General features: G+C 39.0%; 1 protein-coding gene across 3 annotated transcripts; it reads right to left on the reverse strand.

Moving 5' to 3' along the window:
• Positions 1–55,986: 55,986 nt before the first annotated feature.
• Positions 55,987–107,862, reverse strand: TTC8 (tetratricopeptide repeat domain 8). Of its 3 annotated transcripts, XR_009531838.1 has the most exons (15): positions 107,665–107,862; positions 91,525–91,645; positions 90,339–90,402; positions 90,065–90,224; positions 89,760–89,849; positions 87,352–87,396; positions 82,561–82,646; positions 74,496–74,583; positions 72,045–72,155; positions 63,580–63,719; positions 62,058–62,232; positions 61,623–61,745; positions 59,839–59,861; positions 58,525–58,608; positions 56,477–56,565 (listed from the first exon to the last, which is right to left on the reverse strand). XR_009531838.1 is itself a non-coding variant. In XM_060097953.1 (14 exons), the coding sequence occupies exons 1-14, from the start codon at positions 107,776–107,778 to the stop codon at positions 56,449–56,451; spliced, it is 1,518 nt and encodes a 505-aa protein (XP_059953936.1). In that variant the 5' UTR covers positions 107,779–107,862; the 3' UTR covers positions 55,987–56,448. The 3 variants fall into 3 exon arrangements, 2 of the variants coding, with proteins under 2 accessions (XP_059953936.1, XP_059953937.1); XM_060097953.1 differs by lacking the exon at positions 59,839–59,861 and having other exon boundaries at positions 55,987–56,565; XM_060097954.1 differs by lacking the exons at positions 59,839–59,861; positions 107,665–107,862 and adding an exon at positions 105,387–105,424 and having other exon boundaries at positions 55,987–56,565.
• Between the last annotated feature and the right edge of the window lie 14,034 nt (positions 107,863–121,896).

The raw sequence follows: 121,896 nt of genomic DNA on the forward strand, positions 1-121,896 counted from the left end.
AATGTACAGCATTATGAGTATAGTTAACAATACTGTATTGTATATTTGAAAGTTGTTAAGAGAGTAGATCTGAAGTTCCCATCGCAAGGAAAAAAATTGTAACTATGCGTGGGATGGCTATTAACTAAACTTATTGTGGTAATCATTTTGCAGTATATACATATATCAAATCATTATGTTATACGCCTTAAACTATTACCATGCTGTATGTCAATTACCTCTCGATAAAACTGATGGGGCAGGGGAAAAACAAATTGAGGTATGACTTAGCAAAGAACAAGGAAAATAAAAAGAACTAATACAGATGTAACTGGTTAAATTCTTTCTATTTTATGTCCTTAGGAATATTCTGGTTTAAACATCTGACTTTTTGTTTCTTTACCCTTAAATGCTGGCTTATACCAGGTACTGGACATTGAATACTGATTTTTCAAGAAGTGAAACTCTCAGAACTGATTGCTTCTAATTCACTGAAAGAAAGAAATTTAACCTTTTTTTTTTTTTAGCCATTCAAAACTTCTCAACTTCATTTCTTCAACAAACATTTACTGATCATCTATTTTAGGCACAGTGTTAAGCACAGTCTACGAAGATTAACATGGCCCAGACCCTGCCCTCAATATGCTCTCAGCCTTATGGAGGCAAACACACCAGCAGGTGCTGTCATTAGCAGTACTGCCACGATACAGTAGTCAAGGACACTAAAGACTGTGTGGGAAGCAGGATAGGCGCTAAGGACAGGAAAGGCTTCACAGGCAAGATGTTATTGGAGGAGTCTTGAAAGCTGAGAAAGACTTAAATAATAGAGAAAGACAAGGAAGGCCTATCAGGCAGATGGAAGAGCATTTAGCAAAGGCACAGAGGTGTGACATGTATGGACACCTGCTTTACAACAACAGCCCTATGGAAATTCAGTAGAGAACTGATGGTCTTTTTGATCATTGATGCTGAGTCATGGGATATTCATATGGGAAAAAAAGAACTTCAATCTCTACCTCCCACTGTACACAAAAATTAATTTATGATCGATCATAAAACTAAATGGGAAAGTTAAAACAATAAAGTATGTAGGAAAATATCTTCATGACCTTGGGATAAGCAAAGATTCCTTAAACAAAACACAAAAAACCCCACTAACTTTTAAAAATTTGATAAATTGAATTCAATTAAAATGTAACACTTTGGGGCTTCCCTGGTGGCGCAGTGGTTGAGAGTTCACCTGCCGATGCAGGGGACACGGGTCCGTGCCCCGGTCCGGGAGGATCCCACATGCCGCGGAGCTGCTAGGCCCGTGAGCCATGGCCACTGAACCTGCGCATCCGGAGCAACGGGAGAGGCCACAATGGTGAGAGGCCCGCGTACAGCCAAAAAAAAAAAAAGTAACACTTTGGCAAAAACAAAACTTTGAAAGAGTGAAAAGGCAAGCCACATGCTGGAAGATACATACTGTATCCCGCAAAGAGCTTGCATCCAGACTGTAGTATGAACTCCTAAAAAATCAATAAGAAATAGACATAATGGGCCAAAGAACTGAACAGGCACTTTACAAAGAAGAATATAAAAATGGCCAATAAAATGTGAAAAGGTGTTTAACATCATTACTCATCATAGAGGTACAAGTTAAAATCACAGAGAGACACCACTACCACAAGGAGATACCATTATACTTTTAAGTGGTTAACATTTAAGATTAGTAACATCAAATGTGGGCTGCAAAGTCGAATAACTGGAACTTTCTTTTGTTCTTGGTGGGAGTGTAAATTGGAGCACCAGTTTGAAAAAGTTTGGACAGTAACTACTATACCTAAACATACGTACATTCTGTGACCCAGCAGTTCCACTCCTAGATCCATACCCAACAGAAACCAGTGCTCATGTCCACCAAAAGATTTGTACAATAACGTTCATAGCAGCATTGTTCATGGTAACCAACAACTGGAAACAACCCAAATGTCAATCAACAGAAGAACAAATAAATAAATTGTGGTGCAGTCATATAACGGAATACTACTCAGCAATGAAAAATAATAAACTACTGACACCAGCATACCATATTGAAAGAAAGAATTAAGACACAAAACAACACATGTTGTATGGTTGTATTTATATCAAGGTCTAAAACAAGCAAAACCAATCTATGGTGATAGAGGTCAGAATAGCAGTTATCTTTAAGGGGTACTAACTGCCAAGGGACTAAAGGGAGCCTTCAGAAATGATAGAACAGGCTTATATCTCAATCTGGATGGATACGCATGTATGCATATATGTTTGTTAACATGTATCAAGCTGTACAATTAATATCTGTGCACTTCACTTGAAGGGACGCCTCAATTTTAAAAGCATTTTTTAAGTCCAGAGGTGTGAAACCACCTGACAAGTTTGGGGATTATAAGTGCTCTGGACTTATTAGAATGTGTGGTGCTGAGGACAGTATGGGAGGAGATTCATTCATTTAACGAGTGCCAGGTGTGGTGCCTGCTATGGGGCACTAACAGTCTGGACTCAAGGGCTACTGCTCTCATGGACCCTGCATTTTCGTGCAGGAGACAGCAATAAGAAAAATAACCAACAAATATGGGATTTCAGGTGTAATGAAAAAAAAAAAACACGAAATCAAGGTAAAAAGATAAGCGTGACAAGAGTTGCTATTTTCATGAAGAGAGGTCCAGGAAGTTCTCTCTGACATTTGGCCCATAACCTGCAGGAGCTGAAGGAGGGAGCCATGTGGATATCCGGGGAAGAGTACTCCAGGTCAAGGGAATAAGAAGTGCAAAGGCCCTGAGGTGGGCTATGGAACAGTGCAGAAGCCAGAATGGCTGGTAGAATGAGAGAGAGAGAAACGGTAAGGGATGACATTAGAGAAACATCAAGGGGCTAATCACAAAGACTCTCCAGGACCAACCAAGGTAAGGGCCTGGGATTTCAGCCTGCATACACTGGGACTCCGTGGGGGGACAAGGAGGTGCAGAGTCTGAACAGGGAGGTGACATGACCCAATTTAGGCTCTCTGAAGCACGTGGAAGCAGGAAGACATGTTGGTACATGACGGGAAAAGTCAGCAGGGGTATGGTCATTAAAGACCTTATAGCCAGGACGTGACTCGCTCAGATTCATATTTTAGAAAGATCCCTCTGGTGGCCGTGGAGAATGACCCTGAAGTGGAGAGTGGGTAGGGAGGAGACTGTTGGCAAGGAACCAGGTGAGTGGCCATTAGAAGACCCAAATCTTCCCCAGGATCAACATTCTAAGCATCTATAAACAGCTTGTTCTAGACAGATGGGAGTGCCGACGAGTTGGGAGTTCTGGTTAACAGGATGCCCGATGCCAGAGAGTTTTCTCGACAGAATCCGCACAGCAAAATGACAGCATGCTTCTCAGCCCTTCCTCACAGTGTTTTACACGGAGGCAAAATGAACAGCTGCCCGCGACATGGACTTTTTTTCCCCCTTTTCTTCAAACAAAATAGCAACCGGAGCAAAGCACAGCAGAACCGGGAGGGTTTGGCTGCTCTTTTGGGTTTAGCCCAGTTTCCTAGCTCCTAGTCACTCCCATGTGCCCATGAGGAGGTAGTTTCTGGCACATGAATGAAGACCAGCTGTGAGCGAGGCAAGCGAAAGAAGGGTCATTATCATAACATCTCATCTGAATTTCATTCGAGCGTGTCCAAACAACAGAGGAAAATTGAGAGATTAAATTCACTGAGAGTCAAATGCAGCTTTCTTAGTTTCAAAGCGATGTTGCAACTCATCGCTGAAAAAATCACAGAGGCCTGGGGGCAAACAGCCATTTGCAAATACCACCGTGTCAGAGAAGACCTCTTTTCGGGTTCAAGCTCAGGAATTTAGTGTAACATTCAAAGGAGTGTAGTACAAATTCTTTTTTGTGCTTTCTGAGGGGGGCTGGGGAATAGGTTTTAAACATTGAACAAGTATAAGCAAACCAGAATATTGCTTATTACACTCAAATGCTGTAGAAATAATACGAAAGGCACTCCCTTTCATCTGAAAAGCAGGGAGCAGTGGGGTGGTTATAAGAAAACAACAGGGAATTCGGAGTTGGGCAGATCTGGGTTCACACCCCAGCTCCACCATTTATCAGCTGAACAATCTTTGGAAATTTATTAAACCTCTCTGAGCCAAGTTTCTTTCTGTAAACTGCTTATCTTTCAGGGTTGTTGAGAATACTAAACTAAAAAGTGCCCATAAAGCATTGGACACATAGTAGGTACTCAATAAAACAAGATATTTAAACAACACTTTACCATCTACATAATGCTTTCATATGTGTAATTGTATACACTCGATAATAACAAAACATATTGGAAACATCAAGTAAAACGGTCATTTTGAATATTCCTCCACCAGGCCTCCTACATGATGCTCCAAGGGCCCAGTGTCACAGGATCTTCTTCCATGTGAGACCTCATGCCAGCCCAGGAGGCATTCGCAGGAGTCTCCAGGTCCCCAAAGGCCTTCAAAGGAAATAATGAGGTCTCAGGAGCTATCGTTGGTATTTCAAGAAAAGGCCAACAAAGGCTTTGCCTTGTATAAATCTGCACAGACTATCTAAAAGGTCAAGTGTTATTGCTGTTGTCTGGAATTAAGACAGTCCAGGTGTTAACTCATGCTGAGCAGGACCTCAGATTCTTTGCCAGACACGTTCGTGTCTTTGATGATTAAAGATAGGCAAAGTGAATTATACATTTTTTTCTCAGATTGTCTTAGTACATTCAGGTGACATAACAAAATACCATAGACTGGGTGGCTTATAAATAACAGACATGTATTTCTCACAGTTCTGGAGGCTGGGAAGTCCAAGATCATGGTGCTGGCAGATCTCTGAGGCTGGTGAGAGCCCACTCCCTAGGCAGCTATCTTTTTTCTGTAATCTCACATGAGAAGGGACAAGCAATCTCTCTGGGGCTCTTTTATTTTTTTTAGTTTGTAATTTTTTTTTTATTTTTTGCTTTATAACAAATTTAATCAGTTATACATATACATATGTTCCCATATCCCCTCCCTTTTGCGTCTCCCTCCCACCCTCCCTATCCCACCCCTCCAGGCGGTCACAAAGCACCGAGCTGATCTCCCTGTGCTATGCGGCTGCTTCCCACTAGCTATCTACCTTACGTTTGGTAGTGTATATATGTCCATGCCGCTCTTTCACTTTGTCACAGCTTACCCTTCCCCCTCCCCATATCCTCAAGTCCATTCTCTAGTAGGTCTGTGTCTTTATTCCTGTCTTACCCCTATGTTCTTCATGACATTTTTTTTCTTAAATTCCATATATATGTGTCAGCATACAGTATTTGTCTTTCTCTTTCTGACTTACTTCACTCTGTATGACAGACTCTAGGTCCATCCACCTCATTACAAATAGCTCAATTTCATTTCTTTTTATGGCTGAGTAATATTCCATTGTATATATGTGCCACATCTTCTTTACCCATTCATCTGATGATGGACACTTACGTTGTTTCCATCTCCGGGCTATTGTAAATAGGGCTGCTATGAACATTTTGGTACATGTCTGTTTTTGAATTATGGTTTTCTCAGGGTATATGCCCAGTAGTGGGATTGCTGGGTCATATGGTAGTTCTATTTGTAGTTTTTTAAGGAACCTCCATACCGTTCTCCATAGTGGCTGTACCAATTCACATTCCCACCAGCAGTGCAAGAGTGTTCCTTTTTTTCCATAAGGGCATTAATTCCATTCATGAAGGCAGAACCTTCATGACCTCATCACCTCCCAAAGGCCCCACCTTCTCATACCATCACCTTAGGGGATAGGATTTCATCATATGAATTTTGGGGGATATAAACATTCTGGCCACAGCACAGATTAAATTTTTCTTATGGAAGCCGGAGGTCAGCTGGGGCCTCCCTGCTCCTCTGAGATCTGGGGAAAACTGGCTCAAGTCTCTCAGTTCCATAGTGTGAGAAAGTCCAAGGCCATTGCTGAGGTGTCTGCAGATCTCTGGGGCTTTGGTTCCCATGATGACCTCACTCTCTGTCTCCCATGCTGCTTCCTCTTTCACTCCATTTCAATCTGGGACTAAATCGCCATTTATACACCCATACACTGTCCACTCACAACATGCGTGGATTACGTGAGTTTAGTTGACCTCACTAAGATTTGGGGGTCACAATGATGGGGGTCATGGGCAAGGACCCCTCCTCCTGCTGACTTCACACTAAAACCCCCATTCTTTTCTGTCTCCCTCTTGCCTCCATTCCTTTCTCATTTCTCAGCTAGTCTCAGCCAAGAAGTCTAGCCACATCCTTTGTAGCTAGAGCATAGCTTCTTTCTCCCTCCAAATATGGCTCTCTTCCTCCAATGAATGGCAAGAAATAAAAAGTTTTCCCACTTAATTAAGCTTAATATAAATTTCTTTGAGGAAAATTATCAAGAAAAGGGGTCTTTGCAATCAAAAAATAGGCAGAAGTCCTAAATAGACATTTCTCCAAAGAAGACAAACAGATGGCCAAGAAGCACATGAAAAGCTGCTCGACATCACTAATTATTAGAAAATCAAAACTACAGTGAGAAATCACTGCACACCAGTCAGAATTGCCATTATCAAAAATCTACAAATGATAAATGCTGAAGAGGGTGTGGAGAAAAGGGAACCCTCCTACACTGTTGGTGGGAATGTAAATTGGTGCAGCCACTATGGAGTTTCCTTAAAAAACTAAAAATAGAGTTACCATATGATCCAGCAATCCCACTACTGGGCATATACCCAGAGAAAATCATAATTCAAAAAGAGTCATGTACCAAAATGTTCATAAAAGCACTATTCACAATAGCCAAGACATGGAAGCAACCTAAATGTCCACCAACAGATGAATGGATAAAGAAGATGTGATACCTATATACAATGGAATATTACTCAGCCATAAAAAAAGAATGAAATAATGCCATTTGCAGCAACATGAATGGACCTAGAGATTATCATACTAAGTGAAGTAAGTCAGACAAAGACAAATATCATATGATATCACTTATTTGTGGAATCTAAAAAAATGACACAAATGAACTTATTTACCAAACAGAAATAGGCTCACAGACATAGAAAACAATCTTATGATTACCAAAGGGGAATGGGGGGGAAGGATAAATTAGGGGTTCAGGATTAAGAGATTCACACTACTATATGTAAAATAAATAACTAACAAGGACCTACCGTATAGCACAGGGAACTATATTCAATATCATGTAATAACCTAAATGGAAAAGAATCTGAAAAAGAATATATTTTATATATATAACTGAACCACTTTGCTAAACACCTGAAACTAACACAACATTGTAAATCGATTATACTTCAAAAAAGAAAAAAGAAAGAAAAGAAAAGGGGTCTTTGCAAACAGAAATATAGGAATTGTTAATCTAGGGCAGTGGTTCTCAAAGTGTGGTCCCTAGACTAGGAGCAAGGGCATCACCTGGGAACTTGTTAGAAATGCAAATTCTTGGCCCCGCCCCAAATCCTTGGAAGCAGAAACTCTGGGGATAAGATCCGGCACTTTTCATTTTAACAAGGCCTCCAGGTAATTCTGATGTGTACTAAAATTTGAGAAGCATTCATCTAGAAGGAGGACTTTGGGTGTAACAAAGTGGGGATTCCAAACCCAATGCCCATAGAGGCGGTAATAGAAAGGGTAGTAGGCAGAAGGGAATGTGGTGGAGTTGGGAGTGAACTGTGGCTGATTTTTACCACGTGAAAAGGGAGATCCGGGATGGTCAGTTTTTCTAAATTTGTAAGAGAAGACAGAAATCTGAATTTTTATGTGCAATCTCCAGATGTTTAAATGTTAGCAACAAATTCATTTTGTCCTTCAAGTTTGATTCAAAGGCTTGCAGGTGTTGCCAACATCATCTCCCTGTTTGAATTAAGAATCACATGGGCTTCCCTGGTGGCGCAGTGGTTGAGAATCTGCCTGCTAATGCAGGGGACACAGGTTCGAGCTCTGGTCTGGGAGGATCCCACATGCCGCGGAGCAACTACGCCCGTGAGCCACAGCTACTGAGCCTGCGCGTCTGGAGCCTGTGCTCCGCAGCAAGAGAGGCCGCGATAGTGAGAGGCCCACGCACAGTGATGAAGAGTGGCCCCCGCTTGCCACAACTAGAGAAAGCCCTCGCACAGAAACGAAGACCCAATACAGCAAAAATAAATAAATTAATTAATAAACTCCTACCTCCAACATCTTTAAAAAAATCTCAGGTTTCCAAGCCATGCTCCTGGGTCTGCTACTTTCAGTTCAATTTCTAAAGCACAATTAGAAATGGAAAAGTAAAAAGAAACAGAGACTCTCATTTAACATGGATTTTGTGCCAAACATTAAACATGGGTTTTTACATTAATACAGGGCTGTGGAGTAAAGAGCATATGAAATGGCAGTGAAATGGCAGTTGAACTAATGTAACATAGGGTTTCTGGGCAGCCTTTTTATTTCTGTCCTTATTTTCTCAGAAAGTCACCAGGGAATCCGTTTGTTCCCCATATCATGTTTAAAGCCAGGCTTATAGAATATATGGAGTGCTCAGCCATTGCCATGGCAACCTATCTTCTCCTAATTCCTTTTCTTTTCTAAAAATAAAGTGCCCTTTCTCAAAGTATCTATTACCAATTTTTATTTAAATTTCACTTTTTGCAGAGGTTCTGTCTCCCTTTGACCTGAAAGCTATTTTTGTTTTGCTCAAGAAGAGATGGTGATAACACACATTCTGGACATGACTATCAGCTATCTCCAAGTATTACATTAGAAGACTAATGAGATCTACAGACACTGGCTGGATTGGAGGGTGGTTTTAAAACAACCCCACTGATTTCATAGAGGGGGTCATGGTCGCATTCTTATAGTGCAGATACCACTTGGAACAGTGTTTCTCCAGTCCGTTATTATGTCTGCTGCTTCCAAAGAACAGTATTTCTACTACATAAAAGAATATTCAGACAAAGAGATGGGCTGAGGACCCAAAGCCCAAACATCTGATGAGGGATGGACCCTTGGACACTCACTCCTTTGATCCATAACCAGAGAGTTCTCTCTCCTTGGTTCCTTGTCCTCGTTGCAGGCTTTCCTTTGCCTGCAGAGGGGTCTTGAGGGTCCACTTCTGAGCTATTAGAAGAGCTGCAGGGGAAGGAAATGTTGAACATCAGCCTAAATTCTGCAGCATTTGTACATCAAAGACCAGGCCTTGATCAAAACGCCCATGAAAAGTGATTGCTTGGAACTTCTGCACCGAAAGGGAAACACTCTCTAGACTGTCCTTTTTGGGGCCATTTGCCATGCTGAGATGCTACAGAGATGCTACAAAGTTTGGGTATTGTCATGAGATAAGATGAAAAAATCTGCCCAAGACAAAAAGACAAATGGCTGGGATTCCTGCCTTCTATGAGTCCACACCCAAACAAGACCACATTCATGTGTCCAAGCAAATGAGCGGAAGATTTCATAAAGTCACGGAGGCATCCGTGGCTCTCGGGAGGATGTGTGCTCGGAGTTTTCTCCACAGTTGGCGAGCCATCCACACTCCTCCCTCTGCATCTGTACCATGGCCAGCCTGCTCCTTGACTCCAAGCCTCTCTGTCAAGTCTGTGATGGTGAAAAAGGTGTGTTTCACCCTGCCAAGCTAAGTAGCCAAGGCAGAAATCGGAAGTGTGACTCTGGCTCATTTACACCATAAACAGTTTGTGTTTGGGACACAATGGGTCTTATGAGAGTCTGAAAGCTTGCACATTACAGGTAATGCAGGGTTAGGTGAAAACATTACTTTCTTTCTCTTCCTCTTGCAATTTCAAGGGCTAGTCCTGTCCAACATTCTGTCCTACTGTAATGTTTTTCACTTGGTTGATGGTCCTTTGGCACAGCTAATCTGGGGCCTGAGCTCTGTGGTGTCTTTGCTGAGAGAATGTCACCTCAGTAAATGTCACACCCGACTGTGTACCATGGCTTGGGGCCAGGCTGGACATGATGGGTCAGCCACTTGGGACTCAAAACAGATGACTGAGGATTGCTTCTCTGGACTAGACAGCAGCCAAGAAGTCCAGGGCAGCAACTGGGGTCCTGACCATATCTTCAGATGGACAAGTTGCTCACCGCAGAGGGCACTGAACTGTGGTAGAGGCACTGGGCAATCCAACCATGAGGAGGAGAAAGTCCAGGGCTGGGACCTTGCACTGTGGGAGGGTGGGGTCACCAGCACAGAAAGGAGGAATGCACCGCGCTCTGACCACTTCCCCCTGCATCTCATAGCCTGATCCCTCAAGGTGCCATCACACACTCATCAGCCGCAGCTTGGCTTTCACAACACTTTCTCTAAGGTCTCATCATAGGCTTAATAATCTTCATGTTAATACTTGATCTTAAAAACACTTGTTGACCCAAAAGAATGCAAAGCGGGGCCCAGATATTTGTACACCTGTGTTCATAGCACCCTTATTCAAAATTGTCAACAGGTAAAGCAACCCAAGTATTCACCAACAGATGAAAGGAGAAACAAAATGGGATACATACATACAGCAGGAGATCATTCAGCCTTAAGAAGGAAGGAAATCCTGTCACATGCTACAAAATGGATGAGCCTTAAGGACATTGTGCTAAGTGAAATGAGCCAGTCATGAAAAGACAAACACAGTATGATTCCACTTATATGAAGTACTATGGTAGTCAAATTCACAGAGACAGAAAACACAATGGGCTTTCCAGGCGCTGGGGGAGGAAGAGAATGGGGAGCTATTGTTTAATGGGTACAGAGTTTCCATTTTTCAAGATAAAAGGAGTTCCGGAGATTGGTTACACAACAGTGTCAATATACCTAACACTGCTGAACTGGACACTTAAAAACGATTAAGATGGTAAATTTTATGTTATATTTATTTTACCACAATAAAAACAAACAAAAAGGAAAAAAGCACTTGTTGAGTAATTCCCCTTTTTTTCCTCAGCTCCTCCACTGAGATGCACTGAAGCTCTGGTCCTGATCCTAGAACTGCTATTCATAAACCCAAAGACATTGTGAAGCTTACAAAAACTTCCTGAGCCTTTCTTCATGGGTACTTGGGAATAATAATAGTGACCCTGGAGGATCATGTGAGAAGAGTTCTGTGAAATAAAGCATGAATAGCACTTAAGGGATAATGAGGATTATGAAACCATTATACCCCACACACCACATCTATTAAGGATCAAAGGTAGGGAATGAACACATGGATGAAGAGTTGTGCCCTGGACAGCCATTGACCCACTGTGTTGAGACGGAACAGTGAGGTTAGTGACATTGGTCTTCAGGTTCCACCTGGGTACCCGGTTTGGGTATCTTCCTACCCCCCTAGACCCTCAGTGCTCTCATTCACCCCTTCCCAGAAACTTAGGTAACGTTTTACACTCAGATCTCAGTTCACAGATATCTTGCACGGGTATCTGCAGTTTCATAAGGAGCACTGGGGAAAACAGAGCGCTTACCCAAAAGAATAAATGCCGATGATGGAAGTTCAGGCACTGATGATAGTATATAATGTGGAAGACGTGCTGGGGTAGGGGGCAGAAGAAAGGATTGTGACTTCTCAGCAATCTCTGAATCGCAGCACACAGGCAGATGCTAGGTCCACCACCATTCTGCCAATGGGGAAGTCAGCAAGGAAAAACAAGGTCCTTGTCCTTAAGTCGTGCCACCATTCTGGTGATAAGCATCATAGCTTAGGGTTAAGAGCAAGGACACGGGAACCCAACTAACTGGATTTGGATTCTGGCTCTGCCACTTAGCAGCTGTGTGGTCTTCCACTTATCGTTTAACCTCTCTGTGCTTCGGCTTCCTCAACTTTAAAATGAAGCAGCCGCATGGTACAGGGAGATCAGCTCGGTGCTTTGTGACCGCCTGGAGGGGTGGGATGGGGAGGGTGGGAGGGAGGGAGAAGCAGGAGGGAGGAGATGTGGGAACATAGGTATATGTATGACTGATTCACTTTGTTATAAAGCAGAAACTAACACACCATTGTAAAGCAATTATACTCCAATAAAGATGTAAAAAAAAATTGAGGTAGAGTTGATTTACAATATTGTGTTAGTTTCAGGAGCAAAAAGTTTTCATTTTTGCTTAGGAAATTTTCAACTGGGTTTCCTGTCACTTATAATAAGAACAACATGAATAAAATCCTAACTGAAGCAGAAGAAAAAAATGAGGTTGATGAAAACAGCACCCACCTCATAGGTCTGTCGTAAGGATTAAACGAGTCTTTACTCATAGAGTGAGTACTTAGAGAGCTCTTGGCACATAGAAAGTGCTCTATAAATATGTTAAATGAAGCCCAGAAAAAATGTGTAACCCCCAGATCTATTCCCTGGCTTCTCCATTTGCTCTCCCTCCCCATTCCTCCTATCATCCGGATTCCCTGAGTAGAAAATGTACTCCCCACTCAGGCCCTGACCACAAACAGATAAATCTTTCAGACTAGATTCCTGGCTGCTAATAAAGCTGGCTTTCAGACTTCATTTTCTAGTTAGTTGCCTAATTTAGAGACCTTGTCAATTTGCATTACATAGAAATAATGCAATAGGACTTCAAAGCTAGTTGGAACCTTGCCCTGAAGCCCATAGCTGTGAATCTTCCAAAGTGGATTGGAATAATCGTAAATTATCTGAGAGCATGAAACTTCTCCTTTGCCGATTCTCTTATGACCACCGGGCTAGGACACTTTTGGGGGTAACTGTATAGAAATAAATGCCAAAAGTGTGCTATTTTCTAACTACAGATGGACGGTGAGTTGAAATTAAATGTTTTCATCATAATGATTTGGGTTATCCTGTTGTCATCGCTGCTCTGGTTCATTTTTTTCTCCTACTTCTTTTCTTATTTTTTTAATCTAATAAACCTGTTTGAGTTTTAGATAAAACAGTGAGGATGCACAAGTGCAACCTGCACCCAAATTTAAAAATATATATATTACAAGCCCCTTGAAGCCTCATCATGACCCCTTCTAGTCGCTACTCCCCCACTTTATTTCTAAGGGCACAGAAGAGTTTGGACTGTTTTGATACTTTACATGATTGGTATCTTACAGAATGTATGGTCCTGTGTCTTTTTTCACTCCACATTGGGTTTGCAACATTCGGCCACTTGATTGTTATGTGTAGTTGTGGTTTGTTCACTCGCACTGCTGCATAGTGTTCCGCAGCGTGATTATACCACCATTTATTCATGCATCCTAGTGCATGGACATCTGTGGGGTTTCCAGTTTGGGGCTGTTTTGAATAGGGCTGCTAGGAACCTTCTGATACATGTCTTTTGGTGAATGTGTATAATCTATCTTGTGGGTACGGTTGTTTTAGCTCCCCCTTTTTCTAACAAGCCTCCCTCCCTTTGTCACAGTGAGGCAGGGTAGCCCAGAGCAGGTGGAGGGTAGGAGGAAGAAGGAAAGGGGGACCCTGACTGCCTGACTTCTAGCCTCCACCTCCCCTCTTCCCCACCCCATCCCTCATACTTGGGGTTCTGTCCTACCCCAGCCGGTGGCTGCCTTCCTGCTGACGTGCGTTCCTGCAGCTCCTCCCTGGAGCTCCAGCTCCTGTGCAGAGGTGCTGCCACAACCTCTTTCACTCCCCTGAAGGTCAGAGTTCCTGGGACCTCAGGTGAGCCCTCTGAGGGCAGACTCCCAGCCCCGACCGACACTCTGGCCTGTCCCTGTCTTCACTGGATGCCATGATTCTCCTGCTCTGCCAGACTTCCTTCCACCCCTCATAGCTGTGGCTCCCGGGCTTTCATCACCCCAGCAAACTTGTCTTAACCACTTTTAGTAGTTATGAGTGTAGGATTTGGGGGCAGGATATCTAGATTGGAACTTTGGTTCAAGGTTCTAGTTGTGTGATCCTTGCAAGTGATTTCATCTCTCTGCATCGCAATTTTCTCATCTGTGTTAACAGTAATGATATACACTGAGCTCATAATATGACTGTTGAGTTAAATAAGATAATACCTTTATTATTCTGGTAGTCGCTATTACCTATGCTCTGTATTATGTATGCTGCTTTTTTGCCTTCTAAAGAGGAATCGTTTTAATTCTTCAAAGTCAGCCAGTTCTTATCATAAAAATTACTTTGAGAATGCTATTGAGAAATAATCACAATCAGTCTGATTCTTTTGCCCTTTTTTGAATACAATGTAAAGGTGGAGGGGTTGGGAAGTATTCACGATATACTGTTACATTTTTTGAAAGAGGCAGGATAATAATTTATATAGACATACACGTAGTTTTCATTTTAGAAAAATCAAAGAAATATATAGAGAAAGACACTGAAAAGAAAGATATAAAAAGATAGCAATATTTCTCTCTGGATGGTGGTATTCTGGGTGATTTTTATGGTATCCCTTATATTTTTCTATAGACACTGATATATATAGTTACACATATACATGTAAACACATACACTTTTATACACATACACACATAAAATAAGCCTAGTTTGACCAATGGAAAGGAAATCAAATTAATGGGCTGGTTATCTGAGGGTGGAGTCAGGAAATGGTTTAGTATTAGCGTCCTGGGTTTCACTTGCTTTTTCTGTGCAGAACCAAGTTGGGTTGCTGCCATGCAACGGGGGTGAGGAGGAAAGGTTTGGCACCCAGGTGACTCACTGGAACACCTCTTGGTACCTGCACCATTTTGACAGTAAGTATATGAGTGTAGCAAGCCCAACCTGAGAAGGGCAACAGGGGCACAGATCCCTCAGGTATGCAACTCTGAGTCAGACCACCAGGCAAGCCATCCAAGAAGCAGAGGTGCTGGCTGAGGGTGAGAGGAAGCTGGAATGGATGGTAGAGAGACGATGATGAATAGCAGTCATGATTCTAAGACGAGATGCAACAGCAGGGACTCTAGCTTGTCTTCCTAACCTTCCTCTTCTAAGCTTCCCCCTGGAAAGAGGCCCCCTGAGCTGTGGAAGGAGCTGCTTCCAGAAAGTACATGAAGCGTGGATCTCACTACACAGGGTAGTTGCTGTGATGCATCACCTATGTCCCCTTTCGGGAACGGCTTGTGGTCCATCTTCTGGGAGTGCTATTGGTGACTGCCTTTAGCTGTCAGCCCTTCAGGACAAAGAAGTGACAGCACCAAATCTGTGATTTAGAAACATTTCTCTGACAGCTGTTAAAAAGAATAATCTAGGGCCTCCCTGGTGGCGCAGTGGTTGGGAGTCCGCCTGCCGATGCAGGGGACGCGGGTTCGTGCCCCGATCCCGGAGGATCCCACGTGCCGCGGAGCGGCTGGGCCCGCGAGCCATGGCCGCGGGGCCTGTGTGTCCGGAGCCTGTGCTCTGCAACGGGAGAGGCCACAGCAGTGAGAGGCCCGCGTACAGCAAAAAAAAAAAAAAAAAAAAAAAAAAAAAAAGAATAATCTAGATCTGTACACATCCACACAGAGAACTATCCAAAACAAATCAGGATGTAGAAAAATATATCTAGAATGTAACCATTTGTGTAAACCTTGGAACACATACCAAACAGAGCCATATATTGCTTGGATATCCACATAGGTGGATATATATGTATGTGTGTGTGTATGTGTGTGTGTGTATCAAGATATACAAAATGAACACAATAGATACATTTGTGTTCATCTTGTAAATTTTCACATGCATAAATATTTTGAATTAGGGTTTTTTTGTTTGTTTTGTTTTTTGTTTTTCTGCTGTATAACAAAAAACCCCAGTATCTTAGGGGCTTACAATAACAAATGTTTATTTTTACTCACATTACTCGGAGGCTGCCGGTCGGCCATGGCTCTGCTCAACTCTGCCAGGCTCTGTTGTACTGTGATGAGCTATGTCCTGCCTCTAGGAAGAACAAGAGAATGAGGAGGTAACAAATTACTGTGGGAAAATAACACGGACTACTATACACATCAAACTTCCGAGGGCAATTGCCCCTGAAAGAGTAGGAAGAAGAACAAAAAAAGGAGTTCGTGAATAGAGGGGTTGTTATCTAGAACTGTGGCATAATTTTAGAAAAGGCTGGATGCAAATAAGACAGTTCTGGATGATGGAAATAGGGATGACTGTTTAATTATCCTTGGGACTTCGCTCTCTACTTTTGCAGAAATGATAGATTGATCTGGGAAGGAAGACATTAAAGATGGAGTAGGGAGGGGGCGATTAGTAGGTAGAATTCCAGGTAAAATGATAAAGACCTGAACCATGACTAAGCATAGAAATGATATCATGGGGACTTCCCTGATGGTGCAGTGGTTAAGAATCTGCCTGCCAATGCTGGGAACACGGGTTCAAGCCCTGGTCCGGGAAGATCCCACATGCCGCGGAGCAACTAAGCTCGTGTGCCACAACTCCTAAGCCTGTGCTCTAGAGCCCACGAGCCACAACTACTGAGACCACATGCCGCAACTACTGAAGCCCGTGCACCTAGAGCCCGTGCTCTGCAACAAAAGACGCCACCACAATGAGAAGACCGCGCACCGCAACGAAGAGTAGCCCCCGCTCGCCACAACTATAGAAAGCCCGTGCGCAGCAAGGAAGACCCAATGCAGCCCAAAATTAATTAATTAATTAATTAATTATTTTTAAAAAAGAAATGATATCATGGAGTTACTTAAAAGCTAGAGTTCACGAGACTTGATGATCAATTACATGTGAAGAGTGAGAGAGAGGTGAGTCAAGAATGCCTCCAGAGATGAATCCATGGTGATGGCAGGGCTCCCGGTTCAGGTGTCTGGGTGAAGGAGTAACCATTCTCCACCCCAAGAAACAGAGGAGAATCAGGTCATTGGGTGGGTGGGCCAGAAGGAGGTGATGTCTGTCATCTTAAGGCTTGGTTGATAACTCTGAATCATTATGATTTTACTTTATTCCCTGTTCATTTGTTTACCTATTTGCTCCTTTACTTATTCTTTCCTATTACTGGTTTACAAACCAGGGGTACATACATCTAACTTTAACTGTTATTCTTTTATGTTTTTGTTTGTTTGTTTGTTTGTTTTGTGGTACGCGGGCCTCTCACTGAACTGTTATTTTTTATAAAAAGGCCCTTCACTTGAGGCTGTGAGTTCTGCAAAGATAAGGCCAATGAAATAGTGTAGGCTGGTCAGGAGTAAGTTGCTCTGAAGAAGAAAATGACCACAGTGACAATTCAATGACTGACCAGCACATACATACTGCAGACTTCTTAGCTTTGCTTAGGACGTTCTTTTGCCATAACTAAATACATGTATTTGTTTATTTGATATGAACCTGGAGCTTCTTACAGAGAGATGCTTCCATGAGAGCCTGCTAGACAGCAAAACAAGTCTTATAATTTAGAGTCTCAGTCCTTGTGACCTTCTTTTGATTTGGGTTTCATATTTGAAACCACTGTTCATCTCTCTCTGTCGTTTTATTTCACCTTCAGCCAGTCTTGAGGGAGTCCCTCTGCCCTTACTCCTAGGACTTCCCAAAGGAAATTTTTAAACAAGGCAATCAATATTTAATCTCCAAATTGTTAAAAAAAATCTCTCCAACCTTTTCGCATGATGAAATAACAAACAAAAGAAAAATAAATAGCTGCATTTGACATTATGTATAGAAAGAAATCCTAAACAACAAAAGGACTACTTTTTCTGATTAAAAGCCAACCTGACATTGCATCTGGCCATGACTTAGTTCTTCCTCAATCAGCTGTGCTTAAGGAAGAGACTAGAAGCTAATAGCTAATTCTCTACCCACCCCTACGTTTCCATCTTACTCCATAGCCCTTCTCCACGATCGTCTGCATCTCTAGCTCATCATTTGCAGAAATGATAGATTTCCGCAGTGAAGTGCTACAATCTTACTCCACTTAAAAATGGTACTGGAAGAAACAATGGTCCTAAAACTGCCTGGAACTCATCTGCTGCTTCCATCCCAACAGTACAGAGAACATAATAGAAGAAATGCCGGGCTTGGAGACCCAGTCTCTCCTTTCCATTTTGTGGTTTTGAGCAAATCACATAACCTTTCAGAGGCTTGATTACCTCATCTGTAAAATAGGGAGAGTGATATCCACAATGCAGATTTTTTTATGAGGATCGAGTGAAATAAAGTATGTGAAAGTGCTCATGTTTGTTAGAGCAGAGCTTCTCAGACATGGATTTGTGTACCAATACATGGGAATGGAAAACAGACTCATTCTCTAGGTCAGGGTTGGAGCCTGAAGTTCTGAATGTCTCACAATCTCTCCAGTCACACCAAAGCTGCTGGTCCATAGACCATAACTTGAGTCATAGGCTGTTTTCTGTGCTGCCTATTATGGTAGCCACTGGCCAGCTGTGGCCACTTAGACATAAATTAATTTAAATTTAAATTCATTTAAAATCCAGTTTGTTAATTGCAGTAGCGACATTTCAAATGTTCAATAACCGTCAGTGGCTAGTGGCTCCAATATAGAACAGCACAGATCTAGAACATTTCCATCATTACAGGAAGTCCTACTGACTTTTACTGTGTTAGAGCATCACAGAGATGTTAGACAGCCATTCGACAACACTCAGACTGTATGTACTGAGCACGTTCCATGAGCCAGAAAATTTTCTAGGCCCCTGTGATACAGCAATGAGCAAAATAGATAAAATTCTTGCTCTCGTGGAGCTTACCTTTTAGTGATTATTGATTTGAAAATATAAGAGATCATGGTTAGCTGGACATAGACATGGCTGTTGTCCCATAAATAGACTCTAACTTTATTTTATGACAGACTCACAGTGGAACTCAACATTCCATTATATCTCCCCAGAGCACAGCCACTCAGATAACCATACGTGAAGAATTAACCTGAAGATTTTACTGAAGATTTCTTAAAAGATGGTAAGGGAAAGTTTACATTACATAACAAAGGGCACTTTTACTATTAATTTTCTTTTTCAATTACACAGGTAGTAAATGGCAAATAGGATTTTACCTGCTTCCCACTCCTAAACCCCCCAAAATATCCCATATATTTCTTCCTAAGTCTTTCTCTTCCTGGCCACCCACTACAGAGATCTCCCCCAATAGTTCTCTTTTTTTATGATCTCTGCCCACCTCCTCAAGGTGTGCATCCCTATATCTCTTACTTCTCTGGGTCCCACCACGGCTTTAATTAGAGCAAGAGCCGAAGTCCGCCTGCCCTCACATTGTTGACAATAGAACACTGATGGTGTGCTTGGGCCAGCTCAGAACAGCTCACAGGAGCCAGTAGTGAATATCTCTTCCCAACTCTGCATTCAGTGACCTCACATTGGCAAGCTTGCAATTGGCCATGGTGGAGGTATTTACACCACAGCAATTGGCACATGCAATAAATCAGGGCTCCCTGATTTCCCCCACTCCCAGAGAGGCAGTTGTTAAACATTTACTAGCACACCACTGGGTGCAGAAATTGTGGGGAGATGACATGGTACCCAATGTAATTTAGAATTACTTGGAGGACTCTTATTTTGCTGTCTCAGATGCTTCTTTCTCTTTGTTTTCTGCTATGGGGTCTGATCTGGGAAACCTGCCTCACTTCTCTGAGGGGGACCCTTCCTGACAAGATACAGGAGAAGCAGCCAAATATTGCTTGATTCAAATGGCACCAAATGGTTCAAAGTCACCATTCCATGGCTTAAGACAGTGTGATCTCCAGTTCCAGAAAAGGTACCAGGGAGATAATGAGACATGAACCAACACCCCACAGACACCCCATTCCTGATAGGCTGCACCTCTTGCCTGTCTGCAGGTGTGCTTCCTTGGGTTTGGTGGTCAAGCCAGTTGAACTCATTTCTCCTGTGACTATTAAACTGAAAACCAAAAATGTGCAGAGGTGATAAGGGAAAACTGGGCTTACTTTTCATATCTCACAACTGTCCTCAGCGGGCCATAACCATCATAAGAACACGCTGGAATTAGGGAACACCAAGAACTAGGTGATAGTCACCTCTGCTCAGAACTGGGGTTGGGGGTGAGGAATTGAACACAATGATGTGAAAGTCATTTGGGAGACTGACAGAAGCTCTGGGTGTGGCAGCCCCTGGGCAGCTTCTCTTCAGCTCTGTTTTCTTTCCTTTAGAGAAGATACGCCAGGGACTGAGGCTAGAGCCAGCTCTACAGGATTGCAGTGGAAAGTGCCTCATGAGAGATTTCTACGTTGATGCCTGTTCTTCTTCACTTCCCTGTTCAGTTTCTTCTGAAGGCTGACTTTGACGTTCAGTGAAGCCTCTTTTGCTTTGGTTCAAAGTCCTGGAAGTGGAGAGGGAGAGAGTAGGGAGGTTTCCACTATGATTTACCCTATAGTTTCAGCAGGGCCCCAGGTTCACCGCCTCACAACAGCACTGGATGTTAGGTTCTTCCCTAACCCCTTGCACCCTGAGGCTTCAGTGGAGGGGCCACAAGGATGGTGGCAGCTCCTGAGGAGCAGGGTCTGCCTCTGGCTGAGATGACAGGGAGAGAAGGAAAAGAAGCACCTCTGAGAAGGGTAGGATCCATGGATGACACTTCCCTGTCGCCTTGGCCCTCAATTCACTCTCCTGCTCCTTTATTCCATTTGGATCAATTGTGGGCTCTTTCTCTCCTGATTACAGTCTATAAATGCCAAGTTTTCAATGAGTTGGCACCTAAATTGAGGCTGCACTTTTTCACAGTGTAGTTTGGTTTTTAATAGCCTAATTGACAGACAACTCAGGTGAATCAGCATGCTCGTAAGAATGTATTAGTGCTACGGGGGGCGGGGAATGTCTTTATAAGGTGGCCCTCTTAAAGGTAGATCCAGACATAGCATGTCAACAAGGAACTCCATCTCTCTATGTCTCCATTTTCCTATCATGAAATAGAAATAACAGTACTTTCCACATAGAACTAAGATAAGGATGAAATGAGATCACATATGCAGGGCACTGAGAACAGTGTCTGGCACATAGGAGATGCTCAAAATATGGTAACTGTTGGAGCTGTGATTGTGGGTTTTGTGCTTGTCTAATATTCTATTTGACCAGTAGGGTATGGTGCCAGCAGCATCCCTGAGGACTGGCTGCTGGAAGGTCGCTGAGATGATTGGATGTGGACAGAAACAGCATCGATGGCTACAGTCAGTAGATAGATAGCTATCTTAGGCAGCTCAGGAGGCTATGATAAAACTACCATTGACTGGGTGGCTTAAACGACAAACATCTGTTTCTCACAGTTCCAGAGGCTGGGAAGTCCAAGATCAAGATGCAGATTCAGTGTCTGCTGTAATCTCTTCCTGGTTTGCAGACAGCTGCCTTTTTTGCTGTGTCCTCATATGGCTGACAGAGAGAGAGATTATCTCTCTGGTATCTCTTTTACAAGGGCACTAATCCCACTCGTGAGGGCCCCATGTTCATGACCTAATCACTTCCCAAGGATCCCACCTCCAAATACCATCACATTGGAGATTAGGGCTTCAACATATGAACTGGGTGGGGGCCTGGGGCACAGATATTCAGTCCATAGCAAAGACAGAGCTCAGAAGTCACCTTATCGTGGAGGCCTTCCCTAACCACTGCTAAAATGTCACACACACACACACAAACACATATCACTGTCTTCCCTATTCTGCTATGATATTCATCACCTCCTGATACATTATAAAGTTGTTTGTTTGGGGTCTTCCTTTATTGTCAACCTCCAACCTGACTATGAGCTCCACAAGGGCCAAACTTTTGCTTGTTTGCTGCTTTATCTCCAGAGCCTCTAAATGGGGCTGGCAATACCAGGTCTCAATAAATAGTTGTTGCCCAAAGGAATGAGTGAACGAATGGGCACAGGGTTCTGTGCCATGGTCCAGTCCTCAGGGAAAGATGAGTAGTGAACTTAAAAGAAACAAAGAATGCTAAAAGGGGCACGTTTTTCAATCAAAAATTCTGTGTCATAGGGGAGCAGGGTCATATGTGGCAATAAGTTTGGGGCAACGAACACAGCCATCTCCAGAATAAAGTAGTGGAGTGTGGTATGGGTACAAGGCTGCTTTTGTGACATCCTCAGAGCCTGGGATGGAAGCAACAGCAGCAGCAGGGCTGGGTGGTGACCTAGCACCAGAAGAGCATTCCGACTCATTAGATGGCAGTGGCAGGCCTTTATGCAAGGGCAGAGCCGGGGCTCAGACAGCTTTAACAGCTAAGGCCGTCGCCTTCAGCTGGCACATCATGGTGGAGCCAATAGCTCCTGTGGATGATGACTGCAGCACCCTGGATAGCAGGTGCAACCATGCACGGCAGCACCTGAGCTTTAGTGGGTGCCAGACTCTTTAGTGGCAGAGCCAATGGGAAAGCCACAGGAGCACCAGCCTCAAAAGTCCCCAGGGCAGATACCACCAAACAGAGCCCCAAAGAAGATCCCATCAGCTGACAAATGATACCCAAGAGTAGTGCCTTTATGGATAGCAGCACTCGGAAATACTCCAGAAGGCCCACAGGAATATCAGGAGGGTATCTTAGAGAGAGCTGAAGACCCTGTAACTGTGCAGGGGGCAAGACCCAGAGGAACGCTGGTTTTGTTAATAGAGCCCTGGTACAGAGGAGAATACTGGGATTAAACATTGTGCTTGGATGAAACATTGTCCGTGGTCCATAACCACCTTCGTATGCTCTCAGCAAAGCAGAAAAATTCCATTAGGTTCTGCTGACAAGAAGCACTCACCAAGGCTAGGAGCGGGGAGGAGAGTGGATGCCATTTCTTTGCTGGTCCTGTTAGTGGTTAACCAGTGTGAAGGCAAGGACCACGGGCCCCTTCTGGGGCAGCAGTAGATTTCTGCACTGTCTGGACTCTAGGGAACATCATCCCTCGCTGCTTTCTGCTCCTACAGCCCTCCCAAGCATTTTGTGACCTAATTCCTATGTTAAATTTCTCTCCCCCTAAAGACCTAGAGGGGTTTCTGTCTTCTGACTGATAACCCTGACTGATAAAAATATATATCATCCATTTGTTTAATGGTTTATGGTTTTTAAAATCTTTTAATTATCTTATTTAAATTCTATAACAATTCTGTAAGGTTGCAAGGACAGAGATCATAGTGACCTTTTTTTTTTTTTTTTTTTTTTTGCGGTACACGGGCCTCTCACTGTTGTGGCCTCTCCGGTTGTGGAGCACAGGCTCCGGACGTGCAGGCTCAGCGGCCATGGCTCACGGGCCCAGCCGCTCCGCGGCATGTGGGATCTTCCCGGACTGGGGCACGAACCCGTGTCCCCTGCATCGGTAGTCGGACTCAACCACTGCGCCACCAGGGAAGCCCCATAGTGACCATTTTTATGTGGTGGATAGAAAAACAGAGAGACTAGCGGGAACCTCATTGCAGGTCCTGTCTTTTCTTCTGAACAGCTGAGTGATTGTGGCCCACTTACTTAATCTTTCTATGCCTCAGTTTCCTTTCCACATGATGCAATTGGGTTAAAATCATTAGCTTTCAAACAATTTTTATTGCAACTCACAAAAAGAAAAATATTTTATATCACTACCCAATACTTACATCTGCATGTATATAAAAAACTAAAATTATAGTTTCATGAAATAAGACACTTAAGAATCACAATGTACTCTGATTTTTTTCTATTTATTTTTAAAATGCTCCTGGTAATTATTATGTACTGAACATGTGTGTTCCTCTCCAAATTCATATGTTGAAATCTTAACCCCCAATGTGATGGTATTTGGAGGTGGGACCTTTGGAGGTAACTAGGTCATGTAGATGGAGCCCTCATGAATGGGATTAGTGCCCTTATAAAAGAGATCCCAGAGAGCTCTCTCACTCACTGTCTCTCTACCATATGAGGACACAGAGAGAAGTCGGTGATCTGCAACCCCAAAGAAGGTTCTCACCAGAATCCAAACATGCTGGCACCCTGAGCTCGGATTCCCAGCCTCCAGAACTGTGAGAAATAAATTTCTGTTGTTTAAGCCACCCAGTCTATCTTAATTTGTTTTAGCAGCCTGAACGGACTAAGACAGCAATCTACTACATAGATTTCAAAACCCAAGTACTTGGGAAAAGTAACATCCATTTCCTGAGTCTCAGTTTCATCATCTGTAAAATGGGAGAAATAATACCTCCTTTATAGTGTTATTGATAGAATTAAGTAACGACTAATTCTGGCTCAGGGTTTAGCCCAGGGTTGATGCTAGATTTATAATTTAGGATTAGATCATACCTAGTAGTATGATTACATTAAAATGAAGAAGAGGGTATGAAAACAGTCCAGGGGGAAAAAAAGAAACCTGAATTGTTTATAATATAAGAACACCAGCTCTGCCAAGTAGTTCAAAACTTCCCCTTCAGTTGCCAGGAATTCAATGTAGAAACACTCCCGAGGCATTATACATGCTTGGGGGTGTGAAGTTGAAAGGAAAACAGCTCATATTGGGAATGGATATCATACCATCAAGCAGTGTGCCAGTATACGTGTAAGTGAGAAGTAGCCTTATTTGACATGCTTATGCAGCCTCCCACTGGGGTATTTTACAGTCCAAATGTCTTTACAGGTTTCCAGTTGCCAAATACCTGCTTTCTGCTTAATGGTAATGTTATTTCAATAGTTTTGCTCTCCAAGAGGTTGTGAGAAAATTGGATTTTTATAAATCAGCTATCATCCCCCCAACTGGCTTAAATTATAACTTGCAGAGGTTTTGTTTCTAATTCCTCATTCGTTTTCAACCCTAACACTTCACTGAAAGTGTCTCTGCCTCCTCTAACCTACCTGCATCAGTCAGAGTTCTCAGCTGAGAAAAATAGAAGACATTCTAGCAGTTTACACAGAGAAAGGAATGTATTAAATGATACAAGGTCACTTAAGGAAATTCCTGGAGGGCTAGCCTCACACCTTGTTTTATTTCTTTAAGGGTACATACTGTTATAGGCAGTTACTTCATTTATTTGCTTCCAATTAATTGTTGGTCTTCTCTTTTTGGAACATAAGAGCCATGAGCAGGAATCTTGTCTGACCAGCTCCCTGCACCCAGGACAATTGATGGCATACGTTAGGTGCTTAATAAGTATGGACTGAATGAATGATTTAAACCTTAAAGGATAAGTAAAAGTTTGTAAAGAAGGAAAATAGGGACAGGCATTCTAATCTGAGAGAACAGAAGAGTGTATGTAATTAGCACTAATGAATAAAACAGCTTGACACTTCGAGGAAGAGGCCAAATGTAGGCAGGCAGAGGTCAGGAGAGTCCTGTGTGCTGTGCTGAAGAGTGGGAACTCATTCCTGCGGGGAGTGAGGAGCGATTGGTAGGTTCTAACCAGAGGTGAAAGGAAATACACTGAAATGGGACCAAGCTGCAGAGATAAAGACAATGGAAGGAGAAGGTACTTAACATGAGGCTGAAGACCTTGGATTGGATCTGTTACAGGCACTCTTAAAAAGCCAGGTCATTATATGGGTTTGGCAAACACTGTGTAAGATACATTGGGGTAGAGAGAAGCTAGAATCAAGGAGACTAATTAGGAGTTGTACATATTCCCAAAAAACATGTCACTAGGGTCTAAACAAAGATGGTGTAATTTACAATGAGAAATAAGGAGCCATGAGACACTTTAAAGAACCAAGAGGATCTGGTAACAGATTGGCTATTGGAGTCAAAGAAAATGACTGGGTTCTGGTGAGACCCCTTTTCCAGACTGCAGACTGCTGACTTCTGTTTGTAACATTCCCTGGCGGAAAGGGGGCTGGAGAGCTCTCTGGGGTCTCTTTTACAAGGGAGCTCATCCAATTCATGAGGGCTCCATCCTCATGAACTAATTACACCCCAAAGACCCCACCTCCAAATACCATCACATTGGGATTAGGGTTTCAAAATATGAATTTGGGGGGACACAAAATTTCAGTCCATGGCATTGGCCCTGACCCTCCCTTTTCTCCTCTGGCTCCTGCCTGTCCTTGGAGCCTGGCTCTCCAGCCATCTCTCCATTTCTGTGGTCTATCTCACATCCTTCAGATACATTTACTTTCCACTCAAGTTAACCAGACTTATTTCTATTATTTGCGCCCAGGAACCCTGACTATCCCAGCACCTAATAAAGAGACTTATAAAATAAGACAAAAAACAAAAACAAACAAAACCCAAGATATTTGATTGTTACCTGAAGAACTTGAAGTTGTGAAAATAAAGAGAGAAACTTTCTTCCAAGCATATAGTAGTTGCACCTATACTTTAAAAGTCTCCCTAGCAGAAATCCCTGTATTCAGAAGGAATGTTCACGAAAAGCAGCAGCTGGAATAATAGTAAGATGCCAGCCCATCCTGCTCTAATACTCCTTATATTCCTGTGGTTTAAACCAGAGCAATAATATCCAAGTCATTTTATGGAATGGATACTGATACATGCCTAGGAAATAGCTGAGTTGTAATTCAAAAGTAATAGAAGGCCCCCGGAGATAAAAGCTGGGCTGTTATATAGCAGCCAGGAGAGATAAATTGCTACAGAACATAGAAGTTAAATTCTTAAAAAAAAAAAAAAAAGGTGGGGGAGGGAAGGAACTTAATTGGTGCAGTATATGATGGGACATGTCTTCCAGGATTTAATAAAGTTTAGATTATGTGAATCAAATTGTTAGGCCATTTGCAACATCAAGTTACTAGACAGCGTTTTTCAAAATGACTCATGTTACCAGGATGGGCTGTAGCACAAATGATTCCCTGTATTATCCCTGAAGGGGGTTCTGCTGGTCAGGAAGCAAAGCTCCTGGAAAACCTATCACATGTTATATATAAAATATGGGTTTGACGGTCCCCTCTAGCAGTGGGGAAAAGAAGAAACTTAGTGAATATAACAAAAAAGCAGGTGAGGGCCTCCCTGGTGGCGCAAGTGGTTGAGAGTCCGCCTGCCGATGCAGGGGATACGGGTTCGTGCCCCGGTCTGGGAGGATCCCATATGCCGCGGAGCGGCTGGGCCCGTGAGCCATGGCCGCTGAGCCTGCGCGTCCGGAGCCTGCGCGTCCGGAGCCTGTGCTCCGCAACGGGGGAGGCCACGGCAGTGAGAGGCCCGCATACCGCAAAAAAAAAAAAAAAAAAAAAAAAAAGCAGGTGAAGGTGGCCACTTATCATCTCCTGGTCCATCTCACACCTGGGTTTCTGCAATGGTTTTCTAATGTCTCCTTGTTTGGGCTCTTATCCTTTATGTCTATTCCCATCACCGCAGCCAGAGTGATCCTTTTAAAACCTTTATGATTCTAATCAAACTCTCCAATGATTTCCCACCTCACTCAGAAAAAAAGCAAAGTCCTTACAATGGCTTACAAGACCCTAATGATCTGTCAATATCTCCCTACACATACACACACACACATACACACACACACACACACACACACCCCTCTGACCTCACCTTGTGCTGCTCCCCCCCTTACTCACCTCCAGCTATACTGATCTGCTTATTGCTTCTTGAATAACACCAAGCTTGAGCTGTTCCCTCTGTCTGGAATCCTCTTCCCCAAGATACCCACCTAACTTCTTCCGTCAACCTTCCTTAAGTTTGTGCTCAAATGTTATTTTCCTCACCAGCCCTACCCCATCCTCTCTAATTAAAATGGCAACTTGTGGACTTCCCTCGTGGTTCAGTGGTTAGGACTCTACGCTTCCAATACAGGGGGCATAGGTTCGATCCCTGGCTGGGGAACTAAGATCCCACATGCTGCGTGGCATGGCCAAAAAATAAAAATAAGTAAAATCGCAACTTTCTGCTCCCCTGCACACTCCTGACCTCTTTCTCATGTTCTATTTTTCCCTCATATGTGTCCTCTCCTAATACACTATATACTTTACTTATTGTTACATTGATTTATTATTGTCTGTCTTCTCTTCTTGAACCCAATAAGTGCCACGTTCACAAGGATTTTGTGTATTTTTTCCTCTACTATATCCCCATAGCTTAGAACAGCATTTAGCATTTAGAGGATGTTCAAAAAATGAATGAATGTCTCAGGAGAGATATACAACCAGTCAGAGAATAGAGAAAGTCTTCCTCAGTTTTTAAAACTCTAAGCCACTGAGCAATAGGAAGGGTAGGGTGTAGACAAAACGTTTGGAAGAAACTTGAAAGGGAGAAGGATTCCTCCCTGCCCACGTATTAGAAAACTATTTGAGGGGATTGAAAAAGAGTGATGAAAGCAGAGAGTTTGGTGGGTTCTGGAGAGTGAAATCTATGCCTTGCCTTATGGACTCAGGCCTCAAGACCCCCGAGGGGGATGCCTGGGTGCTGCATCCCTGTAGAAAGGACCAAAACAGTGTCTCAGAGAAGCGCACACCCACGAGCGAGCAGAGCAGCAGAGAGAGGTAAGGACCAAAGATTGCCACGTGGACAGAAAGGAGGGAGGTCTCAGTGACAACCTGTGTCCCCAGATGTCCCCTCCCCAAACCTGACAGTATGTAACCAATCCCTCTGCAAAGCCTTCATATAACCCTAAGAAAGTGAAGCGGTCCCAAAAGACATTAAATTTTCCCACCATCCCATTGGGATAAAAATAGAAACCGTAACTAAGTTGAGTTGTGTAAAAATAAAACTCTATTTCTGCATGCCAAATCTCTAACCTGCCTCATTTTATTTTATGTCAAAACAAGCACTAATATTTTAAGGCATGGAATGAATTTTAAAGACATTTTGATCATGTGCCAGGCAGAGACCAATTTTGTCCCCAGGAGTCTGGGACAGGCACTCGGCTTCATCCTCTGCTGACCTTGTGTGCACTTCTGTTGGGAAATCAGAGAAGCATTAAACACTGCACACAGCTGAGTAATTGCCATGGCAACCAGAGGCCCGTCACCTGAGCTTTATTCCAAACTGCTTTATCAGGAATGAACTGCAGACAATCTCAGAAAATGAAAGATGGATATTCATATTCTCACTCTCTCTTTGTTTCCTCCTTTCTTGTGTTTTGATACTGGAGTTCTAAAAGTGGCCCATCCCTTCTCCTCCTAAATTATTCTCAGTGCCTTTTATTTCTGTCTTTGATGTGCCGTCTGATTCATGAATACTTGTGCTTGATGAGGTGAGGGATTGGGATAGAATTAGCACACAGCAGTTCCTTGGGTGTGACCCCCCCCGTGTCACATGTTGGCAAGGCTGGCAGAATGACGGTGTGTCTCTGAAGAGGCCACACTGGGGCGAGCACATCTCGGTCTGTTGAAGGGGATCCATGACCCTGTCACTCTGTTGTCTGGAGGGGACCACAACCAAGATAGAAAAGTTGTCATGTCAGGCAGTTTCTGGACTTGGAGTGGTGTTAACGAATAAATGATGACTTGTCGACCAGATCTTTGTGGGGTTTTTTTCTCTCTGATCTATCATTTAAAGTAGAAGGCAGTAAACATGAAATCATGTGAAATATGGTTCAGGTGATGGGTTCTTTCGTTGTTATGGTGATAACTCAGCTATGAGTCAATGTCCCTTCTAAAAACAGTTCTACCACCTTCATAAGCCTAAGAATCGACTACAGAGCATGTCTAAAATGTTTATTCCTAGGACCCTTTATTCCCCAGGATCTGATTCAGAAGAGATGGATATAGGGCCCAGGAATTTGTGTTTTTAAAAAACACCTTCTCCCCAAGTGGATTTTCTTTCGTATGGTCTTCAGAACACACTATGAGAAACAATACTTCCAAAAACTGCCCCTGTGAGTAAGGTTAGGCTCCACCAGTACAGGTGTGGTGACATGCCAGCGGGTACCAGCTGATTTGGAGGCAGAAAAGCATGGCTGCAGTAGGGTCTGCTATTCAGGCTAGTAGATTCTTTTTTTTCTTGTATGTGCCCTTGAGCTAGTTATGACCTCAGTTTTCTCATCTATATTTCCTTTATGCAGGGATACTTGGACTACTTATGAATGAATAGCTAATACAAAATCACTAACCCCTGAATATCAAATGTGTGCATGGGCAGGCAAAAAAAAGTTAATTCTAGTCTGATTTGTATGAAAATAGACATTATTTTTTCAGAAACGTTGCAATAATGATTTTTCTCATGTGAAAGGAAAGTTCAGTCTCCTAACTTGATGCTGAGGTTGCGTAAGAAATGTGTTTTTATATCTCTGAGTCTCCAGGGCAGGTGTAATAAGAAGTAATATAGATTTTATGAAAACTTTTATTACTTTGCCTTAAGGGGATATACATATACATTTTGGTGTGGAAGATGTAAAATCATTACATATATGGTTATATTGGGCTGCAGAGAAATGGATGGAATTGAATTAATTGTCGGAACTGAGCTAAATCTGTCACTAATTATCCCTTGAAAAAGAACAACCTTATAGGTCAGTTATAACTTATAGACAAAATTATGGGTTTCAAACAGAAAAAAAAAAGAATCATGGAATTTGAGGTTGAAAAAGACCTAAGAGATCCTCTATTCCATTATTTACATTCACGGATACTCAGAACTACCCAAATTATATTGTACTAGAGTTTTATCTTTCTGATTATAATGAAATAGGTTTCCCTAGTATTCAAATATCTTTGCCATTCAGGTTTTATTTATTTGTTTGTAAGTTCTTTGCTTTTTAGTATTTGGATTTGACTTCTATTTTCCAAACTCCATTTTGGGTTTTATGTTTTGTTTTGCTTTAGAGAATGGAGTCAGATGAAGAAAGTTGTTTGAAATAATAGAAAAAGAAGCTGATACCAGGACTTTGGAGAAAAGAAAGAAAAACATTTTTTAAGGGATAATAAGGCTGTCTCAGTCACCTTGGGCTGCTATAATAAAACACCATAGACTGGGTGGCTTAAAGAACAGACATTTATTTCTCATAGTGCTTGAGGTTGAGAAGACCGAGATCAATGTGCCAGAAGATTCCATTACTGGTGAGGGCTGTCTTCATGGCTTGCATAGGCTGCCTTCTCCCTGTGTCCTCACATGGCAGAGAGAGAGAGACCTCTGGTCTCTCTTTCTCTTCTTACCAGTCCCATAATGGGGGCTCCATCCTCATGATCTCATCTAAATTTAATTACCTCCCAAAGGCCCTATGTATAAATACCATCATATTGGAAGTTAGGGCATCAATGTATGAATTTAGGGGGAGCATAAACATTCCGTCCATAACAATGGCCTTGCAGAAAGAGCATTTGATGTGGCTCAGAAGACCTGAGCTTACTGTTTCTTTTCTCTTGACCTTCCCACAACATCTAATGTGACCTGGCTTAGGAATCATCTTCAGCTGGCAGATCTGGGTATCATCTTCCCAGGCCATTGATGATCTCAAGCCAGGCTTTTCAACATTCTGGACAATTACCTTATCTGAGACATAAAAGGGAAGGATTGAATACTCTGTGTAAGTTCTCTGGCTTCCAAATGCTATGACTCCATGATCAGCTAGTGTCTAGCTCCTAGTAAGCCCTCCAAAATGTGACCAAATGAATGAATATATGGATTGGGTGCCTATGGAGAAAAAGAAATCCTCTGGCCTCTAGGAGCTTCCCGGATCCTTTATCAAAAGTCACAATTTTGAGATAAAAGAAATCATCCAGTTGAGAAGCACACTGTTGAGGTAGATGTACAAAATTGTTTTAGTGGAAGAAGTTTCCACTTCTTTCCTTTTAGCAATTGCTTTTTTACATAAATCCAAAAAGCAACACATTTTCCTGAATATTTGATAAAGCTTACTGTTTCTTTTCTCTTGACCTTCCCACACATCTAATGTGACATCATTTAGGAATCATCTTCGGCTGGCAGATCTGAGCATCATCTTCCCTGTATTTCATGTTGGTCTTGTCTGAATCTCTGAGCCTCTTACAAACCCTGACATTTGCCTAGATATTTACCATCAACACTCCATGCTTTAGTTAACTCAGTTCTTGAAACAACACTATATCATCTTCAGATGAGCTTTCCCACATTTTTTGGGTAAATAACTGTAAGAAAATATGCCTATAATTGGTATATGAGTTATGCTGAAGAAGAGATACACAGTATAATACAGTGCCTGGCATAGAGTGAGCCTTCAAGAAAGGTTTGTTGAACGAATAAGTAACTGGCATCTAAATATTCTTACCAATATACCTCCTTCCCCACTGCCTGCAAACATCCCTTCACTTGCTGGCCATTCCTGTCCCAGGACTTTGAGCCCATGTGTTCACCACAGACAAAGATGTGGACCCTAATTTTACACTGATTCTGCCATACCTCTAATAGCCCTTATTCCTCCCAGCAGGCTTGTATTTCTCCCATGTGGACTTGACCATGAACATGGCCCTTGGCTGGCAGTGTATTCTTCCTTTCAGTCAGAGCTTTTCATCAAGAATATAAAAAAGAGAGTAAGGAAGAGGTTCATTTTCCCAGACCCTGTAGGGTGTACAGCCAGTGCTTTTCCAATTTGCAGAAGGGAACATCAATCTCTCTTTTATTAGAATACCTTTCCTGTCATGGCACAATGTGCCCGAAGCACCATTCTGTCCTATACAATCTACCAAGACTTTTGCTCTTAAAAGTACCTTAAAATTCTCTTTCAGAGAGGACTGGCCCCAGTAAGGTGATGGGAAGTAACAGACTTCATTCAGAGACTTAGACCCTTCATTATACCCGTACACATCATCCCCTATGGTGGGTTAAATGGTGTCCTCCAAAAATTCATGTCTACCTGGAAACCTCAGAAATTTGGAAATAGGGTCTTTGCAGAGGTAATTAGTTAAAATGAGGTCATACGGTAGTAGAGTGCCCCCTCAATCCAATAATTGGTGTCCTTATAAGAAGAGGAGAGGACACATACAGACACATAGGGAAGGAGGCCATGTGACAATAAAGTCAGTGACTAGAATGATGCAGGTACAAGCCAAGGAATGCTGAGGATTGATGGCCACCTAGGAAGAGGCCTTCAGAGGGAGCATAGCCCTGCTGAGAACTCGATTTTGGACTTCTAGCTTCCAGCACTGTAGGATTCCCCAAATAAAATTATATTAAGGTAAGACAGTATTGTTCTGCATTTTGTACCATGACATCACTGGCCATAAAAAGCTGGGACCATTGTGAAAGGAGGAGAAAGAGAAGGAAGGAGATGGAGCACACACTGGCTCAATAGAAAAGCACTGAGCTAGATATTTAGGACGTAAACATACACAATCTTATTTACTACCCGAATCCAAACCCTGTGAGACAGTTTATCAATTACTATGCTTTCAAGAATCAGACAAATTTAATAGATAAAAAAGGCAGTAAGGACATATGTATATTGAATAATAAAATAAATTAAATAGAAAAAATTATTTGTACATTAGAGAAAGAGAAAAAATCTGATATCTCTTATGTAGAGAATAGACATTTTTATGTCCATGAACACATATCAAATGTAAGTTAAGTCTCCCTGAGAAGTTATAACCAGATTCCACAAGTCACAAGAAGAACTGTGAACAAAGAAACTGGTCATCACATAGGTATATCTAAGCAAGCATTAGCAACAGTAGTAACAAATGACTTTTTTGAGAGATATAGACACTAGGTGAGATTAAAGTACTCTTAACATGTTACCACGTAAAACTGGAGGATTTTGAAGTATGCAGGGAAAGGGTGGAAATATTAAATTTAAAGTAGGCTTAAATTGAGTATGGCTCTTAATATTAAGAATAACTGCTAAAGACACAGAAAGTGATTCTGAAACTTCCAGGTCAGTAGAGAGAAGTTAAATGGAATATTCTCTGACTCTTCTTAAGGGCAACTTTAACTCATCTCTGCCTTTCAGTTCACACCACAGTGAGAATGAGCCAGCCAATGGATTTGCTACTCCCTGTCCCTGCCGCTGAGGCAGGAGAGGTGGGGGTAGTGTCATGCCCTTTAAACAGTGTCTGTGGTTATGGAGCGGATTCCTCCCAGAGAGATCATGGACCTTAACAATATGCCTATTCCATGTGGTTGAGTGATGCTGCTAATGTGAGCCCCATGACTATAAAGATTGTCTCTGTATTAAAAGCAAATAGAAGGTTTTGATTTCCCAAGAGGCACCTACACCACAACTCTCAGGATGAGATTAACTTGCAATAATAATAAAAAAAAAGAATATGATGTCCTCCACTATACATACACCTACACACACACACACACATACGAATGCACAAAGAAACCACCCCACAGAACCCCGAAGGTGTAATCTGTGTGGCACCACGTGGGCAGAAATGGATGTGTGAGCGAAGCCAGCACAGAAAGTGTCTCCAAACACTTATTCATCCTCCCACTGCCTTCCAAAAACATTGTGTTGCATTTACAGCTTTGAAACTGTAATTAACACTTTTACTCATGGGAGAGTAGGTCCTGAGAATTTTAACAGGACATACTAGAAACAGATTCAAATCTCAATGAGCAATGGTTTACCAGAAGGATAAACCAAGTGCAGCCACCATTTCCTGGTCTCCTGGGAATCTGGAGACCAGCATGGGCGTGGGCCAACCGTTCTTTAAATCCCGCTGTCATTGTTATCATATCCCTCCATCAGATTGGAAAATTAAACCCCGCTGAGTACAGCTCTAAGCAATACCATGGTGAAAGCCCCAAAAGTCTATTTAAATGACTAGGACCTAAAGGCTTCAGGCTTTCTGCTCTAACGTCACCAGGCACTCTCATGGCTTTGGGATTTGCAAGAGCGGTGTCTCTCCCGAGATGGTCGGGCTTGGTTGTCCAGGCTCGTGCTGCTCACCGCATGACAGGCCAATAAGCAGTCAAGTTGCTGGGACAGGGAATAGCGAGCAGACACAGGAGATGGTAGATGAGTGTCCCAAAGAACCGTCTTGCCCAGATTTGGATGCTGGTTTCTTTTTAGGGCAAAGGGGGAAGTAAGGCTGTAAAGTGAAAAGGCAATAAGCTGTGCAAATATTTCCTCGTTCCGGCCAGAGTCCAGAGGGGATGTGTTCATTTCTTCTTTCCTGCAGCCATTCACAGCCATTCAAACACCCTAGTCGGGAGGTTTTCTGTGAGCTAAACAAAGGTATTTTAGCTTAAGGCTCAGGCATGGGCGGCAGAGTTCCCAGAGTTGGGCCATTATGTGTACTTTAAGCTATAGGCAACGTTCCTTTAGTGATAACTTGTAACAAAAGCAACAGAATACAAAGGTAAAAGTAAAAGAAACAGATCCATTATGGAGTCAGGTTTGTTCTTTAACTGTTACAGCAGCTTTCAGGGTGTGAGCTCAGGGATGCCGTGGAGCAGGGGTCCCCAAACCCCCAACTTTGCTTTGCACAGCAAGGAAAGCTTTATCTACCGCTCCCCATCGCTTGCATCACCTGAACCATCCCGCCCCGCCGCCCCCGTCCGTGGAAAAATTGTCTTCCATGAAACCGGTCCCTGATACCAAAAGTGTTGGGGACCACTGCTGTGGAGCTCTCCTGGGCCCCAAGTAAGTCTCATGTAAGTCTGCCATGATGTCTGAAATCCCACGTGAAACGACAGGTATTTTACTTAGGAGGGAGAAACACACGAAGTTGTACACATTTGACAGCATATGGCATAGTCTTGGAAGAAGATGCAGAACTGGCAGATCTGGGTAAAAGGACATAAAGGTCCAGAACAGAAGACGCTGCCGAACAGGACAGGATAGAATCCTGAGCCCTGAGCATGGGGGAAAGGAGGCTGTGTGAGCCAGAGGGGGAGGTGGGGACAGGAAGGTGCTAAAAAAGGCAAACCTCACCCACTTAATTCTTCTACATAGAACTAGAAATAGAAGGAGAGAGTGTGGGTACTGCTGGGGAAACCACGGGCTAAATTATAGACCTTTGCCCTGGAACAGCTGCTTTATGTGAAGATTTGAGAAATATATTACTTTGTATTAAAACAAATATAGATTTGCTTTGGGGATAATTGCAAAATCCAGGTGACTTTTTTTATTGAAGTATAGTTGATTTACAATGTTTCAGGTATACAGCAAAGTGATTCAGTTATCTATCTATCTATCTATGTACACAAGTGTGTGTGTGTGTGTGTGTGTGTGTATGTTTTTTTTCAGGTTCTTTTCCATTATAGGTTATGATAAGATATTGAATATTTTTCCCTGTGCTATACAGGAGGTCCCTGTTGTTTATTTATCTTACAGCAATTTGAGAGAAAGGTAGTACAGAGATTTCCCATATCCCTCCTGCCCCCAGATGTACACAGCCTCCCTCATTTTCAGCATCTTTTTCCTTTTATATATAGCACAACAATCCAAACTATTACCCAAAGGTGGAAAGATTTGAGGACGTGACGCTCTTTGATGGTAGGTTGGGGAACGTCTTTCAACGCATATCATTCAAACTCCAGTCCCCACACTTGAAAACTGGTTCCTATTGCACAGACTTGCTAATTTGCACTATGTAATACATGCTGAGCCACGTTCCTTGGAATCCCCTTCTGAATTTCACAGACAACCTTGCTGCTGGCCACTCAGCCTGTTTATCTGTTTTGTATGTGGTAGTGTGTATTTGTTAATCCCAAACTCCTAATTTATCCCTTCCCCTCTGCTTTCCCTTTTGGTAACCATGAGTTTGTTTTCTATGTCTGTGAGTCTATTTCTGTAAATAAGTTCATTTGCATCTTTTTTTAGATTCCACATGTATGTAATATCATATGATATTTCTCTTTCTCTGTCTGATTTACTCCACTTAGTATGATAATCTCTATGTCCACTATTTTAGAGAGAAAAACCCAGAAGGCTCCAACTTCAAATGTCCTGCTTATGGTGGACCTCTTGGGTGGTGACCTGGACTCAGATTTTCTCAGCTCAGTCACCTCCCTCCTCTTGCTACTGAGTGTCACTGTAACACCTGGAAAAGCTACTTGCTGATGAGCTTCATGAATGTGAAACTAAGAAGCCTTGTGCTGGGAAGCCATATCAGAGCATAGCTCAGTACTAAGAACACAGGTTCTTTTCAATCAAAGTTCTTGAGACATTTTTTTCTAACTGAAATCCTATCAGGGACTATAAAACCAAAGTAAGCCCGCTGTAAGCTTGCACAGGTCAGAATGCAGGATTTGAAACACAGCTCGTTTCTATCAGAGCCATTTGGGGTCTTCTGTTTCTTCCTTTGGAATCAATGAACAACCTCCATGCTTACTCAGTGTGATGTATCTAAAGATGTACTCAGACCCATTTGAGGTAACCGTGTTTCTAAACACAGGTCTCCTTTGCCTGGAAAGTTTAATGCGTGCAGCTTTGCCTTTCAGTTCATCTCTGTGTTATTAACAGTCTGCGTGGGAAAGTGGAAATGAATGGTGTAGAAGGGAATAGAAGACCTGTTGTTAAGTCCCTAATCTGTCTCTTACCAGCTATGTGACTTTAGGTGGATCATTGTATCTCTCTGAATTTTGTTTTCCCATCTGGAGGATGGGGATATGAATTGCTGGGCTGCTAGCCCCACAGGGTTGCTGAGAGGATCAGAGAAGATCATGAAAGCACTTTGTGACCCGTAGAATTTTTGGAACCCATTCTGATGGGAGACATCTCATTGTGGACCATCTGTTCCCTGTCACACCTCATTTCTCAAATTTGTGGGGAGCTACCAATTCGTCTTCTACTTTTGCTAGTTTATCTGTTCTTAACTGGTTGAAAGAAGATAGCATGCCAGGATGCTGAGATTTCCAGCTATGCCTTTTACTATCTAGGTATCCTTGGGCAAGTTATGTAACTTTTCTGAGGTTTTCACCAGGAAAATGGGAATCATAATAGTTAATGTGTAGAACTGTAAAGATTACAAGCAGCAGACACTTGATACATAATAATTACTTATTATTTTGATGTCCTTTCTCCCCACCTCTGTTCAAAAATATTTCATGAGGGTCTCAAAAGATGGCCTAGATCCTTCAGTTTAAAACCCTCTCTCAAGGAGTCTGGGACACCTCTCATTGACACTGTACTGGATATCTCTCATTTGAGTTGTATTAATAGGTAGACTCTTTAATAGATATAGGGCTATTTAGATTATCTATTTCATCTTGAGGGATCTTCTGTAGTTTGTGTCTTTTGAGGAATTTAGAGGTGAAAGTGCTCTTAGAAACCATGTAGCAAAGTGGTTCTCAAAATTTAGGGTAAATCAGAATCCCCACAGTCTACCCCCAGACACTAATTGTAACAAATATTATAATGGAGAAAACTGTAGTAAGTATTAATGTTTTTCTTTCCCCCAAATTCCTGTTTCATGAAATGTTAAAATATCACATAACTCATAGACTCACTTTTGTGAAAAGACAGAAATCTTAAGAAAACTATTTGTTGCAAACCGTAATTAATGAAGCACCATCTGTGATATTCAGTGTTCTTTGCATGAGCTGTGACTAGGCTATTTTTTATGCTTTTTAGCCCTCATGGGAAAGAGAGAAGGGTGTACCCAAGCAGAAGTGTGGCATGAATTATCTGATTGGCTGCATATGCAATGCAGCTGAGAGATTTTTGTCTATTATCTAGTGTAAATATATTCATTTTTACACTCTTCCAAGAAAACTTGATTTAAAATCTATTTCCACTCTATATTCTCCAACTAATCCTAAACATTGTCCCTATAGTCCTAAACACAATCCTAATCATTGTCCCCAGGTCAATTCTTACAAAATACCTGCTTCCTTTTCAACCCTCAGGTAAAAACTCCTTAACTTGGGATTCAAACCCTTCTATGTGCCAGTCCTTCCTGAGCCTCCAAATCGAGCTCTCCTGACCAGCCTACTCCTGCTGCTACTGCCCAGCTCCCATCCAGCCAAATTCATGTTCTAATGGCCCCCAAAGCCCTGCCTGGAATGCCTCTCTAAAGTCTATCTCTGCTCTCTGGTTGTCAAAATCCTACTGATCCTTCATCCAGTGATTTCTCCCATATGCTCTCAATCCTTGTTATTTAAAAAACATTTATAGAGCTCCTAAACTTTTATAGCCTTAAAGTATTTGGGGAAAAAAAAGTATGGCATTTCAGTTAACTGTGATATATTTATTTTTTAAATCAGGTCTATTAAACTATAATCTATATATGGTAAAATTGATTTTTTGTAACTGTAGAATTCTATGAGGTTTTTTGTTGTTTTTTAAAAAAATTTTTTTATTGAGGTATAACTGACATACAACAAACTGTAAATGTTGAAAGTGTAAAATGTGATAAGGCTGACATACATATACATTGATGAAACTCTTACTACAATTAAGATAATGAGGGACTTCCCTGATGGCACAGGGAAGAGTTAAGACTCTGCACTCCCAATGCAGGGGCCTGGGTTCGATCCCCAGTCAGGGAACTAGATCCCACACACATGCCACAACTAAGAGTCCGCATGCCACAAGTAAGGAGTCGGTAAGCTGCAACTAAGGAGCCCGCCGGCCGCAACTAAGGAGCACATGTGCCGCAACTAAGGAGTCCATGAGCCGTAACTAAGAGCTGGTGCAACCGAATAAATAAATTAAATATTTTTTTAAAAAAACACATCATTAAAAAAAAGATAATGAACATATCTATCACCCCCCAATTTCCTCATGCTCCTTCATAATCCTCATAATCCCTCCTACTCCTCCCTGTATCACCCCACTCTTATCCCCAGGCAACCACTGATCTGCTTTCTGTCAATATAGATTAGTTTGCATTTTCTACAGTTTTATATAAATGGAATGATCTAGCATGTGCTTCTTTTTGTTTGGCTCTTTTACTCAGCATAGTTATTTTGATATTCATCCATGTTGCACATATATCAATAGTTCATTCCTTTTCGTTGCTATATAGTATTCCATGTGTGGATATGCCACAGTTTATCCATTCATCAGCTGTTGATGGACATTTGGATTGTTTCCAGTTTGGGACTATTACAAATAAAGTTGTTATAAACAGTCATGTCCAACTCTTTTTTTGAATGTATGCTTTCATTTCTCTTTGGTAAATACCAAGGAATAGGGATGCCTAGATCATATGGGAGGTGTAAGTTTAACTTTGTAAGAAACTGCCAAACTGCTTTCCAATGTGGCTGTACCAATTTACACTCCCACTGCCAGAATATGATAGTTCCAGTTGCTCTACATGCTAACCAACACTTGGTATGGTCTCCCTTTTTAATTTTAGCCATTCTAATTTAATTTTAATTTGCATTTCTTTAATGAATAAACATATTGAACATCTTTTCATGTGCTTATTTGCCATCCATATAGCTTCTTTGGTGAAATGTCCATTCAAATTATTTGCCCATTTTTAAATTGTGTTGTTTTTTTATTGTTGAGTTTTGAGAGCTCTTTTTCTGGGTGCAAATTCTTTATCAGATATAAGGTTTGCCAATATTTTCTTCTAGCCTGTGGCTTGTCTTTCCATTCTCTTAACAATGTCTTTCAAAACACAAAAGTTTATAATTTTCATGATGTCCAATTTATCAATTTTTCCTTTTTTGGAGTGTGCTTTTGGTGCTATAGCTAAGAAACCTTTGTGTAACCCATACTCACAAAAATTTTCTCTTATGTTTTCTTCTAAAAATTTTATACTTATAGGTTATGCATTTAGGTCTATCATCCATTTTAAGTTAAATTTTGTATACAGTGCAAGGTATGAATCAAAGTTGGGTTTTTTCTGTTGTTTTATTTTGTTTTGTTGCATTTGATATTTAAGTGTTTCAGCATGCTGAAAAGATTATCCTTTCTTCATGGAATTGCCTTTGCACCTTTGTTGAAGATCATTTTCCATATACCTGTGGTTCTATTTCTAACTTGCTTTTCTGTTCCATTGATCTATTTGTCTGTAATGATACTAATACCACCTTGTACCAATTATGGTAGCTTTAAAGTAAGCCTTGAAATCAGGTATGTTAGTCTCAAATTTGTTCTTTGTCAACATGTTTTGACTATTCTTAGTTCTTTGCATTTCTATATTAATATTAGAACCAGCCTGTCAATTCCCACCCAAAAAAGCTGAGATTTGGCCTGGGATTGTATTGAATCTATAGATGAATTGGGAAGGAAATAACATATTAAGAATATTGAGTCTTCCAACTAATGAACATAGTATATCTCTCCATTTATTTGGGTCTTCTTTAATTTCTCTTGGTGATATTTTTAGAAGTCTTGTATATATTTTGTTAAATTTATCCCTAAACATATATTTTTGATGCTGTTATAAATGGTATTGACTTGTAATTTCAATTTCCAACTGTTAATTGCAAAGATATGGAAATACAAATGATTTCTGTGTATTGAGATTCTACCCTGCAAACTTGCTAAATTCACTTTTAAGTCCTGGTAGCTTTTTGTAGATTCTATAGAGTTTTCAACATAGACAATTATGTCATCTGTAACTAAACATTGTTTTATTTCTTTTTCTTGCCTTAGTGCACTAGTTAGAACATCTAATACAATGTGACTAGAGGTAGTGAGAGCCAGCAACCTTGCCTTATTCATGATCATAGGGGAAAGCACAACTGTATCAGTTTCTCACCATTGACTATATTAGCTACAGGCTTTTTGTAAGTGTTTTTATCAAATTGAGGAAGTTCCTTTCTATTTGTAATTTGATGAGTGTTTTTTTAAATAAAAAATGGATGTCAAATGCTTTTTCTCAGTTTATTAAGATGATTTTTTCTTTTTGTTTGTTTGTTAATATGGTGACTTATATTGATTGACTTTTGAATATTTTAACAACCTTGCATTCCTGATACAGGAGCTTAATGCTATAAATTTTCTTCCAAGTACTACTTTAACAGATTACCACAATTATTTTTATGCTTTGTTTTCATTTTCATGCAGTGCAAAATAATTTCTAATTTCCATTTCAATTTCTTCTTTGACCCTATATTGTTTAAAAGTGTGTTATTTAGTTTCCAAATATTTAAGGGGAGGGGTGTTGAGATATCTTCCTGTTATTGATTTCTAATTTAATTCTATTATAGTCATAGAGCATACTTTGTGTGACTTAAGTCTTTCTAAATTTGTTGAGATTGACTTGATGACCCAGAATACGGTCTACTTGGCCTTTCAAATTCTTGATGCTGTTATACTGGTATTGATTTATAATTTCAATAGAAATATGTTTAATATGCATTTGAAAATTTTTGTTGGGTGGAGTGTTCTATAAATGTCAGGTTGATACTTGTTGTTCAAGCTTGCTATACTCTTACTGATATTCTGTCTTCTTGATGTACAAATTACTGAGAGAGGTCTATTCAAATTTCCAATTATATTTGTGGATTTGTCTATTTCTCCTTGCATTTATTTTTGTTTATGTCCTTTTGATGAACTGACCCCCTTATCATTATCAAACAGCTTTTCTTATCCCTGGTAATATTCTTGGCTCTAAAATCTACTTTATCTGATATTAATGCAGAATTTCAGCTTTCCTTTCATTTGCATTAGCATGATATATCTTTTCGTGTACTTTTACTTTTAACCTATTTATATTTTTATATTTAATGTGTGTTTTTTGTAGGTAGTATGAATCTGGGTCTTTTTTATCCAGTATTAAAATCTCTGCCTTGTATTGGGGATAGTTACATTTAATTTAGACCATGCTATGGACTGAATTGTGTGCCCCCAACCCCCAACCCCCACCAAATTTATATGTGAAACCCTAACTCCCAATGTGGCTATCTTTGAAGACAGACCTATACGGAAGTGATTATGGTTAAATGAGTTCATAACAGTGGGGCCTTAATTCAATACAGCTTGTGTCCTTAGATGAGGAAGACAGGCCAGAACTTTCAGCCATGTAAGGACATGACAAGAAGGCAGCCACCTACAAGCCAGGAAGAGAGATCTCATTAGGAACCTTGATCTTGGTCTTTCCAGGCTCCAGAACTGTGAGAAAATAAAATTCTGTTGTTTAAGTCCATATAATACAATTATTGATGTGGCTAGGTTTAAATGTACTGTACTGCTTTTTTTCAACTTGTGCCATCTCTTCTTTGTCTACTTTTCCCTATTTTCTGCCTTCCTTTTCTTATTTTGATTTTTTGTTTGTCGTTGGTTTTCATTTTGAGGATACAGGGAGGTGCAGATACATTGTTGTGGGACTTCAGAGATAGGTGACACCTAATTAGGAAGCACTTCCTGAGGGAGTCGGATCCGGAGGGATCCTAAGCTTTGGACATACAGAGGTTGAGGTTAGAAGCATCCAAGCCTGACAGAAAATCACACTCCAAACCTCAAAGGTGCACTGAATATTCTGAGAACTAACACTTATGTTTGGCTGGCACAAAGGTGACATAAAGGAAATAAGCGTAAAGGGTGGAACTAAAAGTAGGTTTGAACCGAATGCTGGCAGGATGAAAATACCTGAGACATCAGTTCAATTTATAACAAACTCCATTTGCTTTAAGTACTATATATGTCTTCTGAAATTTTCCAAAATTAATAACTTGCCTAGAGTCTCCTCAGCCAACACATAATTTTGAAAGTCTTTTCATGGGAAGAAAATGCACTTCTCTAACTTTTCCTTTGTTTACTTTGCCACTATCACCCTAAATTATTACTTGCAGCTGAGTTTTACCTACATATGTTTTCCCCAAGATAAGAAAAAAAAATAATGTCAGTCAAAATATAATATAGTAGGTAGCTCTGAAATATAAAATTAGTGAGAATAACCAAGCAATTTCTACAAGAAAAGTAGGAGTCTGCAAGTCTCTGACCTGGTAGGATAGCCTTTTAGAAAGCAAAAAATCTTCATTGCATAAAATCTTCATTACATAATATGAAACACTAAAACATCCGTTAAATTTTTAAAAAATTTTTAAATTGAGATATAACTGACATAAAACATTCTGTTAGTTTTAGGTGTACAATGTAACAATTCAATATATGTATATATTTCAAAATAAGCAACATAATAAAGCTAGTTAACATCCATCATCACACATAGTTATATTTTTTCTTGTGTTGAGAACATTTAAGATCTATTCTCTTAGCAACTTTCAAATATACAATATAGTATTATTAACGATAGTCACCATGCTGTACATTATATTCCGATGATTTATTTATTTTATAACTGGCAGTTTGTGCCTTTTGACACCCTCCACTTATTTCACCCCACCCCTCACCTTCCTTTGGTAACCATAAATCTGTTCTCTGTATCTCTCTATCTATTGTTGTTTGTTTGTTTTTAAGATTCTACACATAAATGGAATAATATGTTATTTGTCTTTCCCTGTCTCCTTACTTCACTTAGCATAATGCCCTCAAGGTCCATCCATGTTGTTGCAAATGGTGGGATTTCCTTCTTTATGGCTGACTAATCTCTATATCTGTATATATCACATTTTCTTTATCCATTTATTCATTGATGGACACTTAATGTTTCTAATTCTTGGATATTGTGCATAATGCTTTGGTGAACATGGTGGTGCAGGTATATTTTTGAGTTAATGTTTTCATTCCCTTTGGATAAATATTCAGAGGTGGAATTACTGGATGTATCATAGTTCTATATTTAAGTTTTGAGGAACCTCCATACTATTTTCCATAGGGGATGCCTCAGTTAGCATTCCCACCAATAGTGCACAAGGGTTTGCTTTTCTCCATAACCTCACCGACACTTGTTATTTCCTGTTTTTTTGATAATAGCCATTATAACAGGTGTTAGGTGATAGATCATTGTGGTTTTTGGTTTGCATTTCCCTGATGACTAGTGATGTTGAGCACCTTTTCATGTACCATTGGCTATCTGTATGTCTTTTTAAGAAAAATGTCTGTTCAGATCCTCTGCTCATTTTTTAATCAGATTGTTGTTGTTTGGTTGGGGTTTTTTATATGAATTTTTTTTTGGATATATGGTTTGCAATTACTTTTTCTCATTCAGTCAGTTGTCTTTTCATTTTATCAATGGTTTCCTTTGCTGAGCAGAAGTGTTTTAGTTTGATGTGGTCCCACTTGTTTATTTTTACTTTTATTGCTTTTGCTTTTGGTGTCAGATTCAAAAAATCGTTGCCAAGACCTATGTGAAGGAGCTTACCGCCTGTTTTCTTCCAGGTGTTTTATGGTTTTCAGGTCTTATATTAAAATCTTTCACCCGTTTTGAGTTAATTTTTGTGTATGGTTTAAGATAGTCGTCCAGGTTCATTCTTTTGCACGTGGCTGTTCAGTTTGCCCAGCACTATTTATTGAAGAAACTGTCCATTCCCACTGTATACACTTGCCTCCTTTGTCATAAATTAATTGACCATCTTTGTGTGGGCTTATTTCTGGGCTCTCTATTCTGCTTCATTGATCTGCGTGTCTGTTTTTATGCCAATACAATTTGACCACTATAACTTTGTAATATAGTTTGAAATCAGGAAGTGCGATGCCTGCAGCTTTGTTCTTCTTCCTCAAGATTGCTTTGGCTTTTCAGGGTCTTTTGCAGTTCCACACAAATTTTAGGATTGTCCTATTTCTGTGAAAAATGTCATTCGAATTTTGATAGGAATTGCATTGACTCTGTAGACTGCTTTAGATAGTATGGACATTTTAACAATATTAATTCTTCCAATCCATGAGTGTGGAATATCTTTCCATTTATTTGTGTCTTCAATTTCTTATATCAATGTCTTATAGTTTTCAGTACACAGGTCTTCCACTTCCTTGGTTAAATTTATTCCTAGGTATTTTATTCTTTTTATGAAATTGTCAATGGGATTGTTTTCTTAATTTTTCTGACAGCTTCTTGTTAGTGTATAGAAACAAAACTGGTTTTTATATATTGACTTTGTATCTTGTAACTTTACTGAATTCACTTTTTAGTTCAAACAGTTTTTTTGGTGGAGTCTTTAGGGTTTTCTTTATATAATATTATGTTATCTGCAAATAGAAACAATTTTATTTGTTCCTTTCTGATTTGGATGCCTTTTATTACTTTTTCATACCTAACTGCTCTGGCTAGGACTTCCAATACTATATAGAATAAAAGTGGCAAGAGTGGGCATCTTTGTCTTGTTCATCATCTTAGAGTATAGTTTTTCAGCTTTTCACTGTTGAGTATGATGTGAACTGTGAGCTTGTCATATATGCTCTTCATTATTTTGCAGTACATTCCCTCTATACTTATTTTGTTGAGAGGTTTTTTTTTATCACGAACGGATGTTGAATTTTGCCAAATGCTTTTTCTGCATCTATTGAGATGATCATATGATTTTTATTCTTCATTTTGTTAATGTCGTGTATCACGTTGATTCATTTGCTGATGTTAAACCATTCTTGCCTCCTTGGAATAAGTCCACTTGATCATGGTGTATTATCCTTTTAAAATACTGTTGACTTTGTTTTGCTAATATTTTGTTGAGGATTTTTGCATCAGGGTGATGGTGGCTTAATATTGTTAAGATGGCAATAATAGTCCCCAAGTCAATCTACAAGCTCAACAAATTCTGCTGAGGGAGGAGCTTCAACATATTGGAAGAGTAAGATATGGAGATCACCTCCCTCCCCACAAATACGTCAGAAATACATCTACATGTGGAACAACTTCTACAGAACACCTGCTGAACACTGGCAGAAGACCTCAGACCTCCCAAAAGGCAAGAAACTCCCCATGTACCTGGCTGTGTGGATGACTGGCTCATGGTGCTCCAGCCAGGAGTCAGGGCTGTGCCACTGAGGTGGGAGAGCCAAGTTCAGGACATTGGTCCACAAGAGAACTCCCAGCTCCACGTAATAACAAACAGTGAAAATCTCCCAGAGATCTCCATCTCAAAGCCAAGACTCAGCTCCACTCAACGACCAGCAAGCTCCAGTGCTGGACACCCTATGCCAAAAACTGGCAAGACAGGAACACAATCCCACCCATTAGCAGAGAGGCTGCCTAAAATCATAATAAGGCCACAGACAACCCAAAACACACCACCAGATGTGGACCTTCCCACCAGAAAGACAAGATCCAGCCTCATCCACCAGAACACAGGCACTAGTCCCCTCCACCAGGAAGCCTACACAACCCACTGAACCAACTTTAGCCACTGGGTACAGACACCAAAAACATGGGAAATATGAACCTGCACCCTGTGAAAAGAAGACCCCAAACACAGTAAGTTAAGCAAAATGAGAAGACAGAGAAACACAGCAGATGAAGGAGCAAGGTAAAAACCCACCAGACCTAACAAATGAAGAGGAAATAGTCAGTCTACCTGAAAAAGTATTCAGAATAATGATAGTAAAGATGACCCAAAATCTTAGAAATAGAATGGAGAAAATATAAGAAATGTGTAGCAAGGACCTAGAAGAACTAAAGAGCAAACAAACAGTGATGAAAAACACAATAAATGAAACTAAAAATTCTCTAGAAGGGATCAATACCAGAATAACTGAGGCAGAAGAACAGATAAGTGACCTGGAAGATAAAATAGTGGAAACAACTACTGCAGAGCAGAATAAAGAAACAAGAATGAAAAGAAATGAGGACAGTCCCAGAGACCTCTGGGACAACATTAAACACAACAAGATTCAAATTATAGGGGTCCCAGAAGAAGAAGAGAAAAAGAAAGGGACTGAGAAAATATTTGTAGATATTATAGTCGAAAACTTCCCTAATATGGGAAAGGAAATAGTTAATCAAGTCCAGGAAGCACAGAGAGTCCCATACAGGATAAATCCAAGGAGAAACACGCCAAGACACATATTAATCAAACTATCAAAAATTAAATACAAAGAAAAAATACTAAAAACAGCAAGGGAAATACAACAAATAACACACAAGGGAATCCCCATAAGGTTAACAGCAGATCTTTCAGAAGAAACTCTGCAAACCAGAAAGGAGTGGCAGGACATATTTAAAGTGATGAAGGGGAAAAACCCACAACCAAGATTACTCTACCCAGCACGGATCTCATTCAGATTTGATGGAGAAATTAAAAACTTTACATACAAGCAAAAGCTAAGAAACTCAGCACCACCAAACCAGCTTTACAACAAATGCTAAAGGAACTTCTCTAGGCAGGAAACACAAGAGAAGGAAAAGACCTACAATAACAAACCCAAAACAGGTAAGAAAATGGTAATAGGAACATACATATCGATAATTACCTTAAATGTAAATGGATTAAATGCTCCCACCAAAAGACATAGACTGGCTGAATGGATACAAAAACAAGACCCGTATAGATGCTGTCTGCATAGACCCACTTCAGACCTAGGGACACATACAGACTGAAAATGAGGGGATGGAAAAACATATTCCATGCAAATGGAAATCAAAAGAAAGCTGAAGGGCTTCCCTGGTGGCACAGTGGTTGGGGGTCCGCCTGCTGATGCAGGGGGCACGGGTTCGTGCCCCGGTCTGGGAGGATCCCGCATGCTGTGGAGTAGCTGGGCCCGTGAGCCTTGGCTGCTGAGCTTGCGCCTCTGGAGCGGGTGCTCCGCGATGGGAGAGGCCACAGCAGTGAGAGGCCCGCGTACCGCAAAAAAAAAAGAAAGCTGGAGTAGCAATTCTCATATCAGACAAAATAGATTTTAAAACAAAGACTATTACAAGAGACAAAGAAGGACAGTACATAATGATCAAGGGATCAATCCAAGAAGAAGATATAACAATTGTAAATATTTATGCACCCAACATAGGATCACCTCAATACATAAGACAAATACTAACAACCATAAAAGGGGAGACTGACAGTACCAGAATCACAGTAGGGGACTTTAACACCCCACTTCACCAATGGACAGATCATCCAAAATGAAAATAAATAAGGAAGCACAAGCTTTAAATGATACATTAAACAAGATGGACTTAATTTATATTTATAGGACATTCCACCCCAAAACAAGAGAATACACCTTCTTCTCCAGTACTCATGGAACATTCTCCAGGATAGATCATATCTTGAGTCACAAATCAAGCCCTGGTAAATTTAAGAAAATTGAAATCGTATCAAGTATCTTTTCCGACCACAACGTTATGAGACTAGTTATCAATTAAAGGAAAAATCTGTAAAAAATACAAACACATGGAGGCTCAACAATACACTACTTAATAACCAAGAGATCATTGAAGAAATCAAAGAGAAAATCAAAAAATACCTAGAAACAAATGACAATGAAAACACAACAACCCAAAACCTATGGGATGCAGCAAAAGCAGTTCTGAGAGGGAAGTTTATGCCAATACAATCCTACCTTAACAAACAAGAAACAGGGCTTCCCTGGGGGTGCAGTGGTTGAGAGTCCACCTGCCGATGCAGGGGACATGTGCCCCAGTCCGGAAGATCCCACATGCCGCGGAGCAGCTGGGCCCATGATCCATGGCCACTGAGCCTGCGCATCTGGAGCCTGTGCTCCACAACGGGAGAGGCCACAACAGTGAGAGGCCCGCGTACTGCAAAAAAAAAAAAAAAAAAAAAAAGAAACAAGAAACATCTCAAATAAACAACCTAACCTTACACCTAAAGCAATTAGAGAAAGAAGAACAAAAAAAACCCCAAAGTTAGCAGAAGGAAATAAATCATAAAGATCAGATCAGAAATAAATGAAAAAGAAATGAAGGAAACGATAGCAAAGATCAATAAAACTAAAAGCTGGTTCTTTGAGAAGATAAACAAAATTGATAAACCATTAGCCAGACCCATCAAGAAAAAAAGGGAGGGCTTTCCTGGTGGCGCAGTGGTTGAGAATCTGCCTGCCAATGCAGGGGCACGGGTTCGAGCCCTGGTCTGGGAAGATTCCACATGCCATGGAGCAACTGGGCCAGTGAGCCACAACTACTGAGCCAGCACATCTGGAGACTGTACTCCACAGCAGGAGAGGCCGCGATAGTGAGAGGCCTGCACACCACGATGAAGAGTGGCCCCCGCTCGCCGCAACTAGAGAAAGCCCTCAACACAGAAACGAAGACCCAATACAGCCAAAAATAAATAAATAAATTTATTTTTAAAAAAAGAAAAAAAAGGGAGAAGACTCAAATCAATAGAATTAGAAATGAAAAAAGAGAAGTAACAACCAACACTGCAGAAATACAAAGGATCATGAGAGATTACTACAAGCAACTTTATGCCAATAAAATGGACAACCTGGAAGAAATGGACAAATTCTTAGAAATGCACAACCTTCTGAGACTCAACCAGGAAGAAATAGAAAATATGCACAGACCAATCACAAGCACTGAAATTGAAACTGTGATTAAAAATCTTCCAACAAACAAAAGCCCAGGACCAGATGGCTTCACAGGTGAATTCTATCAAATATTTAGAGAAGAGGTAACACCTATACTCCTCAACTCTTCCAAAATATAGCAGAGGGAGGAACACTCCCAAACTCATTCTACGAGGCCACCATCACCCTGATATCAAAACCGGACAAAGATGTCACAAAGAAAGAAAACTACAGGCCAATATCACTGATGAACATAGATGCAAAACTCTTCAACAAAATACTAGCAAACAGAATCCAACAGCACATTAAAAGGATCATACACCATGATCAAGTGGGGTTTATTCCAGGAATGCAAGGATTCTTCAATATATGCAAATCAATCAATGTGATACACCATATTAACAAATTGAAGGAGAAAAACCATATGATCATCTCAATAGATGCAGAGAAAGCTATCAACAAAATTCAACACCAATTTATGATAGAAACCCTCCAGAAGGTAGGCATAGAGGGAACTTACCTCAACATAATAAAGGCCATATATGACAAACCCACAGCCAACATCGTCCTCAATGGTGAAATACTGAAACCTTTTCCACTAAGATCAGGAACAAGACAAGGGTGCCCACTCTCACCACTATTATTGAACATAGTTTTGGAAGTTTTAGCCACAGCAATCAGAGAAGAAAAAGAAATAAAAGGAATCCAAATCAGAAAAGAAGAAGTAAAGCTGTCACTGTTTGCAGATGACATGATACTATACATAGAGAATCCTAAATATGCTACCAGAAAAATATTAGAACTAATCAATGAATTTGGTAAAGTAGCAGGATACCAAATTAATGCACAGAAATCTCTTGCATTCCTGTACACTAATGATGAAAAATCTGAAAGTGAAATTAAGAAAACACTCCCATTTATCATTGCAACAAAAAGAATAAAATATCTAGGAATAAACCTACCTAAGGAGACAGAAGACCTGTATGCAGAAAATTATAAGACACTGTTGAAAGAAATTAAAGATGATACAAATAGATGGAGAGATATACCATGTTCTTTGATTGGAAGAATCAACATTGTGAAAATGACTCTACTACCCAAAGCAATCTACAGATTCAATACAATCCCTATCAAACTACCACTGGCAATTTTTACAGAACTAGAACAAAAAATTTCACAATTTGTATGAAAACACAAAAGACCCCGAATAGCCAAAGCAATCTTGAGAATGAAAAATGGAGCTGGAGGAATCAGGCTCCTTGACTTCAGACTATACTACAAAGCGACAGTAATCAAGACAGTATGGTACTGGCACAAAAACAGAAAGACAGATCAATGGAACAGGATAGAACGCTCAGAGATAAACCCATGCACATATGGTCACCTTATCTTTGATAAAGGAGGCATGAATATACAGTGGAGAGAAGATAGCCTCTTCAATAAGTGGTGCTGGGAGAACTGGACAGCTACATGTAAAAGAATGAAATTAGAACACTCCCTAACACCATACACAAAAATAAACTCAAAATGGATTAAAGCCCTAAATGTGAAGCCAGACACTATCAAACTCTTAGAGGAAAACATAGGCAGAACACTCTATGACATAAATCACAGCATGATCCTTTTTGACCCACCTCCTAGAGAAATGGAAATAAAAACAATAATAAACAAATGGGACCTAATGAAACTTCACAGCTTTTTCACAGCAAAGGAAACCATAAACAAGACGAAAAGACAACCCTCAGAATGGGAGAAAATATTTGCAAATGAAGAAATTGACAAAGGATTAATCTCCAAAATTTACAAGCAGCTCATGCAGCTCAATATCAAAAAATCAAAGAACCCAATCCAAAAATGGGCAGAAGACCGAAATAGACATTTCTCCAAAGAAGATATACAGATTGCCAACAAACACATGAAAGAATGCTCAACATCATTAATCATTAGAGAAATGCAAATCAAAACTACAATGAGATAACATCTCACACCGGTCAGAATGCTTATCATCAACAAATGTACAAACAATAAATGCTGGAGAGGGTGTGTAGAAAACAGAACCCTTTTGCACTGTTTGTGGGAATGTAAATTGATACAGCCACTATAGAGAACAGTATGCAGGTTCCTTAAAAAGCTAAAAGTAGAACTACCATACGACCCAGCAATCCCACTACTGGGCATATACCCTGAGAAAGCCATAATTCAAAAAGAGACATGTACCAAAATGTTCATTGCAGCTCTATTTACAATAGCCAGGACATGGAAGCAAACTAAGTGTTCCTCAACAGATGAATGGATAAAGAGGATGTGGCACATATATACAATGGAATATTACTCAGCCATAAAAAGAAACAAAATTTAGTTATTTGTAGTGAGGTGGATGGACGTAGAGTCTGTCATACAGAGTGAAGTAAGTCAGAAAGAGAAAAACAAATACCATAGGCTAACACATATATATGGAATCTAAAAAACAAACCAAAAAAATGGTCATGAAGAACCTAGGGGCAAGACGGGAATAAAGACGCAGACCTACTAGAGAATGGACTTGAGGATACGGGGAGGGGGAAGGGTAAGCTGGGACAAAGTGAGAGAGTGGCATGGACATATATACACTACCAAATGTAAAATAGATAGCTAGTGGGAAGGAGCCGCATAGCATAGGGAGATCAGCTGGGTGCTTTGTGACTACCTAGAGGGGTGGGATAGGGAGGGTTGGAGGGAGGGAGATGCAAGAGGGAGGAGATATGGGGACGTATGTATATGTATAACTGATTCACTTTGTTATAAAGCAGAAACTAACACACCATTGTAAAGCAATTATACTCCAATAAAGATGTTAAAAAATAATAATAATGAACAAATTCTGCTAATGGGTATGAAGTTTCTATCGGGCATAGCAAAAGTGTTTTTAAATTAATTATAGTGATGGTTGCCTAAATGTGCATATGTTAAAAGCCATAAACGGTACACTTTAAAAGCAAGAATTGTGTAGTACATGAATATTATCTTTAAAAAGCTGTTACGTTAAAAAACTACAACAACCACCACTCTGGATTTGCTAATGACAGTCATTAATGACCTCAGCGAGAGCAGCTGAGTAGTGGTCGGAGTTGAAGCCAGACTGAAGAGGGTCAAGAAACAATTGGAAGATGAGGAAGTAGGCAACAAACATCACCTGCCCTTTCAAGATGTCCTGACAAAGGAGATAATGGAGTTCTAGAAAGGGGAAGGTTTACAGGGACTGTGATTTTTTAAAAAAGAGAAAGAGAGAAAATCCAGTAGAGAGAAAATGTTGGAGCCCATAGAAACTTGAGTTTCAAACACTGGAAGAAGATCTATCTTCTCTGATTTAAAACAGGAAAAATATTTCTTCCTAATATCTGTCTAAATATGACCTTTTCTTCCCTAAGATAACGTAGTTGCTTTCTCCAAGAGTTCCCATCATTCACATTTTACCAATTACTCCTTATTAGTCAGGATTCAGGAAAGGGAAAGTATCACATTGCAAGAAATATAGCCTCCAAGGATTATAATTTAATCTTTATGTAATCCTTATTCTTTTATCTCCAGAATTGGGCTTTAATACTGAGGATGTAAAATGACAGCTTCTCTCAAAAATGTTAAATTTTTAGTCAGCCAAAAATAGGACTAAAGCCATCAGTATGGAAGGATGTAAAACTGTGGTTATTTTCAAATTGATAGATAAACTTTTCCCCCTAATATCTGAGCCTAGATAACCATTTTAGAACTCTGGAACATATCCATGGATCATTCCAATTTACCTATTCCCTAGAATTTGAAACTATCCAGTAATGGCCTTTTACCAAAACTTAATTTCTGGGTTCATTATTTTCCAAGGCTGAGTTCTCCTGTGGTAGTTCTAAAATCTTTGTTGTTTTTCTGAATGCTTAAATTCAATTCCAGCTGAAAGCTCTTGATAAAAATCCCTTATATTGGTCTTCCCTGGTGGTGCAGTGGTTAAGAATCTGCCTGCCAATGCAGGAGACACGGGTTTGAGCCCCGGTCCGGGAAGATCCCACATGCTGCGGAGCAACTAAGCCCATGCGCCACAACTACTGAAGCCCGCACACCTAGAGCCCGTGCTCCACAACAAGAGAAGCCACCACAATGAGAAGCCTGCACACCGTAATGAAGAGTAGCCCCCACTTGGCGCAATAAGAGAAAGCCTGCACGCAGCAATGAAGACCCAATGCAGCCAAAAATAAATAAATAAAAGTTTTTAAAAAATCCCTCATATTAATAAAGAGTTGGTGGTGGAAACTATAGTAATGTGTTATCTTTATTAATTTTCCTATTTCTAGTCCATAAATTATATCCTGATGGGTGCTCTGATGCAGGGAAATACCATTCAGAAATGTAAGAGAACAGTAGTACCATAGGGAACTGGTTCAGATGTGACCCTTTTGAAAAGGAAGAACTTCTAACCTCAGCAATTATTCATCGTAGGCAGCCTTCTTGCCATATCTTGTTTTCATCAGCTGGAAGCTCAATAATGTTAGTTTCGGCTGAACAATTTATATATGGATAGAACAGTTTTTTAATCATGGCAGAAGACAATTGTTAACCTTCCTGATATAGAAATGTTGGCACAGAAGCCAGAAGTTATGCGGTCCAGAAATAATTTTGCTGCAAAATATATGTAGCTTCTGATGCAGTGTTATGTCATCATTCTGCCCTTAGCCATCCTGACTCATTCTTTGCATTGGTGTTCACGCTGAATTAACATAAATTCAAGATAAAAATCTCTCCATATCACCTTAGGAATGCTGGTCATTAATTTTTTTGCTGTTGCTAATAGTCCCTTATTATTCAACTTTACTAATCCATGTAACATTCATTTTAAACAATAGTAGCTTTATTTACAGGAGAAACACTAAGAGGAGATTTGACATAGTAGTTAAGAACACATACTCCAGGGCCACACAGAAATCTGCTGTTACCCTTATACCCATTCCTTTATAAATAATGTGCATTTAGCTCCCGAGTATGTGCTCTTAACCACTATATTAAATGTGCACTTGAATCCCAGCTCTGCCATTTAATAGCTTTAGAATTGGGGCACGTAATTTGACTGCTCTGTGCCTCATTTTTTTCATGAGTAACATGGGAGTAACAGCATTTCATAGGACTGCAATGGGAATTAAATGAATTACTCCATATCAAGTGCTCCAGAACAGTGCTGGGTACATACAACATCCTCAGTAAATGCTAGCCACTGTTATTAGTTATTTTAAATTAACTAAGAAAAAAATTCACAATATAAAATTTGAACCTAAATATTGCATACAGTGTTAGGAAATCTGATAGTGCTTGAGGAAATTCTCGCAAGCTGAACAAGCACTGGCGTATCATGGAGAACCAGGGGAGGTTCAAGCCTGAAGTGCAGGAGTAGGTCTTGTTTCCAGCCTTACCAACCAGCAGTGTGACCCTGGGCCTGGCCTCCTCCTGTCCCATGGAGAGATTCATCTACATAGTCTCTGAAATTACTTCCAGCCTCAAACAATCTATTCCTTGAATTCACATTTTTTTGTGTTCTGTCAGCTAAGTAGTACTATTTGTATAATCTGAACAGAAACAAATAAATACCTGTGAAATAGTTTTCATAAAGTTAAAAAATGTAAAGTAACATAGATGGAGCCCAAAGCCCAAAATATGAATGTGAGTGGCCTTGGCCCTTTAACACATTTACTTGTATGAACACTTCAATGAGAATTCCACTAAATACTGGAGAGGAGAGCCTGTCTAGGATTTTACAATGCACAGTATTGGGTCCAGCCAAACCTTCTCAGGGCTGACCACAGTGGGACTTCTGGCCTATGACTCCATTTCTAATCCTGATATTCTTATATTGACAACATGATAGCCCATAAATAGCTTCTCAGGAAAAAGCAAAATTGATCGTACATCATTTCAAATAAAATTAGAATAACGACTTGATTTCTAAGACTCCTGGACTTCTGGAAAACTTTTTTTAACTGAGATGACTGAAATAAAAACTCCTGAAAAATAACAGAATGATGGTGTTTTATACACATTTATTTGAAAGCATAATATATAAGAAAAAGTAGAGTGTCTCACAAAGCATTTGATAAAAAATAGCTTTAAGTACAATTTTTAATCTCTAAAGTCTCTACCAAGGATAAGTATATACACTTTTAGTCATACAAGTGCAATTTTAAAGGCAGCTTTCAGACCTTTTAAGCTACATGATAGCTAATGGCCAGGACATTAAAAATGTGCATTTATAAAAATTTGAGGAAATTCATGAAAATGTTTTGTAAACATTATAAACAAACATCTACCATATAATGTGGGAGGTTTCACAATCTGCTTACAAAATCCTGTCTTTTATAACATTATCTTATAAAGTTATTATTATAAAGTTTTAAACATTCTGGTTTAAATTTCCTTGTCACCTTCACTAATATCAAGCACAGTTTGTACTACACATATATATACACACTACTTTTTCCCTTGCATAATGTTCCTCCCTAAGAATATCTTTAGTCTGAGGAAAAATCAGAGCATAGCAAAATGCTGCTTTAACTGCTTAATTAAATGTTGCGTGTCCACGTGATCTGGAAATGCTACTTCAGACTTTTGAGCAGCAATGTAGCTCCTCTGTAGATCACCCATCTGTAAGAAAGACCAAACCAGAATAAGACCACAGAATGAGAACCAGAAAAAAAAAAAAAAAAAGACATAGTATCTGCACAATGTAGAAACCCAAGGTGAATTGCTTGATCGTGCTACTTTGATTTAAAATTTTTTTCACCTAGATTACAATTCAATCTTGAAAAAATGTGAGAAAAGTAAAATAACCAATTACATAAATAATTTCTGCTCTATTACAGTTGTCCAGTTATGAATTCATAAACCTGTGTTTTCTTTTCCTGTCACTGATAGTTATCATAAAAATAAATTGGTATCTGCATGCTAAAACAGCCAGCTCTGTAAGAAAACTATTTGTAATGTACCACAGACAATGACATATTTTGATTAGGGTATTATCTTTTAGACAGAAAATTCAAGTAAAAACTATTGTATTTAAGATACAATAACATGCTCTAGGAGCTTTTAAATGGTTGCTAACACAGTAATGTTGGGCAGATAACCTGGTTTTAAAAGTTTATAAAGGACATATCTTATTTTCAATAAACTTTGTGTTAAAGTCCAGTCCCCAAGGAAAACACACACAGTAACCAAATCCATCTGAATGTATCTTGATTCATGTATACATTTCTAAAAAGAGAAAGCTTTTTAGTGTGTACACACCAAAAAAATCAAAAAAAATCTAGATCATTCACTTCTGGTAGTTTTTTGGTAACATGCATATGAATTAAAAATGTAAGTTTCCTTTTTTAAATCATAGCATTTCTTTTCAACATGCAATTTTCTCTTGTGGAAATGTAGCCTTTGGCTTAACGAAATATTTCACTTGCATTATATATTATTACAATGTAACAATAGTCCTGAAAGAATGTAATCAAGGCTTCTTTGTGGTTTAACTAAGTGGCAGCACAGTGCAGTGGAAAATCTGTGGGAATCCTTGGGAGCTGGGCATGAATTCTGCCATGGGACTCCAGGGAAGTCTTTTAAGTTCCAGAAGCCCTGGGTTCCGTTAGAATATAAGCTGCATGAGGTAGAGGTTTCTGTCTTACTCATTGCTAACATCCTCTGTGCCGACAACAGTGCCTGGTACGTAGCAGAGGCTCAACAAATGAAACATCAGTTGTATGAAAAAATGAGTAGGGGAGGTAAGTGTTACCTACATCGCAGGGTTGTTGAGAGAATTAGCAGTTCAGAGAGCACCTGGAACAGTGGCCAACACTTAACAAGAACTCAAAAATGACAACTTATGAATAACAGCTTATTTTATTTTCAAAACAGAAATGAAAGTGCAAATGACTTCACATTCATGCCATGAAAAATGATTTTTATAATGTCTTTTGGTCTATAAAGAAAGAGTCTTTACATCAGCAAACAGTTTTAGCCATTTCCTTATCCTCAAAACTCACCTTCCATGTTAAAGCAAGGTTTCTAAGTAAAAGTTATTAGATGACTTTTGTTTGTTTCCTCTTATTGTTAAAATGGCACATGATTCCTTTTAGCTCTTGGATGTTAACTGACTTGTAACACAGTATCAACGGTTGCATTTTTCCCATATTGTTCATAGCTAAAACAGCTTTCACTAACATCCCTAAGTTTACAGCATCATGCCAGACTTGATGGCAGTATGACCTACAAATAATATACAGGATTTCCTTGCTGCAAACGCTAATTACTAAATCCTTCCCATCCAGGAGTTAATGAATAGTTTTTCAATGATTAAATGTCATATTTGAAAACATAAAATAATTCTTCTGCCATCTATAATGGTGTTAAGTTAAGCTAATATTCAGTGATAAATATACTTAAAATGTATTAAACTGTCCCTGAAGTGAAGACATATGTGTACATAATAATTAGGTGTTGAAAAAAATAATTCCTCTCAGGAAGTTATGGGTAGAATGTCCTTATTTAACTGTACATTTTTTAAAAGCAAGAAAGAAAAACAAACAGGTCAGATGATAAATTGACAAAGAAAGAGAATACCTTATCAGAAACTGTTGCAAAATTAAAATGCGGCTCATACATGTGGGGTGCTAAAGATGAAGCAGTTTGTAACAGTGCTCTTGCCTGTGTTAAAAAAAAAAAAGAGAAAGAATGAAAGAAAAGAGAAACCAAAGCTATATGAGCATATATTAGCACTGTATTTGTGATTTTTTTTTTTTTTTGGTAAAAGAATACTTTACCCAGGATAGGACTTTAATAAACATAACCCTGTAATAAATAAGATGAATTCCTCACGAAATACAACTTACTGATAACCAGGAACTACCTATATCTTGCCAAAATTATATTAATAATAAAATGCTTCAAAATATGGAGAAAATGATGGAATCCAAAAGTTATGTGAGAAACACTGATCTTAAAAAGTTTATATTTCAGTATGATGTACAACTGAAAAATAATGCTCTCAATGCTAAAAAGTCTTATTAATCTGGTTTTTGTTGATGTTGATTGATTTAGTAGGCTTCTAATTACCTGTTCTCTAATGCAACAACAAAAACCACCAAAAAACCATTGTAAATTCAAATCCCCAATTTCTGTGCTGGATGACACTGAGCAAGCATTTATTATACTGCTGACCTGAAAATGACAACTGAAGGCAACTGAAAATGACAAGGTTTCTGTTCTCTAAAGTACTCAAAAGACAAAATTCACATCATTTTTTTGTCCCCTCTAGACTCAAAGGATCACACATTGCAGAGACCACTGAGAGACATGAGATGCCCGTACACTCATTGTTAAGATCACAAACTCAGCATTCCAAACTGCCAAAGAGCCTTTCAACTTGTAGCCAAACTTCTATGTATGACCCTGAGGACAAATTCTTTTATCTTTTTTTAATGGAAAATAAATAATAGTTTAAATAGGATGGTGGATATTAATTTTTTTGTTTTATGATTTGCTATTTTTTTTAAATTGAGCTATAATTTTTAATAATAATTAAGCCTTTCACCAAAACATTTCAAATCAATTGTATGCTGGAGAAACTACAGTAAGTAGGAGGGAAAGAAAATCACCAACATGGAAACAGAGAAAATCATAAAGAACACTTGCTTCACATGGACACAGGCAAAGTTCTATAACAGAACAAGTTCCCATTTTAGAGTAGTTAGTTTTTGTTTAAAAAATACAAATCCATCTTATTTACTTCGGGAAAATTTTGTGAAACAAAGGCAGCATCCAGTGACGTTTCTTTGCTTGTTTTATTAAGTTTTTCAATGTGCTTAGGAGACCAGGCTGGAGGTTAACATCCTGGCGTGCTGCTCACTGCGTCTGTGACCTTGGGTAGTTACTTACCCTCCTCTAGTCTGTTTCTTCATCTGTAAAACAGAGAATGTAATATCTATCGATGTTGATTGCCATTAATATTGTGAGTGTATTCAGCATTTTAAACTTCTTGTTATGTAAATAATAACAGTAATAATAATACAATTTATTAAGCATCTATCATGTACTTTTACTATGCCAAGGGCTTTGCATGCACAATCTGCTCATCTTCACAAGGACACCTTAGGGTCAGTACTGTTATTACTCTATTTTATTTATCATCCACTCATTCCGCCAATACTAAGCACCTACCAAGTGTCAGGCAATGTTTTCGATACTGAAAATATAGCAGTTAGAAGACAGTGAAGGTCCCTGCTTTCATGCAGCTAGCATTCTACATTCTACACATAAAGATGAAAATATCTGATAAAATGATAAGTATTGTGAAGAAAAAAATAGTAGGAGATGTGATAGCACCTGAGGGCTCCTTTAGACTGATGTTCAAGCAGGTCTTTTAAGCTAAGACCTGAATGATAAAAAGAAAAGAGTCATTTCAGGATCTGAAAGTATTTTCCAAAGGCACTACAGTAAGAACAGGCACCGCCCAGCAGCAAGCAGCTAATGTTTCTGGAAGTCAGTAGTAAAGGAGTAGTGGCAAAAGATACAGTCTGGCTGGACCCAGAGGCTAGATTCGGTGGGGCCCCGTAGGCTAAAGTTTGAAGTTCAAATTTTATTCCAAGTGCAAGGAGAAGCCTTTGGAGGATGCTAAGCAGCGTAGTAATAAAATAATCTTGTTTTTAAAAAATATCCTCTAGGCCAGCGGTCCCCAACCTTTTTGGCACCAGGGACCGGTTTTGTGGAAGACAGGTTTTCCACGGGCGGGAGTGAGGGAGCGGGGGACGGTTCAGACGGCGATGCGAGCGGTGGGGAGCAACGCGGAGCGGCAGATGAAGCTTCGCTCGCTCGCCCGCCGCTCGCCTCCTGCTGTGCCGCCGGGGTCCTAACAGGCTTTAGCCCAGGGACTGGGGGCCCCTGCTCTGGGCTGCTCTGAGGGAGATGTATTATAGGGTGCGCCTACTTGCTGATGGAAGTGGAAACAAAAGCAATAGCTAGGAGACCCTTGTAGTCACCCAGGCAGGAGGTGAGAGAGCAGCTTGGAGAAGGGGGCCGGGAGGGGAGGACTGAAGAGGTGGGGATAGAACTGGCAGGGCTCACTGGACAGCACGGAGGCAAAGGGTGGCAGGGAAGGCACTCAGAAAAGACAGGTTTCGAGGGTGGGTCCTAGGGTTTTGGCTTGAGCAGCTGGATGGCGGATGGGGGGGCGGTGTGAGTGGTGGAAGAGTTCACAAAGATAGGGAAGCCTGGGGAGGTGCAGATTTGTCCTAATAAAATCAAGTGTTCTATTTTGGATACTGAAAGGTTAAGTAACTTGTCCAAGGTCACACTGCTAATACGTGACAGAGCTGGGATCAAAGCCAGGCCAGTCAGACCCCAGAGCTCATTTTAAAATTATAATGTAGGGCCTCCCTGGTGGCGCAGTGGTTAAGAGTCCGCCTGCCGATGCAGGGGATACGGGTTCGTGCCCCGGTCTGGGAGGATCCCATATGCCGCGGAGCGGCTGGGCCCGTGAGCCATGGCCGCTGGGCCTGCGCATCCGGAGCCTGTGCTCCGCAACGGGAGAGGCCACAACAGTGAGAGGCCCGCATACCGCAAAAAGAAAAAAAAAAAAAAAATTATAATGTAAAGAGAGCTGCACGTGACAGCTTTTCTTTGAAGAAAGAAGACTGTCCACAGTAACCCAGTAGTTCACTGACCTGTTCGACGTGGCCCTTCCGCATCTCCAGCACGGCCAGGTTGTTGTAGGCCTCTGCGTGGTTATTGTTGTTGACCAGAGCCAGCCTGAAGCACTGATGGGCCAGATTTGTATCTCCTATCCCCTGCAAAAGAAAAGCACAAACTCGTACACACAAATCCATTCACTTCCTCCTGCCACCTCCGCCCCCCTTTCCTCATACAAATCTTTCGGCCACCACAGAATAAACAACAAGTACCAACACAGGAGTCAAGTGTGAATTGTACATAAAAGGATTTAACCTAAGAAGATAAAATGAGCTGCAGTGACCCCTAGCAATCTCCAAATTGCCACAAAGACTGTCACCAAACCTGGATTTCCAATATCTGAAAACTTCTTCAAACTAACATGCAGCTACCTTCTCTATTACAGAAATTATATTACAGAAACAACATACCACGGCTACATGTCCCAAGTTGTACCAGACGTCAGCTACCTCTTCTTCATTTTCAGCCAGAGAAAGGGCACGTTCAAATGAGGTCAGAGTCATATCATACTGTTGGGCATAGAAGCAACAGAGCCCCAGGTTGTTAAAAAGCTGGCAGTTATAGACACCCATCTGCAGGAGTCGCCTTTTGGAAAAAGAGCACACATATTTTGGTGTCAGACCAACTTTATAAATATGAAGACATATTGTTTGCAAAGTTAGAAATGAATTCACTTTATAATTTTTACTACCCTCCAAAGAACATAAAGTATTATAGTAAATGAAAAATATTTTAGAGCAAATACAAAAGCATGTCTTTTGTAATGGTACTAGTCATAGGAAGTGCATCCAGAGGCAAGGTCAGAATAACTTACATAACTTTTTTTTTCCCCAAAAGCTTTGTTAGAGAATCAAAATAATCAATAAATAGTCACATAAAGTAAAACCCACACATTTTTGCCTCATACAGCTTTGGTGCTTGTAGGTAAATTTCTAAGAGCTTCTAGTCAAATTTGAGGCCTGTGTTTAGCATTTACCGCCAAGTTTTCAGCTGAGTTGGATGCTGTTTTTGGTTATTTGTATTGTGTGGTTTAGCTGCATCTAATGACCTCCGATTAGCTTCTACTCAGGAAGACAAGATTGTCAGAGGATCCCCACGTTATCCACTTAGCTTTCACACTGCAGCTCAAGAACCTCATTTTGCTTCTATGTGTCATTAATCCCAAAGGATGAGAGTTCAAATAAGCATATGAAAATCACCCCAGCTGCCCCAAGGAACCCATGAGCCACTGTGGGGGTAGGCGAGTGGAGTCAGCTGTATGTGCACAGGCTACATTCATATTATTGTTTTATGCTTCAACATATATTTGGAAAAAACTCTTGTCAGCTGCCAGTTATCTCCTTGTATACTACCCAGGGGCTAAAGAGGAAATCATAATTTAAAAATTAATTTCAGGAACCATCTATAGGATAAAATAAGTACGTGTTCAAAGAACCAGTGAGAATAATTTGTTTAGATTTTGAAAAAATATTTGGACAAGAGTTGACAATACTTCACAAAACCGGAATCCTGTTTAAGGTCCTCATCAGGATTAGGGCCTGGGGCCCACTGCTCTTTGCAAATCACATTACTATTTTACCTTCAGGGTCTTGATATTATGTACAGTGGTATTAATGAGGCAGTGATGTGGAAGTGCTTCTAGGAACTGTTAACCTATTATTGGTGGATAACAGAACGGCCAATTTATACAATGACAAGGTGTTAAAAACTCAGGCAATTATCCAGGTGTGTTTCTGCAAGATGCCAAATACTTGTGCATTTCCAAATTATTAGATATAGCTTTAATATTCATAAAACATCTGGGTGCTTGAATTTTTCGTCTCAGATAGACGTGGCCTAAACATTATTTCTCTACATTTTCATACCATCTTTATTACTGTTGCATCACTATTTCAGAGGAAAGCAGTTCTACAAATTGAATGTAAAGTGCACCTGTAAAACCGGAGAGCTACTTCTGGTTGATCAGAGTAAAAATGGTTGCTTCCAATGCATGCAATGGCTTCCACATGAGTATTGTCCTGTATCAAAACCTCTTTGTAGTATTCAGTGGCTGATGAAATATTGTTCATTTCCTATTCTCCATCAAGACAGAAGGGCAATACTGTATTAATATTGGACAAGAAATTATTTTTATTCTGACTGGTTTACATTATTTTATTCAATTAAATATTTATTAAGAGCCTACCATATGCCAGACTCTGTTCTAGGCCCTGGGGACACAATGTGAACAATAAGATAAAATTACAGTCAGCCCTCTGTATCTGCAGGTTCCATAACCACGATTTCAACATGCCACAGATCAAAAATATTCAGAAAAAAATTCCAGAAAGTTCCAAAAAGCAAAACTTGAATTTGCTGCACTAGCAAGTATTTATATAGCATTTACATTGTATTTATAGCTATTTATATAGCATTTACATTGTATTAGGTATTATAAGCAATCTAGAGATGATTTAAAGTATACAGACGGATGTGGGTAGGTTATATGCAAATACTACGCCATTTTATATAAGGGCCTTGAGCGTCCATGGATTTTGGCAACCAAGGGGTGCTGGAACCAATCCCCCCTGGATACAGAAAGATGGCTGTACTGTCCTCAAGGAGGTTACATCTGGTAGGAAGACAAACAAATGAACAACTACCTAAGAGGAAGTTCTTTCAGTTTTTCACCACTGAGTATGATGTTAGCTGTGGGTCTGTCATATATGGACTTTATTATGTTGAGGTATATTCCTCTATGCCCATTTTCTTGAGAGTTTTTATCATAAATCGATGCTGAATTTTCTCAAAAGTTTTTTCTGCATCTATTGAGATGATCATATGGTTTTTAGTATTCAATCTGTTAATGTGGTTTATCACATTGATTGATTTGCGAATACTGAAAAATCCTTGCATCCCTGGGATAAATCCCACTTGATGACGGTGTGATCCTTTTAATGTATTGCTGGATTTGGTTTGTTAATATTTTGTTGAAGATTTCTGCATTTCCTCTAAGATCAGGAACAAGACAAGGATGCCCACTCTCACCACTTTTATTCAACATAGAGTTGGAAGTCCTAGCCACAGCAACCAGACAAGAAAAAGAAATAAAAGGAATCCATGTTGGAAAGGAAGAAGTAAAACTGTCACTGTTTGCAGATGACATGAGACTATACATAGAAATTCCTAAAGACACCACCAGAAAACTACTAGAGCTCATCAATGAATTCAGTAACATTACAGAATACAAAATTAATACATAGAAATCTGTTGTATTTTGATACACTAACAACAAACTATCAGAAAGAGAAATTAAAGAAACATCCCATTTACCATTGCAACAAAAAGAATAAAATACTAGGAATAAACCTACTAAAGGAGGTAAAAGATCTATACTTGGAAAACTATAAGACACTAATGAAAGAAATTGAAGACGACACAAACAGATGGAAAGATATACTATGCTCTTGGATTGGAAAAATCAATACTGTTAAAATGACTATACTACCAAGGCAATCTACAGGTTTGATGCAATCCCTATCAAAATAGCAATGGCATTTTTCACAGAACTAGAAAAAATAATTTTAAAATTTGTATGGAGACACAGAAGACCCTGAATAGACAAAACAATCTTAAGAAAGAAGAACAGAGCTGGAGGAATCATACTTCAGACTATACTACAAAGCTACAGTAATCAAAACAGTATGGTGGACTTCCCTGGTGGCCTAGTGATTGGGATTCTGGGCTTTCACTGTGGTGGCCCGGGTTCAATCCCTGGATCCCTGGTCAGGGAAATCCTGCAAGCTGCACGGTGCAGCCAAAAACAACAACAACAAAAACAAAACCAGTATGGTGCTGGCACAAAACCAGACAGACATATAGATCAATGGAACAGAATAGAGAGCCCAGAAATAAAACCAGGTACTTATGGTCAATTAATCTACCACAAAGGAGGCAAGAATATACAATGAAGAAAAGACAGTCTCTTCAATAAGTGGTGCTGAGAAAACTGGACAGTTACATGTAAAAGAATGAAATTAGAACATTTTCTCACACCATATTCAAAAATAAACTCAAAATGGATTAAAGACCTAAATGTAACACCAGAAACCATGAAACTCCTAGAAGAAAACATAGGCAGAACACTTTTTCATATATGTCGTAGCAATATTTTTTTGGATCTGTCTCCTAAAGCAGGGGTCCCAAATCCTCAGGCTATGGACCAGTATCAGTCCGTGGCCTGTTAGGAACCGGTCCACATAGTAGGACGTGAGCAGTGAGTGAGCGAGCAAAGCTTCATCTGCAGCTCCCCATTGCTCCCCATCACTCGCATTACCACCTGAACCACTCCCCCTCCCCCATCTGTGGAAAAATTATCTTCCATGAAACTGGTCCCTGATGCCAAAAAGGTTGGGGGCCGCTGTCCTAAAGCAAAGGAAATAAAAGGAAAAATAAGCAAATGGGACCTAAATAGACTTAAAAGCTTTTGCACAACAAAGGAAACCACTGACAGAATGAAAAGACAACCTAATGAATGGGAGGAAATATATGCAACTCATATGACTGATAAGTGGTTAGTATCCAAAATATATAAACAGCTCATACAATTTAACATCAAAAAATAAACAACCCAATTAAAAAATGGGCAGAAGACCTGAATTGATATTTTTCCAAAGAGGACATTCAGCTGGCCAACAGACACATGAAAAGATGCTCAATATCATTAATCATCAAAGAAATGCAAATTAAAGCCACAATCAGATATCACCTTACACCTGTCAGAATGGCTGTCATCAAAAAGACCATAACTAACAAATGCTGGCAAGGAGGTGGAGAAAAGGGAACCCTCATACACTGTTGGTCAGAATGCAAATTGGTGCAGCCACAGTGGAAGACAGTATGGTGGTTTCTCAAAAAACTAAAAATACAACTACCATATGACCCAGCAATTCCACTCCTGAGTATATATCTGAAAAAACAAAAACACTAATTCGAAAAGATTCATGCACCCCAAAGTTCATACAATTGCTAAAATATGGAAATAACCTAAATGTCCATCAACAGATGCATGGATAAAGAAGATGTGATTATATATATATATATATATATATATACACACACACGCACACACATAATAGAATACTACTCAGCTATAAAAGAGTGACAGTTTGCCATTTGCAACAACATGAATGGACTTGGAGTGTATTATGCATAATGAAATAAGTCAGAGAAAGACAAATACTATATCATGTCACTTATATATGTAATCTAAAAAATACAATAAACTAGTGAATATAACAAAAAAGAAACAGACACAGATATAGATAACAAACTCGTGGTTACCAGTGGGGAGAGGAAAGGAAGGATGGGCAAGACAGGAACAGGGGATTAAGAGACACAAATTATTATGTATAAAATAAGCTACAAGAATATATTGTACAACACAGGAAATATAGCCAATATTTTATAACCATAAATGGAGTATAACATTTAAAAATTGTGAATCATTATGTTGTACACCTGTAACTTATACAGTATTGTATATCAACTATATCTCAATTAAAAATTACATCTATTAAATTTATCACCAATTTCATCAATACTGTTAGTATTATGAAAATGGTTTTGACCCTATAGACTCTTAGAAAGGACTTCTCCAGGAAACTCTGAACCACACTTTGAGAAATGTTGATAATTAGAATGATTTGGGGGCCTTTCTTCCCACTCCTATTCCCTCATTCCCATGAGGCAAATGAGTATGGCTGTCTCAGCCCCTTCTGGGTCTCTTTAGAAGTCAAATTTCCTATAAGATGCCCACATTCTCTGCCCTGCTGTGTGGAGCAGGCTCTCCTGGGTAGGGTACACTCATGTCTGTGACAGGATGGATTAGTCTGTGTAACTCAGAGGTAGAACAATATTAAGTCCTTTTGGTGATAATCTAGAGCCACATGCTCCAATTCTGCTTTTATCAATAATAAAATTAATGGTTTATCCTCCATTTGTGTGAATCTTGTATCTATTTTTCAGTTGGTTCTCAAATTGGAGAAACAGGAGTGTTATTTATTAGTCCCATAAAACCCTGATATAACATCCACAGATTGATCCAAACTCATGTTTTATATATATTTTTTCACATGCTTTATATTTGAAATTCTTATTCAAAGGGCTTCCAGGATTTGGTTCCTAAAGAGAAGAGGCTTTTTCATTCATTGCTTATAGCTGAAAAATAACTAAACTTTTTTCAAAAAACAGGGATGTTGATACATTTGTTAGTTAACTCTGAGTTAATTTTCTCCTGAATTCTACACTGCTTTTATATGTAACTATTCCACATTCTTAATATTTTAAGAACATAAGAACCCATTAAAAAGTATAAAAAATAATTTCAATAGAAGTATATTTTCTATTTTTTGGTAAAACAAAAGCCTCGTAAAACTAAAAGGAAACAACAAATGAGCATCTTAACTCACCACTCTGTAATCCCCACCCCTATACGTACAATAAGTCCTTCCCTGACATGGGCTGTTTGTGTCCTCCCAAAATTCATATTGAAGCCCTAATCCCCAATGTGATAGTATTTAGAGGTGGAACCTTTGGGAAGTAATTAAGACATGAGTGTGGAGCCCTCATAATTGGGATTAGTGCCCTTAAAGTAGAGACACCTGAGAGATGATCTCTCTCTCCAACATGTAAGGATAGAGCAAGAAGGTATCCAGACCAGGAGGATCCCTCACTAGGAACTGAAATGGCCAGCACCTTGATCTTGGACTTCCTAGCCTCCAGAGCTGTGAGAAATAAATTTCTGTTGTTTAAGTTGCCCAGGTTATGGTATTTTGTTATAGTAGCCTGAGCAGACTAAGACTTTTTCCTTCCAAAGAATAATCTTCACACTCAGGATGTGACTGACCAGTGAGCCTTAATGGCCCCATGAACCATGGGGCCCCCTGAATATGACTTATCTGGTTTCCAGGGCAATAGCACCCCACAGTACAAGGCTTCATTCAGTGTTACAGCTGCCAAACTTGGTGTATTAGTCTGCTCGGGCTGCCATAACAAAATACCATAGACTGAGCGGCTTAAACAATAGAAGTTTATTTTCTCACAGTTTTAGAGGCTAGAAGTCCAAGATCATGGCGTCAGCATGGTCGAGTCTAGTGAGGACTCTCTTCCTGGCTTGCACCTTCTCACAGTGTCCTCGCATGAGAGGGAGAGAAACAGAGACAGAGAGAGGGCTCAAGTGCTTTCTGGTGTCTCATCTTATAAGGGCACTAATCCCATCACAAGGGCCCTATCCTCGTGAGCTCATCCAATCCTAATTATCTCCCAAAGGCCCTATCTCTAAATACCCTCACATTGGGGGTTAGGGCTTCAACATATGAATTGGGAGGTGGGGGGAGGGGACACAACTCTGTCTGCAACAGGTAGTAATGTCCAATACAAAGAAGACTCCAGCCTCAATGGTCAATTGTTTCAAGGCTTTCAGTTGAATAAAATTACTTTAGTAGCCTGTATCTGTTAATCCCATACTCCTAATTTGTCCCTCCCCCACTCCCTCTCCCCTTTGGTAACCCTAAGTCTGTCTTCTGTGTCTGTGAGTCTGCTTCTGTTTTGTACACCTGAAGTTAAGACAATATTGTAAATCAACTATACTTCAATAAAAAAGAAAAAAAGAACATCTTAGAATGTTTGTATACTTGATTGATGGGTATGGACTTAATTTATGTAATCTCTAGGAATTTTAGACTGAAACTAACATGTTTTTGACAACCTTACACACAGTTTTTCAAACTTGTTATTATAAAATACATGCTGGGGGCTTCCCTGGTGGCGCAGTGGTTGAGAGTCCGCCTGCCGATGCAGGGGACGCGGGTTCGTGCCCCGGTCCCGGAGGATCCCGCATGCCGCGGAGCGGCTGGGCCCGCGAGCCATGGCCGCGGAGCCTGTGTGTCCGGAGCCTGTGCTCCGCAACGGGAGAGGCCGCAGCGGTGAGAGGCCCGCGTACAGCAAAAAAAAAAAACAAAAAAAAACAAAAAATAAAAACATGCTGATGTTAAATAAATATAAATGCATGTTTAAAAATCTCATAAGTAATTACAAATAGCCTCCAAATGGCTTGTACCAATGTACACTCCCAGCAACAATGTTCATACGTGACCTCTGTTCCTCCACACCCTTGACAACCTTAAATGTCACAGAACTTATTCATCTTTGTTAACCTGATTAAGTAAAAAATGACATTATTGTTTGAATTTTTATTTGTTAATCATTACTGAGGTTAGACATTCAACACACCAGGTATTTACATTTCTTTTTCTGTGAATTGTGGATTCGTGTCTTTTGCCAGTTTTCTTATCCTGTCTCTTGTCCTTTTATTATTGGCTTATGTGTATGAGGGGCTTGGGTGGGAAACCACCCTCCTGGGCTCAGGAGAGCTGGAGACACAGCTGTGGCTCGGGGATCCCTGGACACCGACTGTTTTCTCCTTCCGGATGCAATGAGCCTCTGCTGATGCTGAATTCAGTTCAAAACCCAGTGAGGGCCTGTGTTTATAAACATTCCCTTCAGAGGAGAAGCACAGATGGTTTGGTTGAGTTCTTCCAGATGTGTGTTAACTGGCGCTGGTATGAAAGGGCAGCGGGGTAGCTGAAATGCAGCTGGGGTTTGGCTGTTGTCTCGTCTCTGGGGGGACTTTACTGGCGTGGAGACGGTCAGCAGCCACTGTGTGGGCTGGAAGGACAACAACGGTCACACTGTGATCTCACCTCTCCACAACTGCTCTGAGGAAATACCGAGTTTCCGTGTTTACATGCTTGACCAAAATGAGAATTTATAAGTGTGTGTATGCACAGGTATGTGTCTATGTGTAATTCTCCATCAATTGGAAACCACCTGAAACCCAGCAATTGTTAAGCAATGTATAAACTGAGGAAATGAAAAGTAGCCCTTTTTTCTGTCCCAGGTATGGCAAATATGTGCCCTGTTTGATATTTTTACCTTTTTTTGTTTGGGTTTGCTTTTATTGGTATTTTTGTTTTTACAATACAGAAAAATTAACTTCTACGTTCTCAAATTTATCAATTTTTTTCTGTTATGGCCTTCTGACTTAGTATCATGCTCAGGAGGGTCTTCCCCATTCCAAGTTTATACAGATAATTCATCTGTATTTTCTTCTGGAACATTCATGGTTTTAAATCTTTGAGGCACCTGGTAGCAATGGGTTCTTTTAGTATAAGAAATCATTACTCATCCAGCTCTGTTTCTAAACTATTAAATAATCCAATAATCCAATTGGTTTAATAGACAATCTTTAGCACATAAATTTTCATATGTATGAATAAACACAGATTCTATTTTTGTCCTTTAAATAATATCTTCAAGCATATAAATGTCACTTCAAGTGTATAAACAACCGTGGTATCATTTAAGTTATTTTATAGTAGCTATTAGTGGTTATTTTTGAACCAGTTCACAGAATATTAACTCTAATTAGATTTTTAGTTGTTTAAAACAAAACTGCAAATAAGGAAGTGAATTTTGCAATGATTCTCAAACTCTGTTATACTTCAGAATCACCTAGTGAGCTTGCTAAGCAGACAAAAACCTACATCCCACCTTCCAGGACATCTGATTCAGAAGGCAGAAAATGGGCCTCACTCTCAAAACACTCCCAAAGTCACTTCTATTCACAGTAAAGTTCAAGGACCACAAGAATAATATTTCCTAGGGTAATGTTTCTCATTCCAAATACCTTTTAACATAGAACAATTCAAATAAAGTTTACCATACGAAGATTTCCAGTGTATTCCTTTTCTCCTTATGTGACAGTGGATTGAGGGTTAATTACTAAAGTCTGTTCCTTAGCGTTGCAGCCTACACAACATATGCCTTAAGGGATTTCTGCATGTCTATCATACTTTTCTCTGGAGGGATTCTTTTCCTTTATGTTCTTTTTTTTTATTTATCACTTTCATTTTGGTCTTGTTTCTTCTAAATGAACGTGTTGTGCTGCCTATTGTTCATTACTTGTTCTGTACAGAAACTTGTTTAAAATGATTTATCCTTGCTAATTTTATTTGGTTGTGGTTTTAATTTTTCTTGGGGCCTTTTGTTTACTCATTTGAAAGGCAGGCCTTTATTTGAACTGTTCTATGTTAAAAGGTATTTGAAATTAGAAACATTTAGATCCCTATCTCATACCGTTCTCTATACTCTTCTATAATGTTTGAAATACTTCATAATGAAAACTTAGTTTGACTAATGCATACACTAAAATCTCTTATTCTGTTGGTAAATCACAGGCCAACAATCATAATTTTATAAACTGTTATCCTTTATAAGACCCCCAAGGGACTATGACCTTACTTAAGTAGCATATAACCTCAATTTTACATCAACTTTTTGAATGATATGAACCTTACCTCATAGATCCTGGCAATTCCACAAAGTAGGGCTACGTCTCCTGGAAACTTATCTAAGCCTTGTTTGAAAAGATTTAAAGCAGTCACAGGTTGATCCAATGAGATGTAAACCTAAAACCAAGATACATTTCGATAAAAGTACTGGTTCTTAAAATAATAGCATTTGTTATGACAAGTTTATAATTATTGCTTAGTAATAAATTATCTCCTAGATATTACAGTAAAAAAATTTCAGAAATCTGTTGGATTAATTTCCAATAATGATACTATACTTTTATCTCCACATGTTGTATATGAAGCATTCATTCACTTATTCATTCAGCAAACACTTACTGTGGACTTACCATTGTCACAGAGACTGGCCAGGACTAGAAAAGAAAGGATCAAGGGAAAATCTTTCTAGGATGGAACAGACATAAGTATATCTATAGGCTGGCACTAAAGACCAATTATGAGGCTGATTTTGAAGATGCTGGAGAAAGAGGGGATGACCCATGGAAGAAGGTCTGAGAAGGAGCAGCCGGGGAGAGCCTCTGGAGATGGTGGTTTGGGAGAAGGACCCTCGGAAATAGAGGAGAAACAGATTTGTAGGGTACAGAGTCAGGGAGTTGAGAGGGTTGGTACTTGATAGTTTCTGCTTAATTAGCAACTGGAACATTAGAATGGATAAACCATATACTTATTAGGAATTTCTAAAATAAGAGAATTATAGTTTTATGTATAGAAACATAAGATTATGACATTTTTTTCATGATCTTGGATCCTCTGTTTCTTCCTAAACATTCAGACTGTGCTTTGAAGAGGCCCAAATGGATACACAGAAAACTGCTTGCAGTGTTTACTGCTAAAGTATGAGATTAGAGGGAAGGGTATGGATGAAAACTTTTCAATTATTACCTTACATGCTTCTGAACTGCTTTTTAAAATACAGTAAGTATATAATTCCATATACTAAGTAATATAAAATAGTTAATAATTTTTAAATTAATAATCTAAAATTTTAAGAAATAATGTGGTTCCTAAAATCTGCTTGGTCTCTATTACTGAGAAATAATTCTTTCACATATTAAAGAAAATATGTAAATTGTACCTCTATATAGTCATGTAGGCAACAATGGATTTAAACAAATCAATTTATGAAAAAATAGTCAAATTAGAACTATTAAATATGACTCTAGTTGTATTTAACAATAGTTAAAAAGTACATTTTTTTAACCACGTGGCAAGTGATTATCAATTAAGATGACAGTCAAATACTGTGACCTGAGTTATAATTTCAAGTTGTCAGAAAAGTTTACTGTGATGTTTAGAAAACTCTTTAAGAATTTTAACATATAATGTATAGAAGATACTTAGAACCAGATAGTTTCAAATATTTCTGAAAAACCACTATAAACATACTAAGATTATCACAGTAAGTTTATATGGCAGAACTTCCATTTTGTTTTTTTAGTATGGAAACGTTAATACCATATATTTTTTTGAATTTTATTTTATTTATTTTTTTATACAGCAGGTTCTTATTAGTTATCCATTTTATACATATTAGTGCAATACCATATTTAGAAAGTAGTAGCACTTCCTTTTATATCTCATCTTCTTTTCAACCTCCTTTATCACACTTTTTTTTTTTACCACACTTCTTAAATTTAAAAAATTCTTAAAGATATAGCAAGATGATATCCTAACCACCACTTCAACAAATGTTTCTTTAAAGTAGCCTTGGTGAGGGTAAAGAAGTAACTTTATTCCAATACTGAAAATTCTAGGTGGCCCTTCACTTCTGTTGTGGTTTGTGGATGGCACTACAGGGCAGTGAGTCAGCTCTGGAATCAGAAATTCCTGAGTTTGAATGCTGGCAAATAGCCAAGTGAGCTTGACAGTCTGAGTTACCCTCTTTAAGTCTCCCTTTCCTTAAGAGCACAAAGGAAATGTTAAAATCTGCCTTGTGGTGTTGCTATGAGGGTTAAATTGCATATGGAACAGACCCAATAGAATACCTTACCACTGAGTAGGTGCTCAGCAAATGGGAAATATTGTTTTTGTAATGATGGCAGAGCCAAAAAGTGAAGGACCTACATAAAAACAATCCCTGCTCTCTGTAGTCTGCTTAGGTGGGAGACAAGTGTGCTGCAGAAAAGTGCCTCTCTGGGGCTTGTTCCCCATGGGGGTAGTAAGCCTGTGGCATTTTCTTCTGTTCTAATGGGCAATATTTCAAAGGTGTTGTCTTATTTTTCACAGCAATCAATTTTTCCTGAAATGGGTATTCTCCGTATGTTCTCACCTCTTCCCTTATTATTAAAAAAGAAAAAAACAAACAAACAAACTTAAGTCTGAACACACTAACTTGTCAAATATTCCTAAAGAAACTGGTAACTCTCCCCATGCACTTGTCAGAATTTAAACATTTACCCTGAGAAGACAAATTCCACTCAAATTAAGAATACTTACTTTTGCCAAGTAGAGAAACGTATCTACCATTTCCTGCTGCTTCAGGGCTGATTTAAATTGTTTTTCTGCTTCACGATACATTCCTAACCTAAGAACAGCCATTTAAAAAATTAGACATTCAATTTAAAATAAATACTACAGCATTTATTCATACCTTGAGGATATGAATTAGAGACAAATTACATCTGTAAGAGTAAGCATGTAGCAAAGAAGGTGATGTTATACACACATACATATTAACATGTATGTTTATATAGTTTAGGAAAAAGATTCCTGTTTTCCCATATTCACTGCCTAATGCTTAAATGGTATGTAAAGAGTCTGTCTGAAGCCTAGTCACAGCAGGACTAATAGCTGCCAGGGAGCAAGGTCACACCAGTTCACCACCCAAAGAGCTTATGATCAGCTGACATATGTCACATGACCTCAATAAATGCTTAGAGCCTCCATCTTATTGGAAGAACTGAAGATGACATTTCTTTGAAAACATCTGCTTTGAGATAAAAGCCCATTTTTTTAAAGTGAGGTATAACTGACATACATTATATTAATTTCAGGTGTACAACATAATAATTTGATATTTGCATATATTGCAAAATGATCATCACAGTAAGTCTAATTAACATCAGTCACCATACATAGTTACAGAATTTTTTCTGGTGATGGGAACTTTTAAGGTTTACTTTCTTAGCAACTTTCAAACATGCAATACAGGATTAACTATTGCTGCAATGCTGTATGTGACATTCCCATGACTTATTTTACAACTGGATGTTTGTACCTTTTGACTCCCTACACCCACTTGCCCACCCCCTACCCTCCAGCTCTGTCAACCACCAATCTGTTCTCTGTATCTATGAGCTTTGTTCTTTATTTTATTTTTTTAGATTCCTCACATAAGTGAGATCATACAGTATTTGTCTTTCTCTATGAGACTTATTTCACTTAGCATAATGCCCTCAAGGTCCATCCATACCATCGCAAATGGCAAGATTTCATTCTTTTTCATGGCTGAGTAATATTCCATTGCATATATACATAAACACACACACACACATATATATATATATATATATAATATAGATATTTCTTTATCCATTCATCTGTTGATGGGCACTTAGATGGTTTCCATATCTTGGTTATTGTAAATAATGCTGCAATGAACATGGTGATGTAGACATCTTTTCTTTGAGTCAGTGTTTTCACTTTCTTCAGATAAAATACCCAGAACTAGAATTGCTGAAGCATATGGTAGTTCCATTTTTAACTTTTTGAGGAAGCTCCATACTGTTTCCCATATGGCTGCACCAACTTACATTCCCACCAACAGTGCATGAGGGTTCCCTTTTCTTCACATACTACCAACACTTGCTATTCCTCATCTTTTCAATAATAGCCATTCTAACAAATGTAAGGTGATATCTCATTGCAGTTTTGGTTTGAGTTTCCCTGATGATTAGTGATGTTGAGCACCCTTTCGTGTACCTGTTAGCCATCTGTAATGTCTTCTTCAGAAAAATATCTATTCAGAGCCTCTGCCCATTTTTTAATCGGATTTTTTTTTTTTTACTATTGACTTTCATGAGTTTTTTTATATATGTTAGATGTTAACCCTTTTGGGATATATGATTTGCAAATATTTTTTCCCATTTGGTAGGTTGCCTTTTCATTTTGTTCATGGTTTCCTTTGCTGTGCAGTAGCTTTTTAGTTCGAAAAAGTCTCACTTGTTTATTTTTGTTTTGTTGCCTTTGCTTTTGGTGTCAAATCCAAAAACTCATCACCAAGACCACTGTTAAGGAGCTTACTGCATATGTTTTCTTCTAGGAGTTTTATGATTTCAGGTCTTATATTCAATCTTTAATCCATTTTGAGTTAGTTTTGTATATGGTGTAAGATGGTGGTCCATCATTCTTTTGCATGTGGCTGTCCTATTTCCCAACACAATTTATTGAAGAGACTGTCCTTTCCCCATTGTACATTCTTGACTTTTTATAAATTTTTAATTAATTAATTAATTAATTAATTTGTTTTTGGCTGCATTGGGTCTTCGTTGCTGTGTGAGGGCTTTCTCTAGTTGCAGTGAGGGGGGCTACTCTTCGTTGCAGTGCCTGGGCTTCTTGTTGCAGTGGCTTCTCTTGTTGCAGAGCACAGGCTCTAGGCACGCGGACTTCAGTAGTTGTGGCATTCAGGCTCAGTAGTTGCGGCTCATGGGCTCTAGAGCGCAGTCTCAGTAGTCGTGGTGCAAGGGCTGTTGCTCCTCGGCATGTGGGATCTTCCCAGACCAGGGCTCGAATCCGTGTCCCCTGCATTGGCAGGCGGATTCTTAACCACTGCGCAACCAGGGAAGTCTCTCTTTTGTAAATTAATTGACCACATGTGCATGGGTTTGTTTCTGGGCTCTGTATTCTGTTCCATTGATCTATGTGTCTGTTGTTTTTTTTTTTTTTTCTTGCCGTACGCGGGCCTCTCACTGCTGTGGCCTCTCCCATTGCAGAGCATAGGCTCCGGACGTGCAGGCTCAGCGGCCACGGCTCACGGGCTCAGCCACTCCGCGGCATGTGGGATCCTCCCAGACCGGGGCACGAACCCATGTCCCCTGCATTGGCAGGCAGACTCTCAACCACTGCGCCACCAGGGAAGCCCTATGTGTCTGTTTTTATGCCAACAGCATACTGTTTTGATCCCTATAGCTTTTTTTTTTTTTATGCAGCAGGTTCTTATTAGTTATCTACTTTATACAATCCCTATAGCTTTGTAATTTGGTTTGAAGTCAGGGAATGTGATGCCTCCAGCTTTGTTTTTCTTAAGGATGTTTTAGTTCTTCAGGGTCTGTTGTGGTTCCATACAAATTTTAGGATTGTTTGTTCTATTTCTTTGAAAAATGCCATTGTAATTTTGATAGGGATTGCACTGAATCTGTAGATTGCTTCAGGTAGTATGGACATTTCAATAATAATTCTTCTAATCCATGAATGTGAAATATCTTTCAATTTACTTATGGCTTCATCAATTTTTTTCATCAGTACCTTATAGTTTTTGGTGGAGAGGTGTTTCAACTCCTTGGTTAAATTTATTCCAAGTTATTTTATTTTTGATGCTATTGTAATTGGGATTGCTTTCTTAATTTCTCTGATAGTTTGCTATTAGTGTACAGAAAGCAACAAATTTCTGTATATTCATTTTGTATCCTACAAATTTACTGAATTCACTTATTAGCTCCAATAGTTTTTTGGTGGAGTCTGTATGATATTCTATATATAGTATCATGTCATCTGTAAAAGACAGTTTTACTTCTTCCTTTCTGATTTGGATGGCATTTATTTCTTTTTCTTGCCTAAAATTCTCTGGATAGGACTTCTAATACTATGTTGAATAAAAATGGTGAGAGTGGGCATCCTTATCTTATTCCTCATCTTAGAGCAAAATCTTTCAGATTTCCACCAATGAGTATGACTTTAGCTGCAGGCTTGTCATGTACGGCCTTTACTATATTGAGGTACATTCGCTCTACACCCGCTTTGTTAGGAGTTTTTATCATAAATGGATGTTGAATTTTGTCAAATGCTTTTTCTGCATCTACTGAGATGATCATGTGATCTTTATCCTTCATTTTGTTAATGTGGTGTATCACATTGGTTGATTTGCATATATTGAACCATCCCTGCATCCCTGGAATAAATCTCACTTAATCATGGTTATGATCCTTTTAGTGTAATGTTGAATTTGATGTGCTAATATTTTGTTGAGGATTTTTGCATCTATGTTCATCAGTGATATTGGCCTGTAATTTTCTTTTCTTGTGGTATCCTTGTTTGGTTTAGGTATCAGGGTAATGCTGGCCCCATAAAATAAGTTCAAAAGTGTTCCCTCCTCTTCTATTTTGTGAAACAGCTTGAGAAAGATTGGTATTAATTCTTCTTGAATGGCAGAATTTACCTGTGAAGCTCTCTTGTCCTGAACTTTTGTTTGTAGGGAGTTTTTAAATTACTGATTCAATCTCCTTACTAGTACTTGGTCTGTTCAGATTTTCTATTTCTATGACTCAGTCCTGGAAGATTTTATGTTTCTAGTAATGCATCCATTTCTTCTAGGCTGTCCACTTTGGTGGCCTATAATTGTTCATAGTAGTCTCTTATGATCCTCTGTATTTCTGTGGTATCAGTTGTAACATCTCCTCTTTCATTTCTGATTGTATTTATTTGAGTACCCTCTCTTTTTTTCTTGGTGAGTCTAGCTAAAGGTCTGTTAATTTTGTTTATCTTTTCAAAGAACTAGTTCTTGGTTTCATCGATCTTTTCTACTGTCTTTTTAATCTCTATTTCATTTATTTCTGCTCTGATCTTTGTTATTTCCTTCCTTCTACTAACTCTGGGCTTCATTTATCCTTCTTTTTCTAGTTCCTTGAGGAGTAAAGTTAGGTTGTTTATCTGAGAATTTCCTTGTTTCTTGAGTAGGCATTTATTGCTAGGAACTTCCCTCCTAGGACCGCTTTTGCTGCATCCCATAAGTTTTGGTGTGTTGTATTTCCATTTTCACTTATTTCAAGGTATTTTTTGACTTTGCATAAACCCATTTTTAAACTCTAAACAATTTTGAGGTAAATAGTAATTGCCACTTGAGTAAAACAGCTGTACCATTTTATTATTCTACAAACATTTTCTTTTCCGTTTTTTGTATCTAGTCTATGAACTTCAGACTTGTTCCTTACCTAAATATACCTGTCCTGATGTCAACACCCACTTCTTCTGCCCAGGGAAATGAAATCAATCATTAAAGCACACTTCAGCCTGTCCTTAATAGATCTGTTGGGCTTTCTCATAACTACTCATCCCCAGACATCTAAGAGCTACTTAGGCACTTTATGATAATGCTTTTATTTTGTAAAATAAAGTCAAAACAACATAAAATATGGTCCATTATGTTACTTTCATTCTTGAAAGAATAGCTTTGTTTTTTCCTAACCTAAGCCTCAAGTACTGGCATGGCTATACCCAGCTATTTGGGTATAGCCATACCAATGGACAATGTGGGACAATGAGGTTAAAAGTGACCCCAAAATCTGGCCTAAAGTTAGAGGATGTGTGATGTAGTAGAAGCTACTACCGCTTCAAAGGTCCCACAACTTTTACAAGGAGTATTCATAAAATGTTATCAGAGAACTCTGAAGTTCTGAAGAACAGCTTTATATTTATATCCAAAGCTTCAACTGAACATTCAAGTCTTAAACACGTGGCTGAAGTTCAGTCACTGAATTCCATGAACACCTAATTATCCATGAGAGTCTGTATATTTGTAACTAAGTTGTCTCTTTCGAAAAACGATTTAAAAGGGATTACAATAAAAAGATACATGTAAAATAAGAATATGAAAACAGAAATAGATTTATTAAAAAAATGGAGAATAAACAAATTAAAAAGTAAACAAGCAATCAGAGCTATTGAACCACCTGGAAACCAAAGAAAGGAAAGAAGAATGAGTCATATGTGTTTTATTACTGTACCCTTAAGAGATCATTTCTTGTAGTCCTATCAAAAAGGAATTTATCACATGGTTCCTGGGCAAAGGAAATGGAGTGGCCACCATGTGTAAAGAAAGTCTAGGAATAATGAAAATATCAGTCAAGTTCACAAACACAGGACAATATCAAAGAATCAGAGTCCAGAGATGATCTCCACCAACTGCCAACTTTTTCTCTCCAATTTAATTCAATAAACATTGTCAAGGATCAACTGCATGCACATTTAATGATGGTAAGGAGTTGCAAAAATGAAGATAACAACCATGTTCTGAAGGCACCAGTAAAGATTGAAACAAAACATATTTTAAAATAAATTTAATTGCATTATGGCCAATGAGAAAAAAAGTGTTTTGAGAGCACAGAGGAGGAGCAAACTAAGACAGTTTCAGCGAGGAAGTAACAGGCAAGATTTTGACAGCTAGATAGGATGGGGTGGGGGTGAGGGAATATCTCTGATGGAAGCAAACTATCAGCATAAGCACACAAGCAGGAAAGTACACAGCATGTTAGGGGAGTGCTGAGTTGTTGAGTTTAATTGAAAAGGAAAACACAACAAGGAATGAGAAGTAACAGAAAAGTGCAAAGCTGTAGACTGGGACAAAATCATGGGTGCCACACTTAAAATCTAGACTTCATTTCAGAGATAATGGAGATTAACCAAATAATCCAACAAGAGCTGTTTTTGTTGCAACAGTTACTCTTGACAGTGGGGTACACAGGAAGGATTGATGGGACAAGAAAATGGAGGCAGAAAACCCAGATAAGAACCTAATGTAGCAATTCAAACAAATGACACTAAAAGCCAGGATTAAAGCACTGGAGTGGGAATGGGTAGTAGTGGAGCAACTGTAAGAGCTACTGCAGAGGAAGAACCAGTAGAACTTAATGATCAGGAGCAAAGAGAGAGAAGTCAATATGGGGCTACATCCTCTGGCAATCCACCCTTGACCTCTTTCTCTGGGCTCCACTGCACCCTGCACTTGCTTCTATCATAATGGGAACCACATTTATAATTGTTTCCTGTTCTCTCTCCTCCATTCAGCTGTGAGCCATTTGAGCAAATGAATAAATGAATGAATGCTGAATACATAATAAGACAAGAAGCTATTAAGGAACAGAGGAGAACAATAATTAATATGACAAAATATACTAATTTAAATGCCATCTTATATGGATGGCAGAAGGAATCCAAGTTGTGCTTTTCTCTCATTATTATAGATTTCTGAGAGTTTTGCTTAGAAGCTCAAGATTTCAAGCTTGTCTTCAGAAATTATATTCATAAGAGTTTAACTGTTATAATGGTCCAAAATTACCTTTTAGCAGAAAATACTTCCTCAATCTAACAGTAGGAAAAAATACTTCAGAGTTCTATGTGAAATATCTAAATGGAAAATAGTCTTAATTTCAATAGTAGAAGAATAAGCATCCTTTTTATTCTATTTATATATTTCCTTTTCCTTACAGTGTTTAACTAATAACTAAAGTTAATAACCATCGAAGGATGCTCACAGTACCTAGTCTACCTTGTTTTTGAATAATAAAAGACATATTTATCTTTATAAAATATAATTGTTCATTTGTCTCTACTTTTCAAATGCTCCAAGTGCATTTCAATATCAAGCAATCATTTCAGATCCTATTTACCAGTTGCTATATAATATTCATAAATTATTATAACTTTTTTTATCTTTCAATTTGCTTAAAAATGTGTTTAAACATTAAGTGAATTAGTGTAAGACTATTTAGATCCTAGAGAAACACCATGGGATTTTGCAAATAGTAAAAGAACTGGCATCAGAAAGCTGAGCTCAAATTCTCGTTCTGCCACATACTAGCTACATGAATTTGGGAAAGCCACTTTATCTTTCTGAGGCTCAATTTCTCTCATCTGGACAAAGGGCTAATAATAGCAACTATATCCAAAGTGCCGTAAGATTTAAGTGAGATAATGTAATGTGTGGACAAGCTATCTCAACTATAAAGCACTTTACAGATGTGAGGTATCAGTAGAAATAAAAACTTGATGGGGAAAGAATCTAAAAAAAAAAGTGGATATATGTGTATGTATAACTGATTCACTTTGCTGCACACTTGAAACTAACACAACATTGTAAATCAACTATACTCCAATAAAAATTAAGAAGGAAGGAAGGAAGGAGGGAGGGAGGGAGGGAGGGAGGAAAGACTTGAGAGCCAAGAGGAGTGGAGTGAGAACCAACAGACTAGATTCTAGTCCCAGGTCTGTTACTGACTAGTTCCTGATGCAAATCACAACCTCTCTCTGGCCTCAGATTCCTCATCTGAAAAGGAGTGTGGGATGTGATGGTCTCAAAGTTTCCCCTTACCAGCTCTAAAATTTTACTATTCTAAAGGTGTCAGTTCTTAGTGCCATCATGTGATTGCTAAGTAAATGCTTCCTCACGTAAGCCAAAGACACAGTTCTCATTTCTTCATGAGGGAATCTATCCCCCAGAAAAGGTTACCAGATTTGAGACTCTAAAATATGTTGCTGCTTCTAAGCCTTTTCCAAATAATCAAAATTTTACCTGTAGTAACATTTTCCAATCTGCACTTTCCACCACCAGTCCTTGTACTGAGAATGCTCTGTGGAAAGGGCAGCCAAATCCAAAGCCTTTGAAAAACAATTCATTTTAGATTAGGATTTTCTTTTCTAACAATAAACAGAAACAAAAAATAATGAAATAAACCATATAATTAGCATCAATCAAAACATGCATTAGAAATCAGACAGAAACTCAAGTTGCTCACGTCTCCAGATGGCCCCACCAATCTTCCCTAAATAATCAGTTCCAGACCAGAGGACTGACAGCAGATGAGAAGTAAACAGTGATCAAAGGGAAGCAGATGTACAGTCTATTTGAATACAATTTTAATATACAAGGTACGAAAATGGTATTTAAAAATCCGTTAAGTTTTTACCCTCTCCCAACCAAAATGCCTCCAAACCCAGTGGGAGTCAAGCCGTTACCACGTAAGGCAGGCCCAACTACAGGCCCCACTTTAAAGACAGGTGTAGAGAAATAGAGAAAGATCAAGTATGCAGATAGAAAAAGGTTTGAAAACAGGGTCATGAAGAAGAGTGAAAGGAGCTGGGGTACTTGGGTAACTGCCGTCTTTTAACAACCATCATTCCATTATTCTGACATTAGCTTACATGCCAGTAATTCTAAAGGTCAGACTTTCCTTCGCTGCAGACTAAAAAAGATCTTCTTAGCTGCTTTTGTATTTTACATGTGTTTATCCCTTTCTCTCTAACGTCTTCTAGTTTGTTCCTTCTAGTGATTATTTAAGCTCAGACAAGAGACATCTCATTAGGAATTAGGATCCTATACCAAAAAAGTGGAAACCATTTGGACAAAGAGGAAAGCAAATCAATCTTTATACAAATTTAAAGCTCACAGAAATCTGAAGCTCATATAAAGATTTGGTGAATAAAAATTCAGGTTATTAGTTTTAAAAGAATCCTGATTTTTTAATAATACTTGTTATTCTTTCTCTTAAGGTTGAAAACCTTTTATTCTTTAGTCAGTGTTAACATCATGATGATATCCAACAGCTCAGTTAAAGTAACTCTTAGATTTTCAGTTCTATAATCTCAGAATGCATCCCATATTATTGCCCATTTCTTAATATTAACTCTTTTCTGAAATGAATGCCAGAAGAGCTCCTTGAATCTCCTACTGCAAAATAAATACATTTCCTTGTGTTCCCCATCTTCCCTCGCTCCAGGGGAGACTTCTAAATATGCAAACTATTTATAAAGGAATGGTGTCACCCTGCTGAGGTTCTAATGGACTTGAAAAATCAACACCTCTACTTGAAAGCTATGGAAATTAAAAACACGCTACACACTATGTTCATATGCTTATTTTTCTTTTTTTCCCCAAGCAAGAGGTAAAAATGGAAGTGAAAAATGAAGAAAAAAAGTATAATTTCAATTATCATTATCTCTGGAAATACCAGAAAACCATATTTCAATCAGCTCAGTTCAGGAGTAAATTGTAAATATCTGAATATATTCATTTTAACTTAATCCTTTAAAAGACCTGTTCCAGCGAATAGATCAGATTCATTTTCATGTTTAATATAACAGATCTCTATTTTTCAGAAAAATGTCATTCTAAATTTTTTTTACACACTCCAATTTTTCCAAGATTAGACTTAGTGCTGATTACAGGCTGCTGATTTTGCTTTCAGATATGGTTCCTATGTAGGACCCACATGTTTGTCTAAACTAATTAAGGAAATTAATATGATTACTTATGTAGAATAAAGATGGCTTAAAAAATTACATATTAATGATCACTCTTCATTTGAAGACTGGGGCTGCACTAGACAAAACCACTTGTGACTATTTCAAATGGACTCTAAATTCCCTGAGGACAGGCATCCACTTCTTAACACATCTCTGTTGTTCTGCAATGTCACTGTGCGGTTAAGAGGCCCTCAAGAATTATTTGTTGACTGAATTAATTCTATTCTTTACTTCTGACTTAGGTTGAAAATAACTTAAGAACCAAACAAAACTGTCATAGTAATAAGATTCATAATTAAAAGCTATTAACATTTTAAAATTTTAAAGAGGTTACAGAGAGCTATGTTTCTTTAAATTCTTCCCCGGTTTTTTAAAATAAATTACTATATACTTATATTTAAGGATCTTTGAATAAGTCAATCAATCCGATATCTAGATATTAATAAAGACCTAGAAGGTCATAAATAAAAGGCGTAAGTTTATAAAAGTCCATAAGAACAGGGAACCTTGGCAGATCTCGACAACATGTTTGTGAATACATCCAACTGGGCGTCCCAGTGACCTTCCTAAGTCATAGTGCTCCAACCTCTACAGTTTAAAAACGTCATCCATTCACTACTGTTAGAGTTGCGACAACTTCAGCATGACGAAATTAAAGGGCACATGGAAATAAAGATTCCAGAATCACCAACCCACATGCCCCTTCAGTTTGTCAATATTGCCAATACTGCCCCAAGGAGGGAGAGGAAGGGAGGAAGCTATTAAGAACTGAAAGGCAGAAATACAGTTTTCCATAGAACAAATTCTATTTTTTTCAATGTAGCTGAAAAAACAACATTCCTCAACAAAATTATGTAAATGCCAAGATGCAGAACAACATTTTCAAGAGGAATAAAGACATCATCACCATGACCTATAAACCGCATATGATCTGTCAACTTTCTAAACCCATTGCCTACAACTCTTCCCCTTCAAAGACCTCACTCCAGCCACAGTGGCCTCCTCACTGTTCCTTAAACAATCCAAGAATGCTAATATTCAGGGCCCTTGCAGTTAAATTTCTCTCTGATTTACGTGCTCTTCCTCCACCTAACCATATGGTTTGTCTCCCTTCATACAGGTCTCTGTTTAAGTGTCTTTTCAGAGTGGACTTCACTGACCACCTCCCAGCCCATATAAAAGGACATCTTCCCCCATGTCATCTATTCTCTTACCTGGTTTCCCTGCTTTATTTTTATACTGCTTATCCCATGACATGTTATATATTTTTATGTTTGCTAACTGTCTCTATTCCTTGCCCAACTGGAACGTAATCTCCAAAAGAGCAGAGATTTTGTCTGCTTGCTTCTGTAATCTCAGGGCCTAGAACAGTGCCTGGCACATTGTAGTGGCTCAAAATATGTTGGATGAAAGAATAAACGTCTCTGCAATAAATGAATTAATCTTCAAAAAGTCAGGATATAGCTTTATGATACTCCAGTAATTACAAATATTTACTCATTTATAAAATGGGATGCTATTTGAATGTTTCTTTTTAATGACAGTGTAACTACATGATTTTATATATCACCCTGAAACCCTCTGACCAGCTTTATATTGAGTGAAAATGGCATGTACTGACTTTTATTTACAGAAATGTGCATGGTTTCTCAGTTGCCCCAACCTTAGTTTTCTCTTTTATCGATGTGACCGCATCCATTATCACTTCATTATCGATAACTCCCATACTCTGTGTATCTGGCCCAGGCCCCCCTACATTTTAGTGGCACAGCTTCCAATACATGCAGTGACATCTCCACTTGGATAGCCTTTCACAATTTCAAACTAAAAATGCCTTCAAGTGAATTATTCAGCTTCTTTACAAACTGACGTCCTTCCCTAATAATCCCATTTCTGTTAGTAAAACAGTCATTCTTACAGCATCTTTAAGAGGCAAGTTTGAGCTGTGTCTTTCCTTTGTCTCTCATACCAAATCTAGCATCACATTCTGTCATTTCTTTCTCTAAAACGTCTCTTTGACACCCCCATTTTTGAGAATATGGTTTATTTATTTCTCTCTCCATACCTTGCTCATGTTTTTACCCTTCTTTTACATTTTTTCCCTCTCTTTCCAAAAAATCCTGCTGATTTTATGGATTTTTACTAATATTATCCCCTGATTTTTCCCCTTGGTCTTCGGTAACAATTTCACATTCCGGCAATTACCTTTTTAACTGTTTCATTATGTCAATTTTATTTCCTCAGCTAGATTACATGGCTTGTAGAGGCAGGAACAAATATCATATTTTTATTAGTTTTCCTAGTACATAGCATAATGGTTGACACATAGAAAACACAATTGAGAAAAATGCTTTTGTCTTCCTGAATACTTAATATATAAGGTTTTTTCCTTGAATAAGAAAATGACAGAAAATATTATCATTAGACACTGTAGAATTAACTACATTTGACTGGACAAGATTTGTGAAGTTACTGCTCATTTGCATATTAGCATATTGAAAAATGACACAAATGGAGAAGTCCTGAGCATGTAACCTTAAAATTCTCTGTTGAAAGGCTACTAAGATGACTGATTATTGATTATTGTTGAAGCTGGGTGATGGTTGATACCGGCTCATTATACTCTCCACTTGCACATGTTTGAAATTTTCTATCATAAAATGTTAAAGGGGAGGAGATGGGGAACACTACAAAGAGACCAGAAATACATGTATTATTAAACCTATAATCACTATATGGACCAAAGAAGAAAATGGATCAACAATGCTAACTATTAGTATAAAAAATAAACTTTAACACAAACATACTACGCAGCATTCTCAATTATCTATATCTTGCCCTTTAATGGAGATCTACTACTCTATGGATCAGGCACCAGTCTTACAACCTCTATAGTTATACAAAGTTTCCTATTGAAACTGACAGTGGATTTGAAAGTATCAGTAATTCTCCAATCTTCATAATTCCATCTGTTTATAAGGTAAGAAATAGAACATTTCAGAATCTAAATCCCCAAAGTCAAAAAAATCACATTAAAAAATAGTGCAAATTCAAAACTTACAGTCTTAACATCATTTTCATGATGAAAGATATATTCAAACAAAGCCTGTGAAGAAAAAATGCAAAAAATACATTAGATTTTATTTTAACAAAGGTACTTTATTGTTATATCAAAACTCAAAGGCCATTTTGACAGCAGCTAGATTGAACCAAAATAACAAAGTACTCTAAAGTGCCTGGGATTTATAAGTAACGGGTCTATCCATCATTTGTTACAACCATTCATTTTAAAATAAGGCTACTTATAACTGATTCCTGTTTTCACAGAATAAGGACTGGAACTCGCAAATAATTCAACAATTTTTTCATATTACACATACTATTTTATCAGAAAGAGACAAATGAAAAGACCAACTTTAGGACTGTCATAAAACTGCATGTATTATACAGTGATTATGATATTAATAATGACACTTTAGACATGGGAAAATCTGGAAGTTCTTTCTGAAACAAAGTAGAGTTTAACTGTAAAGTAGGGTGTTTTTCCTTAATATGCAGATGCCTCTACGTGCAGCCAGGGCTGAGAATCATTATTCTAATACTGCTCCCAACCTATCTGGATAAATAAGCATTTACCGGACTACCTCTTGGTGGTACTACATTTGTCCATAATACCATTATTTTATACTTGCAAAGAGGCTAGCACCCCTGAAAGATATCAAGATTATTAACAGAGATGACTTGAAGGCAACCAAAAAAAAGAAAAAAGAAATCAGGATGAGGCCCTCTTTAGAAAACTATTCCTAATCCTCCATTTGTTCTCTTATTAAAAAAAAAAAAAAAAGTGGGCTTCCCTGGTGGCGCAGTGGTTGAGAATCTGCCTGCCAATGCAGGGGACACGGGTTCGAGCCCTGTTCTGGGAAGATCCCACATGCCGCAGAGCAACTAGGCCCGTGAGCCACAACTACTGAGCCTGCGCGTCTGGAGCTTGTGCTCCGCAACAAGACAGGCCACAACAGTGAGAGGCCCGCGCACCACGATGAAGAGTGGCACCCGCTCGCCACAACTAGAGAAAGCCCTCGCACAGAAACAAAGACCCAACACAGCAAAAATAAATAAATTAAAAAAAAAAAGTTATGAGAGCAGTTGGTGTTACCACTGTCATGAAAAGGATATTATAACACCCAAGACAGTGTCAAGGAGTCACCAGCCACCCCAAGCAATATGCCAATATTAGAAATGAGTCCTGATAAGTCAAGGCAAGTTGGGGACCAAAGACAAAGAAACCTGGCATTATTTCTACAACACACTAAATAAGTGAAAAATCTAGTTTGTCTAAATCTGGTAACATAGACCAGGTCTGTCCTGGAAGCATCCTAATTTGAGGGAAATGCCTCTACTGACTATACTCCCTGGTTAGAAAACAACAATGGTATTAAGTAGCCATTCAGTCACCTCAAATAAATGGCCCCAAAAGATAAGGAATCAGATATTCCTCATAAAGGAAAGGGAAATAAGTAAAACTTTATGATTTTGCTAAATGAAGTTGACTGGGTTGCTATCAAATAAGAAATTAAGAAAAACATCACTGGCATTATTATAGTCTGATTCCTTGTTTGCCAACTGGCATTCCTTTTCCTGATTTAAATTTCAAGTCTGTATGGCTAGTGTCCTTTTTCATTTTCCCTAGAATGTTTAATATTTACTAAATATGTTAAACGCCAGTAGAACTGATAATAGGAATGAGCTCAGCACTCATGCACAGAATTCATAGAGATTACAGCTAAAAACCTGAGCTAGGCTTACACCAGTTTCCAGAAGCTAACTGCTCCTGGCTCTGAATTATTCCATGCTCACCTCCAAACTTTTCTATACTGGAAAGGTCACGAACATCCTCCTTTCTCTCCCTCTCCCTTCTCACTCTCTTATCACTTTTTCTCTCACTCTCAGTTTCTCTTTAATTTAGAGGAGTATTTAATAGTTAGAAGTACTAATGTAGTTGGCTTGCTGCTGTCTGGCTCAAGTAATCCTTATTGAGATGCCTGATTAATTACTAATTAGAAAGAGAACATTTTTTTGTCTTCTTTTTGACAGTTCTAAAATCCTACAAGGATAGAAAATTATTTTTCTGAGAATAGTCCAAGCTGAAAAAGAAAAATACACACACATACAGATGATCTCCTAAACTTCATTACCCAAAGATGGTGCTCCACATCTGCTTTCTTTGTTATAAATTGCTGTTCTTTATTAGGAGAAAAAGAATTTCCTATTATAATGGTATATATGCTTTATTTCTGATTGACTTTCCTTAACTCAATACTAAGAGAAATTTTAGATATTAGAATAATTAAACATTTCCATTTCAATCAAGACAAGGTCTTTTCTTCACAAATTTTTATCCATTTCCTGCAATGTTATGATAACAGTTTGAACATTACTTCATAACATAAAATAATTTTAAGTACATACCTTTGCCAATTTAGGTTTCTGGGCATATTTTGTTAAATTCAGTCTAGATAAATTTATAAAAGGTCCATCAGGACTTGTAAGCATGGAAGCCTATAGGGAAAAATGATAGAACAAGAAATCTGAAACTTTCTCTTGAAACACAAATTGAGTTTAATGTGCATAAAATTATAAAGCCAACACAAGTAAAAAGAATCACCTTCAAAAATTTTCCATATAATTCTCTACTATAAAAATAGTGAAAAATGATTAACATAACATAAATTACTTTGGTCATACAAGGCTATGGTAAAGCTGACAGAATTTACCGTTCCCAGCCTGACAAATCTTCCAGATGAGCTGGTGATAGGGCGAGCTGTGTAGGCAGTTCTGGGTGTTCTGATGGCCTGTTCCATAGTGCCTGGCCTTCCACTTTGTGTGCTGGGTCTAAGGAAACCTGTAATGGGTCTTCCAGCTTGAGTGATCGGCCTGTGAAGATTGTAAATTGTTAAAATACAAAGAAGATCAATAAAGGAAGATTCTCATGAAGCCTGGTCAATATTTAGTGGCAAAGGGAATGAAATAGGAGTATACTGAACATACCTGACAGCTGGGCTAGGCCCTCCTGTCTGATTAGTTCCAGGGAGTTTCAGAGATGTTCCAGGACCTATAAGATGAGATGGCGAATTCAATTTGTATATTATTTATTGATCTGTTAAAAACTGTCCACTAACACAATTTTCACAAATGTGCTAGCCTGGTGAAAAAGACATTAGTAACAGGAAATGTATCTAGAAAAATGTGTTTGAGATTAATATTTATTGAGTACCTATCATGTTACTTTTGTTATTACATTTAATCTCCACGCTAATTCTGTAAGGTAGGTAGTACTAACCCATTTAGCAAAGGCTTAGAGATTTAAGTAAACAGGTCAACCTGTTAGTAGAGCTAGCATTCAAACTCAAGACAGGCAGGCTCCAAAGCTCCAACACATCAAAAGGACAGTTCTATACTCATAGTTTATTTATTTATTTATTTTCATACAAACTTCTTCTCCCAATAAAAGATCATTTACCCCCAATATCTAGAATTTAGATATTTTAACTCCAGAAGAGCAAAATGATAGGGAAAAAAGACATCTTAACATGACACATATGTACTTTTTTTCTCAATTTCCACTGAAGCATTAAACAGCTATTACCTTCCATACATATATAAATGACTGATAACTGTCACAACTAACAAATTACCAGCAAGATACCATATGTCATGGTAATCATCCAATACCATTCACAGCAGCACACCTGCAAGCTGGGACTAGGCCACTGTGACAATCCTGATGGACATTCACTGCCTAGCAAATCACTCCATCACCTCACATCATGCATTAGAGCAAATCATCTTCAATTATTACAATGAAGTGATGTTTTCAAATTATCATTTTTTTAGAACACTTCTGTTGTTTGGATGCTTCCTGTGTTTAGACTCTCAGATAAACAATCTTTGATATATTAGATAAGCAGTTCAGATAGAATGCGTTTTTATAAAATATTTTAAAATGCATAATATAGCTTCTACTGAAAAACAGTTATACATCAATCTCACACCTTAAGTTTAAGATAATATAATTAAATTGTGTCTGTACTATAAGGCAGAATAGAGGTAATATTTTTTCATGCATACACGTTTCATGTATTATGTCTTATTTTTATTATTAAAAAAGTACACATAGAGAGTATTCCTCCTCCTAATGGCTTTTCATGTACTTAACTGAAAAACCAGTACTTACGTGGAACCTGAGCAATAGCATTTTCATCCAGTATCATTTCTGCAATTCCTTCCTGATCTACGTCAACTTCATCTATGTACACCATTTCAGTTAGTGCTCGTGCTTTTAAAATCCAGGCTGCCTAAACAGCATAGATAAGATAAAGCATATCTTAAATTGCATTAGAAGTAGTGCATAGCCTATAGAAGTCAGCCATCCTTTATTATTAGCTAATTTTTTATCAAACATGTTTACCACACTTAATGCATGATACTAATTTAAAGGGCTATGTTCAGGAACTAATACAAGAAGGCAAGGTCATTATTAATCAAGAAACAACCAACGTATCAATTACCTAGTAAACAAAAGTGTGGTAATTACCTAGTAGTCTTCTAACATGCCTTTTTATAAGTGAAAGAAGATCTTTTTTTTTTTTTTTTTTTTTTTGCGGTACGCAGGCCTGTCACTGTTGTGGCCTCTCCCGTTGCGGAATCCAGAGCACAGGCTCTGGAAGCGCAGGCTCAGCTGCCTTGGCTTTTTTTTTTTTTTTTTTAAAGAAGATCTTTATAGAAAATTTTACTAGAATAATAATTTGAAAACAGATGAGTAAAGTTACAACTATGTGTTCTTTCTGCCTTCCTCCTTCAGGGCCAAGTCCTTCGTGAAGACTTCCTTGATAGTTTAACTCTGAACCTACTTCCCTCTTGTCTTTCTTATAAAGCACTTTCTTTTATACTTCTATTATTATGTACTTACCATATTCAACCAACACTATAATTATTTGGGCATATGTTTGCCCTCCCTTCCCCCAGAACACAAGCTTTTTTACCTTGTTCACTTTTGAATTTTCCATAACACCTATGGTTTGTGAACACAATAGGTATTCCAAAATTGTTGACTTGCACTAGGATCAATTTTTCCCACTTCCCAATAACTAATCAACACAATCTTGGTTGCTCTGTGATCTAGCCAGTAGATCCGCTAGTAAACCTGCTAGAAAGTGGGGGAAAAAATGGAAAGGTAATTAAGGAACCTAGAAAATATCTTATCAGCTTTGCTTTACCCTGAGAAATTAGATGTAAAGGTGTGCACAATGAAATACCTTGTTAACTATTTAAAACTGCTTTATCAGAAAAGTTTACCTTTCTGCTTCAATAGCAGCAGAGAGCAAATAAAGCTTGGTGTCCTGTGGCAGATTTGGGGAGAAGGCAACCCTTGAGGCAGGAGCATAGGACCGACTCTATCCTACAGGGGGAGCAGCAGCAAGGGAAATCTGGAAAGGGGTCAGGCCTCATCATACTAGGAATCTGACTGTGAAGCATGCTGCACGAAGGCAAGGGACCGAGGGAGGAGCAGATGGAGGCTACAAGAGGACCAGAGAGTCTTCACATAAGGATATCGAGATGCACTGAAGCATCAGCGTGTATTGATTGAGCACCTCCTACTACGTAGCACTGGGCTAGGTTCTGAGAAGGAAATGCGAGAAGATAAACACATGGATCCTAATTTTCCTGAACATATCACCTACTGGATTAAATAACAAGGCAAAGCAATGCATGATATGTGACAAATGTGCTACATGGAAAATGGTTTTACAAGAATGAGAAGGCAGAGATCCTTTTGTGGGCTAAAGTAATTGGAATGTATATTTTTTAAAATTTTTAAAGAAAAAGAATTTTTAAAAGTCTTCATGCTTTCCTTTTAATGGGAACAAAAGGAAATTACATTGTTGCCTTTGGTCCTCACCATGAGGCATTATCTCCCCTGTGTGAGTCCAGGTCCTCCCAGAAGCAGATGCCAAGAGGGGATTGAATGTGCAGGGCAGAAATAGAGACACAGATGTAGAGAACAAACGTATGGACACCAAGGGGGGAAAGTGGCGGGGGGAGGGGTGGTGGTGGGATGAATTGGGAGATTGGGATTGACATATATACAACTAATGTGTATAGAATGGATAACTAATAAGAACCTGCTGTATAAAAAATAAATTAAAAAAATAACGTTGAAACGAAAAAAATATATATATATAATATCAGCTGTTCACAGAGCTTGTCATCACAGAGACAGTCTACCATGGGGGTGGGGAAGAAGGCTGTCTTCACAATATATTTAGGTTCCTCAAGTGAAATTACATTTGATTAGATTATTGGGGTTTTGTCTTATACTTTTCTGGTTGAGGTTTACTGGATTCTTAACAGATAACTTAGAATAAAATATTTCAAACGTTATGTGTAAATGTAACCCAATTGAATGAGAAGACTATGGACCCAAAGAACTACTTTGTTTGTTAAAAAAGTCAGTTCCAATTGGAACTGCATCTAACTGTGGGAGCCACCAAAGATTAGGAAAGTTGCCAGATTGATACAGCTATTCTCAGGGGTCAAGGAAGTCATCACTCGTCACTGGCTTGGACTAACGGTTTAATTTAACTTTAAAGATGGAAATAAGTAATCCTGATTTTTTTTTTTTTTTTTTTTTTTTTGCAGTACGCGGGCCTCTCACTGTTGTGGCCTCTCCCGTTGTGGAGCACAGGCTCTGGATGCGCAGGCTCAGCGGCCATGGCTCACGGGCCCAGCCAGTCTGCGGCACGCAGGATCCTCCCAGACCAGGGCATGAACCCGTGTCCCCTGCATTGGCAGGCGGACTCTCAACCACTGCGCCACCAGGGAAGCCCAGTAATCCTGATTTAAGTCCTCACAGTTCCTATTGCCCTGCAAGTATCTGATGGCTTTAATTTTTCAAAAGGGCATATTCTTTGCTGAGCACCTCTGGTGGACAGGAGGAAGGACGGCAGCATTTTCTGTTCACACAGTAAAGCAGGATGTGGGCTTCATTCCCATATTCCCAGGGAGCACCTACTGCATGCCGGGTCCTGGGAACAGAGATGAGCAAGTCACAGCCCAAGTTCTAGCTCATAAGAATTTCAGTGTTATGGGGAAAGTGTAAAAACGAAAACCTGGAACATGCTATAGAAGGACAAAGAAAGGCACGCATCTGCCTTGGGGTGGAAGAAAAGGTAAAGAAGGAGAGTTTGCCCCACGGCCAAGACAGGAGAGTGCGTGCCAGGTAGAGCGCATAGGGCACAGGAAGGCCAGCTTGAGGGCTCATATGGAGAAACAAGAGTGTGGTAGAAGTATCAGGTTCAGCTGAGGAGAAGCTGCTTGAGAAGAAGCTGGAGAAAAAGGCAGGGGCCAGTGAGGGATCCTGTATGCCACCTGTATGCCATGATGAGGAGCTAATAAAGCTTCAGGAGTATGATTTGGAGTCCTAGTTAAATTGACTCTCTAAAAGTCAAGTTTTTATTATTACAGTATCATTTATACAGTTGGATATTAATTACCCATGCACATATTTTTTAAACTATTTTCATACCCATTCTGTTATCTCATAGTCCAATCCATCATGCTTCCTGACTTCTATCCTTCTACTAACCCCTCAAATATTAAGAAGGTGCAAATTATTTTACATCAGGCTAAGCAAAACGTAGGAATGTAAATCCACTATTCCCTCCCAACCAAATGAATATATGCTTCAGAAGCCAAATAGGAAGATCTTTTTTGAAAAATTTTATTCCATAAGAACTCACTTTTTCAAAAAGGTAAATCTATATTTGTTTCAGTTTCTAAAACCTCATTATTAAGAAGTAGAAATAATGATGTGAATTTCTGATATTTAAAGATCTGCAATAAGATCTACGTGCACCATTACTTAATTTTAAATTTCATCAGTATTTGAGAATATTAATTTTCCTGACTTTCCTCCTTCTATCCTAACAAAAAATGACCTTGAAAATCATGTATCACTGCTTGATTAAACATCAGATTGTATTCAAAGAACTGCTCTGGGCAACAGGAACACTTCTTGGAATTTTAATGAAAACATTTTATTTTGGAGGCAAGCCAAGCATGTTTTATAGCCCTAAATTCCTCTGCCTGTTTAAATTTTTTTAAGTTCGAAACTAATCAGTGATTAAAATAAAATGCATATAATATTGTAAATCAACTATACTCCAATAAAAATTTTAAAAAATAAAATAAAATGCATAACAAAGCAAATTGGTAACCCTACACTGCCACTTGAATCTGAATAAAACTATAAATTGGTTTTTATCAGAAATACTTAAGTTGTTAATAAATGACAGGGTCATGCAGTTTATGTAGATAAATTTGAATACCTACGTATTGGAAGTCCTATAAAATCGATAAAAATAATAGATGCTTAGGAATTTTTTTAAGGGAAAAGCATAGATTCTTCCAACCTAAATGAGTAATCATCACATCAATTATTTCCTTTTTTATCTGAGAAACATAATCCCATCTCATTTACCTGCTGAGTTAGTCAATATATAGGACATTACTCTTGAGGCAACTATCTGCCAGCTAACATCAGGAAAATACTGACTTACCTGTACTACCTTCTGTGAGGTTAATCCAATTTTAGTGATAAAAATAGACAAATTAAAAGGTTAAAACTCTACTGACTGAGTAAAACAGGTTTACACTGTTTTGTTCCTCTTAATACAGAATGCAAGGCGATGTAAGGCCTTTTAAGACACGTAAGAAACAATTTTACTAAGTTATTCTTAGAATAAAGCTACCAAAAGAACAGTCTGTCTAACCTGATTTAGACATCATGAGAATCAGTAACATTTGACACTCTGCCTACTCTATGAAAATGAAAATTTAGGCACAAAATGTTGAATTGTTATTGTAAAGCCTCATTTATTTTGAAGTGATAAAAACCTGCAAAAGAGGAAAGGCGAAAGGTGTGAATAGTGAGCTCAAAAGAATCCAGTCAGCCTTGTTCCCTTCTGATTCTTTTAGATCACTATCCAATTAAGTCTATAGTAACAGAGCAGGAAATATCAAATACAGGTCCTTCATGAAGTCCCTGTGCTGGTTTGAAACTTTCAAATACCGTTGAAAGTTTTCAAACCATACCAACAATGCAAATTATTGATGTTTTAATTTAATTTTAACTTTAATCAAAATCTTCCAAAATTACTGAAAACAAAAGGCACATTACTTACTCTATTTATACCTTAGGTGATTCTTATGACTTGTACATGTATTATACAAAAAATAGTTTTGCACCCTCTATTAATTTGGAAATCATGATTATGAACATTCCAGTGATGAATGTCATCCTTTTAAAGAACAGAGTACTACATTTTAACCTATTTACCATGTTTGTTTGAAACTACACAGGCCTCCATCAGAGTATTTTGTATACTACTTTCTTCTAAAAGGTTTGATAATTACACATGTAAACCCCATGAGGTTCAAATTGTTTATTTATCTAAAAAACACTTAAAATTCACTCTTGCTTGGCATGGCAAACCCCTGGCAATATTTAAATTCTCTGATTTACAGCTCTCTCGTCCCTTCTCCTTATTCCCAGACTCACTGGAAACACTCTTGGGCTAAAAGCTTCACTGGCCAGGAGGCCCCCTAACCAGATCTCCTCTTCCTGGGTTCCTTTTCCACTCATCTACTGTCTCATCCAGTTAGCAGGTCTCTCTGGCCACCTCCCATTTCTAACAAAGTTCATTTGGTAGATGTGGCTGTCTGGCCAAGTCTTTTCTTCCTCACAGTGGCAGGCACCTCTCTCTAAAAACAAGACCTTCCCAAGCAGAGTCGGCCTACTCTTTACTCAAGACGTATGATCCAATCCATCACAGTCTTTTCAGACACTCCTGACATCTTGGCTCCCTTTCTAAGCCTCTGACTCCCCTTGCCTCCGCCTTTATTTTTCTCATCCTCTAGGTCAATATTGGTCATTTCTATTTAAGCTACAAGTCTTAATGAGTAGAGTGCCCTAGTTTTACATCCATAGACACAAAGTATTAGAAATGTAATAGTTTATATCTACAGAATGACTGGTAGATATAGCTAATTTTATAACAGCAAAAGTAGATAGGCAGCAAATTTTCTAATCTATAGCAACAACTAAGCAATAGTAATTAAACTATTCTCTAAACTAAAGGTTGCAGCTAAACCTTTACCTGAGACACTGGCAAGTCTGGATCTGGTTCCTGGAAAGCATTAAGAAGGTAGTAAACATTTTTAGGATAATACAGTTTCTAAAATTAAAAGTCTTAATGACCAACCAAGTATTTGTAGGTGGACTCAAACTCATTCAATAAAAACCCAAACATGAACTTTAATCTTTCCCCAAAAGTGCCCTCACAAGTTCTATACAAGTAACACCCTATCCACTGAAGAGCGCCAAATTTTCTATGACCAGAAAATTCTAATTACTGTTACCTCATTTAGAGCACAGAGAAGAGATCTTTACATATTTAATGAATTCACAGTATCTCAGGAATTAAAAATAATTTTACAACTATACCAAGGAAGCTATTTTTATACTCAAAAACAAGTTCATGGTGGTTAAAGCATTCAGACTTTAATCACTTGAGGAGGAGGAGGAAAATCCACATACTATAAACCCTTCTATTCCCCATAAACATAATGGGATCAGTGGCTAAGGATAAGAAATTAATTCTGACTGCAATGTCTTCCAAGAAATTTTTGTAAATAGACTATGTAATATATATCAGGGCCAGGTGCTGATAAACTCAGGGGTTTTTTTCTGTCCAAAAGTAAATAGAAATGCATTAGTTAAAAAAACAGATTTATAAAAAATTTATTTATAAAAGATCTACACTTTCACATCTACAGTCAGCAGCCTCTGAACACTCAATCTGCAGCATGTTTTACTGGGAAAGCTATTAAGAAACAGAAAAAGGAAAGAAAAAAAAACTCCTTGCTTTCCTTGCTTTCTACAGCTCTAAAATCCAAAAAGAATACCCGAAATATTTTTTAAAGAATATATTATGTGTGCAAGCAATGTGTAAACCATCTGGTCACCAAGCAAGGATAAGCAATTTCACATGACACACAGTAGCAACAAGAGAGGAAAAGGCTAAACTAAGCTAGAAAGTGAGAGCCCTAGGGGGTGGGAGTTAGAGAATACTTGGCAATCAGCTGAACAGAACACAAAACACAACTAAGAAGACACAGCTATTGGAGGTTTCAATGCCAGCGTGCAGAAGAAAGAGCTGGAAAAAGAATAGATTTCCTAGATCCCACAATCCATATTTAGAGAAATACACTGATACAGGCAATGAGATGACAGAAGAAATAACCCCTTCTATTCTTTCTTCTATTTATTTGTATACGTGTCTAAATGACCCCCCATTCTCTCATTTGAGTCCCACAACAACCATTTCAGGGAGGCAGGTAAGTGTTATTATCCATTTTACAGATCAGGAAACAAATTCAGAGATGTCATGTAATTTGCTCGAGGTCACACAAAGAAGCCAGAGCTCTTTCTTGCCAGTCTACCTTGGAGATTTAAAAAAATGAGTTGGATACATAATAAGGCAGGATTGAAGGGTAAAGTGTAGGAGAGATACAAGATAAGTTCCATATAGAAACAGGTAAAATAGTTTACCAGAGGTGATTGTGGACAGCGTTTGAAAAGGAAAACAGTTAAAGGAGACAAAGCCACGGAGAGTAAGTAAATGCTGGATGCTTGTTAGTCTGCCAACGGCAGGGAGATTCCTCCAGGGGCCCAAACTGACCCTGGCAGCTCAGCCTCAGAGCGGTCTGTTCACCAACGAACGCCTTCATGCTCTGTGTGTCTCGTCCTGCCCCGCAGGATCGCACTTACGACTTACCAGGCAGGTAAAGAACATTAGGGACCTGATGTGAAATGCGAAGGAAATGAGAAGCGAGAGGATGGAAAGGTGTAGAGACCGGTGAGGTGGTGTGGATGGAAGATGGAGGCAAGGCTTAACCACGAGTAGGCAGAGAATACGTTAATTCCACAACATTCTCCTGGCATCCCTGGAACCCCGAGAGGCACTGAAAACATTCTATGGGGGAAGACACATAATTAAGTAAATTACAGTACAATGTGTTAAGTGCCATACTCAAGCATGGACCAATCACAGATGACTTAGATGGAGGACAGAAAAGCAGAACATGAGAGAGAAGGAAGTCAGGGTAAAAGGAAAGAGATTATTCTGGAAATGATTGTGTACCAATGATCTATGAACTATATTCAACATCATTTTATCATCAGTTTCACTGGACACTTTCCTCACAGATGCTCTCCAGATTACCAACAATCCTTTCAGAAAAATGTGACAGAATCCCACCTGCAAATATCTCTAGCTAACTAGAGATAATAGCAGCTCGCTTTTTTGATCACTTAGCGTGTGTTAATGACCTTAACCCTCACCACAACCCTTTGAGGTAGGTATATTATTTATCATGGCCATTTTACAGATAACTCTGAGGTTGAAGTGTGCAGGCAGTATTTGAACCTAGACACTCTGTCAAGAGCATGCACTTTGCTTTATATATGAGACCATAGCAAGGCCGGAACGCAGACTACTGTAGGGTGTGGGAAGCCCAAGGCCAGGTATGGCTGGTCTGGAGATCCACCAGGAGCAGCAGAACAATGGAGGAAAGAGTCAAGATATTTTAATTTAGAGACAGGGCAAATTTATTGATTTTTTTTTTTTCTGGTACGCGGGCCTCTCACTGCTGTGGCCTCTCCTGTTGCGGAGCACAGGCTCCGGACGCGCAGGCTCAGCGGCCATGGCTCACGGGCCCAGCCACTCCGCGGCATGTGGGATCTTCCCGGACCGGGGCACGAACCCGTGTCCCCTGCATCGGCAGGCAGATTCTCAACCATTGCGCCACCAGGGAAGCCCAAATTTAGTGATTTAATGTTTAAACCACTAAGACCTTCATCTGGGTCTCTCTCAATTATAGTTTTTATGATTTAAATTAATCCACATATATAGGAAACCACAAGTTAGGTTCACTTGGTCTAGAAAATTATTTCCATGGGTATTATCAGCATAGTTTGAGTAGAAAGCATCAGGCCCAGGCCTAGAGTCAGAAAACCTGGGCCTAGAAAAAAGAAAAAGAAAAAAAAAAAAAAAAAAAAAAAGGAAAAAAAAAAAATTAAAATGAAAAAAAAAAAAAAGAAAAAGAAGAAAAAAGAAAAAAAAAAAATTAAAATGTAAAAAAAAACCTGGGCTTGATCCTCAGGGAGCCACTTAGCTGCATGACCTTGAACAACCTCCATTACCCAGTCCTCCTCTCAAATTAGAGCAATAGTGCCTACTTTATAGGATAGCTTTAAAAATAAAACCTTGCATTTTGAAGATTATTTCATAATTTTCAGAGTCCTTACACTACAGTAGTTCATGAAGTATAAAGTGGTAGTACTTTCAACAAGAAGTATTAACCACACAGAATTTCTTTATAAATACATGTACATAATGAACAGAAAGGCACCCAACTCTCTATTACTTCCTTTTTCAGAACTCAGAACTGACTCCCAGTTACGGCACATCAAATTAAAACTTCCCTTTGAATCTCCGTGAAAGTGAGTGGGTAAGAAGACTGGGAAAGTAGAGTGGCACTGCCTAGAACCAGCAAAAACTCACCAGCATAAACTTCAATTCACAGCAGCTTGCTTCCTTCCTTCCTCCCTAGGGTATAGCTTTCTCTTATTACTTTAGGGAATTAAATCTACAGATGATTCTGAATGCAACTTCTGAATTGCCACCAATACTTACTCTGGCTAATGAGTCTGCCCAACTCTGCTCTTAAACTACAGAGTCATTATTCAGAATTTAGCAAAAACAGGAAGGAAAGGAATGTGAGAGAACAGAGAAATGAACGGATTTCAGAAGGTTTAGGGAAATCCAGTGACCAAGGAGCCAAGTGGGAATGTAATCTGTAAAATTCAGCAACATGAACTGCTCTGCAGAGTACAGAATCAAAAGAATGCCTGGTTATAAGTCTCCATGACCCCAATGAGGAAATAAATTAGATAATCATACAGAAAGATATTTATTTGGCTTGGATCACCAGATCATTGTCTCAACCAACTACTAACATCCAGCTCACTGGGGACCCCTGCTTCTCGACCTTTCATCTAAGCTAGAGGCTTTCAGCCTTTTCTCCACCTTCAAACCATTGACAGTAATAACCCCCTCCTCTCTGCAACATCTCTCATTATAAGCAGAGATTGGGGGTGGGAAGAAAAATGTGAATTACCCCCATTCTGATAAACAGCTAACCCTCCCACTCCCAGAATCACAGATTTTAACAATTTAAAAATCTATCAGAAATCTACCTCATTAAGAAAAGTATATTAACTTAAAAAAAAAAACAACTACCTCTATGTTTTATGAACTGTTGAATTATACTGGAGCTAAAACCGGGGCTGCTTTTAAAGCCATGAATCTGGCATATGGAACACAAAGAACAGTAATCAGATTAAGCAACTAATCAGGATGACCGCCATGAGCTGTAAAAGCAAGCATTCCCTCTAGGTCAGGTTGCTGCATGGAAGGCCATTTTGCATTTCTCTTTTATGTCTTATAACTTTTAACCACTTTTCTAGTCACGATTTAGAGAAAACTTTGAAAAAAGACAGTGCTTCTCTATGAATTGATTGTTCCTACTGTCTTTTGTCAAATGGGGAAACTACGATGAATTAACCAGTTATCCTTCTTTCTTCTTTTTTTTTTTTTTTTTCTTTTTGCGGTATGCGGGCCTCTCACTGCTGTGGCCCCTCCCGCTGCGGAGCACAGGCTCCGGACGCGCAGGCCCAGCGGCCACGGCTCACGGGCCCAGCCGCTCCGCGGCATATGGGATCCTCCCAGACCGGGGCACGAACCCGCATCCCCTGCATCGGCAGGCGGACTCCCAACCACTGCGCCACCAGGGAGGCCCTCCTTCTTTATTCTTAACTGATCAGAACTTTAATGTCCTTCATGCTTACAGACCCTGCTCTCTGTTGCACACCATTCTGCATCTGGGAAAAGCAGTTCAGAATCCATCTTTTTCAGGAACCCTTCCCAAACATCATGTTATTACCTTCAACCTACCCTTCAGTCCTCCCGTATCCAAATAAAATTGTTTAACTCTAAGGAATCAAGCTGGTCCATAGTATATCATACCTCTTCAGCCAACCTGACTACTATGACTTTGGCAAGAATCAAAACTAAATAAAATCCACATGTCCTAATAGAAAATACAAGGCACTAATTAAATATTTTTGATGATACTATACCAAAATGGTATCTCTTAAAGGAGAACTAAATGTAGAAGAAATAGTCTTAGAGGTGGGCTTCATTCCAAAAGGTTAATGTATCACCACCAAAACGTCTTTTTGAAGCTCCCTGGACCAGCTTATAAAATAGCAAATCACTTTAGAGAGGTTCTCCTCATCTGGGAGAAAAATAAGCAAAACCCAAAGTGAATATTAACATAAAAAACAAAAGCTATTTTTGTTCTAGAAAGAAAAAAAAAGCAAGAGCAAAAATGAATCCATTTGGCACTCAGGCAAAATATTTTAATTTCCTTTCTCTTCCATGTGTCCAGGCACTGCTTCAAAGTCACTCGTTTGTAATAAAATCAGTTGTGTGGCACAGGAATGGTAATTCAAGAAGCTGCAGAGGAAAAATATTCTACTTTAAAATGTAGAAGCCTCAGAAAAAAGCCCATGAGGCTAAAGGGGTACCTAAAGATAAACCAGGGAAACCGCAGGGGCTGAGGATCATCTGCCTCTGCTCTGATCATATTACCGTTAGCTTTTCATAGATTGCTAGTCTCTCCATTTAACTTCCTCCACTGAAACAAGAGCGTTGTGAAGAAATACCAATGATGATAATGACTATCAGAAATACTCTCCTGGAGGGATCCAGGAATAATTTTCTCAACTGATTTAAAAAAGAAAAACTGACCCTCGAGATAAGAAATGAATTAAGAATGTCCATAATGCAATTACATTTGTATGAAAAGGTGAATACATATAAGAACCTATGGTGCTGAGAATTAGGATGGGGGGCAGGCAGAAGCAAAGACCACCAGGCAATTAGGGTGATCTCCATAAACAGAGTGGAAGCTGGCACACATAAATAACACCATCCAGATGCATATATGAATATGATCAAGGCACTCATTCAGCAAAATACATAATGATGGCACCTGTGGGCCAGATTCTGTGCCATTCCATACAGATCTGCCATCCTGGACTCATATTCTAAGAGAAAAAATGAGAATTTTCAAGCTTTTAATCAAAGGAACCTCCTAAAGCTTCCTAAAGCTCCTCATTAAATGCATCAGCACTCTAACATAAATATTTAAGTTCTTTTTAATTAATTAAGAAAAAAGCAGGATTGCTTTAAGCTTGGGGAAATCATACTGGAAAACATTTCCAAAATGAAATAACAATTGGATACAAAATGCACAAATCAGTGCTAAGAGAAGCATACAGAGAAAAAGCGCAGTGTTTAAAGGCTGGATCAAGGAATAACTAATAGGAGTGAGCCATGTAAACTTTTCAGAGGCCCTAACCAGGAATCCAAAGTGCCGTTTGGTAAGGTAACATCAAGTTAAAACTTCTGTTCTGGGCTTCCCTGGTGGCGCAGTGGTTGAGAGTCCGCCTGCCAACACAGGGGACACGGGTTCGTGCCCCAGTCCGGGAAGATCCCACATGCCGCAGAGCGGCTGGGCCCGTGAGCCATGGCCACTGAGGCTGGGCGTCTGGAGCCTGTGCTCCGCAACGGGAGAGGCCACAGCAGTGAGAGGCCCGCGTACCGCAAAAAAACAAAACAAAACAAAAAACTTCTGTTCCTGGTGAAGTGCTATTCGTCATTCTGACAATATATATAGTTCCTCCTTAAATAAACTATTTCAGCATAACAAATAAAAAGGATTAGAGGGCTTCCCTGGTGGCGCAGTGGTTGAGAGTCCGCCTGCCGATGCAGGGAACACGGGTTCGTGCCCCGATCCCGGAAGATCCCACATGCCGCGGAGCGGCTGGGCCCGCGAGCCATGGCCGCGGAGCCTGTGTGTCCGGAGCCTGTGCTCCGCAACGGGAGAGGCCACAGCAGTGAGAGGCCCGCGTACAGCAAAAAAAAAAAAAAAAAAGGATTAGAAAGGGAAAAATATCATAAATTTCTTCTAGATCTGGTACAGATTCTCCTCGGCAGCCTTTGATACTTGTAGGAGCTAAACATATCAACCCCTGCTTATAACAATAAAACAGTAACAAAGAATTACATTTTAAAAAACATTTCTAGGATATTAAAATTAATTATGTATCACATTATGAAGTATTATTTCAAATCCACAATAAATAAGACAGTGGAAGAGGCCAGGACTTAACAAGATCTGTTGCCATAATGATCTTAACCATGTCAGATGGTTAACCAATGACAACAGCAGTATTCCCCAGTATGATCCTGTATCTTTTATTCTTCACTACCATTATCAAAATCAGATCCACTAACCATTCCTTGTAACAAGTCTTAATTTTCCAAGAGGGCCAGCAAGTCCTAAAGGGAACTATATAAGAGGTCAAATAAAAAGATCCAAGTTACTACCTTGTTTAGCTGTTAATTTTGGAGACTTTAAATGAAGTTCTTAATTTGTTCACCCAGTTCTCCCTAGGTACAAGGAAAGGGGTCAAGATCTCCGCTACAGCTCCTTCTTAACCATTAATAGAAACGCTGATGCTTTGCCTATGCAGTTCCCAAAGTGACAACATCTCCCCAGGATAAATTTGTACCTCTCCCCCAAAAAAGGAATCAGTCAGCGGTCAAGTAAGTTTCAGAATACTGCCTTAATCAAAATAAGGCAGGTTACCTTCCTTCAGGACTTCTCAGAGTCTTTAATCCAAGTACACAGATATGTCAAATTCCCATTTAGCTAAAAATCTTGAAAAAGGAACAGCAAACGGGAAAATGTACTGGAAAAAGTTCAGAAACACAGAGTTTTGAAAAATTAGGCTACATAAGCACCAAAGAAGCAGCACAGGATAGACAAAGGGAATGGGCTTACCAGCTTTGTACCTTTGGACAAATCACTTCACCATGTGCCTCAGTGTGCTCTATCTGTAAAATGGGGGAAATAGTACCAACTTCCTAAAATAGCTGAGGATTAAATGAGATAACATATAAAACCCTCTGAATCAAGCTTGACACAGAGTAAATACTCAATAAATGTTACCTATTATCTTTGTTACATACTTTGCAAGGTTATTCTAAGCAAAGAAATACACATAATTTATAGAATTTATCCCTGGCAAGTAGTAAGCACTCAATAAAAGGTCATTGAACACTGTACAGTCCTGATCACAGTGTCTAGCACAAACTAAACCTGAATTGCAGTACTGAATGTCACTATGATTACATCATTAACATTAGAGACACGGAAAACAAACTATGGTTACCAAAGGGGATAGCAGGGTGCGGGCCGGGGATGGTGCTGGTGGGTAGATTAGCAGTTTGGGATTAACATATACACACTACTATATATAAAATAGATAACCAACAAGGACCTACTGTATAGCACAGGGAACTATATTCAATATCTTGTAATAACCTATAATAGAAAACCTGAAAAAGAATACATGTATGTATAACTGAATTGCTTCGCTGTACACCTGAAACTACTAATACAACATTATAAATTAACTATACTTCAATGGTTAAAAATGGTTTAAAAAAGATTATAAGGTCTTAACCATTAATAAAAACACTGCTGCTTTGCCTATAATGCATTTCCTAATGTGACCACATCTCCCTAGGATGATAACAACAAAGATATCTGAGCCTCGCCCACTGCCAAAAAAGGAATCGGTGATCAAATAAGTTTCAGAACTATTGTATTCATCAAAATTAGGCAAAGTTTCTTTCTGCAGAACTCCTCAGAACCTTTAGTACGAATCTCTAAGTAGGGAATATACATTTCCCAAATGCATTTAATGAGGAAACTTTATTTCACTGAGCACTCTTGGGACTGTTGTTCTTTGGAACACAGAATGGAAACTATCCTAACTCAATGGAAAAATAGAACAATGTCTGGTACATCACTGGTCTGTAACAAACTTTGGTTGTACAAATGTAAAGGGGTCCATATTTTGTCGTGGTTTCCAAACATATTTGAGGGTGGAATCCTTTTTTTTTAAGCAGCATTTGTGGGACTACAATGCCAGGAAACATACTTGGAAGCGTGCTTGTCTATGGAAATGCAGTCCTATTAACCAATGTGACCTAACACAAGCACAACCTAGTTTAGCATTCCTACTAACACACATTGCTCTGTGGGAGATGTGCTATCTATCTGAAGGCCAAAAGATTCACTTTAATAGGTTATCCTCAATCCATTTGCTGGGCGCTAAGGCAGAGCCTAGTGACAGTTTTCACGCCTCAGTTTACGGAACTCCCCCTCAATTTTCCTTTTTTTTTCTAACATCTCCAAGGCAACACCACTAGAGGAAAAGCTGGGAAACTATAACTACATGGGTACGTTCTGCATTTAATAGACGTACTGACAAACTACCAGAGCTCCGCTCTCCCTTTTTCTCCTTTTTTGTCTCTTCCAGGAACTACCTGACCACCAGAGTTGTACCTCTCTTATACCTAGCATACAAGCCTTTTCACTCACTTTATTTAATACTATAACTTTATTTAAGAAACCCTAATAAACTACTATAATCAATGCCATCTTTCCTTCTTTTACAGGAACTTTTTCCCCATCCCTCCGTCCTAATAATGAATGTATCTTTTCCTCTCCAAGATTCTCATTTCTCTAATTTGCATTATTTGTCTCAAGTTGCACTCAAGCCCCAGCATCAAAGGCTCCCCACTCTTGGACAACAGTCTTAAGATGAACCAGAAGGATTACACGTTTGATCCAAAAGAAAAAAAGGCAGCTATTTCAACAGGGAGTGGGAAGTTACAGATCCTTATGTTTATACATAATGGTTTTAGAAATCAATACCGTACGTGCAGCGAGCTTAAGAGCCCATCCACATGCAAGTATAAAGGAACTAACAAAGTTCGTCACCAAATTGTTGCTTTAAGCGACGTTTGAAGGAAAGGGGCTGCTGAAGTTTGAGGAGGGGGCGGTCGTGGCACAGCACTTGTGGGTCCCGCGGGCAAGGACCCACTGGCCAAGGCTCCAGGGGGTCTCGCTCCAGGTGCCTGTGCTAACCACAAGGTCAACCGCGCCCTGCGCCTTCTTCCCTGGAGACCCCTCCCGGGGACCTGGGAATCCCCCAGAGCCCTCAGCCTTATTGCCTGGATCTACAGGGCTGACGGGGTCCGGCCTGTACCTGGTCATAAGGGGACTTCTCCAGCATCTGCGTGCACAGATCGGCGCAGAGCTGGAACTTCCTGCGCCTAAAATAGCTCCAGGCCAGGAGCAGCGGATCCATCTCCGAGCCCATGGCGGCCGAGAGACGGCCGCGAAAGACCAGGGCCCGGCTCAGGGAGGGCGCGGGGCGAGGAGCAGGCGGCGTCCAGCCCTGCCCGGCAACGCGCGGGGGCAGGGGCCTTGCCAGAGAGGCGCCCCGCATAGCGCCTGAGAATAGGAAAAAGAAAACCCACCTTGAGTGGAACTCAGCTATAGGACTGCCAAACCCTTGGCTTTAAAAATTGTATACTTTTAAAGGGTACATATTTCATTAATTTTCTAGAAGAAGGAACCGTGGCTAAAGTAAGAGGCAGTGACTTAGACACCTCCAACTGGGGTCCTCCACCCACTCAGAGGAGGACCGGTTGCCTGGCAACCGAACTCTCCGCATACTCTGCCAGTCCCAGAAAAATCCCGAGAGTTGACCGTGCGGCCGGTCGCTGTCATACTCTTACCCTTCAGGCATTCTTACCCCTATCACTTATCCCTCCGACTTTAGAAAAACAAACATGAGAACAGTTTCTCCAATACCATCTCGCCCACCAGAACCCAAAGACCTAAATCCTAAAACTCCCAGTCTGTTTCTCTAAATCCCTCTCACCCAATCTTGGTGTCCGAATGAAAAGGTACATTGAGGACTGCTTAGTCCAAACCGTTCGTTTTACAGATAAGAAACTGGGATGAGCTCAGAGAAATTATTAACCTAGTGTGGCGTGGAGTTAGGGAGCTGGATTGTAATCCAGATGACTACAAACTGTTAATACCATTTGTTAATTCCACGATGCCTAGGGGTTCTGGATTATAAATCGGTGACATTTTTGCCAAACAAAATAATGTACGAAAAAAAATTTTTCAAGGAGGTTTTGAAACAGCATCTCCACGCACTCCACGCACGTTGTTTGTCAAATGTTTACTTGTGCAGAGTGATTTCTTCAGGTACAATTCTGACTTTCCTCTAGAGATTTACACAGCTGACAAATATCTTTTATGGTTAGGAAAAGAGAAGTGTGACCAAGCTAAGTCCAGGTTGACTTCATTATGGAGGACTAGGGGATATTTTTTCCTTGCCTTCTTCCTACCACAGTGAGAGAGGCAGGAGAGGAAAAGTTAACTCAATATTGAAGAACTTTCTGATCAGGTCTAAATCTCCTTTACCGATAGGAAGCGAACTAACAGCTCTTAGTAAAGATAAATCACTCGTAATTTTCTCAAACCACTAGGGTACCATAATGAAGACATTATATTGAATCTAGATATATATACGTCTCATATATGTCAAAATGAAAGCTCTCTAAAATAAAAAATGGGTTGTGAGTAGTTTTTTCTCCTTTACTAAGCAGTCATTCTTGAATTTTTGTATCTTGGAAGCAACTAATTATCAGGATTGTGATTATTCCAGTTACGTTTATTGCAATTAGTCCATTTGTGTTTCCCTGGAGGTGCCTCTAGAAATGTAACCGTTTCTAATGCAGCAGCCCACTGTTTCTAGGCGTCAGGATTTTAGAACCGTACATGCTGGAATTGGCACTTGGGCTCAATATTTCACAGGGTCCTTTTGTTTTCTGGTAAAATGCAAGTGGAATCTATGTAAGTGATTCTCAACCCTGGCTCCATATTAGATAGATTTTTTTAAGTAAACTATTTTAGAATATATTTAGATTTATGGAAAAGTTACAAAGATAGTACAGAGAGTTCCCATCTACTCCTCACCCAGTTTCCCATTGTTAACAACATTACTACAGTACATATGTCACAACGAAGGAACCTACATTGGTATATTACTATTAACTCCACAATTTATTCAGATTTCCATACTTTTCTCCTAATACCCTTTTCCTATTCCAGGATCCCACTTTGGATACCATATTACATTTAGTCATCATGTCTCCTTTGCCTCCTCTGGTCTGTGACAGGTTCTCAGACTTTTCTTGTTTATGATGACTTGACAGTTTTGAAGAGAGCTGGTCAAGTATTTAGTAGAATGTCTGGGGAGCTTTTAAAAATACAGCTGCTCACATTCCATTCCTAGAGATTCTGACTTAAATGGTTTGATATAGGGCTGGAGCATCAATTTTTTTGTTTTGTTTTGTTTTGTTTTTGTTTCCCATGTAATTCTAATGGGCAGCCAGGGTTAAACAACCTCTGTGCTGAGTTCTAAATGGTTTTGTATACCTTGTGATTATCGCCAACTTCCTAGAGAAAAAATTGTGTGTGTGTGTGTGTATATATATACATATATATATATAATTTTAAGAACATGTAATTCATCTTAGCTTCTTCCAGAAGGCTGTTAATTTTTTTTCTTTCAGAAAAGTCAAGTGGACGAGAAAAACTGTAGAATACTTAGCAAATTGCAGATTGTTAAGCATGTCCAATGTGGCATAAAATGTCACTTTAAAAGGTTATAAACATTTGCTTTTTTAAATCTTGTTAATATGTGTATAGTTAATTTTATGAATATATAGATAGATTTTGTTACATATTTTATAATTACTAATCCATAGTGCAGAAACCTTTTTGGTTTTTTTGGCCATGCCACGCGGCTTGTGGTATCTTAGTTCCCTCACCAGGGATTAAACCTGAGACCTCAGCAGTGAGAGCGTGGAGTCCTAACCACTGGACCTCCAGGGAATTCCCAACCATTATTTTTTTTAATGACATGCTAGTGATAGGAAAAATAGTAGAGGTAACAGTTCCTGGTGAAGGGGATGGATAAGAATTACTAGGGCTATTTTCCTACTGGAGAAAATGAAGCATAGAGAAACAACTTAGTCTCTTTGAACGGGTCAATTTCACAATCAGAGCTAGATCTCAGTTCATGGGTCCTTATCTTTTGCTTTCTAGCAACTGGATCTCTTTAGTTTAATTCAGTTTAAAATCAGATACGGAAGACAGTGTAACTTTAAATGCAAAAGTTTAAATTTTCTTAAATGTTAAATCGGAATCACTCAAGCCATTTAAACTTAACCTAAAACAAAAATAGAAATGTAACATGAGGTATTCTCTTGATCAACAGGTCCTATGCTTGTTGATAAGAATGCAGAGAAGAAAAAGACAGATCTGCCCCCAAGGGTACTTATACATGAAGAGTAGTTACAGGAAAGAGCATTGGGCTTGCAGTTAGACTTGCTAGCTGTGTTTTCTCAGACAAATTAGGAATCAAGGTAGGATGGTGATTAAAAAGTGGGCTCTAGAGCTAGATTTCCTATATTTGAAACCCTGTCTCTGCCATGCACTAAATGTGAGGATCTTAGGCAAGTGGTTTAATGGCCGTGTACCTCAGAAATGTGCTTCATCCATAACAAAATATGTGTTTTCTGTATACTTTAAGAATTTTAGATTCTGCTTTAAGAAACAAGAAAAACAATGGGATGGATGAAATTCACAAGAAATGTTAAGAATACATAGTAAGTACCTCTTTAACCTATAGGACACGTTAAACATAGAATAAATAGACACTTATGTGTTAAATGTAGATTAAACTGATGAAACAAATGAGAGTGTTAATTTGTAGATAGAAAGCGATGGAAAGCAAAACCTTAAATGCTCATAAAGCATGGTTCAGCTTTACCTACCTCAAATTGGCCACTCACTGGTATCAACCCATTCTAGCCCACTTATCCTGTGGTTAAAGCATGCACTGCTGCTCACCAAGTCATCACCGAGCTATAGCTGTGGCCATGCATACTTGCCTTTTCATCTCTCCAGTAGAACAAGCATTTTGGGACCATGAACCTTCCATCTCTGAACTTGCTTGTTTGCCCTCAACTTTGGTTCTTATAACCACACAATCTGTGGTGTAGGCAGTTGAGGCAAAGAGTCAGGATATAGGAGCCTTAAGTGACCCACAAGTAGTGTGGTCATTCTACCTGCTTCCACTAAATGTCTTAACCTACCTAATCTCTTTCCTCTTGCTTCTCACTGTATGTTTTAAGTACATTGAACAAACTAAATGATCTGAGCATCTTAATTTGGTTTATGAGCATTTCAGTTCCAGGACCTCTGGGATAGCCTGCTAGGTTGTATATTTAGAGGCCACCATAGCATTTCCCCACTACATATAATATGGGGGTGATGATGCTGATGAGGAGGAAGATTATGATGACAATGATGATGATAATAGTAAATATTTTATGGGATGGTTGTAGAGATCAAGTCAATTTAATTCAAGTAAGGCATAATTATATTGTCTTTTCAAAGAACATACAGACTCATTGGAGTGGAAACCAGCAATATGTGCAACCAGGGATCACATCAATTTTGAGTCAGAAAAGATTTATTACATGCTATAGATAGAGCACTTTGAGACAATGTCAAAGACATTGAAGGTAGTTCTCATTTTCCCATTTGAGGAAGTGCTTGATAAATATCTGTTGATATTGATGTTGATGCCAAAAAAAATGGTTTTAAATACAAGCTATGAGATGCCAGAGATACAGAATGAATAATGCATGTAAACAAATAAGTTCAATAAAACCTATCAGGGTAATGGATACAAGTGAAGACACAGGACTGGGCAATTTTACTTCTGCCCACATGGTTGGTGAAGGGCTCTGCAGTCAGCAGCTCAGGAAAAGGTTCACAACAGCATGGAGCCATGTGACCAGGAAAGAAAGTGTGGAAAGAAAGAAGAGGCAAAGGTGGGCTGAATGTGACACGTGATACAGTGGAGTTTGCATGAAAAGCCCCCAGAGAATTTTATAAGGGAATAAAAGCAACTTGACTGATTAAGAGTGAAGGACAGGAGGGCTTCCCTGGTGGCGCAGTGGTTGAGAGTCCGCCTGCCGATGCAAGGGACACGGGTTCGTGCCCCGGTCAGGGAAGATCCCACATGCCGCAGAACGGCTGGGCCCGTGAGCCATGGCCTCTGAGCCTGCGCGTCCGGAACCTGTGCTCTGCAACGGGAGAGGCCACAGCAGTGAGAGGCCCGCGTGCTGCAAAAAAAAAAAAAGTGAAGGACAGGAGATTGCTTAGGATACTATGGCAGGAGTCAAGGTGTGAGAAGCTGGGAGTAAGGAGAACGGACAGAAGAGCTGAAAAATGTTAAGGTAGAATCCATAGGACTTGGACACTTGATTGGATATGTGCAGGGCATTTGGCTAAGGTAAAAGAGAAATCTAAGCTAGCTCCCACGTTTGCAGGTTGTGAGGGGGCGCCAGTCACCAAGATCAGAATGAAGGAGAAAGAATAAGTTGAGAAAAAAAGGGATTAAATTCATATGGGACATAATGATTTTAAGTGTCTCTGGGACAGCCAGATGGAGATGTTCTGTTGATAACTGGAGACAGATACATGTCAGAAGCCATAGAAAGAGGTCAGGGAGAGAGAGAAAATTTGAGACTCATCTAATCATACGTCTGCTCACTGAAGGCAATGGAGAGGTTGAGATACACCATGGAGAGTTTGTGGAATGAGAAGAGAGCCAAAGAAAGTACCCTGCAGACCCCCAGCATTCAGGGACAGCTAATGAAAGGAGGAAAGATGAACCATACCAAGAAGAAACAGTCAGAGATGTAAGAAAGCAGATGTAAGAAAACCAGGTGAGTGTGGCTTCATGAAGCCAAAGCACAGAGAGAATTTCAAAAAAGCAGAGGCATTTCAACCATGTTAAATTCTGAAAAGAGATGATGGAAACTAAAAGCTAAAAAAAAATCACTGAATATGGTCATTAGTCATCTATTTACAATATTTGTCAGAGAAGTCAAAAGAGAATAGGTACAGAAATCTGAGTGCAATAGGCTGAGGCAAGAAGTAGACCTAAAGAAATAGACATATAAGTACAGCTTACTCTTCCAAGGGACAGACACTAGTGCAAATGATTTTAAAATACTTGCAAAGTCACATGCATTTGTGTGAATTAATAGAAGTGTTATGCTTTTTAGCTATTTACCACGAAGTAGATGTTCTTTCAGAATTTTAAAGCTATAGAGTTCTATTACTGGCAGTTGCATAAACCACTGATTCTGGGGTGGAACTTTTTCTCTAAAGTGGATATGATCCGAGGTAACATGTTTACAGTCTTTTTGCTCAGGAAGAAGTGATACTTCCTCTTGGGTTCTTTACAGAAAAGTGAGCTCATTATTAGCACTAACATAGGAATTATTCTGCTTTTAAAGTTAAAAAAAAACCATGAGGTAAATAATTCTCAGCACTACATAAACTACTTGATACTACTTAAAGGAATCACTAACAGATTTATCTATATACCAATATAAAGATGACTAACATTTATTGAGTCTTACTCTAGTTAGTAGTCTTCCTACTAGCCCTTGATACTATTATTATCTCCATCTTACAGAGGAAAGAGCTGAGACTTCGTTATCTGCTCAAAGTCATCCAGCTAGTGAGTGGCAGAATCAGAATTTGCACTCATATTGACTCAAGATCCTACACCCTCAACCAAATGTGCAACTTGAACTTTTGAAAGTACAAATACTCTAGTCACACTGCATTTCTCCTGATTCTCTGTACACTTCATGTACTTTCAGGATTTTGTGCCTTTGCATATGTTGTCCCATACCTGCAGTGTCCTTTTCTCCTTCCCCCATGCCTTCTGTCTGGTTGGTATAAATCCAAGCCAAATTTCAACTCTACTTTGAGCTCCAATTCTCCAAAGACCTGTCTGCAAGATACTCTCAATACTACAAACAATAAATGCTGGAGAGGGAGTGGAGAAAAGGGAACCCTCTTACACCGTTGGTGGGAATGTAAATTGATACAGTCACTATGGAGAACAGTATGGTGGTTCCTTAAACAACTAAAAATAGAACTACCATGTGATCCAGCTATCCCACTACTGGACATATACCCAGAGAAAACCATAATTCAAAAGGACACCTGCACCCCAATATTCACTGCAGCACTGTTTACAATAGCCAGGACATGGAAACAACCTAAATGTCCATCAACAGAGGAATGGATAAAGATGTGGTACATATATACAATGGAATATTACTCAGCCATAAAAAGGAATGAAACTGGATCATTTGTAGAGACATGGATGGACCTAGAGACTGTCATACAGACTGAAGTAAGTCAGAAAGAGAAAAACAAATATTGTATATTAATGTATATATGTGGAATCTGAAAAGATTGGTACAGACGATCTTATTTACAAAGCAGAAATAGAGCCACAGACATAGAGAACAAACATATGTATACCAATGGGGAAAGGGGGGTTGGGATGAATTGGGAGATTGGGATTGACACATATACGCTATTGATACTATGTATAAAATAGATAACTAAATGAGAACCCATTGTATAGCTCAGGAAACTCTACTCAGTGCTCTGTGGTGACCTAAATGGGAAGGAAATCCAAAAAAGAGGGGATATATGTATATGTATAGCTGATTTGCTTTGCTGTACTAACAACTAACACAGCATTGTAAAGCAACTATACTCCAATAAAAGATTTTTTTAAAAAATGATACTCTCAGTACTCCTCTTATAAAACTTATTGTGCTACATTGTAATGTCTGTCTCCCTAGCAAACTTTAATGTTATTTAGCCCTTTTCCAAAAGCCCAGCACATGGTACATAGTAGTAGGCATTTCATAGATGTTTGTTGAATGACTAGCTAAATAAAGTTCAATAAATACTATACTTTTCTACTAAATGCAAAACTAACAGTTATATTTTTAAATAAATAATTTAATGTTTGAATATACACTTTGGCATCTATTTAAATGTTTAGGGAACTAATTTCAACCATTTTAAAACTTAGTGCTATATAACTTTTTTCTTTAAAATGCCAAAGCCTCTGAAGATTAGTCCATGTAAGTAGAGTTTACCTAAAGCAATTTGAAAATTATTTTTCACTTGAAGGAGGTAAAAGTCAGTCAAACTGGATTTTGTTCTTTATTTTTTTAATGACCAGTTTAAAGATCTTTATGCATTTTAAGGTACTTTAATTATTGTACAAACTATCAAAAATTTCACTTATTTTAAGATAATGGATATATTTTTCTAATACAACTTTTCTCTTTTTTTAGTTTTTTTAAAATTTTTATTGGAGTATAGTTGATTTACAACGTTGTGTTAGTTTCTTCTGTACAGCAAAGTGAATCAGTTATACATATATATATATATATCCACTCTTTTTTAGATTCTTTTTCCATATAGGTCATTACAGAGTATTGAGAAGAGTTCCCTGTGCTATACAGTAGGTTCTTATTAGTTATCTATTTTATATATAGTAGTGTGTCTATGTCAATCCCAGCAATACAACTTTTCTGTATGTATAATTCCAATATTGTTAGATAAATTATTAAGATTCCAAATTTTTTCAGATAATTTTATTGACACTTCATATGTTTTCTTGATACAGTCCTCTTAATTTCTCATTCATTTGCCAAGCATTTATTGAGTGCTCACCTGTGTCAGGCACTTTCTAAACTATGCGGATACAGTACAGACTAGAGCAAAATCTCTCTCCTCTTATGGATGGGAGAGAAAATTATAGCTATTGGTAAACTAGGAATATAAGGACATTTCCTTAGCATGTTAAAGTATAGCTATCTTAAACCACATTCAACAGTACAACCTTAGAACCATCCCCAGTAAAATCTGGGATAAGACATGCTAGCACTACTATTATTTAATATTGTTCAGAAAATTATAGTCAATGCAATGAAGAGAATAAGACATTTGGCTATTGGAAGGCAAAGCCAAAGTAACTATTATTTGCCAATTGCAGATAATTGTCTTTCTAGGAAATTTTGTTATACAGGAAAGCTCTTGAGCTTTTAAAAATATTTATTTAGTATTCCATAATTTATTAGACACTTTGATTCAGTGATTTTGAATGCTACCTTAATTATGTGCTAAATTATAGTATAGAATGAATGATGTTTCTGGATTGTCTATTCAAGGCCATTGATATGTAGGTCAATATTTATGAAAGTATAACAAAACTTTATTTACTAAAGCTTTATTTACAAATCTTCACATTTTCTCAAGTCTTCAACCTTATGTAAAACTTTATTCATAGAAAAACTACTTTATGCAATGAAGTTAGTCACAATCTAATATTCCTGGCGTTTCAAATACTTGAACAATAATTTTTCCTAGTCTGGTGGGAAATATTCTCTGAATACTCTGCTACTACCATTGTAATTTCCAAATTGAAAAACACTGTAAAACTAGTGACTTCCCTAAAAATAAATAAAATACTTCTCAATTTCTGTACATGAGCTGCGTTTCATTAACCTCAAATTGCTGACCATCTGCCAAGATCCATTTTCTTCTTGTGGCTCTCCAATGAAGTCATCGCCTGTTATTTTGGCAAAAGTCTTAGAAACGTGAAAGTACAATTATTAAACATTCTGTGTTATTCTAAATTTGCTTGTTTCAGTCTGAATTTCACAGGCAATTACACATCCACTAAGGTGAGCATTTAGGTGTTCTAACGAATATTTATCAAGTCTCTCTGATTCATATCACATACGACAGCCTAAACAGTTTTAAACCAAACACATAAGGAGAGGCTGATTGCATTCAGTTGCTTTTTCCATCAAGCTTCTTGTACTCTGAAAATCAGATTCTGAAGTCTGAAAATGAATTAATTTTCAACAATTGAAGTAAGCTTAGAACTCTGCTGGTATAAATTCTATTTATGTGACAATCACTTCTGGCTCCATGTCGTACTCTTTCGATTGAACATGATATGAAAGAGTGCCTTATTTCTATTCATTGGTAAGGGGTCGTGCAGATCCTTTTCAAATTATTTTTAAAAAGAAAAATAGACCTAGATTATTTTTAGCTTAAATAATGACATTTTGATCAAACCAAAATCTACTTATCATATGGCATTTTTATACGGGGAATCCTGGTATAAATATTTAAAATGCAAACTAAAAGTACTGGTTTTTAAAATGCAATATACATTATATTCTTACATCCCTGCCTGCTATACTACTTTGATCTACCACAAGGACACTTATATACACCTATGACAGGAGGGCAATGAGTAATTAAATGTCTTTGACTTGGCGAGAGTACTGCTCTTTAAAAAATATTAAGTTCTGTAATGCTCTAACACCACCATCCAAACTCCCTACCAAGGTCTAAAGGTCCTACAGGTCCTAGCTCCTGCCTACTTCTCTGGCCATATCTCACCCCCTCTGATTTGCTCACTCCACTGAAGTGACAATGGCCTCCTTATTGGTCCTTGACTGGGCTTAGCAGAATAGTGTTTGCTGACAGCCACACTCTTCCCCCAGGTAACCACCTGCTTCCCTCTGTCACTTCATAAAGCTCCCCACTGAAATGTCACCTTATTAAAGAGGTTCTCCCTACAAATCATTCCCAACTCATTTCCCTGCCACATATTTCTCCACAGCACCTACGACCACCTGATAGATCTCATTTGTATGCATATATATATTTACTGCCTCTCTCTCCCCTTACCCACTCTTCCCCAGGACGCAAGCACCGAGAGTAGAAAGTCTGCTGCATCCTCAGTGCCTAGAATAGTGTTTGGCACATAATATGTACTCAAAAAATACTTGCTGAAAATGACTTTCTTTCCAATAATATTACACTTAATAATACAAGTTCTGGATCACTATTTGAGTTTAAAGACCCAACGATTAATTCGTATCTTGATAAATATTAAGACTTGGTAGTGTAGATGATTTAATTGAACATAAAACCTACACCTCTTCATCAAACCAAACAGAAAACTGTCATCACAAGAACCTCTGCACCTTTATTCTATTCTCTTCACAGTGCCTGGCCTTGGCCCTCCCTCTGTTAGAGGCAATAACAGAGTGCTACCCTACAGTATTCTTACTAGATGGGTTTAGGAGAGAAACACAATGAAGAGGGAATCCAGAAGAGTCATCTGCCCAGCAGACCTACCTCATTCACACCCTGACCACCCATCCCTGAACCCCCGCTGGCACCTGAGAAGAGGAGGAATGGCTAGAGTTAACATCTCACTGCAAGGTGGAACATATTTTTGTCTTCTTGTGAAAGTCTCATATTTGTACTTACTGGCATTCCCCTTTCCTTCCCTCATATTCTGAGAAATTTTCCATTTTACTCTGGAAGTTCCAAATTTTTAAGCGTTTATAGGGCTTTGAATTCCATGACATTGTTCGTTTTCCTTAGGATACTGTGGCAAACTGTATTATTGTCCCCAGTTATTCATTCATCCCTTCTTTACAGGAAGATTAAACATCCACCCCCTACTGCCATGTGACTTCCCTGCACCTACTGACATTGGAGTCGGCCATGTGACTTGCTGTGGTCAATGGGTTATGAGCAGAAAAAATACACTCCATGCTTTACCAGAATCTTTAAGAGCCTTTGTGTGGTTGGCTTTTGCTCTTTTCCCTCTGCTTTTCAGCCTGAGTTCTAGAATGAGATGACGGGGGGAGCAAAGGACAGCCATGCGACAGCACTGCAGCTGACCGTCAACTGCCAACATGCAATGTGAACAGGAAAGAAATGTGATTGTTGTAAGTTCCTGAGATGTTTGGGTCATTTGTTATTGCAGCAAAACTGACAAATGCTAATATGTTCACACTCATTTTTTTTCTCCCACGATTAGATTTTGGACATCTACGGATGGAAAGTTAGCAAGACACAGCTAACTTCCACAGGAAGAACACTGCTACATTTTCCTGAAGAGCACATGAAAATAAATATAAATATATACCATGTTCTTAGATAGGAAGATCAGATAGTGATAAGTTTCAGTTCTCTTCAAATTACCCTATAAATTCTGTGTTTTTTTTTTTTTTTTTTTTCGGTATGTGGGCCTCTCACTGTTGTGGCCTCTCCCGTTGCGGAGCACAGGCTCCGGACGCGCAGGCTCAGCGGCCATGGCTCACGGGCCCAGCCGCTCCGCGGCATATGGGATCCTCCCAGACCGGGGCACGAACCCGTCTCCCCTGCATCGGCAGGCGGACTCTCAACCACTGCGCCACCAGGGAGGCCCTGTGTGTTTTTAATAACTAGAATTATTGAGTCTGACAATCATCAGGAAGAACAGCCCCCTCCAAAATTGAAAAAGAATAATAATAAGGGGGGATTTGCCTTACAAGATATCAAAAATTTACATTAAAGCTATAGTAATCAAAACAAGGAAGTACTAGAACAGGTTCCCAAAGAGACCAATGGACTAGAATAGAGAAGCCAGAAATGGCTGCAGATATATGACAACTTAACATACGACAAACATGGTATTTCAAAATGGTAAGGAAAAGATAGCCTTTCCAACAGATTGTGTAGGGGATAGTTAGCTTTCCGTCTGGGGAAAAAAAAATGAGTCAACTCACCAGTGTACAAAAATAAAGATCTCCTGGTTAAAACAAATTCCAAAAGTAAAAGAAGAAAGGTTAGAAAGCTTTTTTTTTTTTTTTAATCTTCAGCAGGAGGAATTTTTACCAAACAGGCACAAAAACCCAAAAGTTGTCATCGAAAGATTGGCTTATTTGACTACGTAACACATTTTACTCCTATAAAGCAAAAGAAACCAAGAATAAAGTTTTAAAAAATTGTAAAACACATGACAGATAAAGTATAAACATATGAGGAGTTGATCCACCTCCCTGTTAATCAGAGAAATAAAAATTAGAGTAGCACATATTTTTCACTCAGCAGGTTAGGAAAAGTTAGAAAGATAAAAATTGTGTTGGCAAGAATACAAAGAAAGAAACCCTTTCATCCAGTGTAGGATTACTGGGAATTTTGACAACCTTTTTAGAAAATAACCTAAAGTTTAAAACACAAAAACCCTTTGATCTCACTTCTGGAAATTTAGCTTTCAGGGAAAAAAAAAGCATGCTTTTAATATATCTTCAATTTTTATAATGAAAATCAATGTATTCATTTTATAATATAAATTTTAAAATTTAATATCACACTTCCAACCTCCACCCCATGTGCACCCCTATTCTTTTCAATAGCTTTACACATTCTAGGAATGTCCTTCCTCTCCTTTACAAGTTATCTACCTACCAAATTTTAGGCCCAGCTTAAATTGCTTCTACTCTCTAAATTTTTACTTATTCCTGCAGAGTATACTTGTGATCCTACCTTACACAGCAGTTTTTATGTCCCCAATTGAACACTGTTTTATAATTAAACTTTTTAAAAATATATAGTAGCATTTTCCCCCTAACTATTAGTAGTCACTGCTGAATACACCTAGACGTGAGATTCTCAACCCTGGCTACCCACTAGAATCATCTGGGTAGTTTCACAAAATACAGTTGCTCAAATCTCACTCAAATCCAATTAAGTCTGAGTCTCTAAAACTGAGTCCTTGGTATTAGTAAATTTTGAATGTTCCCTAAGTGATTCTAAGGTGTAGTCAGGGTTGACCACCATGACACTAGATGCTCCATAAAAAATTACTTGTTACTTGACTGCACTCTTCCACTGTGCCAAATCCAGTGGCCAATCATAATTGATCTTTCAGCAGAATTTGACCCTGTTGACCATGCCCTCAGTCCTTAAGCTCTCTCCTTCTGGGACTCTGCTTCTTCACTGGCTCTTTCTGTGTCCTTCATCAGTTTGCCTTTATCGCTCAGGCCTAAAAGTTAAGAGTACCCCAGCATTCAGTTCTTGGGTCTTATCTCTCTATCAATATTTATCTGCTAGGTGGTATGATCCAGCCTCATGGCTCTAAATATCATCTACCTGTTGCTTATATTTTCCCCCCAGACATTTCTCCTGTACTCCAGACTCATAAGAATCAATGGACATCTACACTTGAGACAAACAGGCATCTCAAGTTGATACATCCAAAATGAACCCTTGATGTCCTCTCTGTACTGCTAAACCAGTTCCTTCTGAAGTCCTTCCAATCTCAGAAAATGGCCCATCCATCCTTCTAGTCGCCCAGGCCAAAAGCCTTACATATATATTTGTCTCCTCTTTCTCTAACACACCCATCCAAATTCATCAGCAAATCCTGTTGGTTCTACTTCCAAAATAGATCTAGAATCCACCTCTACCTAAACCAGGTTGCCCCAGGCAATGTTGGCTATCTCACTCAGATTAGAAGCCAGAGTTCTTACACTAACTCATAAGACCCTATATGATCTACCCACTCACTGTACCCAGCTCTCTGACCTTATCTAATGTCATTTTACACTGGCTTATTGTACCCAAGTCACACAGGCTTCTATGATATTCC

Source organism: Mesoplodon densirostris, chromosome 4, assembly GCF_025265405.1.
Source record: "Mesoplodon densirostris isolate mMesDen1 chromosome 4, mMesDen1 primary haplotype, whole genome shotgun sequence".
Taxonomy (NCBI): Eukaryota; Metazoa; Chordata; class Mammalia; order Artiodactyla; family Ziphiidae; genus Mesoplodon; species Mesoplodon densirostris.

Excerpts from the sequence above, each read along its gene's own strand:
- TTC8 (XM_060097953.1), bottom strand. The coding sequence starts at position 107,778 with ATGGGCTCGGAGATGGATCCGCTGCTCCTGGCCTGGAGCTATTTTAGG. Across the intron at positions 87,397-89,759 it reads AGAAACCTAAATTGGCAAAG|GCTTTGTTTGAATATATCTT; the intron begins GTATGTACTTAA and ends TTTTCTTCACAG. Across the intron at positions 62,233-63,579 it reads GTAGCTCTCCGGTTTTACAG|GCGACTCCTGCAGATGGGTG; the intron begins GTGCACTTTACA and ends TTTTTCCAAAAG.